Genomic DNA, 144,179 nt, shown 5'->3' with positions numbered 1-144,179 from the left:
TGCAAAAGTATGAATCAGAAACCTTATTGAGAACCAACAAACTATAACCCCAGTCATTGAAGCAATTGCAATTTATCATAACATCAGAAAGAGTCTATGTCAGAGCTAAAAAGCAAGTCCACATACTCAACTATCATCTAGTCCTTCATAATTGCTAACACTCACGCAATACTTGTGGTTACAGAGTTTTAGTTGGACACAGTGAAAGATAGGGGCTTATAGTTTCACCCCACAACCTTTTACCTCGAGGGTAATGTCAACAATAACAACTCATTCCCCCTACATCCAATTAGATATATATATATATACATATCATGTTCTTTCCAACATGCTGGGCTTGCCAAAGGATAAAATGAAAAAGGGAGAGGTGAAGATCACCATGACACTTGCATAAGGTAGAAGATAATAATAAAAGATAGGCCCTTCGCAGAGGGAAGCAGAGGTTGCCATGCGCTTTTATGGTTGGATGCACAAAATCTTAATGCGAAAGAACGTCACTTTATATTGCCCCTTGTGATATGAACCTTTATTATGCAGTCCGTCGCTTTTATTACTTCCACATCACAAGATCGTATAAAGCTTATTTTTCGCACACTAATCATACATATTTAGAGCAATTTTTATTGCTTTGCACCGATGACAACTTACTCGAAGGATCTTACTCAATCCATAGGTAGATATGGTGGACTCTCATGGCAAAACTGGTTTAAGGGTATTTGGAAGCACAAGTAGTATCTCTACTTGGTGCTGAGAATTTGGCTAGCATGAGGGGGAAAGGCAAGCTCAACATGTTGGATGATCCATGACAACATACTTTATCTCAGATGATCCATTACGTTGTCTTCCTTGTCCAACATCAACTCTTTAGCACGTCATATTTTGATGAGTGCTCCCAATCATAAAAGATGTCAATAATAGTATATTTATATGTGAAACCTCTCTTTCCTTATTACTTCCTATTAATTGCAACGATGACCAAAGCTATGTCTGCCAACTCCCAACAACTTTTAATCGTCACACTCTTTCTATGTGAAGTCATTACTATCAATAAGATCAATATGAACTTTTGTTTCTTCTTATTATTTTTCTATTTTCTTTTATTCACCCAAGATCATAGCAAGAAAATCAACCCCTTGACTCAACACTAATCTTTATTATATGGGCCATTTGCATTTCTGCCCCTAACTCGAACCACCTACTCAGATTTGCCCCTAATTTCAAAGCATGCTCAAATTTGCCCCTCTGCCATTAAGTCACTACTCAGAAATGCCCTTCCGTCCAGTCAAAGGCCTTTGACCGTCAAAGGCCCATGTGTATTGTAGCAGACGGAAAGTGCTACAGTATTGGACGGAAAGTGCTACAGTACTGTACGGAAGGGCATTTCTGAGTAGTGGCTTAACGGCGGAGGGGCAAATTTGAGCATGCTTCAAAATTAGGGGTAAATCTGAGTAGTGGGTTCGAGTTAGGGGCACAGATGTAAATGTCCCTTATTATATAGCTCACGGACTCGATTACATAGAAAGATCATAAGGCAAAACTCAAAACTAGATCATGCCATAAACTTTATTCTACTAGATCAAAATACTACTAATAGGATCGAACTAAGGAAAACGGTAAAGATAGGAGTTGTGATTGTGATACGATACCGGGGCACCTCCCCCAAGCTTGGCGGTTGCCAAGGGGAGTGCCCATTCCCATGTGATTATGTCTCCTTCTTTGTTGTTGGTGAAATATTCTTGGCGATGATTCCTCTCAGGATATGATTCTCCTCCTCGAGCTTGTTGACTTGCTGCTTGAGGTCCATTGTTTCCTTACGAAGCTTTCTTGTGACGGCTAAAGCTCCTTGCACCCAAGGGTGTTTCATAGCTGCGGGAGAACAAGTGACACTCCTCTTCATATTTTCATAAGAAAGAAATCTAACATTGGAAGGGACAACCGAGTTTGGAATAGCTCAGCTCTGTAGTTCCCCCATCGTGAACCCAACTCAGAAGCGAGAGGTGACTTCTTGATCCTCCATGGCATCTACCCTCATTAAGTCAGCCTCCATCTCTTCCTCCGTTGCTGGCCCAAAGTGGCCAGGGTTGCTGTTTGCCCTTGGTTCCGGTGCCGGATTAGATACCCGGCTCTCCCCGACTGACTCTTGAGAAGACATCTTGCTCTAATCTACAACAACAATAGCTCGAAACAAAAACAGAAGATATTTTTGTGATACGGGAGTCAAAACCTTCGAGAGAATATATAATGAATTTTTACCGACCAAAATACGTATCGTGCAAGAAAACGGAGTCCGGAAGGCACACGAGGTGCTCATGAGGTAGGGGGCGCGCCCAGGGGGGTAGGGCGCGCTCTCCACCCTCGTGGGGCCCTCGTGTCCTTCCCGGACTGCTACTTAATTTTCTATTTTTCTAAATATTCCAAAATAGAGAAATATTGCCTTAAAAACTGTTTTGTAATCGGTTTACTTACCGTACCACATACCTATTAATTTTTGGAGTCTGAAACGTTTTGGAAAGTGTCCCTTACGTATTCCTCCGGGGTTACGGTTTCAATAATATTGGTTTCAACATTTATGGGATTACTTGAGATATAATGTTTGATTCTTTGACCGTTTACCACCTTCGGATTTGTGCCTTCGAAGTTGTTGATTTTTATGACACTAGAATGATAGACCTCCTCAATAACATAGGGGCCTTCCCATTTAGAGAGAAGTTTTCCTGCAAAAAATCTTAAACGAGAGTTGTATAGCAATACATAATCACCTACATTAAACTCACGCTTTTGTATCCTTTTGTCATGCCATCTTTTAACATTTTCTTTAAACAACTTGGCATTTTCATAAGCTTGGGTTCTCCATTCATCAAGTGAGGTAATATCAAATAACCTGTTTTCACCGGCAAGTTTGAAATCATAGTTGAGCTCTTTAATAGCCCAATATGCCTTATGTTCTAGTTCGAGAGGTGTCGGGGATATACCCCGCGGTATGACCCGGCTGGAGTTGTAAACCGGCTGGGACTTGGTAAACCGGCGGAGAGTTAAGACAGAGAGTCAAGACAAATGGCTAAGACAGACGGTAAACCGGCTGGTGTTAAACCGGCAGACAATGTTAAACCGGCAGACAATGTTAAACCGGCAGACGTTAAGAATCCCAGGAAGGGAAGTCAAAATAGTTTAAGTTAAAGTCCGAGTTGGACTCCACATGTAACCCGCCCCTTCAACATATATAAGGAGGGGCAGGGCTCCTCAAAGGGGGAGAAGAAAACAACAATCTTAGGGCTAGACACAAAGAGGAGAGCTGGTTTACGACGACTCCCTCATGATGATAATGAGACCTAGCCTCAAACAGCATGTAGGGTTGTTACCGGACGATGTTTCCTGGGGCCCGAAGCTGTCTAAATCCCTGTCTTGTGTTGCGTCTCTCGATTTCGCTCAACCCCTCTCAAGCTACCACATAGATGCGTTGGCCTCATGACTAAGTCCTCACGCTAGGACATCTGCCGTGACAAAACCACGACAAGAGGTAAGTGACATGCTTTTCCATATACCATTTCATACGGAGACATACCTATAGGATTTTTATATGCAGTTCTATAGGCCCATAATGCATCATCAAGTTTTTTGGACCAATTCTTGCTAGACCTATTGACAGTCTTTTACAAAATTAATTTGAGTTCTCTATTACTCAATTCTACTTGACCACTAGACTGTGGGTGATACGGAGATGCAATTCTATGATTGACATCATATTTAGCAAGCATTTTACGGAAAGCACCATGAATAAAATGTGAACCACCATCAGTCATTAAATATCTAGGGACTCCAAACCTCAGAAAAATAACTTCTTTAAGCATTTTAATAGAAATGTTATGATCAACACTACTAGTTTTAATAGCTTCTACCCACTTAGTAACGTAATCAACAGCAATGAAAATATGTGTATATCCATTAGAGGCAGGAAAACGTCCCATATAATCAAAGCCCCAAACATCAAATGGTTCAATAACAAGTGAATAATTCATAGGCATTTCTTGACGTCTACTAATATTACCAATTCTTTGACATTCATCACAAAATAGGACAAACTTACAGGCATCCTTGAAGAGAGTAGGCCAATAAAAACCGGATTGCAATACCTTATGTGCAGTTCTATCTCCCGCGTGGTGTCCTCCATAAGTTTCGGAGTGGCACTTGCGTAGGATCTGTTCCTGTTCATGCTCGGGTACACAATGTCTAATAACACCATCTACTCCTTCTTTATAAAGATATGGGTCATCCCAAAAGTAATGTCTCAAATCATAGAAGAACTTTTTATTTTGTCGGTATGTGAAGCTAGATGGTATGAATTTAGCAACAATGTAATTAGCATAATCAGCATACCAAGGAGTACTACGAGAAGTACTTATGACATTTAATTTTTCATCAGGAAAGCTATCATCAATAGGTAGTGGGTCATCAAGAACATTCTCTAACCTAGATAAGTTGTCTGCAACGGGGTTCTCAGCTCCTCTTCTATCAACAATATGCAAATCAAATTCTTGTAGCAAGAGAACCCATCTAATAAGTCTAGCTTTAGCATCTTTCTTCTCCATAAGATATTTAATAGCAGCATGATCAGTGTGGATAGTTACTTTAGAATCAACAATATAAGGTCTGAACTTATCATAAGCAAATACAACTGCTAAAAGTTCTTTTTCAGTAGTAGCATAATTTCTTTGAGCATTGTCTAGAGTCTTACTAGCATAATGGATAACATTTAATTTCTTATCAACTCTTTTCCCTAGAACAACACCTACAACATAATCGCTAGCATCACACATAATTTCAAAGGGTAAATTCCAATCAGGTGGCTGAACAATAGGTGCAGAGACTAATGCTTTCTTACGTATTTCAAATGCTTCTACACAATCATCATCAAAGACAAATGGTATATCTTTTTGTAATAATTTAGTGAGAGGCCGAGAAATTTTTGAGAAGTCCTTAATGAACCTCCTATAAAATCCGGCGTGACCAAGGAAACTTCTTATACCTTTGATGTCCTTGGGACATGGCATCTTTTCAATAGCATCGACCTTGGCTTTATCAACTTCAATACCTCTTTCAGAAACTTTATGCCCCAATACAATACCCTCATTAACCATAAAGTGGCACTTTTCCCAATTCAAGACAAGATTAGTTTCTTCACATCTCTGCAAAACTCGATCAAGATTGCTCAAGCAATCATCAAAAGAAGATCCATAGACGGAAAAGTCGTCCATGAAAACCTCACAAATCTTTTCACAAAAGTCACAGAATATAGCCATCATGCATCTTTGAAAGGTAGCAGGTGCATTACATAAACCAAAAGGCATACGCCTATAAGCAAAAGTACCAAAAGGGCATGTAAAAGTAGTCTTTGATTGATCTTTAGCCGACACAGGTATTTGAGAGAAACCAGAATAACCATCTAGAAAGCAGTAATGTGTATGTTTGCATAATCTTTCGAGCATTTGATCGATAAAAGGTAAGGGCTAATGATCTTTCTTAGTAGCCTTATTTAATTTGCGGAAATCAATTACCATCCTATAACCTGTAATAATTCTTTGTGGAATCAATTCATCTTTATCATTAGGAACAACAGTAATACCTCCCTTCTTAGGGACATAATGAACAGGACTTACCCACTGATTATCAGCAACGGGATAAATTATACCCGCCTCCAGAAGCTTCAGTATTTCTTTTCTTACCACTTCTTTCATTTTAGGATTCAAACGTCGTTGAGGATCACAAACTGGTTTGGCATCTTCTTCCAAATTTATTTTATGTTGACATAGAGTGGGACTAATGCCCTTAAGATCATCAAGAGTATATCCAATAGCAGCACGGTGCTTCTTCAGAGTTTTCAATAATCTTTCTTCTTCATGCTCTGAAAGGTTAGCACTAATAATAACAGGATATATCTTCTTTTCATCAAGATAAGCATATTTAAGATTATCAGGCAACGGTTTAAGTTCAAACACGGGATCACCCTTAGGTGGAGGGGGATCCCCTAGGATTTCAATAGGCAAATTGTGTTTCAGAATAGGTTCCTGTTTAATGTATACCTCATCTATTTCCCTTCTTTCATTCATAAACATATCATTCTCATGGTCTAGCAAATATTGTTCTAAAGGATCACTAGGAGGTACGGCAATAGAAGCAAGACCAATAATTTCATCCTTACTAGACAATTCTTCTTCACGGTGTTGTTTACTAAATTTAGAGAAATTAAATTCATGAGTCATATCATCTAAAGCGACAGTAACAACATCCCTTGTGCAATCTATGGTAGCATTAACAGTATTTAAGAAGGGTCTACCAAATATAATGGGACAAAAGCTATCTTGTGGGGAACCAAGAACAAGAAAATCAGCAGGATATTTAGTTTTCCCACACAAGACTTCAACATCTCTAACAATTCCCATTGGTGAAATAGTATCTCTATTAGCAAGTTTAATGGTAACATCAATTTCTTCTAACTCAACATGTGCAATGTCATGCATAATTTGTTTGTATAAGTCAATAGGTATTGCACTAGCACTAGCACCCATATCACATAAGCCATGATAACAATGTTCTCCTATTTTAACAGAAATAGCAGGCATGCCTACCACATGTCTATTTTTATCTTTAGCACAAGGTTTAGTAATTCTAGCAGTTTCACCGCAGAACTGAATAACATGCCCATCAATATTATCAGACAAGAGATCTTTAACAATAGCAATATTAGGTTCTACTTTAACTTGCTCACGAGGTGTATATGTTTTAATATTGCTTTTACGAACCACAGTTGAAGCTTTAGCATGATCCTTTATCCTAACAGGGAAAGGTGGTTTCTCAACATAACAAGTAGGAACAATAGGATCATTATAAGTGACAGCATTTTCTTCAACTTTAATAGGTGCAGCTACTTTTACTTCTATGGGACGATGATATTTAAACCACTTCTCCTTGGGGAGATCAACATAAGTAGCAAAAGATTCACAGAAAGAAGCTACTATCTCATAATCAAGTCCATATTTAGTGCTAAACTTACAGAAAATATCGATATCCATAAAAGATTTAACACAATCAAACTTAGGTGTCATACCTGACTCCTTACCTTCATCGAGATCCCAATCTTCAGAGTTGCGTTTAATTCTATCCAATAAATCCCATCTAAATCCAATAGTCTTCATCATAAAAGATCTAGCACAAGAAGTATCGAGCATGGTGCGATTATTTTCAGAAAGCCGAGCATAAATTTTTTGAAGAATTGTTTCTCTTGGGAGCTCATGATTGGGGCATGAATATAAAATTTATTTAAGCCTCCCCCAAGCTTGAGAGATGCTTTGTCCTTCGCGAGGCCAAAAATTATATATATAATTGCGGTCATGATGAACAAGATGCATATGGTAATACTTTTGATGAAATTCCAATTTCAATCTTCTATAGTTCCATGATCTCGTATCATCACATAGCCTATACCATGTCAATGTGTCTCCCTTCAAAGATAAAGGGAAGACCTTCTTCTTAGCAACATCATCGGGTATACCTGCAAGCTTAAATAATCCACAAACTTCATTCACATATATTAGGTGTTCATCAGGATGCTTTGTTCCATCTCCTGTAAAAGGATTAGCTAGTAGTTTTTCTATCATACCCGAAGGATACTCATAAGGAATTTCATTTTCAATAGGTTAAGTAGGTTGAGGAGCAACTCTTTGCTCTACTGGTCGGGGTGAAAATACCCCGAACAAGCCCCTCAGAGGATTACTTTCCATAGTAACAAGTGACAGTAAATTTCAGCACACTATATAAATTTTTTCCTTTCCGAATTCCACCTACCAAAGGCGCTTCACTCCCCGGCAATGGCGCAAAAAAAATAGTCTTGATGACCCACAAGTATAGGGGATCTATCGTAGTCCTTTCGATAAGTAAGAGTGTCGAACCCAACGAGGAGCAGAAGGAAATGATAAGCGGTTTTCAGCAAGGTATTCTCTGCAAGTACTGAAATAAGTGGTAACAAATAGTTTTGTGATAAGATAATTTGTAACGAGAAACAAGTAACAAAAGTAAATAAAGTGCAGCAAGGTGGCCCAATCCTTTTTGTAGCAAAGGACAAGCCTGGACAAACTCTTATATAAGGAAAAGCGCTCCCGAGGACACATGGGAATATCGTCAAGCTAGTTTTCATCAGATTCATATGATTCGCATTCGGTACTTTGATAATTTGACATGTGGGCGGACCGGTGCTTGGGTGCTGTTCTTACTTGAACAAGCATCCCACTTATGATTAACCTCTATTGCAAGCATCCGCAACTACAACAAAAGTATTAAGGTAAACCTAACCATAGCATGAAACATATGGATCCAAATCAGCCCCTTACGAAGCAACGCATAAACTAGGGTTTAAGCTTCTGTCACTCTAGCAACCCATCATCTACTTATTACTTCCCAATGCCTTCCTCTAGGACCAAATAATGGTGAAGTGTTATGTAGTCTATGTTCACATAACACCACTAGAGGCTAGACAACATACATCTCATCAAAATATCAAACGAATACCAAATTCACATGACTACTAATAGCAAGACTTCTCCCTTGTCCTCAGGAAGAAACGTAACTACTCACAAAAGCATATTCATGTTCATAATCAGAGGGGTAATAATATGCATAAAGGATCTGAACATATGATCTTCCACCAATTAAACCAACTAGCATCAACTACAAGGAGTAATTAACACTACTAGCAACCTACTAGCACCAATCCCGGACTTGGAGACAAGAATTGGATACAAGAGATGAACTAGGGTTTTGAGATGAGATGGTGCTGATGAAGATGTTGATGGAGATTGCCCTCTCCCGATGAGAGGAGTGTTGGTGATGACGATAGCGATGATTTCCCCCTCCGGGAGGGAAGTTTCCCCGGCAGAACAGCTCTGCCGGAGCCCTAGATTGGTTCCGCCAAGGTTCCGCCTCGTGGCGGCGGAGTTTCCTCCTGAAAGGTTGCTTCTGGTTTTTCTCTCCACGGAAGACTTCATATAGCAGAAGATGGTCATCGGAGAGCCACCAGGGGGCCCACAAGGTAGGGGCGCCCCCCACCCTCGTGGACAGGGTGTGGGCCCCCTGGTCTTCATCTTTGGCGAGGATTTTTCATTATTTATTATAAGGTATTCCTTGGAGTTTCAGGACTTTTGGAGTTGTGCAGAATAGGTCTCTAATATTTGCTCCTTTTCCAGCCCAGAATTCCAGCTGCCGGCATTCTCCCTCCTTATGTAAACCTTGTAAAATAAGAGAGAATAGCCATAAGTATTGTGACATAATGTGAAATAACATCCCATAATGCAATAAATCTATACCTACTATTAAAGGGAATAGGTATTCTTGGTTTGGTTTAGTCCTTTTCGTTTGGATTACACGCTAAAGTGATTTGGTCCAGGTACTTATACGTTGATGGGCCTTTTATGGGCATTTATAGAAACCGCGAAAAATAATTGGGTCAAAATAAATCAACATTGCGGAAATTAAACACATTACCTCCTGTCTAGCTCTTCGATATAACGACCAACGACCTATGCATCTTTCACATTTACTAATTCCAACTCGCTCTAAATATATGAGTGGCAGTCATCATGTTTAGGACGAGCTAATTAATCAAATGAGCTAATAAAGGAAGGATTGTGGGCTTGAATAGAATATTTAAACGAATGTGGCTAATTAAAAAAGGATTATGGGTAAACCGATGTGATAACTAAAAGAAAGATTGTGATCTCAATAAATTTTACATGAAGGATTTGAGGTAAAAAAGTTAGGATAATTAAAAGAAGGATCTGTAGGCTTCAATGTGTTGGGGCTACTGAACTAGAAAAGGAAGGATCTGATTCCCTACTAAAACGGATGAGGACGTCATGGTAATTAATGAAAGAATTGTACTTAAATGCCATTTAAAAGGATTATACTTAAATGAAATTAATGGCAGATTATGCCCGACAAAGAAAATACGAACACGGCTAAATTGCAATGCATTTTGTTTATGTTCATTTTGTAGAAAGATGTTGCATTGCAGTATGTTCTTCATAGTGAATCCCATGTTGTGAGACATTATGCTTACACAAAATATTATTTTTTTCCCGTTGCAACGCACGGGCATATGTGCTAGTATCGATATAAAAGCATGATGCAAAATGGACGTATCAAACATCCAGGAGCACCACGAAACCCTATTTCCACCGCCGCAACCTTCTGTACCTGTGAGATCCCATCTTGGGGCCTTTTTTGGCGCTCCGTCGGAGGGGGAATCGATCATGGAGGGATTCTACATCAACACCATAGCCTCTCCGATGATGTGTGAGTAGTTTACCACAGACCTTCGGGTCCATAGTTATTAGCTAGATGGCTTCTTCTCTCTCTTTGGATCCCAATACAAAGTTCTCCTCGATTCTCTTGGAGATCTATTCGATGTAATTCTTTTTGCGGTGTGTTTGTCGAGACCCGATGAATTGTGGGTTTATGATCAAGATTATCTATGAACAATATTTGATTCTTCTTTGAAATCTTTTATGCATGATTTAATATCTTTGCAAGTCTCTTCGAATTATCAGTTTGGTTTGGCCTACTAGATTGATCTTTCTTGCAATGGGAGAAGTGCTTAGCTTTGGGTTCAATCTTGCTGTGTCCTTTCCTAGTGACATCAGGGGCAACAAGGCACGTATTGTATTGTTGCCATCGAGGATAAAAAGATGGGGTTTATATCATATTGCTTGAGTTTATCCCTCTATATCATGTCATCTTGCCTAATGCGTTACTATATTCTTATGAACTTAATACTCCAGATGCATGCTGGATAGCGGTCGATGTGTGGAGTAATAGTAGTAGATGCAAAATTGTTTTGGTCTACTTGTCGCGGACGTGATGCCTATATACATGATCATGCCTAGATATTCTCAGAACTATGTGCTTTTCTATCAATTGCTCAACAGTAATTTGTTCACCCACCGTAGAATTTGCTATCTTGTGAGAAGCCACTAGTGAAACCTATAGCCCCCGGGTCTGTCTTCCATTATATTATTCTCCCGTTAACAAGCTATTTCTATCGCTGTTTATTTTGCAATCTTTATTTTCCAATCTACACAACAAAAATACCAAAAAATATTTATCTTATTATCTCTATCAGATCTCACTTTCGTAAGTGACCGTCATGGGATTGACAACCCCTTTATCGCGTTGGTTGCGAGGTTCTTGTTTGTTTGTGCGGGTACGAGGGACTTGCGTATAGTCTCCTACTGGATTGATACCTTGGTTCTAAAAAACTGAGGGAAATACTTACGCTACTTTGCTGCCAGCGCCCTTTCATCTTCAAGGGAAAACCAACCCATGCTCAAGAGGTAGCACTATCTATGATGATTATTGTGATGACATGTATGCTATAAAGAATAATGATAACCATGAAACTTGTCATCATGATTTTAATTTTCAATTCCATTAGACCTCACATGATAGTTATTTTGTTGAGTTTGCTCCTACTATTATTCATGAGAAGAAATTTTCTTATGTGGAGAGTAATAAATATTCTATGCTTATGAATCATGAAAAGAATGCTTTGTGTGATGGTTATATTGTTGAATTCATTCATGATGCTACTGAAAATTATTATGAGGGAGGAATATATGCTTGTAGGAGTTACAATAAAGTTTCCTCTCTACATGTTGAAAATCTGGAAGTGTTGCTTGCTTTACCTTCCTATGCAAGTTGATTCTTGTTCCCATAAATTGTTTGCTCACGAAATACCTATGCATAGGAAGTGGGTTAGACTTAAATGTGGTTGTCATATGCTTCATGGTTCTCCCATTATGTTTCAATTCTTATCTTCTATGTGAGCATCATTGAAATCATCACACCTAGCTTGAAGGCATTAAAGAGAAGCACTTGTTGGGAGACAACCCAATATTTATACCTACTGTTTTTGTGTGTTCACATGATTATGCTACTGTAGTAATTATGTTTTATAGCTTTTGTTTCAATGAAGTGCCAAGTAAAGCCTTTAGGATCTGCTTGGGTGATTGTTGTTTGATCTTGTTGATAAAAACATAAAGTATGCACTCACAAAAATAATTATCATTTTTTACCAGAGAGCGATAAAATACCAATTCTAACTGCAGTAGATAAATATACCTTTTATCCTGGTCGTCCTAAATTTTCAGAATTTTTGGAGTTGCAGAAGTATTCGAAACCTCCAGATTACTACAGACTGTTCTGTTTTTGACAGATTCTATTTTCGATGCATAGTTTGCTTGTTTTCTAGTTTCTATGGCTTATATTGCTTAATATAAATTGTATAAGTGGTATGGTACAGTAGGCATCATGTGAGAAAAATTATGGATCTTGTCTTGACAGTACCTAAGTGGTGATTTGCTTTCTTATACTAACGGAGCTTATGAAATTTCTGTTAAGTTTTGTGTTGTGAAGTTTTCAAGTTTTGGGTAAAGATTCGATGGACTATGGAATAAGGAGTGTCAAGAGCCTAAGCTTGGGCATGCCAAAGGCACCCCAAGGTAATATTCAAGGACAACCAAGAGCCTAAGCTTGGGGATGCCCCGGATGGCGTCCCCTCTTTCGTCTTCGTTCATCGGTAACTTTACTTGGAGCTATATTTTTATTCACCACATGATATGTGTTTTGCTTGGAGCATCATTTTATTTTATTTTGTTTTGATTGTTGTTTGAATAATATCCCAAGATTTGAAATCATTAGATGTTAGAAAGTCTTCACATAGTTACATAATTATTCAACTACTCATTGATCTTCACTTATATCTTTTGAAGTAGATTGTAGTTTGCTCTAATGCTTCACTTATATCTTTTAGAGCATGATGGTAGTTTTATTTTATAGAAATTATTAATCTCTCATGCTTCACTTATATTATTTTGAGAGTCTTTTAGAACAGCATGGTAATTTTCTTTGGTTATGAAATTAGTCCTAATATGATAAGCATCCAAGATGGATATAATAAAAACTTTCATATAGAGTGCATTGAATACTATGAGAAGTTTGATACTTGATGATTGTTTTGAAATATGAAGATGGTGATATTAGAGTCATGCTAGTTGAGTATTTGTGAATTTGAGAAATATTTGTGTTTAGGTTTGCAAGTCCCGTAGCATGCACGTATGGTAACCGTTGTGTAACAAATTTGAAGCATGAGGTGCTTATTTGATTGTCCTCCTTATGAGTGGTGGTCGGGGACGAGCGATGGTCTTTTCCTACCAATCTATCCCCTTAGGAGCATGCGCGTATTGCTTGGTTTTGATGACTTGTAGATTTTTGCAATAAGTATGTGAGTTCTTTATGACTAATGTTGAGTCCATGGATTATACTCACTCTCACCCTTCCATCATTGCTAGCCTCTTCGGTACCGTGCATTGCCCTTTCTCACCTCGAGAGTTGGTGCAAACTTCGCCGGTGCATCCAAACCCCGTGATATGATACGCTCTATCACACATAAGCCTCCTTATATCTTCCTCAAAACAGCCACCATACCTACCTATTATGGCATTTCCATAGCCATTCCGAGATATATTGCCATGCAGCTTTCCACCGTTCCGTTTATTATGGCATGCTTCATCATTGTCATATTGCCTTGCATGATCATGTAGTTTACATCGTGTTTGTGGCAAAGCCACCACTCACAATTTTTATACATGTCACTCTTGAATCATTGCACATCCTGGTACACCGCTGGAGGCATTCATATAGAGTCATATTTTGTTCTAGTATCGAGTTGTAATTTTTGAGTTGTAAATAAATAGAAGTTTGATGATCATCATTATTAGAGCATTGTCTCATGTGAGGAAAACAAAAGATAAAGGCCTTAAAAAAAGAGAAGGCCCAAAAAAATAAGAGAAAAAGAGAGAAGGGACAATGTTACTGTCCTTTCTCCACACTCGTGCTTCAAAGTAGCACCATGATCTTCATGATAGAGAGTCTCTTATTTTGTCACTTTCATATACTAGTGGGAATTTTCATTATAGACTTGGCTTGTATATTACAACAACGGGATTCCTCAAAATGCCCTAGGTCTTTGTGAGCAAGCAAGTTGGATGCACACCCACTTAGTTTCTTTTGTTGAGATTTCATACATTTATAGCTCTAGTGCATCCGTTGCATGGCAATCCCTACTCCTCGCATTGACATCAACTGATGGGCATCTCCATAGCCCGTTGATTAGCCGCGTCGATGTGAGACTTTCTCCTTTTTTGTCTTCTCCACACAACCTCCATCATCATATTCTGTTCCACCTATAGTGATATGTCCATGGCTCGCGCTCATGTATTGCGTGAAAGTTGAAAAAGTCTGAGAATACTAAAGTATGAAACAATTGCTTGGCTTGTCATCGGGGTTGTGCATGATGGGATCATTTTGTGTGACGAAAATGAAGTATGGCCAAACTATATGATTTTGTAGGGATGAGCTTTCTTTGGCTATGTTATTTTGAGAGGATATAATTGCTTGGTTAGTATGCTTGAAGTATTATAGTTTTTATGTCAAGATTAAACTTTTGTGTTGAATCTTATGGATCTAAATATTCTTGCCACAATAGAGAATATTACATTGATGAATATGTTAGGTAGCATTCCACATCAAGAATTATGTTTTTATCATTTACCTACTCGAGGACGAGCAGGAATTAAGCTTGGGGATGCTTGATATGTCTCCAACGTATCTATAATTTTTTATTGTTCCATGCTATTATATTATCCATCTAGGATTTTTTATATGCTATTTTATATGATTTTTGGGACTAACCTATTAACCGAGAGCCCAGTGTCAGTTTATGTTTTTCCCTTATTTTTGAGTGCCGCAGAAAAGGAATATCAAATGGAGTCCAATTGACATGAAAATTTACGGAGATCATTTTTGGACCAGAAGAATCCCACGGAGCATCGAAGATGGACCAGAAGAGTCCCGAGGCCACCACGAGGGTGCGGGGCGCGCCCTACCCCCTGGGCGCGCCCCCCTACCTCGTGGCCGCCTCGTGGACCCCCCTGACTTGTTCCCGACTCCAACGCCTCTTATATATCCCCAAACTTCCAGAAAATAACCTAGATTGGGAGTTCCGCCGCCTGATAACCCACAAGTATAGGGGATCGCAATAGTTTTCGAGGGTAGAGTATTCAACCAAATTTATTGATTCGACACAAGGGGAGCCAAAGAATATTCTCAAGTATTAGCAGCTAAGTTGTCAATTCAACCACACCTGGAAACTTAATATCTACAGCGAAGTGTTTAGTGGCAAAGTAATATGATAGTAGTAGTAACGGTAGCAAAAGGTAACGGTAGCAAAAGTAGTGTTTTTGGTATTTTGTAGTGATGATAGCAATAGCAACGGAAAAGTAAATAAGCGAAGAACAATATGTGGAAAGCTCATAGGCAATGGATCAGTGATGGAGAATTATGCCGGATGCGGTTCATCATGTAATAGTCATGACCTAGGGTGACACAGAACTAGCTCTAGTTCATTGATATAATGCAGGCATGTATTCGGAATATAGTCATACATGCTTATGGAAAAGAACTTGCATGACATATTTCGTCCTACCCTCCCGTGGCAGCGGGGTCCTTACGGAAACTAAGGGATATTAAGGCCTCCTTTTAATAGAGTACCGGAACAAAGCATTAACACATAGTGAATACATGAACTCCTCAAAATACGATCATCACCGGTAAGTATCCCGATTATTGTCACTTCGGGGTTAACGGATCATAACACATAATAGGTGACTACAGACTTTCAAGATAGGATCAAGAACTCTCATATATTGATGAAAACATAATAGGTTCAGATCTGAAATCATGGCACTCGGGCCCTAGTGACAAGCATTAAGCATAGCAAAGTCATAGCACATCAATCTCACAACATAGTGGATACTAGGGATCAAACCCTAACAAAACTAACTCGATTACATGATAGATCCCATCCAACCCATCACCATCTAGCAAGCCTACGATGGAATTACTGACACACGGCGGTGAGCATCATGAAACTGGTGATGGAGGATGGTTGATGATGACGATGGCGACGTATTCCCCTCTCCGGAGCCCCGAACAGAATCCAGATCAGCCCTCCCGAGAGGTTTTAGGGCTTGGCGGCGGCTTCGTATCGTAAAACGCGATGAATTCTTCTCTCTAGTTTTTTTCTCTTCGAAACCAAATATATAGAGTTGGAGTTGAGGTCGGAGGAGCTCCAGGGAGCCCACGAGGTAGGGGGGCGCGCCCCCACCCTCGTGGACAGGTGGTGGGCCCCCTGGCCTTCATCTTTTGTAGGTATTTTTTATATTTTCCAAATAGTTGCTCCGTGAAGTTTCAGGTCATTCCGAAAACTTTTGTTTCTGTACATAAATAACACCATGGTAATTCTGCTGAAAACAGCGTCAGTCTGAGTTAGTTCCATTCAAATCATGCAAGTTAGAGTCCAAAACAAGGGCAAAAGTGTTTGGAAAAGTAGATACGACAGAGACGTATCAACTCCCCCAAGCTTAAACCTTTGCTTGTCCTCAAGCAATTCAGTTGAGAAACTGAAAGTGATAAAGAAAAACTTTTACAAACTCTGTTTGCTCTTGTTATTGTAAATACGTAAAGCCAGCATTCATGTTTTCAGCAAAGATTATAACTAACCACATTCACAATAACGCTTAGGTCTCAAGTTTACTCATATCAATGGCATAATCAACTAGCGAGCAATAATAATAAATCTCAGATGAGAACACTTTCTCAAAACAATCATAATATGATATAACAAGATGGTATCTCGCTAGCCCTTTCTGAGATTGCAAAACATAAATGCATAGCACTTTAAAGATCAAGGACCGACGAGACATTGTAATTCATGGTAAAAGAGATCCAGTCAAGTCATACCCAATGTAAACTAACAATAATGAATGCAAATGACAGTAGTGCTCTCCAACTGGTGTTTTTTAATAAGAAGATGATGACTCAGCATAAAAGTAAATATATAGGTCCTTCACAGAGGGAAGCGGGGATTTGTAGAGGTGCCAGAGCTCGGTTTTGAAATAGATATGAATAATATTTTTAGCGGTATACTTTTATTGTCAACATAACAACCAAGAGATGGCGATATCTCAAATGCTACACACATTATAGGCGGTTCCCAAACAGAATGGTAAAGTTTATACTCCCCTCCACCAACAAGCATCAATCCATGGCTTGCTCTAAACAACGAGTGCCTCCAACTAACAAGAGTCCCAGGGGGAGTTTTGTTTGCAATTATTTTGATTTAGTTTGCATAAAGCATGGGATTGGGCATCCCAATGACCAGCCATTTTCTCGTGAGTGAGGAGAGGAGTCCACTCCTCTTGAGAATAACCCGCCTAACTGGAAGATACGGACATCCCTAGTTGATACATGAGCTATTCAAGCATACAAAACAGGATATTTATTTGAAGGTTTAGAGTTTGGCACATACAAATTTACTTGGAATAGCAGGTAGATACCGTATATAGGTAGGTATCGTGGACTCATGTGGAATAACTTTAGGGTTTAAGGGATTGGATGCACAAGCAGTATTCCCGCTTAGTATAGGTGAAGGCTAGCAAAATACTGGGAATCGACCAGCTAGAGAGCGACAACAGTCATGAACATGCATTAAAATTAATCAACACCGAATGCAAGCATGAGTAGGATATAATCCACCATGAACATAAATATCGTGAAGGCTATGTTGATTTTGTTTCAACTACATGCGTGAACATGTGCCAAGTCAAGTCACTTAAATCATTCAGAGGAGGATACCACCCTATCATACCACATCATAACCATCTCAATAGCATGTTGGCACGCAAGGTAAACCATTATAACTCATAGCTAATCAAGCATGGCACAAGAAACTATGATCTGTAGTTGTCATTGCAAACATGTTTATTCATAATAGGCTGAATCAGGAACGATGAGCTAATCATATTTACAAAAACAAAAGAGGTCAAGTTCATACCATCTTTTCTCATCTCAGTCCGTCCATCATATATCGTCATAATTGCCTTTCACTTGCACGACTGAACAATGTGAATAATAATAATAGTGCGCGTGCATTGGACTAAGCTAGAATCTGCAAGCATTCAATGAACAGGAGAAGACAAGGCAATATGGGCTCTTTTGTCAGATCAACATTTATTCATATAAGAGCCACTTCAACAATTTAATTATGGTCTTCTCTTATTGACCCCCAAAGAAAAGAAAAGAGATAAAACTATTTATACGGGAGAGCTCCCAACAAGTAAAAGAAGAACAGGAAATCTTTTTGGGTTTTCTTTTTAATTACTACTACAAGGATGGAAATTAAACTAACTAAAAGCTACAACTATTTTTTTTGGTTTTTTAAGGTTTATTAAACACACAAGAAGAAAGCATAAAAAAGGAAAATAAACTAGCATGGATGATACAATGAAAAAGTATGAGCACCGACATCTAGCAATGAGTGTGTGAACATAAATGTAATGTCGGTGGGAAATACGTACTCCCCCAAGCTTAGGTTTTTGGCCTAAGTTGGTCTATGGCCACGGCTGGCCTGACGGATATCCATAATAATAGTTGGGGTCGTACTGAGAAGAAGAAGAAGAAGAAGAAGAAGACTCCGATTGCCACTGGCTGACAATCATCTCCGGATCCCACTGGTAATTAGACTGTCGTGAATGATCAACTTGTGGTTCCGGCTCTGGCTCCATGGCTGGTGCAGGGTTCCGGTAGGCGTGAATAGCCTTCAACGGAACAAGGTACTGGCCTGCAGATAAATCAAACAAAGAAGGAGCAGGAAGGGTAATAGTCTTAGGATGATGTTTATCAAAGAACAATTTGTATTTAAGCTCTCCTTCCCTATTCTTAACAATAAAATCATGTGCCACCATACTCTTATAATCTAAATAAACACGGGGCAGCACCTTTTCTTCCTTCTCATAATGCCTAATAGGTATGTTAAAATGTGCAGCTAGGCGTGAAGCATAGATGCCTCCAAAGATGGTGCCCTTGGTACGGTTCAGACTTAACCGTTTAGCAATAATGCCGCCCATACTAAAAGAATTATCACTGTATAAACTGTGGAGCAAAATAATAATATCAGGGTACTAAGGTTTCCACAGTTTCCGCAACCAATTAAACAACGACTAGCAAATAATGCAAAATAGCGTAAAATAGGAAAATGTATGCTAGTGATTTGTGCATCGGAAACCTTCCTTGTATCCCCTACAGTGATAGTATCAATAAACCCGTCCACATCATCGCGATGTGGTTCTTCTGTCTTGCCCTCAAAAGGGACTAAACAAACCCGACAAAAATCATAAAGTGTCATCTCCTTATGCTCATCATATAAATGAAACTCCAACTTAGGTGGTGAGCTCCTAGAATGGAAATGAAAGTTTTGCACAAAGGTATTTGTGAGTAAGAGATACTGATTGCATTGGTCGTGGAGGAAAGCGGTGAGGCCTGCATTCTTAGCCAATTAATGAAAATATTCATAAATCCCGGCTTCTCTCAAGAAATCATCGGAAGGCCATTCACACGCCCGAACCTCCGCGGTGCGAGGCAGATTATACTTAGGCTTTGGTGCCTTTTCCTTCGAGCTTTGGCTCGATGAGCCCCTAAAAAATCTCTTCACCATTTTCTGAAAAATTCTGAAATTTTTAGTAACTTCAAAATAAAAGTAAACCAAACTCAATAATATTGATAGCAACTACTCCTACAAGTGCCTAGGGCCTATATCGTGCATCAAAACTACTTTTGACCAAATAAATTTGACATGCAAGCTCAAGAACAGGGTCACCTAAGCAACAAAAATTTGCAATGAATAAAGCACTAGAACAAAAAACTAATTGGACCAATGGAGGAGTCACATACCAAGGAACAATCTCCCCAAGCAGTTTTGTGAGAGGTGCTTTGAGCAAGGAGATCGAAAATGGCAGCAAAATGAGCTAGAACTCGTGCTTGAGCTGGAAATTCGTGTTTGGGGGAGGAAGAAGGAGTGTGTGGGTGAAAGGATAAGTGGAGGAGGGCCACCGTGGGCCCACGAGGCAGGGGGCGCACCCAGGGGTAGGGCGCGCCCTCCACCCTCATGGGCAGGTGGTTGACCCCCCTGCTGTGTTCTCAGTGCCAAATATTCTCAAATATTCCAGAAAAAATCATATTTGAATTCCAGGGCATTTGGAGAACTTTTATTTTTGGGGTATTTTTATATTGCACGGATAATCAGATAACAGGCAGAAAAATATTTATTTTAATTTTATTTAATATAAATAACAGAAAGTAAAAGTAGGGTACAGAAGGTTGTGCCTTCTAGTTTCATCCATCTCATGCTCATCAAAAGGAATCCACTAACAAGGTTGATCAAGTCTTGTTAACGAACTCATTCTGAATAGCATGGAACCGGAGAAATTTCGAATAACACTATGTTACCTCAACAGGGATATGCACATCCCCAATAATAAGAATATCGTATTTCTTCTTGACAGTAGGAAGAGGAAATTCAAAACCTCCAAATATAATCGATGAACTTTTTCCAATAGAGTTGATACTATGAACTTGAGGTTGTTTCCTCGAAAAGTGTACCGTATGCTCATTACCATTAACATGAAAAGTGACATTGCCTTTAGTGCAATCAATAACAGCCCCTGCAGTATTCAACAAGGATCTTCCAAGAATAATAGACATACTATCGTCCTTGGGAATATCAAGAATAACAAAGTCCGTTAAAATAGTAACGTTTGCAACTACAACAGACACATCCTCACAAATACCGACAGGTATAGCAGTTGATTTATCAGCCATTTGCAAAGATATTTCAGTAGGTGTCAACTTATTCAAATCAAGTCTACAATATAAAGAGAGAAGCATAACACTAACACTGGCTCCAAGATCACATAAAGCAGTTTTAACATAGTTTGTTTTAATAGAGCATGGTATAGTTGGTACAACGGGATCTCCAAGTCTCTTTGGTATTCCACCCTTAAAAGTATAATTAGCAAGCATGGTGGAAATTTCAGCTTCCGGTATCTTTCTCTTATTTGTGACAATATCTTTCATATACTTAGCATAAGGATTCATTTTGAGCATATCAGTTAATCGCATACGCAAAAGGATAGGTCTAATCATTTCAGCAAAGAGCTCAAAATCCTCATCATACTTTTTCTTGGATGGTTTGGGAGGAAAAGGCATGAGTTTCGGAACCCATGGTTCTCTTTCTTTACTGTGTTTCCTAGCAACAAAGTCTTTCTTATCATAACGTTGATTCCTTGATTGTGGGTTATCAAGATCAACAGCAGGTTCAATTTCTACACCATTATCATTACTAGGTTGAGCATCATCATTAACATTATTACTAGTTTCAGGTTCATTACCAGCTTGAGTTTCAGCATCAAAAATAGAAATATCATTTGGATTCTCAGGTGGTTCAATAACAGGTTCACTAGACGCATGCAAAGTCCTATCATTTTTCTTTTTCTTCCTTTTAGAGGGACTAGGTGCATCTATATTATTTCTCTGAGAATCTTGCTCAATTCTCTTAGGGTGGCCTTCAGGATACAAAGGTTCCTGAGTCATTCTACCAGTTCTAGTAGCCACTCTAACAACATTATCATTATCCTTACTATTCAATTCATTGAGAAAATCATTTTGAGCTTTAAGTACTTGTTGTCTACTTGAGTGGTAACCATAGAAGCATGTTTACTAATAAGTTTAAGTTCACCTTCGACATTAGCCATATAATCACCCAAGTGTTCAAGCATATTTGAATTGTATTTCAATTGTCTACCAAAATAAGCATTAAAGTCTTCTTGCTTAGCCATAAATTTGTAAAACTCATCTAAGCATGGGCTAGCAAACTTAGTATATGGGATTTCAGCTTTATCATATCTATAGAGAGAATTTACCTTTACTACCTGTGTCAGTTTATCAAGACCAGGAGTTTCTTCAATAGGTAAAGGATTAAGATCATATGTTTCCTCAACATGCGGTAAATTAAGACCATGTATTTCTTCAATAGGAGGTAAATTCTTAACATCTTCAGTTTTAATACCTTTTTCTTTCATATATTTCTTTGCCTCTTGCATATCTTAAGGACTGAGAAATAGAATACCCCTTTTCTTCGGAGTTGGTTTAGGAATAGGCTCAGGAATTGGCTCTGGAGGTATCCAATTATTTTCATTTGTCAACATATTATTCAATAGAATTTCAGCTTCATCCGGTGTTCTTTCCCTGAAAACAGAACGAGCACAACTATCCAGGTAATCTCTGGAGGCATCGGTTAGTCCATTATAAAAGATATCAAGTATTTCATTTTTCTTAAGAGGATGATCAGGCAAAGCATTAAGTAATTGGAGAAGCCTCCCCCAAGCTTGTGGGAGACTCTCTTCTTTAATTTGCACAAAATTATATATATCCCTTAAAGCAGCTTGTTTCTTATGAGCAGGGAAATATTTAGCAGAGAAGTAATAAATCATATCCTGGGGACTACGCACACAACCAGGATCAAGAGAATTAAACCATATCTTAGCATCACCCTTTAAGGAGAACAGAAATATTTTAAGGATATAAAAGTAGCGAGTTCTCTCGTCATTAGTGAACAGGGTGGCAATATCATTTAATTTAGTAAGATGTGCCACAACAGTTTCAGATTCATCACCATGAAAAGGATTAGATTCAACCAAAGTAATTATACCAGGATCGATAGAGAATTCATAATCCATATCGGTAACACAAATAGGTGAAGTAGCAAAAGCAGGGTCAGGTTTCATTCTAGCATTTAGAGATTGCTTGTTCCATTTAGCTAATAACCTCTTAAGTTCGTATCTATCTTTGCAAGCTAAAATAGCTAAGGAAGCTTCTTGATCAAAAATATAACCCTCAGTAATAATAAGTGATTCTTCATCATCACTTTCATCAGTATTATCAGATTCAATATTTTCAATCTCTCTAGCCCTAGCAAGTTGTTCATCAAGAAATTCACCAAGTGGCACAGTAGTATCAAGCATAGAAGTAGTTTCATCATAAGTATCATGCGTAGCAGAAGTGGCATCATCAATAACATGCGACATATCAGAACGAATAGCAGAAGCAGTTTTAGGTGTCACAAACTTACTCAAAATAGAAGGTGAATCAAGTGCAGAGCTAGATGGCAGTTCCTTACCTCCCCTCGTAGTTGAGGGATAGATCTTGGTTCTTGGATCTTTCAAGTTCTTCATAATGATAAGCAGATATAAATCCCAAGTGACTCAAAGAATAGAGCTATGCTCCCTGGCAACGGCGCCAGAAAATAGTCTTGATAACCCACAAGTATAGGGGGTCGCAACAGTTTTCGAGGGTAAAGTATTCAACCCAAATTTATTGATTCGAAACAAGGGGAGCCAAAGAATACTCTCAAGTATAAGCAGCTGAGTTGTCAATTCAACCACACCTGGAAACTTAATATCTGCAGCAAAGTATTTAGTAGCAAAGTAATATGATAGTAGTGGTAACGATAGCAAAAGGTAACAATAGTAAAAGTAGTGTTTTTGGTATTTTGTAGTGATGATAGAAATAGCAACGGAAAAGTAAATAAGCGAAGAACAATACATAGAAAGCTCGTAGGCAATGGATCGGTGATGGAGAATTATGTCGGATGTGGTTCATCATGTAACAGTCATAACCTAGGGTGACACAGAACTAGCTCCAGTTCATTGATATAATGTAGGCATGTATTTCGAACATAGTCATACATGCTTATAGAAAAGAACTTGCATGACATCTTTTGTCCTACCCTCCCGTGGCAGCGGGGTCCTTACGGAAACTAAGGGATATTAAGGCCTCCTTTTAATAGAGTACCGGAACAAAGCATTAACACATAGTGAATACATGAACTCCTCAAACTACGGTCATCACCGGTAAGTATCCCGATTATTGTCACTTCGGGGTTAACGGATCATAACACATAATAGGTGACTATAGACTTGCAAGATAGGATCAAGAACACTCATATATTGATGAAAACATAATAGGTTCAAATCTGAAATCATGGCACTCGGGCCCTAGTGACAAGCATTAAGCATAGCAAAGTCATAGCAACATCAATCTCAGAACATACTGGATACTAGGGATCAAATCCTAACAAAACTAACTCGATTACATGATAGATCCCATCCAACCCATCACCGTCCAGCAAGCCTACGATGGGATTACTCACGCACGGTGGTGAGCATCATGAAATTAGTGATGGAGGATGGTTGATGATGATGATTATGGCGACGGATTCCCCTCTCCGGAGCCCCGAACGGACTTCAGATGAGCCCTCGTGAGAGGTTTTAGGGCTTGGCGGTGGCTCCGTATCGTAAAACGCGATGAATTCTTCTCTCTGATTTGTTCCCCCGAAACGCAATATATGGAGTTGGAGTCGGAGAGGCACCAGGGGACCCACGAGGTAGGGGGGCGCGCCCTAGGGGGGCAGGCACGCCCCCCACCCTCGTGGACAGGTGGTGGTCCCCCTGGCCTTCATCATTTGCACGTATTTTTTATGTTTTTCAAAAAGTTGCTCCGTGAAGTTTCAGGTCATTCCAAGAATGTTTGTTTCTGCACATAAATAACACCATGGTAATTCTGCTGAAAACAGCGTCAGTCCGGGTTAGTTCCATTCAAATCATGCAAGTTAGAGTCCAAAATAAGGGCAAAAGTGTTTGGAAAAGTAGATACATTGGAGACGTATCAGTCTTCATCATCACTTTCATCAGTATTATCATATTCAATATATTCATTCTCTCTAGCCCTAGCAAGTTGTTCATCAAGAAATTCACCAAGTGGCACAGTAGTATCAAGCATAGAAGTAGTTTCATCATAAGTATCATGCATAGCAAAAGTGACATCATCAATAACATGCAACATATCAGAACGAATAGCAGAAGCAGGTTTAGGTGTCGCAAGCTTACTCAAAACAGAAGGTGAATCAAGTGCAAATCTAGATGGCAGTTCCTTACCTCCCCTCGTAGTTGAGGGATAAATCTTGGTTTTTGGATCTCTCAAGTTCTTCATAATGATAAACAAATATAAATCCCAAGTGACTCAAACAATAGATCTATGCTCCCCGGCAACGGCGCCAGAAAATAGTCTTAATAACCCACAAGTATAGGGAATCGCAAACGTTTTCGAGGGTAGAGTATTCAACCCAAATTTATTGATTTGACACAAGGGGAGCCAAAGAATATTCTCAAGTATTAGCAGCTGAGTTGTCAATTCAACCACACCTGGAAACTTAATATCTACAGCAAAGTGTTTAGTAGCAAAGTAATATGATAGTAGTAGTAACGGTAGCAAAAGGTAACGGTAGAAAAAGTAGTGTTTTGGGTATTTTGTAGTGATGATAGAAATAGCAACGAAAAAGTAAATAAGCGAAGAACAATACGTGGAAAGCTCGTAGGAAATGCATCGGTGATGGAGAATTATGCCGGGTGCGGTTCATCATGTAACAGTCATAACCTAGGGTGACACAGAACTAGCTCCAGTTCATTGATATAATGTAGGCATGTATTCCGAATATAGTCACACATGCTTATGGAAAAGAACTTGCATGACATCTTTTGTCCTACCCTTCCGTGGCAGCGGGGTCCTTACGGAAACTAAGGGATATTAAGGCCTCCTTTTAATAGAGTACCAGAACAAAGCATTAACACATAGTGAATACATGAACTCCTCAAACTACGATCATCACCGGTAAGTATCCCGATTATTGTCACTTTGGGGTTAACGGATCATAACACATAATAGCTGACTATAGACTTGCAAGATAGGATCAAGAACTCTCATATATTGATGAATACATAATAGGTTCAGATCTGAAATCATGGCACTCGGGCCCTAGTGACAAGCATTAAACATAGCAAAGTCATAGCAACATCAATCTCAGAACATAGTGGATACTAGGGATCAAACTCTAACAAAACTAACTCGATTACATGATAGATCCCATCCAACCCATCACTGTCCAGCAAGCCTACGATGGAATTACTCACGCACGACGGTGAGCATCATGAAATTGGTGATGGAGGATGGTTGATGACGACGATGGCGATGGATTCCCCTCTCCGGAGCCCCGAACGTACTCCAGATCAGCCCTCCCGATAGGTTTTAGGGCTTGGTGGCGGCTCCATATCGTAAAACGCGATGATTTCTTCTCTCTGGTTTTTTTCTCTCTGAAACCAAATATATAGAGTTGGAGTTGAGGTCAGAGGAGCTCCAGGGGGCCCACGAGGTAGGGGGTGCGCCCTAGGGGGGCAGGCGCGCCCCCACCCTCGTGGACAGGTGGTGGTCCCCCTGGCCTTCATCTTTTGCAGGTATTTTTTTATATTTTCCAAAAAGTTGCTCCGTGACGTTTCAGGTCATTCCGAGAACGTTTGTTTCTACACATAAATAACACCATGGTAAGTCTGCTGAAAACAACGTCAGTCCGGGTTAGTTCCATTCAAATCATGCAAGTTAGAGTCCAAAACAACGGCAAAAGTGTTTGGAAAAGTAGATACGACGGAGACGTATCACCGCCGCAAGCCTCTGTAGCCACCAAAAAGCAATCGGGACCTTGTTCCGGCACCCTGCCGGAGGTGGGATCCTTCACCAGTTGCCATCTTCATCATCCCGGCGCTCTCCATGATGTGATGTATGTTGTCTAGCCTCTAGTGGTGTTATGTGAACGTCGACTACATAACACTTCACCATTATTTGGGCCTAGAGGAAGGCATTGGGAAGTAATAAGTAGATGATGGGTTGCTAGAGTGACAGAAGCTTAAACCCTAGTTTATGCGTTGCTTCGTGAGGGGCTGATTTGGATCCATATGTTTCATGCTATGGTTAGGTTTACCTTAATACTTTTGTTGTAGTTGCGGATGCTTGCAATAGAGGTTAATCATAAGTGGGATGCTTGTTCAAGTAAGAACAGCACCCAAGCACCGGTCCACCCACATATCAAATTATCAAAGTATCGAACGTGAATCATATGAACGCGGTGAAAACTAGCTTGACGATATTCCCATGTGTCCTCGGGAGCGCTTTTCCTATTATAAGAGTTTGTTCCGGCCTGTCCTTTGCTACAAAAGGATTGGGCCATCTTGCTGCACTTTATTTACTTTTGTTACTTGTTGCTCGTTACAACTTATCCTATCACAAAACTATTTGTTACCACTTATTTCAGTACTTGCAGAGAATACCTTGCTGAAAACCGCTTATCATTTCCTTATGCTCCTCGTTGGGTTAGACACTCTTACTTATCGAAAGGACTACGATAGATCCCCTATACTTGTGGGTCATTAAGACTCTTTTCTGGCGCCGTTGCCGAGGAGTGTAGCGCCTTTGGTAGGTGGAATTTGGTAAGGAAAAATTTATATAGTGTGCTGAAATTTACTGTCACTTGTTACTATGGAAAGTAATTCTCTGAGGGGCTTGTTCGGGGTATCTTCACCCCGTCCAGTAGAGCAAAGAGTTGCTCCTCAACCTACTGAACCTATTGAAAATGAAATTCCTTATGAGTATCCTTCGGGTATGATAGAAAAACTGCTAGCTAATCCTTTTACAGGAGATGGAACAAAGCATCCTGATGAGCACTTAATATATGTGGATGAAGTTTGTGGATTATTTAAGCTTGCAGGTATACCCGGTGATGTTGCTAAGAAGAAGGTCTTCCCTTTATCCTTGAATGGAGATGCATTGATATGGTATAGGCTATGTGACGATATGAGATCGTGGGACTATAAAAGATTGAAGCTGGAATTTCATCGAAAGTATTACCCTATGCATCTTGTTCATCGTGATCACAATTATATATATAATTTCTGGCCTCACGAAAGAGAAAACATCGCTCAAGCTTGGGGGAGGCTTAAATCAATGTTATATTCATGCCCCAATCATGAGCTCTCGAGAGAAATAATTATGCAAAGTTTTTATGATCGGCTTTCTGAAAACAATCGCACCATGCTCGATACTTCTTGTGCTGGCACTTTTATGATGAAGACTATTGAATTCAGATGGAATTTATTGGATAGAATTAAAGGCAACTCTGAAGATTGGGACCTCGACGAAGGTAAGGAGTCAGGTATGACACCTAAGTTTGATTGTGTTAAATATTTTATGGACACCGATATTTTTCGTAAATTTAGCACTAAATATGGACTTGACTCTGAGATAGTAGCTTCTTTCTGTGAATCTTTTGCTACTTATGGTGATATCCCTAAGGAGAAGTGGTTTAAATATCATCCTCCCATAGAAGTAAAAGTAGCTGCACCTATTAAAGTTGAAGAAAAGACTGTCACTTATAATGATCCTATTGTTCCTACTCCTTATATTGAGAAACCACCTTTCCCTATTAGAATAAAGGATCATGCTAAAGCTTCAACTGTTGTTCGTAAAAGCAATATTAGAACTTATACACCTCCTGAACAAGTTAAAGTAGAACCTAATATTGCTATTGTTATAGATCTCTTGTCTGATAATATTGATGGGCATGTTATTCAGTTCAAAGGTGAAACTGCTAGAATTGCTAAACCTTGTGATAAAGATAAACATAGACCTGTGGTAGGCATGCCTGTTATTTCTGTTAAAATAGGATATCATTGTTATCATGGCTTATGTGATATGGGTGCTAGTGCTAGTGTTATACCGCATACTTTATACGAAGAAATTAAGAATGAAATTGCACCTGTTGAGTTAGAAGATATTAATGCTACTATTAAACTTGCTAATAGAGATACTATTGCACCAATTGGAATTGTTAGAGATGTTGAAGTCTTGTGTGGGAAAACTAAATATCCTACTGATTTTCTTGTTCTTACTTCTCTGCAAGATAGCTTTTGTCCAATTATATTTGGTAGACCCTTCTTAAATACTGTCAATGCTACCATAGACTGCACTAAGAATATTGTTACTGTTGGCTTGGATGATATGGTTCATGAGTTTAATTTCTCTAAATTTAGTAAACAACATCGTGAGGAAGAATTACATAGTAAGGATGAAATTATTGGTCTTGCTTCTATTGCAGTACCTCCTAGTGATCCTTTAGAACACTATTTGCTAGACCATGAAAATGATATGTTCATGAAAGAAAGAAGGGAAATAGATGAAGTATTCTTTAAACAGGAACCTATTCTGCATCACAACTTGCCTGTTGAAATCTTAGGGGATCCTCCTCCACCCAAGGGTGATCCCATGTTTGAGCTTAAACCTTTGCCTGATAATCTTAAATATGCTTATCTTGATGAAAAGAAGATATATCCTGTTATTATTAGTGCTAACCTTTCAGAGCATGAAGAAGAAAGATTATTGAAAACTCTGAAGAAGCACCGTGATGCTATTGGATATACTCTTGATGATCTTAAGGGCATTAGTCCCACTCTATGTCAACATAAAATAAATTTGGAAGCAGATGCCAAACCAGTTCGTGATCCTCAACGATGTCTGAATCCTAAAATTAAAGAAGTGGTAAGAAAAGAAATACTAAAGCTTCTGGAGGCAGGTATAATTTATCCCGTTGCTGATAGTGAGTGGGTAAGTCCTGTCCATTGTGTCCCTAAGAAGGGAGGTATTACTGTTGTTCCTAATGATAAAGATGAATTGATTCCACAAAGAATTATCACAGGTTATAGGATGGTAATTGATTTCCGCAAATTAAATAAAGCTACTAAGAAAGATCATTACCCCTTACCTTTTATTGATCAAATGCTAGAAAGATTATGCAAACATACACACTATTACTTTCTAGATGGTTATTCTGGTTTCTCTCAAATACCTGTGTCGGCTAGAGATCAATCAAAGACTACTTTTACATGCCCTTTTGGTACTTTTGCTTATAGACGTATGCCTTTCGGTTTATGTAATGCACCTGCTACCTTTCAAAGATGCATGATGGCTATATTATGTGACTTTTGTGAAAAGATTTGTGAGGTTTTCATGGACGACTTTTCCGTCTATGGATCTTCTTTTGATGATTGCTTGAGCAATCTTGATCGAGTTTTACAGAGATGTGAAGAAACTAATCTTGTCTTGATTTGGGAAAAGTGCCACTTTATGGTTAATGAAGGTATTGTTTTGGGGCACAAAGTTTCTGAAAGAGGTATTGAAGTTGATAAAGCCAAGGTTGATGCTATTGAAAAGATGCCATGTCCCAAGGACATCAAAGGTATAAGAAGTTTCCTTGGTCACGCCGGATTTTATAGGAGGTTCATTAAGGACTTCTCAAAAATTTCTCGGCCTCTGACTAATTTATTGCAAAAAGATATACCATTTGTCTTTGATGATGATTGCGTAGAAGCATTTGAAATACTTAAGAAAGCATTAGTCACTCCACCTGTTGTTCAGCCACCTGATTGGAATTTACCCTTTGAAATTATGTGTGATGCTAGTGATTATGTTGTAGGTGCTGTTCTAGGGAAAAGAGTTGATAAGAAATTAAATGTTATTCATTATGCTAGTAAGACTCTAGACAATGCCCAAAGGAATTATGCTATTACTGAAAAAGAACTCTTAGCAGTTGTATTTGCTTGTGATAAGTTCAGATCTTATATTGTTGATTCTAAAGTAACTATCCAAATAGATCATGCTGCTATTAAATATCTTATGGAAAAGAAAGATGCTAAACCTAGACTTATTAGATGGGTTCTCTTGCTACAAGAATTTGATTTGCATATTGTTGATAGAAAGGGAGCTGAGAACCCCGTTGCAGACAACTTATCTAGGTTAGAAAATATTCTTGATGTCCCACTACCTATTAATGATAACTTTCTTGATGAACAATTAAATGTTATAAGTACTTCTCGTAGTACTCCATGGTATGCTTATTATGCTAATTATATTGTTGCTAAGTTTATACCACCTAGCTTCACATACCAACAAAAGAAAAAGTTCTTCTATGATTTAAGACATTACTTTTGGGATGACCCACATCTTTATAAAGAAGGGGTAGATGGTGTTATTAGACGTTGTGTACCTGAGCATGAACTAGAACAAATCCTATGCAAGTGTCATTCCGAGTCTTATGGAGAACACCACGCTGGAGATAGAACTGCACATAAGGTATTGCCATCTGGTTTTTATTGGCCTACTCTCTTCAAGGATGCCCGTAAGTTTGTCTTGTCTTGTGATGAATGTCAAAGAATTGGTAATACTAGTAGACGTCAAGAAATGCCTATGAATTATTCACTTGTTATTGAACCATTTGATGTTTGGGGTTTTGATTATATGGGACCTTTTCCTGCCTCTAATGGATACACACATATTCTAGTTGCTGTTGATTACGTTACTAAGTGGGTAGAAGCTATTCCAACTAGTAGTGCTGATCATAACACTTCTATTAAAATGCTTAAAGAAGTTATTTTCCCAAGGTTTGGAGTCCCTAGATATTTAATGACTGATGGTGGTTCACACTTTATTCATGGTGCTTTCCGTAAAATGCATGCTAAATATGATGTTAATCATAGAATTGCATCTCCTTATCACCCACAGTCTAGTGGTCAAGTAGAGTTGAGCAATAGAGAGCTCAAATTAATTTTGCAAAAGACTGTTAATAGGTCTAGAAAGAATTGGTCTAAGAAACTTGATGATGTGTTATGGGCTTACAGAACTGCATACAAAAATCCTATGGGTATGTCTCCGTATAAAATGGTTTATGGAAAAGCATGTCACTTACCTCTCGAACTAGAACATAAGGCATATTGGGCTATTAAAGAGCTTAACTATGATTTTAAACTTGCCGGTGAGAAGAGGTTATTTGATATTAGCTCACTTGATGAATGGAGAACCCAAGCTTATGAAAATGCCAAGTTGTTTAAAGAAAAAGTTAAAAGATGGCATGCCAAAAGGATACAAAAGCGTGAGTTTAACGTAGGTGATTATGTATTGCTATACAACTCTCGTTTAAGATTTTTTGCAGGAAAACTTCTCTCTAAATGGGAAGGCCCCTATGTTATCGAAGAGGTCTATCGTTCCGGTGCCATCAAAATCAAGAACTTTGAGGGCACAAATCCGAAGGTGGTAAACGGTCAAAGAATTAAACATTATATCTCAGGTAATCCCATAAATGTTGAAACCAATATTATTGAAACTCGTAACACCGGAGGAATACATAAGGGACACTTTCTGGAGCGTTTCAGACCCCGAAAAGGAATAGGTATGTGGTACGGTAAGTAAACCGACTCCAAAACAATTTTAAGGCATATTTCTCCGTTTTGGAATATTTAGAAAAATAGAAACATAAATAGCAGTCCGGGAAGGACACGAGGGCCCCACGAGGGTGGTGGGCGCACCCCCTACCTCGTGAGCACCTCGTATGCCTTCCGGACTCCGTTTTCTTGCACGTTACGTATTTTGGTCGGTAAAAGTTCATTATATAACCTCCTGAAGGTTTTGACTCCCGTATCACGCAAACCTCCTTTGTTCTTGTTTCGAGTTGTTTTCTGTCAGGGTTTTCCAGGCTAGGCATCATGTCGTCTCCCTCCTCCAACAATGGTGACAATGATGCTTGGCTAATGAAGATAGATCTGAAGAGGGAAGAACCCACGGGGGTCAACAAGGATGAAAGGATCAAGAAGGCCACGGAGGATCAAACTGGCAGCAAAAGACATCCTGCAACTTGATCATAACCTTCTTACCCCAACTAAGATTGAAGCTTTCAAGATGATTGAGTTAGCTCATATACAAAACAAGTATCTCACACAAGAAAATATTTTGTTGAAGGAGCATATTGTCGCACTCAAGGGCATTATTCGCAAGTTGGAGGACCTCTTACGCTCGATGTGCGATTATCCGTCACCTCCACCTGCTTCACCGACAAAGGAGATATAATCACATGGGTATGGGCACTCCCCTTGGCAACTGCCAAGCTTGGCGGAGGTGCCCCGGTATCGTATCACAATCACAACTCCTATCTTTACCGTTTTTCTTAGTTCGATCCTATTAGTAGTATCTTGATCTAGTAGAAAAAAATTTATGGCATGATCTAGTTTTGAGTTTTGCTTTATGATCTCTCTATGTAATCGAGTCCGTGAGCTATATATAATAAAGATTAGTGTGAGTCAAGGGCTTGATTATTTTTCCATGATCTTGGGTGAATAAAAGAAAAGAGAAAAGAATAAAAAGAAACAAAAAGTTCATATTGATCTTATTGAGAGTAATGACTTCACATAGAAAGAGTATGATGATTAAAAGTTGTTGGGAGTTGGCAAACATAGCTTTCGTCATTGTTGCAATTAATAGGAAGTAATAAGGAAAGAGAGTTTTTCACATATAGATATATTATCATTGACATCTTTTATGATTCGGAGCACTCATTAAAATATGACATGCTAAAGAGTTGATGTTGGACAAGGAAGACAACGTAATGAGTTATGTATTTCTTATATCTGAGATAAAGTATGTTGTCATGGATCCTCTAACTTGTTGAGCTTGCCTTTCCCCCTCATGCTAGCCAAATTCTCAGCACCAAGTAGAAATACTACTTGTGCTTCCAAATATCCTTAAACCAGTTTTGCCAGAGAGTCCACCATATCTACCTATGGATTGAGTAAGATCCTTCAAGTAAGTTGTCATCGGTGCAAAGCAATAAAAATTGCTCTAAATATGTATGATTGATTGGTGTGGGAGAAATAAGCTTTATACGATCTTGTCATGTGGAAGTAATAAAAGCGACAGACTGCATAGTAAAGGTTCATATCACAAGGGGCAATATAAAGTGACGTTCTTTCGCATTGAGATTTTATATATCCAACCATAAAAGCGCATGGCAACCTCTGCTTCCCTCTGTGAAGGGCCTATCTTTTATTATTATCTTCTACCTTATGCAAGAGTCATGGTGATCTTCACCTTTTATTTTTTCTTTTATCCTTTGGCAAGCTCATCATGTTGGAAAGAACATGATATATATATATATATATCTAATTGGATGTAGGGGAGCATGAACCATTATTGTTCACATTACCCTTGAGGTAAAAGGTTGTGGGGCAAAACTATAAGCCCCTATCTTTCTCTGTATCCGATTAAAACTCCGTAACCACAAGTATCGTGTGAGCGTTAGCAATTATGGAGGACTAAATGATAGTTGAGTATGTGGACTTGCTTTTTAGCTCTGACATAGACTCTTTCCGATGTTATGATAAATTGCAATTGCTTCAATGACTGAGATTATAGTTTGTCGGAGCCCAGTAAGGTTTATGATTTATACTTTTGCATTGTGAATAGATCATCACTTGAACATAAGTAATCATATGACAAAATCTATATATGTTGCTGTTATGAGAATAATCATGATGCCTTCATGTCCGTATTTTATTTTTATCGACGCCTCTACCTCTAAACATGAGGACATATTTGTTGTTATCGACTTTTCGCTTGAGGACAAGCGAGGTCTAAGCTTGGGGGAGTTGATACGTCCATTTTCCATCATGCTTTTATATCGATATTTATCGCATTATGGACTATTATTTCACTTTATGTCACAATACTTATGGCTATTCTCTCTTATTTTACAAGGTTTACATAAAGAGGGAGAATGCCGGCAGCTGGAATTCTGGTCTGGAAAAGGAGAAAATATTAGAGACCTATTCTGCGCAACTCCAAAAGTCCTGAAACTCCACGGAACGTCTTAAAATAAATAAAGAAAAATCCACGACAAAGATGAAGGCCAGGGGGCCCACACCCTGCTCATGAGGGTGGGGGGCACCCCCCCTAGGGCACGCCCCCTACCTCGTGGGCCCCCTGGTGGCTCTCCGATGCCCATCTTCTCCTATATGAGGTCTTTCGATGAGAAAAAAAATAAGAGGAACTTTTCGGGATGAGACTCCGCCGCCATGAGGCAGAACCTTGGCAGATCCAATCTAGAGCTCCAGCAGAGCTGTTCTGCCGGGGAAACTTCCCTCCGGGAGGGGGAAATCATCACCATCGTCATCACCAACGCTCCTCTCATCGGGAGAGGGCAATCTCCATCAACATCTTCACCAGCACCATCTCATCTCCAAACCCTAGTTCATCTCTTGTATCCAATTCTTGTCTCAAAGTCCGGGATTGGTGCTAGTAGGTTGCTAGTAGTGTTGATTACTCCTTGTAGTTGATGCTAGTTGGTTTATTTGGTGGAAGATCATATGTTCAGATCCTATATGCATATTATTACCCCTATGATTATGAACATGAATATGCTTTGTGAGTACTTACGTTCGTTCCTGAGGACAAGGGAGAAGTCTTGCTATGAGTAGTCATGTGAATTTGGTATTCGTTTGATATTTTGATAAGATGTATGTTGTCTAGCCTCTAGTGGTGTTATGTGAACGTCGACTACATAACACTTCACCATTATTTGGGCCTAGAGGAAGGCATTGGGAAGTTATAAGTAGATGATGGGTTGCTAGAGTGACAGAAGCTTAAACCCTAGTTTATGCGTTGCTTCGTGAGGGGTTGATTTGGATCCATATGTTTCATGCTATGGTTAGGTTTACCTTAATACTTTTGTTGTAGTTGCGGATGCTTGCAATAGAGGTTAATCATAAGTGGGATGCTTGTTCAAGTAAGAACAGCACCCAAGCACCGGTCCACCCACATATCAAATTATCAAAGTATCAAACGCGAATCATATGAACATGATGAAAACTAGCTTGACGATATTCCCATGTGTCCTCGGGAGCGCTTTTCCTATTATAAGAGTTTGTTCCGTCTTGTCCTTTGCTACAAAAGGATTGGGCCATCTTGCTACACTTTATTTAATTTTGTTACTTGTTGCTCGTTACAACTTATCCTATCACAAAACTATCTGTTACCACTTATTTCAGCACTTGCAGAGAATACCTTGCTGAAAACCGCTTATCATTTCCTTCTGCTCCTCGTTGGGTTCGACACTCTTACTTATCAAAAGGACTACGATAGATCCCCTATACTTGTGGGTCATCACAATGCGATATTCACGTGATCCACTTGATGTATGTTTTGGTGATCAACTTGTTAGTTCCGTGACCTTGTGAACTTATGCATAGGGGTTGGCACACGTTTTCGTCTTGACTCTCCGGTAGAAACTTTGGGGCACTCTTTGAAGTTCTTTGTGTTGGTTGGATATATGAATCTGAGATTGTCTGATGCATATCGTATAATCATACCCACGGACACTTGAGGTGACATTGGAGTATCTAGGTGACATTAGGGTTTTGGTTGATTTGTGTCTTAAGGTGTTATTCTAGTATGAACTCTAGGATAGATCGAACGGAAAGAATAGCTTCGTGTTATTTTACTACAGACTCTTGAATAGATCGATCAGAAAGGATAACTTTGAGGTGGTTTTGTACCCTACAATAATCTCTCCGTTTGTTCTCCGCTATTAGTGACTTTGGAGTGACTTTTTGTTGCATGTGGAGGGACTGTTATATGATCCAATTATGTTATTATTGTTGAGAGAACTTGCACTAGTGAAAGTATGAACCCTATGCCTTGTTTCAACACATTGCAATACCTTTTTGCTCACTTTTATCATTAGTTACCTTGCTGTTTTTATATTTTCAGCTTACAAAAACCTTTATCTACCATCCATATTGCACTTGTATCACCATCTCTTCGCCGAACTAGTGCACCTATACAATTTACCACTGTATAGGTTGTGTTGGGGACACAAGAGACTCTTTGTTATTTGGTTGCAGGGTTGCTTGAGAGAGACCATCTTCATCCTACGCCTCCCACGGATTGATAAACCTTAGGTCATCCACTTGAGGGAAATTTGCTACTGTCCTACAAACCTTTGTACTTGGAGGCCCAACAATGTCTACAAGAAGAAGGTTGTGTAGTTGACATCATTTGATCACAACTCCAGTGTCCAGAAGATTGAAGTCATTGAATTTAGCTAACTCCACTAGTTTGTCCTTGTTAGGGAATATCATCAAATAGAAATTATTTCCATACTCCCTCACTCTCCATTGCCACCGCCAGCTAAACATATCACTAAATGCCTGCAAGAAATCAGTCTCATTGATTTGTCTAGATGCTTCAGGCAGCCAATGAGCCGGCGACAGTGAAAACCGTTAGCCAACAGCATGAGGCCAGAGTGGCTGAGGTGCAATGTGACGCCCCCGATTCAACTGTGCACTAATCATACATGCAAATGTGCATGATCAAGACCAGAGACTCACGAGAAGATATTGGAACACAAATCTAGACACAAATTAAAGTCATACGAGCTTTATATTACAAGCCAGGGGCCTCGAGGGCTCGAATACAAACGAGTCAATGGGAGCAACAATATCTGAGTATAGACATTAGTAAACAAGTCTGCCTTAAGAAGGCAATCACAAACATCAACATAGATCGAAAAGGCAAGGCCTCCTGCCTGGGAGCCTCCTAACTACTCATGGTTGTCGACGGTCACCACGTAGTAGTAGGCTCCGTCAGGGTACACTGGTATAGCAACGCCCTAAACAAACGGTTTAAAACCCCTTTCCGCAATGGCATTTGGAACCGTCGCCAAGTGAGTGTGGGCGATAGGGGGGTCCTTCCCACATGACCTAGAAATCGTCAGGGATAGGCCCTTGTGGGACCCAGGCTGGGGCCGTGTGCGATCGGGCGAGGCATGGAAACCCAATCATTTCCGTAGGTATGTACATCCCACACGGTGAATCCCAGAAATCATTTCCGTAGGTATGTACATCCCACACAGTGAATCCCAAAAATCATTTCCGTAGGTATGTACATCCCACACGGTGAATCCTAGAAATCATTTCCGTAGGTATGTTCATCCCACACGATGAATCCCAGAAATCATTTCCGTAGGTATGTACATCCCACACGGTGAATCCCAGAAAATCATTTCCGTAGGTATGTACATCCCACACAATTCTTTCTGTGGAAACATGTGTGCAAGGTGGCCTAACGTAAACAGTTCGCTGCCGAAGCCGTGTGTGATTGTTAGTTGATCAAACACGCCTACTTTCTAGAAACCATGTGGGTTGTTTGAGTTCATCACCCACGGTGCTATCTGAGTAACTGTTTGCAATAGAAAACCCCAATAAGTAGGGTAATTAGCCTATTATTGATAATCCATGTACTAATCAAACTGATATTTCTTATAAAACACGCTAGATATTTCATATCCGTATAAAAGCAACCAGGATTTCATAATCGAATTACATGTAATAGCTTTGGCACTCAGTTACGCCATTACACAACAACACCAAGTTTCACATGCAGCATCAAAAACCTTTGGAAAGTAGCATCATACACGGTAAATAGACAGATGAATCTCATCTGGGAAACTGCATAAGCGGAAGGCAAATATTGAGCCTTCAGTGATGTTGAATGTCCTTGCAACTTTAGGCCAGTGGCTATGGATAATTGCCCGCCCAACCTTCGTCCTCTTCAGCAAGACTTTAATATTGTAACGTGGGTGTTGAATGAATACCTTCCTCGCCTCTTGACCATGCAGGTGGTTTGAGAGGTAATCATCGGTGAACTGCTTTGAAAAGTACTGAAAACAAAGCTATGCATAAATCGCTGTTGTAAATTTTGAATTGGTGCAAGGGGTAAAAACAAGGTAAAAGAGTTGGTACCATCCTATAGTTGACTGATGTCTTCTTCATTGTGCAAACAGAGATCTTGCTGTTATTCGTCTTAAGTTTCTTCATCCTAACAATCTTTCTGTGTTTCTTGACTTGACTGATATTCATGGACATCTCATTTTCCCATATGCAAAATGGGTCGAAGAGTGGGTCTAAGCCTCTGATAGGAGGACCTACATGTGCAAGACCAAATTGTAAGAAACTTAAATATTAGAATGATTCCTGCAACTGCACAATAATATGTTGTTAGCCAAAGGACCCTGCTTGAACAAACCTCGATGGTAAACCGCAGTGTCTCCCATTGTTTCCCTTCAACACACATAAGGAAGATCTTGATCAGGTTAACTGAGAGTTGCCATACTATCAGTAGAATATGTATCGAGTACAGCCAAATTCGATTGGTGTCACATGCATAACAATACAAAATTATACCCACAACAAATGAAAATCAAATTACAGAACTGAACCAAACAGTTAAATGGACAGCAGACCAAATGAAACCAAAATAGTTAACTGAGCACGACATTGCATAATAGAAACATGTACTAGAAGATAAGACAGTTAACAAAACAAAGAATGCTTGAGAACAGTACTATGAAATATAGCAATTGTTGGACCAAAGTGTTAACTGAATATTACATTTCAGAGCACGAAACTGTTAACTAAACATCAGAGTGCATATTAACATTACAGAGGACAAATCACTAGAAGGCAATGGCGGTGGCCTCGAGAAAACATCACGAACTATATTTTAAAGTAGACAACCGCGCGGCGGTGTCGACGGTGGCCTTGAAGACGACGTGTTCCTCCAAGATCTGGCGGTCGACACACATGTCAGCCATAGCGACCTCGTTCGCGCGTGTGGCCGCATGCTACTCAGCTCCATGTTATACTGCGTGTAAAATGGCTGTGGGTGGCGCTTAATTGGAGGAGGGGGCAGTGATTTCGGTGGAAGGGTCGCCGGCGAGGAGGCCGCGCAGCAAACAGAAGGGTCGCCGGTGAGGAGGAGGATGGTGTGGGTGGGTGTGGATTACCTGACCATATCGACAAGGCTGCACAGCAAGAAGAAGGTTCGGCGACGAGGAGGCCACGCAGCAAGAAGAAGGGTCGCCGGCGCTGCAAGAAGAAGGGTCGTCAGCGAGGAGGCGGCACTGCAAGAAGAAGGGTAGCCGCCGAGGAGGCGGCGCTGCAAGAAGAAGGGTCGCCGACGAGGAGGCTGAGCTGCCAGTAAGCAGCAGTGAAGGTTTGAACTTGGAAATCAAGGAGGAACAGTGGAAATGTGGCTTTTGGTAGGAGGGAGGGGGCGGGGAGATAGATATTTCCGTGGTGGAAAAAAATTTCGCTAGGTGTCGCAAGAAACTGGCGCGCAAGTGTGGTTCAAGCGGGGGCGGTGGATTGTAGACGACGAAGCTTCCTGCGTAAGCCAGACAAGACGGTGCGCCAAGATATTTTATATCGCACCCACACGATTCTTTCTAGTAAATTGTTTGTAGTATACCTGATTTTTTCATTATGTTTTCAAAGACAAAATGGTGTTATGGAGGGAAATGATGGTGTTTGAATTGTTAGAACATTTACGTACAGTGAACATGCAATTAGTACATGAGTGTCGTGTTTAAATTTGGAATTATTCCGGGTTTGTTTGTCATTTTTATGCATTAATTAAGTTTATGGGTATTTAATATGCATAATTCAAAGTTGAACTACAAGCACATGCTCGAATGCACCAAAGTTTGCTGAAAAATCACATGTGTCTTTGGGTGAATTTATAGGTCCCATGCAACAGATGGGAATAAAATTCAAACATCTGGGTGTCGTGGCTCGGTTGGAATGATTGAGAAACTTGGTTTTTTAATTCTTGTAAATCCAAAACATGGCTGAAAATCATGAAACTTCGCATGGTGTCATGACATGGCACCAACATGCTGCAGTATTTTTTTGGCCGAATTGGGACAAGCTTTGGTGTAAGTTTCTTGCAAACCGGAGCTTCCCTCAAGAAGGCTCATGGTTCCGAGAGGGAACGTGTCGCCTCCGTGTGCGAAACGACATACGTACACAGCCTTCTCCCGACTTAATTTTTTTACATAGGCAGATTAGATCAAATAGAAGTATCGTGCTAAATTTTGGAATTATTCCGTGTCCGTTTGGCATTCTTTATACATTAATTGAGTTTCTGCGCATTTAATGTGTATAATTCAAATTTGAACTACAAGCACGTGCTCCAATGCACCAAAGTTGTTTGAAAAATCACATGTGTGTCATTGGGTGAATTTCTAGGTCCCATGCAAGAGATGGGAGTGAAATTCAAACATCTGGGCGTCGTGGCTCAGCCGGAAAGATTGAGAAACTTGGTTTTTTAATTCCTATAATTGCAAAACACGCCTGAAAATCATGAAACTTGACATGGTCTCATGACATGGCACCAACATGCTGCGGTAATTTTTTTGGCCGAATTGAGACAATCTTTGGTGTAGGCTTCTTGCAAACCGGAGCTTCCCTCAAGAAGGCTCGTGGTTCCGAGAGGGAACGTGTCACCTCCTTGTGCGAAACAACATACGTACACTGCCTTCTCCCGCCTTAATTTTTTTACACAGCCAGATTAGGCCAAATAGAAGTACCGTGCTAAATTTTGGAATTATTCCGGGCTCATTTCACCTTTTTTTACATTAATTGAGTTTCTGGTCATTTAATGTGCACAATTCAAATTTGAACTATAAGCACAGGCTCCAGTGCACTAAAGTTGTTTGAAAAATCACATGTGTGTCCTTGGGTGAATTTCTAGGTCGCATGCAAGATATGGGAGTGAAATTCAAACATCTGAGCGTCGTGGCTCGGCCGGAAAGATTGAGAAACTTGGTTTTTTAATTCCTGTAATTCCAAAACACGCCTGGAAATCGTGAAACTTGGCATGGTGTCATGACATGGCACGAACATGCTGCAATAATTTTTTTGGCCGAATTGGGACAAGCTTCGGTGTAAGCTTCTTGCAAACCGGAGCTTCCCTCAAGAAGGTTCGTGGTTCCGAGATGGAACGTGTCACCTCCGTGTGCGAAACGACATACGTACACTGCCTTCTCCCGCCTTAATTTTTTTACACATCCATATTAGACCAAATAGAAGTACCGTGCTAAATTTTGGAATTATTCCGGATTCGTTTGGCCTTTTTATACATTAAGTGAGTTTTTGGGCATTTAATGTGCATAATTCAAATTTAAACTACAAGAACATGCTCCAGTGCACCAAAGTTGTTTAAAAATCACATGTGTGTCCTTGGGTGAATTTCCAGGTCCCATGCAAGAGATGGAAGTGAAATTCAAACATCTGGGCGTCGTGGCTCGGCCGGAAAGATTGAGAAACTAGGTTTTCAATTCTTGTAATTCCAAAACACGCCTGAAAATCATGAAACCTGGCATGGTCTCATGACATGGCACCAACATGATATGATAATTTTTCTGTCCGATTTGCAAAGGCGCACACATTAACAATTAACAAAGTCATTTTGGAACAAGTGCTATCACATTACAAATCGGAAACGCAAGTATTATTGAAACCGTGGGCGTTCGACTTACCAATTACGTGCGTCCACGCGTCCCCTTTTTTTATTGGCTAGGAGGTGCCGTGCGGGGTAGCTATTTGAGTATGGGAGGTGTGTAATCAAACCCCTGCGCGTGCTCATCGGGAGGAGAGTCCTTTTGACTGCTACCCACCGCGCACCTCCCTCCCAACGTCTCCATTAATGGCGCTCGAGCACCGGTTCTACGCGCGTGGCTATATGCCTCACTGGACTGAGATTTAAGAGAGAAAAATGAAAATTTGAAAAGAAATTTTTGCACGGATCTTGATGTAAGATCCGACGGACCTATATAGCATCGACTACGACTTATAACAAGCATGATGAATATAAGGACGATGACATTGGATAATAATTGTCTTACATATTTATAAACATAATTAAAAAATCCACATGCAGCAACGCCCGATATACACGAGGGCAAAATAAGAAGGAAGCCACAGCAGGAAGTAATCTCCGCGGCGGGCAACGACGAGCTCTTTCTTGTCCTCAAGATGCTGGTTGAGAGCATCCATGGATTCCTCCACTAGCCTTCTGTGCCCGATGCGCAGCATGGCATTCTCATCCATAAGTTTCTCGACGATGACGCCGGTCCTCTTCAACAAGGCAGTGGTCTGCTCCTGCTGCTCCGCACTTTTGACGATCTTCGCCCTCAGCAGGTCGCGCTCAGGCCGGAGCTTCGCATTGATCTCATTTAGTTGACGGATGACGTCGGTAGACTGTTCAAACGAGGCTTGCAGGTCATCCTACAACCTCGCCCACCTGGAGATCTGATCCATCTGCCTGAGGACGAGGACACGCATGTGCCTGTAAGAGTCCTCGCCTGCCCGCGAGGCAATTTTCCAGGCCGCCGCGGCGTGGGACGACATCTCTGCTGCATTCGCGGCGTGGCGGGACATCTCTTCTGCTTCCGCGGCGCGGCCGGACCAGTCTGCTGCATCGACGGCGTGGCGGGTCCTCCGTGCTGCTTCGGCGGTGCGGCAGGACCTCTCTGCTGCTACGGCCATGCAGTGGGACATGTTGGCTGCTTTCGCGGCGAGGCGGGACATCTCCCGTGCTCCCCCTTCCAGGCTCGCCTCTCCCTGGTGGCAATCTCTCGACCCAGAACTCACGCTAGCCATGGCGGACGCAAGGGAACGATGATGAATGACTTGTTTGTTTTTGACTTTTTGTGGATGAAGAGTTGAGGAGGAATGTGCAGTCATCTTGGAGTAGTAGTATTTATAACCGCGTAGTAATACACTCCTAAGTGGGAAACCGTTTAGGTTTTCATCGGTGTGAATAGGTTTGCAATTTGGAATGTGACGGGACACATGCTCAAAATTTACCGATGGTTATAAGTGCGGCACTATTCTCGGAAGGCGTAACGTGGCCACGTACGCCTTCTCGGCCGTGTACATGGCGTTTGCACCATAGGGTGCACCGCAATAGGCAATGTCAACACCATCGCGCATGGTTCTTTTAATTAGAATGTGCGTGCCCGTCTAGCACACACACGTTGATCTATCTAACTGTTTAAGTTTGTTGTGGCTAATCACAAACAGTTCATCCATGTGAAGTGTATGCCATCAATCGCAAACACTTTGATCTGGCTGACCTGTTTCTGTTCTGTTGCCTAATCGCAAACAGTTAATCCTTCTGAAGCGTATGCCCTCAATCACACACACCTTGATCTGGCTGACCATTCCTTTTGTGTTGCCTAATCACAAATAGTTCATCCGAGTGAAATGTATGCTGTGTATCGCACACGCCTTCATCTGGCTGCCCGTTTCTTTTGTTCCTCCTCATCGCAAACAGTTCATTGAACTGAACTGTATGCCCTTCATCGCACACGAAAATAAAACCTGAACCGTGTTTTATGCATCTGTCATCGCAAACGTTTTACATAGTTCTGACGGCTTTCATACAGCACCGTTTGCGATTATTGCATTGCACATAGTTTCTCGAAGGGTCTCTGATCATAGTGTCGCGTTAGCAGCATCCTGCAGTAGTGGTAGTAGTAGTCGTTGGCTGGTTCCTGAACTCCACCATATGATCGCAATAATCGGGTATAGGGCGAAAGTGTTGGGGAACGCAGTATTTCAAAAAAATTCCTACGATCATGCAAGATCTATCTAGGACATGCATAGCAACAAGAGGGGAGAATGTGTCTACGTACCCTCGTAGACCGAAAGCGGAAGCGTTTAGTAACGCGGTTGATGTAGTCGAATGTCTTCACGATCCAACCATCCTAGCACCGAACATACGGCACCTCCGTGTTCGGCACACATTCAGCACGATGACGTCTCTCGAGCTCTTGATCCAGTTGAGGATGAGGGAGAGTCCCGGGCGCGTGCCGCTAAACCGCTGACGTCAGTGAGCTTTTGGAAGAACATACGACGCAGAGTGCCCATACTTATTCCTGCGTGGTGGTTAGTGCGAAAATGCCAAAGGCCTACTCGGATCACATATCCAAACCGCTAGTGTCTTGGGAGTGCACGGTAACGATCAATGACCCATGATATGTGGTCCTGTCGCCCCGTCTCACGGACTTACGACAAGGGCTAAGAATGCCCGGCCGTGCCGCATAATTATCTCGCAGGTATCCTCCAGATCAACCCGACTCCACATCACTCGCGGGCACCCTCACGGTCAACCCGACTTTACATTTCTCTCGCGGGTACCCCTCGGGGCCGCCCCGTCTTTAGCATGGTTCTGTGGTAAAATCAAAGTAACGTGTGTCCAAAAATAGCAAGGGGGGAATCCAAGGAATCACCCTTGATGGATTCCCACTCGATGTAACCACCAATCAAGTGAACATCATAAGTGGAGGTGGCAGTCCACTTTCCCGTGTTGGGAGTGGTTGGGGAGGGAGCAGTACAGGTCATGACGTTGATATCCTCGTCTATGTCGTCAGCCTCCTCGGAGGCGTAGTCCAGCATGTCGGTTAAGTCACCGATAATGGCTACTAAGTGGGTGGTGGGTGGGACGTAAAATTCCCCGTGGCTGGCCTCAAGTCCGATCTGATCATAGATCAAGGGCAGGCCATTCATGATGTGCATCATCTGGATCCGATCTAATGTCTCGTTTAACAACGAGAGGTCAGCCGGATTCATACTCTGGCGTCTTTTGGAGTTAATCCCCGGTATGTCTACGTAGGGGGTACGTTCGGCCAAGGCTGACCCCTGGTCCTTGGACGCTGCTACCTCTTGAGCACTGCGTTGGATTTCCCCAAAGAGGAGAGGATGATGCAGCAAAGTTGCGTAAGTATTTCCCTCAATTTTTGACAACCAAGGTATCAATCCAGTAGGAGGCTACGCACAAGTCCCTCGTACCTACACAAAAACAATAGCTCAACGCAACCAACGCGCTTAGGGGTTGTCAATCCCTTCACGGTCACTTACGAAAGTGAGATCTGATAGAGATGATAAATAATATTTTTGGTGTTTTTGGTATAGAGATGCAAAGTAAAAAAGTAAAAGCAAAGTAAAATCAAAGATATAATAAAGTGATGGAGATTGATATGATGAGAAAGAGACCCGGGGGCCATAGGTTTCACTAGTGGCTTCTCTCAAGAGCATAAGTATTCTACGGTGCATGAACAAATTACTGTTGAGCAACTGACAGAATTGAGCATAGTTATGAGAATATCTAGGTAAGATCATGTATATAGGCATCACGTCCGAGACAAGTAGACTGAAACGATTCTGCATCTACTACTATTACTCCACTTATCGACCGCTATCCAGCATGCATCTAGAGTATTAAGTTAAAAACAGAGTAACGCCTTAAGCAAGATGACATGATGTAGAGGGATAGTTTCATGCAATATGATAAAAACCCCATATTGTTATCCTCGATGGCAATGATACAATACGTGCCTTGCTGCCTCTTCTGTCACTGGGAAAGGACACCGCAAGATCGAACCCAAAGCTAAGCATTTCTCCCATGGCAAGAACAACCAATCTAGTAGGCCAAACCAAACTGATAATTCGAAGAGACTTGCAAAGATAACCAATCATACATAAAACAATTCAGAGAAGATTCAAATATTATTCATAGATAGACTTGATCATAAACCCGCAATTCATCGGTCTCAACAAACACACCGCAAAAACAAGATTACATCGAATAGATCTCCACGAGAGAGGGGGAGAACATTGTATTGAGATCCAAAAAGAGAGAAGAAGCCATCTAGCTACTAACTATGGACCCGTAGGTCTGAAGTAAACTACTCACACTTCATCGGAGAGGCTTGGATGATGATGTAGAAGCCCTCCGTGATCGATGCCCCCTCCGGCGGAGCTCCGGAAAAGGCCCCAAGATGGGATCTTGTGGATACAGAAAGTTGCGGCAGTGGAATTAGGTTTTTGGCTCCGTATCTGATCGTTTGGGGGTATGTGGATATATATAGGAGGAAGAAGTACGTCGGTGGAGCTTCGAGGGGCCCACGAGGCAGGGGGCATGCCCTAAGGGGGGCGCACTCCACCCTCGTGACCGCCTCGTGGCTTTCTTGACGGAGGGTCCAAGTCTCCTGGATCTTATCTGATGAGAAAATCACGTTTCCGAAGGTTTCATTCCGTTTGGACTCCGTTTGATATTCCTTTTCTTCGAAACCCTAAAACAGGCAAAAAACAACAATTCTGGGATGGGCCTCCGGTTAGTAGGTTAGTCCCAAAAATAATATAAAAGTGGATAATAAAGCCCAATAATGTCCAAAACAGTAGATAATATAGCATGGAGCAATCAAAAATTATAGATACGTTGGAGACGTATCAAGCATGCCCAAGCTTAATTCCTGCTCGTCCTCGAGTAGGTAAATGATAAAAACATAATTTTTGATGCGGAGTGCTACTTGGCATAATTTCAATGTAAATCTTCTTAATTGTGGTATGAATATTCAGATTCAAAAGATTCAAGACAAAAGTTCATGTTGACATAAAATAATAATACTTCAAGCATACTAACAAAGCAATTATGTCTTCTCAAAATATCATGGCCAAAGAAAGCTATCCCTACAAAATCATATAGTCTGGCTATGCTCTATCTTCACCACACAAAGTATTTAAATCAGGCACAACCCCGATGACAAGCCAAGCAATTGTTTCATACTTTTGACATTTTCAAAACTTTTTTTTGATCTTCACGCAATACATGAGCGTGAGCCATGGATATAGCACTATATGTGGAATAGAAGGGTGGTTGTGGAGAAGACAAAAGGAGGGGAAGATAGTCTCACATCAACTAGGCGTATCAACGGGCTATGGAGATGCCCATCAATAGATATCAATGTGAGTGAGTAGGGATTGCCATGCAACGGATGCACTAGAGCTATAAGTATATGAAAGCTCAAAAGAAACTAAGTGGGTGTGCATCCAACTCACTTGCTCACGAAGACCTAGGACATTTTGAGGAAGCCCATCATTGGAATATACAAGCCAAGTTCTATAATGAAAAATTCCCACTAGTATATGAAAGTGACATAATGAGAGACTCTCTATCATGAAGATCATGGTGCTACTTTGAAGCACAAGTGTGGTAAAAGGATAGTAACATTGTCCCTTCTCTCCTTTTCTCTCATTTTTTTATTTGGGCCTTCTCTTTTTTATGGCCTCTTTTTTTTATTTTTCGTCTGGAGTCTCATCCCGACTTGTGGGGGAATCATAGTCTCCATCATCCTTTCCTCACTTGGGACAATGCTCTAAAATGATGATCATCACACTTTTATTTTTCTTACAACTCAACAATTACAACTCGATACTTAGAACAAAATATGACTCTATATGAATGCCTCCGGTGGTGTACCGGGATATGCAATGAATCAAGAGTGACATGTATGAAAGAATTGTGAATGGTGGCTTTGCCAAAAATACGATGTCAACTACATGATCATGCTAGCAATATGACAATGATGGAGCGTGTCATAATGAATGGAACGGTGGAAAGTTGCATGGCAATATATCTCAGAATGGCTATGGCAATGCCATGATAGGTAGGTATGGTGGCTGTTTTGAGGAAGGTATTTGGTGGGTGTATGATACCGGCGAAAAGTGTGCGGTATTAGAGAGGCTAGCAATGGTGGAAGGAAGGAAAGTGCGTATAATCCATGGACTCAACATTAGTCATAAAGAACTCATATACTTATTGCAAAAATCTAGAAGTTATCAAAGCAAAGTATTACGCGCATGCTCCTAGGGGGATAGATTGGTAGGAAAAGACCATCGCTCGTCCCCGACCGCCACTCATAAGGAAGACAATCAATAAATAAATCATGCTCCGACTTCATCACATAATGGTTCACCATACGTGCATGCTACGGGAATCACAAACTTTAACACAATCATTTCTCAAATTCACAACTACTCAACTAGCATGACTCTAATATCACCATCCTCATATCTCAAAACAATTATCAAGCATCAATTTTTTTCTTAGTATTCAACGCACTCAAAAGAAAGTTTTACAAATCTTGAATACCAAGCATATTATTATTAAGCAAATTACCATGCTATTAAGACTCTCAAAATAATCTAAGTGAAGCATGAGAGATCAATAGTTTCTATAAAACAAAGGGAAAACTTTGTTTTTGCCACTCTAGCTTTTGCCCACTTTGCGTATGCCACTCTAAAATTTGACATTTCACTTTTGCCACTGTTAGCTTTTGACAATATATCACTTTTGCCATTCCATGGCAAAAGCAAAAAATTTAGAGTGGCAATTGTGATACATGTCAAAAGCTAAGAGTGGCAAAAGTGAAATGAAAAATTATTGTTTTTGCCATGGAATGGCATTTGTGATGTATTGTCAAAAGTTAAGAGTGGCAAAAGTGAGATGTCAAATTATAGAGTGGCATAAGCAAACTGGGCAGAAACTAGAGTGGCAAAAACAAAGTTTTCCCTAAAACAAATCCACCACCGTGCTCTAAAAGATATAAGTGAAGCACTAGAGCAAAATTATATAACTCAAAGATATAAGTGAAGCACATAGAGTATTCTATCAAATTCCAAATCATGTATGGCTCTCTAAAAATGTGTGTACAGCAAGGATGATTGTGGTAAACTAATAAGCAAAGACTCAAATCATAAAAGACGCTTCAAGCAAAACACATATCATGTGGTGAATAAAAATATAGCTCCAAGTAAAGTTACCGATTGAAGTAGACGAAAAAGGGGATGCCTTCCGGGGCATCCCCAAGCTTTGGATTTTGGGTGTCCTTAGATTATCTTGGCGTGTCATGGGCATCCCCAAGCTTATGCTCTTGCCACTCCTTGTTCCATAATCCATCAAATCTTTACCCAAAACTTGAGAACTTCACAACACATAACTTAAAGTAGAAAACTCGTGAGCTCCGTTAGCGAAAGAAAACAAAAGACCACTTCAAGGTACTGTAATGAACTCATTCTTTATTTATATTGGTGTTAAAATTAATATATTCCAACTTCTCTATGTATTATAAACTATTTTACTAGCCATAGATTCATCAAAATAAGCAAACAACACACAAAAAACAGAATCTGTCAAAAACAGAACAGTCTGTAGTAATCTGTAGCTAGCACAAGATCTGGAACCCCAAAAATTCTAAAATAAATTTATGGACTTGAGGAATTTATCTATTAATAATCTTCAAAAACAATTAACTAAATAGCACTCTCCAAATAAAAATGAACGCAGTTCTCGTGAGCGCTAAAGTTTCTGTTTTTTACAGCAAGTTCAACAAGACTTTCTCCAAGCCTTCCCAACGGTTCTACTTGGCACAAACAGTAATTAAACACAAAAACACAACCAAAACAGAGGCTAAATAATTTATTTATTACTAAAGAGGAGCAAAAAGCAAGGAATAAAAATAAAATTGGGTTGCCTCCCAACAAGCGCTATCGTTTAACGCCCCTAGCTAGGCATAACAAGCAAGAATAGATCTAGGTATTACCATCTTTGGTATTAGGAAAGAAAAGAGCAAACTTTCTATCTATAGAATTAATCCTTCTATTTTGATAAAGCACATGGCTATTAATGGTAGAAGAAAGATTAAGCATGTTACGGAAGTTTGTATCTAGGCTAGCCTTTATCTCTTTAATAGATTCATTTTGGTAAGAGAGCAAACGAGATGTAGATTCAACTTTCTCATTCATGAGGTGCCCAAATATAGTTTTCATTTTTTCATAAGTGTCTACGACATCCCCTTCAAGGAAACCTTCTTCAAATATAGAATCTAAGACATGCTTAAAAGAAGAAGGAAGGGCAATATAAAAGCTTTTTAGGTAAACTTCAATTTGATATTGAGGAACATAGCTAGCCCTGATCCTTAATAGTCTATACCAAGCATCTTTCAAAGATTCATCAAGTAAATAATGAAAAATTCCAGAATCATCTTCATCAAAATTATTAAGACTCTCATTGATAACTTCGGTAGGTTTTTCCATAGTATCCTTATTTATAAGTTTAGCGAGGATAGAGGGGTTGTCCAAAGTACTAAAACTCTGGAAAGAACCCCCAACCCTTTTTGATTCAGACATAGAGGAAGAAAGGCAAGCGGAAAGAGAGCGAGAGGGCGAATAAAACGACAAGGGTGAATTGGGGGGGAGAGGAAAACGATAGGCAAATGGCAAACAATGTAATGCAGGAGATAGGGATTGTGATGGGTACTTGGTATGTTGACTTTTGCGCAGACTCCCCGGCAACGGCGCCAGAAATTCTTCTTGCTACTTCTTGAGCACTGCGTTGGATTTCCCCGAAGAGGAGAGGATGATGCAGCAAAGTAGCGTAAGTATTTCCCTCAGTTTTTGAGAACCAAGGTATCAATGCAGTAGGAGGCTACGCACAAGTCCCTCATACCTACACAAAAACAATAGCTCAATGCAACCAACGCGCTTAGGGGTTGTCAATCCCTTCACGGTCACTTACGAAAGTGAGATATGATAGAGATGATAAATAATATTTTTGGTGTTTTTGGTATAGAGATGCAAAGTAAAAGGTAAAAGCAAAGTAAAAGCAAAGCAATAATAAAGTGATGGAGATTGATATGATGAGAAAGAGACCCAGGGGCCATAGGTTTCACTAGTGGCTTCTCTCAAGAGCATAAGTATTCTATGGTGTGTGAACAAATTACTGTTGAGCAATTGATAGAAAATTGAGCATAGTTATGAGAATATCTAGGTATGATCATGTATATAGGCATCACGTCCGAGACAAGTAGACCGAAACGATTCTGCATCTACTACTATTACTCCACTCATCGACCGCTATCCAGCATGCATCTAGAGTATTAAGTTAAAAACAGAGTAACGCCTTAAGCAAGATGACATGATGTAGAGGTATAGTTTCATGCAATATGATAAAAAAAACCATCTTGTTATCCTCGATGGCAACGATACAATACGTGCCTTGCTGCCCCTTCTGTCACTGGGAAAGGACACCGCAAGATCGAACCCAAAGCTAAGCACTTCTCCCATGGCAAGAACAACCAATCTAGTCGGCCAAACCAAACTGATAATTCGAAGAGACTTGCAAAGATAACCAATCATACATAAAACAATTTAGAGAAGATTCAAATATTATTCATAGATAGACTTGATCATAAACCCACAATTCATCGATCTAAACAAACACACCGCAAAAACAAGATTACATCGAATAGATCTCCATGAGAGAGGGGGAGAACATTGTATTGAGATCCAAAAAGAGAGAAGAAGCCATCTAGCTACTAACTATGGACCCGTAGGTCTGAAGTAAACTACTCACACTTCATCGGAGAGGCTTGGATGATGATGTAGAAGCCCTCCGTGATCGATGCCCCCTCCGGCGGAGCTCCGGAACAGGCCCCAAGATGGGATCTTGTGGATACAGAAAGTTGCGGCGGTGGAATTAGGTTTTTGGCTCTGTATCTGATCATTTGGGGGTACGTGGATATATATAGGAGGAAGAAGTAAGTCGGTGGAGCTTCGAGGGGCCCACGAGGCAAGGGGGCGCGCCCTAGGGGGGCGCCCTCCACCCTCGTGACCGCCTCGTGGCTTTCTTGACGGAGGGTCCAAGTCTCCTGGATCTTATCTGATGAGAAAATCATGTTTCCGAAGGTTTCATTCCGTTTGGACTCCGTTTGATATTCCTTTTCTTCGAAACCCTAAAACAGGCAAAAAATAGCAATTCTGGGCTGGGCCTCCGGTTAATAGGTTAGTCCCAAAAATAATATAAAAGTGGATAATAAAGCCCAATAATGTCCAAAACAGTAGATAACATAGCATGGAGCAATCAAAAATTATAGATACGTTGGAGACATATCAGACGCTGAGATCGGATCTGAGCTCGAAGCCAGATCCGAGATAGAGTCCGACCTGGAGATGGGTTCGGGGAGGAGGTCTGAAGTTGAGGCTTCGGGATTACTGTGCCCCTCAGGTAAAGCTGAGAACCCAGTAAATTAGATCGCCCCGAGCATCGGCGACAAACTCTAGGTTGTCGAACTTGATTTCCTGCTCAAGGGCGAAACTATCGATCAGATCAAGGTGGCCGGTCGGGTTGGCGTGTAGAACATGCTGCCAAACATGAAGAGCTGGCCGGGCACGAAGACGTCCCCGGTGCAGATGCCATCGTCGATGACTAAGCGAGCCATCGATCTTTTGACGATCGTGCAATGGAACTCTCAATGAAAGCACCAATGTCGGTGTAAAAACTGGTAGATCTCGGGTAGGGGGTCACGAGCTGTGGATCTTGGATCGATGGGTAATAGGGAACGAAGAGACATCGTTTACCCAGGTTTGGGCCCTCTCGAGGAGGTAAAACCCTATGTCCTGCTTGGTTATATTGATGTGTTTGTATGACAATTACAGAGTAGATCTACAACGTGATTGGTTGAACTAAACCCTTGATGGGTATGATGGTAATGGTTTATCTCACCTACGGGCTAAACCCTCTGCTTTATATAAACACCTTGGGTACCTAGGGTTACATATGGCCGGTCATCATCAGGGCATAAACATGTCGGTTACGCTAAACCAGGCTTGGAGGATACGCCAAGTCTTCAGAGATTTCCTTCAAGAGCACGGGTCGTTTCCTTTGATGAAAGGAGAGCGGCCCACCAGTCCGGCCCATGAGAGATAAGGCGGCAGCCCAAGGACCCATTGGTCCAGGACATCCTGAGTGAGAGATCGCACACGAGTCTGTTGGCAAACGCAGTATTTCAAAAAATTTCCTACGATCACGCAAGATCTATATATGAGATGCATAGCACGAGAGGGGGAGAGTATGTCTACGTACCCTCATAGACCGAAAGCAGAAGCGTTATGAAACGCGGTTGATGTAGTCGAACGTCTTTGCAATCCAACTGATCAAGTACCGAACACACGACACCTCCGTGGTCTGCACACATTCAGCTCGGTGACGTCCCTCGTACTCTTGATCCAGTTGAGGCCGAGGGAGATTTTCGTCAGCACGACGGCGTGACGACGGTGATGATGAAGTTACCGATGTAGGGCTTCGCCTAAGCACTACAACGATATGACCGAGGTGGAATTCTGTGGAGGGGGCACGGCACACGGCTAAAACATCAACTTGTGTGTCTATGGGGTGCCCCCTTCCCCCGTATATAAAGGAGTGGAGGAGGGAAGGGCCAGCCCTCTCTATGGCGCGCCCAAGGGGGATTCCTACTCCTAGTTGGAGTAGGTTTGCCCCCTTTCCCTAGTTGGAGTAGGAGAAGAAGGAAGAGGGAGAAGGAGAGAAGGAAAGGGGGCCCGCCCCCCTCCCAATCCGGATTGGGCTTGGGGGGCGCCCCCACCTTGGCCGCCTCCTCCTCTCTCCCACTAAGGCCCAATAAGGCCCATTGACTCCCTGGGGGGTTCGGTAACCTCCCGATACTCCGGAAAATGCCCGAACTCATCCAGAACCATTCCGGTGTCCAAACATAGCCTTCCAATATATCAATCTTTATGTCTCGACCATTTCGAGACTCCTAGTCATGTCCGTGATCACATCCGGGACTCCGAAATTCCTTCGGTATATCAAAACACATAAAATCATAATACCGATCGTCATTGAAAGTTAAGCGTGCGGACCCTACGGGTTCGAGAACTATGTAGACATGACCGAGACTCACTTCCGGTCAATAACCAATAGCGGAACCTGGATGCTCATATTGGTTCCTACATATTCTATGAAGATCTTTATCGGTCAAACCGCATAACAACATACATTGTTCCCTTGGTCATCGGTATGTTACTTGCCCGAGATTCGATCGTCCGTATCTCACTACCTAGTTCAATCTTGTTACTGGCAAGTTTCTTTACTCATTCCGTAATGCATCATCCCGCAACTAACTCATTAGTCACATTGCTTGCAAGGCTTATAATGATGTGCATTACCGAGAGGGCCCAGAGATACCTCTCCGATACACGGAGTGACAAATCCTAATCTCGATCTATGCCAACTCAACAAACACCATCAGAGACACCTATAGAGCATCTTTATAGTCACCCAGTTACATTGTGACGCTTGATAGCACACTAAGTGTTCCTCCGGTATTCAGGATTTGCATAATCTCAAAGTCATAGGAACATGTATAAGTTATGGAGAAAGCAATATCAATAAACTAAACGATCATAGTGCTAAGCTAACGGATGGGTCAAGTCAATCACATCATTCTCTAATGATGTGATCCCATTTATCAAATTACAACTCTTGTCCATGGCTAGGAAACTTAACCATCTTTGATTAACAAGCTAGTCTAGTAGAGGCATACTAGAGACACACTATTTGTCTATGTATTCACACATGTACTAAGTTTCTGGTTTATACAATTCTAGCATGAGTAATAAACATTTATCATGATATAAGGAAATATAAATAACAACTTTATTATTGCCTCTAGGGCATATGTCCTTCAGCCTCCCACTTGCACTAGAGTCAATAATCTAGATTACATTGTAATGATTTTAAAACCCATGGAGTCTTGGTGCTGATCATGTTTTGCTCGTGAGAGAGGCTTAGTCAATAACGGGTCAGCAACATTCAGATCCGTATGTATCTTGCAAATCTCTATGTCTCCCTCCTTGACTTGATCGCGGATGGAATTGAAGCATCTCTTGATGTGCTTGGTTCTCTTGTGAAATCTGGATTCCTTTGCCAAGGCAATTGCACCAGTGTTGTCACAAAAGATTTTCATTGGACCCGATGCACTAGGTACGACACCTAGATCGGATATGAACTCCTTCATCCAGACTCCTTCATTTGCTGCTTCTGAAGCAGCTATGTACTCCACTTTGCACGTAGATCCCACCATGATGCTTTGCTTAGGACTGCACCAACTGACAGCTCCACAATTCAATAAAAATACGTATCCGGTTTGTGACTTAGAGTCATCCGGATCAGTGTCAAAGCTTGCATCGACGTAACCGTTTACGACAGGCTCTTTGTCACCTCCATAAACGAGAAACATATCCTTAGTCCTTTTCAGGTATTTCATGATGTTCTTGACCGATGTCCAGTGATCCACTCCTAGATTACTTTGGTACCTCCCTGCTAAACTAACAGCAAGGCACACATCAGGTCTGGTACACAACATTGCATACATGATAGAACCTATGGCTGAAGCATAGGGAATGACTTTCATTTTCTCTCTATCTTCTGCAGTGGTCGGGCATTGAGTCTAACTCAACTTCACACCTTGTAACACAGGCAAGAACCCTTTCTTTGCTTGATCCATTTTGAACTTTTTCAAAACTTTATCAAGGTATGTGCTTTGTGAAAGTCCAATTAAGCTTCTTGATCTATCTATATGGATCTTGATGCCCATTATATAAGCAGCTTCACCAAGGTCTTTCATTGAAAAATACTTATTCAAGTATCCTTTTATGCTATTCAGAAATTCAGTATCATTTCTGATCAACAATATGTCATCCACATATAATATCATAAATGCTACAGAGCTCCCACTCACTTTCTTGTAAATACAAGCTTCTCCAAAAGTCTGTATAAAACCATATGCTTTGATCACACTATCAAAGCATATATTCCAACTCCGAGAGGCTTGCACCAGTCCATATATGGATCACTGGAGCTTTCACACTTTGTTAGCACCTTTTGGATCGACAAAACCTTCTGGTTTCATCATATACAACTCTTCTTTAAGATATCCATTAGGGAATGTAGTTTTGACATCCAATTGCCAAATTTCATAATCATAAAATGCGGCAATTGCTAACATGATTCGGACGGATTTAAGCATCGCTACGGGTGAGAAGGTCTCATCGTAGTCAACTCCTTGAACTTGTCGAAAATCTTTTGCAATAAGTCGAGCTTTGTAGACAGTAATGTTACCGTCAGCGTCAGTCTTCTTCTTGAAGATCCATTTATTCTCTATGGCTTGCCGATCATCAGGCAAGTCAACCAAAGTCTACACTTTGTTCTCATACATGGATCCCATCTCAGATTTCATGGCCTCAAGCCATTTCGCGGAATCTGGGCTCATCATCGCTTCCTCATAGTTTGTAGGTTCGTCATGGTCAAGTAACATGACCTCCAGAACAAGATTACCGTACCACTCGGGTGCGGATCTTACTCTGGTTGACCTACGAGGTTCGGTAGTAACTTGATCAAAATTTTCATGATCATCATCATTAGCTTCCTCTCTTTTCCGATTTGGGTTCGAGCTTATCAGGTTGAAACTTTTTCACATAAGCATCGCAGCCCCAAACTTTAAGAAATGACATCTTGGGTTTCTTGCCAAACCACAATTCATATGGTGTCGTCTCAATGGATTTAGATGGTGCCCTATTTAACGTGAATGCAGCCGTCTCTAAAGCATAACCCCAAAACGATAGCGGTAAATCAGTAAGAGACATCATAGATCGCACCATATCTAATAAAGTACGATTACGACGTTCGGACACACCATTACGCTGTGGTGTTCCGGGTGGCGTGAGTTTCGAAACTATTCCAAATTGTTTTATGAAGACCAGACTCGTAACTCAAATATTCTCCTCCATGATCAGATCGTAGAAATTTTATTTTCTTGTTATGTTCATTTTCCACTTCACTAAGAAAATTCTTTGAACTTTTCAAATGTTCCAGACTTATGTTTCATCAAGTAGATATACCCATATCTGCTTAAATCATCTGTGAAGGTAAGAAAATAACGATACTCGCGGGAGCATCAATACTCATCGGACCGCATACATCAGTATGTATTATTTCTAACAAGTCTGTTGCTCGCTCCATTGTTCCGGAGAACGGAGTTTTATTCATCTTGCCCATGAGGCATGGTTCGCAAGCATCAAGTGATTCCAAAAGCCCATCAACATGGAGTTTCTTCATGCGCTTTACACCAATATGACCTAAATGGCAGTGCCACAAATAAGTGCACTATAATTATTAAACTTATATATTTTGGCTTCAATACTATGAGTATGTGTATCACTACTATCAAGATTTAGTAAAAATAGACCACTCATCAAGGTTGCATGACCATAAAAGATATTACTCATATAAATAGAACAATCATTATTCTTTGATTTAAATGAATAACCGTCTCGCATCAGACAAGATCCAGATATAATGTTCATGCTTAATGGTGGCACCAAATAACAATTATTCAGGTCTGAAACTAATACCGAAGGTAGATGTAGAGGTAGCGTGCCAACGGCGATCACATCGACTTTGGAACCATTTCCCACGCGCAACGTCACCTCGTCCTTAGCCAATCTTCGCTTAATCGGTAGCCCCTGTTTTGAGTTGCAAATATTAGCAACAGAACCAGTATCAAATACCCAGGCGCTACTGCGAGCATTAGTAAGGTAGACATCAATAACATGTATATCAAATATACCTTTCACTTTGCTATCCTTCTTATCCGCCAAATACTTGGAGCAGTTCTGCTTCCAGTGACCAGTCCCTTTGCAGTAGAAGCACTCAGTGTCAGGCTTAGGTCCGGACTTGGGCTTCTTCACTTGAGCAGCAACTTGCTTGATGTTCTTCTTGAAGTTCCCCTTCTTCCCTTTGCCCTTCTTCTTGAAACTGGTGGTCTTGTTGACCATCAACGCTTGATGCTCCTTGATTTCTACCTCCACAGCCTTTAGCATTGCGAAGAGCTCGGAAATTATCTTATCCATCCCTTGCATATTATAGTTCATCACGAAGCTCTTGTAGCTTGGTGGCAGTGATTGAAGAACTTTGTCAATGACACTATCATCAGGAAGATTAATTCCCAGCTGAGTCAAGTGGTTGTGGTACCCAGACATTCTGAGTATGTGTTCACTGACAGAACTATTGTCATCCATTTTGTAGCTGTAGAACTTATTGGATACTTCATATCTCTCAATCCGGGCATTTTCTTGAAATGTTACTTCAACCCCTGGAACATCTCATATGCTCCATGACGTTCAAAACGTCGTTGAAGTCCCGGTTCTAAGTCGTATAGCATGACACACTGAACTATCGAGTAGTCATCAGCTTTGCTCTGCCAGACGTTCATAACATCTGGTGTTGCTCCTGTAGCAGGATTGTCACCTAGCGGTGCTTCCAGGACGTAATTGTTCTGTGCAGCAATGAGGATAATCCTCAAGTTACGGACCCAGTCCGTGTAATTGCTACCATCATCTTTCAACTTAGCTTTCTCTAGGAAAGCATTAAAATTCAACGTTACAACAGCACGAGCCATCTATCTACAACAACATGGACATGCAAAATACTATCACGTACTAAGTTCATGATAAATTAAAGTTCAATTAATCATATTACTTAAGAACTCCCACTTAGATAGACATCCCTCTAATCATCTAAGTGATCACGTGATCCATATCAACTAAACCATGTCCGATCATCACGTGAGATGGAGTAGTTTTCAACGGTGAACATCACTATGTTGATCATATCTACTATGTGATTCACATTTGACCTTTCGGTCTCAGTGTTCCGAGGCCATATCTGCATATGCTAGGCTCGTCAAGTTTAACCCGAGTATTCTGCTTGTGCAAAACTGGCTTGCACCCGTTGTATGTGAACGTAGAGCTTATCACACCCGATCATCACGTGGTGTCTCGGCATGACGAACTGTAGCAACGGTACATACTGAGGGAGAACACTTATACCTTGAAATTTAGTGAGATATCATCTTATAATGCTACCACTGTACTAAGCAAAATAATATGCACAAAGGATAAACATCACATGCAATCAATATAAGTGATATGATATGGCCATCATCATCTTGTGCCTTTGATCTCCATCTCCAAAGCACTGTCATGATCACCATCGTCACCGGCTTGACACCTTGATCTCCATCGTAGCATCGTTGTCGTCTCGCCAACTATTGCTTCTACAACTATCGCTGCCGCTTAGTGATAAAGTAAAGCAATTACATGGCGATTGCATTTCATACAATAAAGCAACAACCATACGGCTCCTGCCAGTTGCCGATAACTGTGTTACAAAACATGATCATCTCATACAACAATTTATATAATCATGTCTTGACCATATATCACATCACAACATGTCCTGCAAAAAACAAGTTAGACGTCCTCTACTTTGTTGTTGCAAGTTTTACGTGGCTGCTACGGGCTTAGCAAGAACCGTTCTTACCTACGCATCAAAAACCACAACGCGGTATAGTGATTGCTTTTTGATCTTCAGAAAGAACCCTGTTCATTGAATCCGATTCAACTAAAGTTGGAGAAACTGACACCCACTAGCCACCCGTGTGCGAAGAACGTCGGTAGAACTAGTCTCGCGTAAGCGTACGCATAATGTCGGTCTGAGCTGCTTCATCCAACAATACCGCTTAATCAAGAATCAACTAGTGACAGCAAGCAATATGTATATACCCACGCCCACAACTCCTTTGTGTTCTACTCGTGCATATAACATCTACGCATAGACATGGCTCGTATGCCACTGTTGGGAAACGCAATATTTAATTTTTTCCCTATGATCATGCAAGATCTATCTAGCAGATGCATATCAACGAGAGGGGGAGAGTATGTCTACGTACCCTCGTAGACCGAAAGCGGAAGTGTTATGAAACGCGGTTGATGTAGTCGAACGTCTTCATGATCCAACCGATCAAGTACCGAACGCACGACACCTCCGTGATCTGCACACGTTCAGCTCGGTGACGTCCCTCATACTCTTGATCCAGATGAGGCCGAGGGAGAGTTTCGTCAGCACGACGGCGCGATGACGGCGATGATGAAGTTACCGACGCAGGGCTTTGCCTAAGCACTACAACGATATGACCGAGGTGGAATTCTGTGGAGGGGGCACCGCACATGGCTAAACAATCAACTTGTGTGTCTATTGGGTGCCTCCCTCCCCCGTATATATAGGAGTGGACGAGGGGAGGGCTGGCCCTCTCTATGGCGCGCCCAAGGGGGATTCCTACTCCTAGTTGGAGTAGGTTTCCCCCCTTTTCCTAGTTGGAGTAGGAGAAGAAGGAAGAGGGAGAAGGAGAGAATTAAAGGGGGGCCGTCCCTCCTCCCAATTCGGATTGGGCTTGGGAGGGGGGCGCCCCCACCTTGGCCGCCTCTTCCTCTCTCCCACTAAGGCCCAACAAGGCCCATTAACTCCCCGGGGGGTTCGGTAACCTCCCGGTACTCCAGAAAATGCCCGAACTCATCCGGAACCATTCCGGTGTCCAAACATAGCCTTTCAATATATCGATCTTTATGTCTCGACCATTTTGAGACTCCTCTTCATGTCCGTGATCACATCCGGGACTGCAAACTACCTTCGGTACATCAAAACACATAAACTCATAATACCGATCGTCATCGAACGTTAAGCGTGCGGACCCTACGGGTTCGAGATCTATGTAGACATGACCTAGACTCACTTCCGGTCGATAAACAATAGCGGAACCTGGATGCTCATATTGGTTCCTATATATTCTACGAAAATCTTTATCAGTCAAACCGCATAACAACTTACGTTGTTCCCTTTGTCATCGGTATGTTACTTGCCCGAGATTCGATCGTCGGTATCTCAATACCCAGTTCAATCTCGTTACCTGCAAGTTTCTTTACTCGTTCTGTAATGCATCATCCCGCAACTAACTCATTAGTCACTTTGCTAGCAAGGTTTATAGTGATGTGCATTACCGAGAGGGCCCAGAGATACCTCTCTGATACATGGAGTGACAAATCCTAATCTCGATCTATGCCAACTCAACAAACACCATCGGAGACACCTGTAGAGCATCTTTATAGTCACCCAGTTACGTTGTGACGTTTGATAGAACACTAAGTGTTCCTCCGGTATTCGGGAGTTGCATAATCTCATAGTCATAGGAACATGTATAAGTTATGAAGAAAGCAATAGCAATAAACTAAACGATCATATTGCTAAGCTAACTGATGGGTCAAGTAAATCACATCATTCTCTAATGATGTGATCCCATTTATCAAATGACAACTCTTGTCCATGGCTAGGAAACTTAACCATCTTTGATCAACGAACTAGTCTAGTAGAGGCATACTAGTGACACTTTGTTTGTCTATGTATTCACACATGTACTAAGTTTCCGATTAATACAATTCTAGCATGAATAATAAACATTTATCATGATATAAGGAAATATAAATAACAACTTTATTATTTCCTCTAGGGCATATTTCTTCCAGAGTCCACATATTCTCCATATCAATACACCACTATGGATCCGCTCCCCTCTCCCTACGAGAAGGCCATCCATAGTACTAACATTGATCTTGCGCATTTTGGAGTACCCATTTCGACTTCTCTATGAACCATATAAACTTTCCAAGTAGTCCATATCTGAGGACGCGGCTATTCGAATAGATCATTTATAACCCTGCAGGGGTGTACTTCTTCAATCCCTATAAATGTTCATAAATTTTTGTTGGGATTAAAACCCTTGCCAAAAATATCAAACATTAAAGAAGAACTTCTTGGAATCAGTGAATGCAATTTTTAGGGTTCATTGCCCTTTATTAGAATAATTTTTGAGGCTTTGAATATTCCTCAATTCAATTTCTTGAATTTAACATGATGCATGATGATACTCAGTAATGGAATTATTCTAGGGTTGTGACACAGCGCCGGCTCGCCGCGCCCCCACGCCTCTCCTTGGCCGAGCGACACCCTGCTACCCTAACCTCACGAGAGGGGAAAAAGTGAGGCCCGCCGCTACAGCCGACGCCGCGCAGGCTTTGCTCGGCGGCGCTTGCCGGCGGCAGCGAGGGGAGGGGAGATCTAGGGGAGGGGGGGTTGGAGTGGCGGCTAGGGTTTCGCCTGGGTCGCACTCGGGGGAGGACACAAGCGACTTTCTCCTTTTGATATGATTCATCTTTACATCATGCAGAGTGCTATTCTCGGAACGCCTTAGAAGCAGAGCTCAGTGCTTGCATGGAGGGACTTTCAATTGCAATCGAAAGAACGGAGCTGCCTATACATGTGGAGATGGACTCTTTGCAAGCTGTAAGGATGATAAATGATGTGGCCATTGATAGCGAGGTCTTTACCTCGCTGGTGGAGGAAATCAAGCTTCTTAGCAATCTTCATACAACTGTTTTTACTCATGTTTATCGTAGCCAAAATAACGTTAGTGATTATTTGGTAAAATTTGCTAGAACTGAAAGTAGAACCGTCGTTTGACTTAACTCTGGCTTGTCAGAGGTTATAGATCTCTGTAATACGAACCGTGGCTTTACCACTTGAGTAATACAAAGTTCACCCAAAAAAAAATCGTTTCGATACTTCATTTTTTGTCAGTAAATCCATGCCTTGTCAAGAAAAAGAAAACGCAGCTCCCCAAAAGCTGGTAGCACACGTCCACTGTTGCAGCCGTCCATGTACAGGCGTCATTTATGTACGGTACACTAGGCCATCACCGCAGCTCCCTAGAGTAGCTTATGACCTTATGTGCACGTCAAACGCTGTAAGTAACGGAGTAATGTTTGACGTAACAAGTCATGAATTTACTACCACCAGCTCGAAGCTACTCTCCTCCACTGTACTAATTCGGCGATATGACCCGTGGCGTTACTTCCCGTCCCAAATTCAATGCTCCTCCGTTGGGACGGAATCACAGAGCTACAGTACTAGATTAGTGTAAAATAAAGAAGGGAAGTTGAAGAAGGTTTTTTTTTTGCGGTGTAAAATAAAGAAGCGAAGTTGAAGAAGGTTTTTTTTTCGGTGTAAAATAAAGAAGGGAAGTTGAAGAAGGTTAGTAGGTAGTTAGCAGGTTTTTACTGTTGATATTTACTGTATATGTAAATAATTTAAAATCAATTTTATTTCACCATCAGCTTAATTGTCTGGAATTACTATAAATGTATACAGTACATTATCAATTTACAAATTAATTTGAGTCATTTTAGCCTTAATCATATGAATAGAAAGAAGAAAAGTTAGGGTACTGTAGCTTCTCTTCTCAATGTTAAAGGACCCGGTTCCGGTTGGGACGAGCGTATCCAAGCTGCACTCGTAGATAAGCATCTCACCCTTGAGTGCCTCAAAGCTTAACCGGTCACAGATCATAGCGCATGCTTCCTGCCAAAACTGTACTACGTAGCAGCAGCAGCCAAATGTTGGTCTTGTGTTTGCAAGCGCCGGATGGAGGCAGCACAGAGCAGAGCAGCGGCAGGCAGTCTACAGCGGCGCTGCACCCCGGCCAGCCGGCACGACCCAGCAAACCTCACACCTGGTAGTAGATCCACACAGGCCAGCCAGGCAGTACAGGCGTCCGTCAATGCACCGCGCCAACAAAACCGTATGCCCCCAAACCCAAGTTAACCCAACGCCGGGAAGATTAGGGATCCGAGGCCGCCACCACTCCGTCACTCGCTCCCTTGCCCTTTGACAAAGGAAGGGTCCCCTCCCCTCCCGTCCCTCCCATCCCTCGCTGCCGCGCAATCCGGTCCGTCCATCCAATGGTCACCGGATCCTCACATTCCCCGCACTGGCCGCCATGGGCTCTCCCCTCTGCTGATTCCACTTCCGTCCACGCCCGCGCCCCCACGGGACAAACGACAAGGCCCGCAAAAGAAAAGTGTAAACGATAAAAAAGAAGATCCTTCTCTTCCCTGCTGCCCCTCCGCGGAGACCTTCCCTGCGTCGCCTTCCCCCAACCCCCTCTCTGCCTCCTCAGCCGAGCTCAGCTCAGCCCGGCCCAGCTCCCCTACTCACTGCCCTTCTGCTTGTCCCCACGTCGCCATTGTCGCTCGGCCGCATTTCGCGCGACGTCGTCCTCGCGCCAACCGCACCGAACGCCATAATGCGGGGCGAGCAGTAGGTGGGTACACTACGCTCGGCTCGAGCTCCTTTTTGTTTCTCCTCTGGGCTGGAGCGGCCCGCCCCGCGCGCGCGCGATGGGGTGCAAGGGCTCCAAGCTGGACAGCCAGGAGGCGGTGGCGCTCTGCCGCGGCCGCGCCGACCTCATCGCCGCCGCCGTGCGCCACCGCTACGCGCTCGCCGACGCGCACGCCGCCCTCGCCGGATCCTACGAGGCGCTCGCCGCGCCTCTGCACCTCCTCCTCCGGCTCCAGGCCGAGCCGCCGCGGCTCTCGCTGCCTGAGGACCGCAAGGGCGGCGGCCGTCGTGGCGGTATGCCGCTCCCGGACCGCCGTCATTCCTCGCATGTCGACTTCGAGCCCACGTCGTCCTCCGGATCCGACTCGGCCTCCTCCCCGCCCGGATCGCCTCCCCGCCGCGTCCCCGAGCAGCTGCTCCCGCAGCCGAGTTACTACGGGTACGCGCCCGAGCCAGCGTTCGCCTACCCGGCGCCGCCGCAGAGCACGATGCAGTTCTACTACGCGCGCAGCCGCCCGCCCCCGGCGTCGGTCGCCGTCGCGCAGCGCCCGCCGGTGTCGGAGCGCGCGCGCTACGGGGATTTCGATGCGGCAACTGCTGGCGGCGGCTACCCGCAGTATTACGCCTACGGCGGTGAGCCGGCCGCCGCACCGCCGCCGCAGAGGGCAGCGGCTCCGGCTCCGGCTCCACTTCCGCCGCCGAGGGAGAGCTCGTCGTGGGACTTCCTAAATGTGTTCGAGAACTACGACGACTCGTACGACGGCTACTACTACAACCCCACCACCACCGCGGCTGCCGCAGCCGCCGCGTACACGCCGAGCCGCAGCTCGCGGGAGGTGCGGGAGGAGGAGGGCATTCCGGAGCTGGAGGAGGACGACGAGGAAACAGTGGTCGTGAAGGAGATGGCGAGCGAGTACTCCACGGTTGGAACCGGCCGCAGCCATCGCGGCTCGTTCGGTCCTGTCAATACCATCCCGGAGGTCGACAACCGGAGGAATGTACAACGCAGGCGACCAGCATACCGCAATGTGGCCCCGCTGACACGAGAGCCGCCGGCGCAGAGGGTCGTCGGCAATGCGATGGACGCCGCCACCGCCGTTAAGACGCAGCTTGTCCGGGTGGCGGAGGCAGCAAGGGAGCTCGCGCCGCTGCTCGAGGTCGGGAGGCCGAGCTACCAAGGACGCAACTCGGTCTACCACGGTGAGCTACTAGTTCAGAGAGTCTGAATGATCTGATTCATTTTCATCTCAACATATCTGAATGATCTGACTCACTGTTTCATTGTTTGAAGCTGCTTCATCACGGATGATGTCCGCAATCTCTGTGGCGCATCTGGGGTGCAAAGACGAGGACATGTTGGGCATGGTGATTGGGGAAGAAGGCAAGGTGGTGGACTCGTGGAGCTTATCCTTGACACTAGAGAAGCTGTACTTCTGGGAGAGGAAGCTGTATGGCGAGGTCAAGGTAAACTCATATTTCCGTTAAGCACCTTTCTATGAGTAGAAATGGTCTCCGATCTTGAGCTGTGATTTTAGTTCTTCATGAAATGTGCAAGGGAATTTGAGTAAGAATGCTTGTGAATATGACAAAGGTAATCTATGCCAGGTTACAATTCTGTCGCTGAAAACAGTGTCATCTGGGTCCTCCGGCATGTTACCTTACCTTAATCTGAATCAACCTTTCCTAGGTGTGGTCTTCTGGATCTTTAGGTAGCTTTTTAATTTAGTCCAATGGCCTTTTTGTTTGAATAAAAGCATCTTGAGCTGAATAATGGAGTGGGCACCCTGCCCCTACTAGGGAAACTTAATCTTTTCTGTGGGGAGATTCATGTCAAGCAAAAGTCTTGCAATTTTTCAGCACCCACTAATTAAAGGCAAAACATTACTATTTTCACTTGTTGCTATTTATAACTGGTTGGTTGGTTCTGGTACTCGAGTAGCATGTTACCATTTTTGTGTGCACTTTAGGAGTCCAGGTGGTCTTGGCATGATAATAAATCAATGATCAATTAGATAAAGATCCACTATGGAAAGTATCTTTCTCAAAGCCTAATGGCTGGATATAGAAGAACTTGCAAGAAAACATGGTGCGGTTGCTTGAACAATTGAGATTAGGTCTACTGGTTTTCACCCTGGTTGCTAAAAAAGGATTAGGTATGCTAAGCTGGCTGTTCTTATTTTTTTTCCTTCTATTTTGTAAGCTAGGTAAGAATTTACTATAGCTTCCAACTTTGTTAACAAGGTCATCGTATCAAAATGACGCAATCAACTTTTTTCTGACTGGATCTGCCACTTTATTGGAACTACTTTTGTACCATTGATTAGGGTAGTGTCCCATATGCTTTTTTTAAAGGATTAGTGTCCCATATGCTTCTAACTAGAACTACTGGTTCAATAGATCATGTCTATATGTATCCTACTTGACAGTATTTCTCCTTTGTGTGGCACTTCTCTTGTAGGCTGAAGAGAAAATGCGCTTACGCCTTGCCAAGAACTCTAAGAGACTAAAGCTTCTAGATCAAAGGGGTGCTGAAGCTCATAAGGTTGACGCAACTCGAAATTTGCTCAGGAAGCTGTCAACAAAGATAAGGATAGCTGTTCGTGTCATTGCCAAGGTTTCAAGAAAAATTAACAAAGTAAGGGATGAGGAACTAGTGCCACAAGTTAACACCTTGATCCAAGGGTACGTCTCCTTTTAAACTGTAGGATAATTGCTCTAATTTTCTCATTGTGTTTTCTGATTTCTTGCTGCAAAATGTTCTTTTCGGTCGGCCAGTCATAAGATATGAACTGTTAATTTCATCTTATGCACTGCCATATCATATGAATGGAGCACACATTTGAATCTAACGATGAAATCATACATTTACATCTAGGATTGTTCCAGGAGTCTGTCTTACTCTTGCATAATCTGTATTTCATTGTGAAAACATGTTACGCGCCGAAGATAAAAATTCCTGATTGCTCTTCTGACATACGTTCTCTCTGAAGCTGTATCTATTTCTCATTAGGTGCAAGCTGATTCTAACAAACTGATCACCTCTTTTCAGGTTTGCAAAAATGTGGCAAGACAAGCTACACTCCTACCAGATTCAACTTCAAGTGATATCAGAAGCCAAAAACCTGGCTTCGGTCACATCAGGTGGAAACAACAGCCCTGGTTTAGCAATGGAACTGGAGCTAGAACTGATTAAATGGATCATCAACTTTTCCTCCTGGGTGAGCGCGCACAGGAACTTCGTAAAGTCACTCAATGGATGGCTAGCACTCTGCCTCAACTACGAACCTCAAGAGGCACCCACCTACTCGCCCGGGAGGATAGGCGCTCCGGTGATTTTCGTCATCTGCAACAAATGGTCTCAAGCCATGGACAGGATCTCGGAGAAGGATGTGGTCAACGCAATGCAGGCCCTCGTGTCGAGCGTGCGCCATCTGTGGGAGCAGCAAAACCTCGATCAAAGCGAAAGGATCGTCGCGGTTCGAGAGAGGGACAAGTGGATGAAGATGTTGGAGAGGAAGGCGCTGGAGATCAACAAGGAAGGTGACGAGTTGAACAGGAAGCTGGCCTTGGTGCCGGGCCAGCAGCAGAGCTTTCAGCGGTGCCCGACGATACGAACGTACGAGGCGCATTGTATCGACGGTAGCAGCGTGCACGTGAACCTGAGGCTGGTGCTTCAGGCTCTGGAGAGCTTTGCTTCCAGTTCCCTGGAAGCTTTCCAGGAGATACCGAGACTAGATGAAGAGGCGACAAGGTCGTCGAGAGGGAGTTCGAGGGTGCCACGGTGACCTGCTTGTAAGGTGTTGTCCAGAACTTGCGATCCGTGGATTTGGATGAGTAGTCTGTAGTTTCATGGTGATGCTGGTGGCCTGGTGGCGTTTTGGTGGGGGGTTATATCCTCGTGTAATTAGCTTTTGTTTCACTGAAGCGTTTGTGGGCTACACTTGTGTAAGATATGGCTATGGTAGATTGGTGGTAGTATGGTGGTGTCTTCTTTTCTAATGGGAAGGCTGGGACTGGGTAATCGTGATCGTGCCCTGCTTTGTTGATTACAAAAAATGTCAACGCCTCCTCGCTGTGTGGAAAGCAGAGACCAACTGAGGTGAAATTATATGATATGCAGAGGTGGCAGCATGGTGCCCTTGGTTAGGCACTGTAAACTGGAGGCTCCTGAGTCTTCAGGGTAACTAATTTATGGATGGGCTTCTGTGCCGAAGATCAAAGAGCTTGGACGGGGCGCTGTGTCGTTGACAATTTGTCGCGCCAGCGCTTTGGGCGAAACGATAATCGCCGGCGGAAAATTTTCAGCACGAAGTTCTGGCTGAAGAACCTTGGTCCGCGTTGCATATATCTGACAAGCGACGAGTCTAGTGCTCCGCAGGGTCGTTGCTTTGTGTTAGTCGTTTTCAATTGCCACACTTGCATATTTGGGAACTTTCCTGTACTGCCACAGCAGTAGCACAGCATGATTTAGTTAGTGTTATCACAGCGAAAGACCGCCGTACTCCGTCCTCGGGTTTGAGTTGTTTTAACAACGGAACGAATCTATAAGCTGATAGATCTGTGTTTGCAGATCTAAAGTTCTGAACAAACCTTTCATCGATTACGAGTTTCAGTTGGTGATCCAGGCTTGGGCGGACGTGTGGATCGTGGTGGCGGCGATGTGCCTCGATGTAGAGATATTTTTGCAGTTTTTTGGGAATACCATGGTTTCAGAAAAAATACCCTGGTATTAAATACTTTGATGTGTTTGGATGAAAGAAATACTGTAGTTTAAGATACCGTGGTATTTCTAATACCGTGGTTTTTTTTGCAGTATCTAAAAAAGAGGTCCCGACCTCTTTTTTAAAAACTGAACCGAGAGAAAAGTCAGTCCCTCCAACTCCTCGTCATTATCTGCTAATCGTAGTGTAATTTATATCTTAATTATTAGACAATTTTTTGTTAGGTGATTAACTTGTGTTCCGTTGGTCTCTCGAGTCCATGTTCTTCTGGCCGTCGTTGCCAGTGATTTCTCCGTCCGATCAGGGATCTAGCATGCATCTAGTGAGTCCCGCTAGCATCTAGAAGTGGCCGAGAGGACTTGGCTAGCATGGCATGGCTGCATGCATTGGACGGCCTCTTTTACATGCTGATCAGCTAGCTTAAGTGTAGCTGAGTTAGTTGTAGTCAGCCAAAAATTACGAGAAAACAGCATTTGCCAAACGAATAGGTGGTTTTCGCAAAACAGAGAAAAACCATGGTTTAGACAAACCGAGGTATTGATTGCCCTTGGGTTGAGAAACTGAGGTTTTGGATTAGCACAGTTTTAAAAAGACATTGCTGCCAAACTAGGCCTATAATGTGTTCTGTTTTTTTGTTCTGTCATTAATTGGGGACAAAAATATGTAGTTTCATGGGCATGGAAGTTACCTAGACAGTGATAGATCGCCTTCGGCGGCTAGCCAAGTGCAATCCCCAGCAAGTATTGCCGCAGTATTCACTTTGTCTTTGCAGGTCAACTGGTGGCAATGGCGTGGCCGGCGCCCGGTGGCTTCGTGCTGTGACCTGAGTGCCGGCGGATACAGCGTGCGTTGCACCGGAAGAAAAAAAATCATCACACCCCGTAAGCATAGCCTATTACATGAGTAATTGTATGATTTATGACCTAGTGCTTAATAGCCTGTTGGTGCACAATTAGCTACTCCCTCTGTTCACTTTTATAAGTCTTTGTAGATGTTTCAGACAGTGTGCAAAACAACTCAATTTCATTTGTCTGAAACGACTTATAAAAGTGAACAGAGGAAGTACATCAAACAAAATTCAGATATCAGTTGCTATTGCCAACTTTTCTATAACAACAAAACTTTCTCCATTTCATATGTTGCCAAAAGAAACATAGTTTAAGCAACGCCATATACTTCTAAAAGGCTAAAACTGCAACTACATGTGAACGCAAACGCAAGGCAAACTCTTTAGGGCTACTATAATCATAGTGATCAGCGACCACTCCTGGCAGATATTCTTTTGAAGTGTCCATGTTAAAACGATATGGCACACCATTTATATACAAACTGCTTGTGCGATTCAGAAGTCTGAATGCTTGTATGGCATCTTTGTACCAAGAAAAAGAGATGACCACTCTTTCTTCTGTGGCTTGATGTATTGTTCGTTCAGATGTAAATTCAAGCTTCTGACTAATGGCCCTGAGAATTGCTTGAACTGATTGCTGACCAAAATGTGATGGTGGCTCAATGACAAAAGGGTAGTGCCATACGGTGCACATTCTTATGGATCCCCGTATATCTCCCATGAATATTTCTTTGCTTGACTGATTGTTGATATCCATGGCTGTGTCAGAAAAGGAAAATTTTAAATTAAGGACTGTGAAAATCATATACTGTACTGTGATATATATGTGCCAAAGAAGCGCAAATCTTTTGCTGATCAAGCATGACAACTTTGTACTCGATAAGTTTGACAGAGAAGGGCAGTTTATTACTGTTTTATCTATGACCATGATACTGTGAGCGAAATCCGACGCTAAAATAAGCATATAATATATATTTTTCCGTTCTAGTGAGCATAGAGCAGGAGTGGATCTTACTAAAATAACATGAGCGATTTATGCTATGGCAGAAAGTAGCTAAAAGAAATACCACTAACGGAAGAATAAAAAAAATCCAGGAAATGGAGAGATTATACTTGCGAGTGCAGGAAAAAGTGGCAAATTTAATGAATGTACTTTCATTTAGCCAACAGATAAAATGTTTTTGTTCTCGTGAGCAAACGGCTAGAATGAACCTCATTAAAATTGTATGAGTGATTTATCCAAAGGCAAATAGTAGCTAAAAAAATACTATTGACGGAAGAATAAAAAATAAGGAAATGGAGAGATTATACTACTTGTGTGTGCACGAAAGATTATTTCAAAGGAAGTACTTTCGTTTAGCCAATCGCCCAAAGCAAAAGATTAGTGCAATGGGTAGAAAGTACACACCTTGACAGAATATCTTGTTCTTGTAAATCCTGTGCTCTACAAATTTCTGAAATCTGCCACTGCAATTGTACAAAGATCTTGCCACTGAAATCTGCCAGACTGTCCACATAAGTTTTTCACTTTGGTCATAATCCAATTGATGAAAATAAGAAACTCTGGTAGTTGCATATCTTTTAAAGCAAGAAATTAATTAATAATTACACCTCTCTATAATCCGTATTTTCATCCGATTGGGCTTCTGCACCAATGTCTACTCATTCACAATATACAGATGAATTTAGATAGCAGAACATTTTAGATCAGAAGGAAACTTTCAGGGTAAAATCCATGTCAACAAAAAGAACAGACATAGAGCCATGATGAGATTTGGAGCCACAAAAGTAGTAGTAAGGAAAAGGAAGAAATATGACGAAGAGAAGGACGTTTTTGCTCGGTAGTACTCACTGATCTCTGGTGAAGAGAAAGACATGAGACTGGACAGAGAAGCTGCTCTACGTTCTGAACACAATCATTAGTTCATGTACATAAAGGGCACCATCCTGGAGCAAAATAAACTGAAAAAATTGACGTCAAAAAGATAGGAGTATATCTTCTAAACTCAGATTATAGCTACAGCAAAACAATCCTCGACTTTCTCTAGCAAGGAAAAAAAATCAAGATGTACCTATTGAGGAGGTGTTCATGTTGGGCAGGCGGGAGGCACTGGATGTCGAGGGGTACAGGGGTGTACAACACCGGCGGCGCTGGGGATTTGGCCTATGCTAATGAAAGTATGCCATCTCTGATCTCAAGCACCACCAGATGGTGGTAAAACTTCAATAATAGAGGACACCCGCACCTCGCCCCCGAGTGCCTCCCTAGATCTTCGCGTCCCCGAGCACCGATCCCATGCCGCCGGAGAACCAACCATGGCCGCGCCTCCCTCTTACTTTCTCCTTCCCTCCCGTGCTCTCTCTCCATATCTCTCAGCTCACTCTTTCCTCTCTCAGGAAGCAAGCTCGCACCCCGGAGTTGAAGCCGCCGCCGCCGGTCGCCCCGCCCTTGACCGGATCTGGACCCTCCCCAGCGCCTCTCCTCGCTCATCCACTCGCTCTCCGTCTCCGGGCGCCTACTCCCACACTTGCTGCTGCTCTCCTTCCCTCCCTCCCTCTCTAACCTGCCCTCCCCTCTCCTGCTCCGCCACGGCTGGAAAGGAAGCAGGAGTGTGTGTGGATAAGATGAAACAGAGGAAGGAATCGCGGGTTGGATTCTTACAAACGCAGGGTTTTTTCTGTAAAAACTGAAACGTTTTCTCAGATCGACTTAAAGAGGGACGGCGGGTTAATTCCCAAAAAGCACAGGGACCTTTGTGCAAAAAGCCGCGACGGTGATACCCTTACGTTGCAACGGGAGACATTGTTACCTATCTCATCCCTCGACCTATTTCCTTCCGTCCTCATCTCCTTGTCCATGTCGGTTATCAACATCTCCTAAGCCCCTGTCCTCCTTCCCGCCTTTAGTGAACCATTATGTATACTCCCTCCATTACAGTTTATTAGGCGCAACTCAGAGGGCTCTGGGACCTAGGTGTTTTCTAATTGGAAGGAAAAACGGAGCCAGTTAGCTGTAGATGCGCCTAATCAAATGTAAAATTGACGCATAGTACTCCCCGTCCATTAAACTGATTGCATGCACCGGTTTCCTTCTTTTCCCCCTGGCGTTTCCTACTCTGCATGCACCGGACCGAGTACTTTCCTTCCGCATGCATTTCTTCCGCGCGCGATTTCTACGCCGCGAGTTTCCTTTCGCGCGCGATTCCGCGCCTGATTTTCCTTCTGCGCCGCGTGCCGCGCGCGAGTTTCCTTCTTGGCCGCCTGATTTTCCTTCTACGCCGCGCGCAGTATAAGTAGCTATGGCGATGGATGTTCACGAACAGACGGCGCTCATCTTCGGCTTCCTCCTCTTGGCCTCCTCGGTCCAATGGCACGGACGCAGCAAGATGAATCAGATCGCCGGCTTCCTCCTCTTGGCCTCCATGGGCTGTCTAGGGTTGCTTTCCAACCGAGAGCGCAACCGCCCGGAGGACTTCCTCCTCTTGGTCTCACCGGACGAGCGAGAGTTCCATCCATCTCCATCGGCACGGCTGGGTTCGACCATCTTCCTCCTCCAACGACTTTGCCTCCGGCACCTAACGAGGCCGGTTCGTCGAACTGGAGTGGCTCCGTCGGCAGGGAAGGTACAGACAGCGGCGGCGGGGCCGGGATCGCAAGTTCTACGTTCGTGGGCTTCACGTTTGGCAGCGGCGGGATCTCGTTTGGCGGTGGCGGCGGGATCTCGTTCGTCGGCGGGGCAGGTACAGGCAGCGGTGGCGAGTCACTAGGCTTCACGTTCAGTGCAGCCAGCACAGAAGGTAAACACTAATGTTCTACCAGCTCCTATGTTCGTCGGCGGGGCAGGTACGGCGCGTCGTACTGTGTTTGCGTTTAGTGCACTAGTGCATGCGTTTAGTACCAGCTCCAAGCACTAGTGCAGGTACGGCGCGTCGTCCTGTGTTCATGTGTTCGTCGGCGTTGCCAAAACTGCAATGTTTTAAAACTGCAGATCGTTACCAAAACTGCAGTGTTTGCTGCAGGAGTACTAAAACTGTTGTGTTCTAAAGCTGTTCTCTTCTCACGTTTGTGTTCTAAAGGAACTGGTGGACACAATGGTTTGGATGTGATGAACGGAGAGAACGCAACTGGTTCGGGCATTGGCTATCGAGGAAGTGGATACAACCCAAATTTTGCCCATGCCGACGAATACCCTCCTAGTCAAGAGGCTGTACAAACCCAAAAACAACCAATCGATTTGAGTAAGCATATTTACAGCATAGTTTTGTTTCCATATTTTTTGTTTATCTAATTATTTTTCCTACGAATCTAGATGTTCTGTCGAACAAGGAGACAAGAAGACAGTACAATACAGATGACAAGCGTCACATATATGCTGAGATCATTAAACGTAATGGTACGGGTATAAGGTTGAAGCATGGTGTTTCTAAAGCTGTTGCACTAGCTTGTGATTGTCCTAGGAGGATAGTGCAAAGGGTATGGCGGGAGGCTAAAAAAGGTGGCGGCATTACTGGGGTCAAAAACAATCAGAAGCTCAAATCAGGAAGGAAGAGGATTAATTACATAGATGCATTGGAGGCCATCCCACCTGGAGAGAGAACAACATTAGAACAAGTTGCTGGACATTTGAACTTGTCAACTACCACTATTTGGCGGTGGTGAGCGTTATACTATCAGATTGTTGTCAATTTTCTACATGTCAACATTCTTTTATTATATGGAGGTGAGTGTTATCAACGAGATATTTTTGATATTTTGTTGTAGGTTGAAGATGAAGGAAATTAGACGAATAACAAGTGAATTGAAGCCTTCTTTGACTGCTGCAAACGAAAGGGCTCGTGTGGAGTATGCTCTTATGCATCTTGAGCGAAGTAGCCTAACATCCCAAGGCGGTATTAATCCCACATTTAGGGCTGATATGGATGTGGTTCATATAGATGAGAAATGGTTTTATCGCACGCGGAAGACCCAGAACATGTATTTGAGTCATAGAGAGGAGGCACCACACCGGGAATGTAAACATAAAAACCACATTCAAAAAATTAGGTTCTTGTCCGCAATGGCTAGACCAAGGTATGATGCTCAAGGCAATTGTGTATTTGATGGCAAGATTGGGGTTTGGGCTTACACAGAGTGGGTGCAAGCAAAAAAGAAGAGTCAAAATAGGTTGGTACTTGTTCTTGTTACTACTCCTACTTTCTGCTAAATTTTTATATGCACATTATTTACTTGTTCTTTATTTCTATATTCTTAGGTTGAGGGGAGCATGGGAGTTGAAGCCCTGCGATAAAGTGGACAGGGAGAAAAGTCGGGAGTACTTAGTGAAATACGTACTGCCGGCTATAAAGGAAAAGTGGCCTGAGAGTGATAGATGAAACACCATCTACGTACAGCAGGACAATGCTAGGACTCATATAAAACCAGATGATCCACTTTTTTTGCAGGAAGCTGCAAGGGGTGGTTGGGATATTAGGATGATATACCAACCACCTAATTCTCCTGACACAAACATATTAGATCTTGGTTGGTTTGCCTCAATTCAAGCAATGTTCCATAAAAAGATGCCCAAGACTCTACCCGAGATTGTCGCAAAGGTCTTGCACCGATTTGAGTATTTTATGTTATTTGTTCAAGATATCTACTCCCATAGGTTAATGTTATGAACTGATTGAGTTTTTTAATTTTATGTGTAATAGGTTAATCAATCCCTTGCTGAGTACCCCCATCAAAAGCTTAATAGGATCTGGTTGAGTCATCAAGCGTGTATGAGAGAGATCATCAAGCACAAGGGTTCTATGCACTATGCAGTTCCTCACTTGAAGAAAAAAGCACTAGAGAGACAAGGATGTCTCCCTGTTCGTTTGACAGTTGACAGAGAATATGTTGAGCAGGCAATTGAGCACTTGAACTCAACATGAGATGTAATGGCAGATTTTCAGTAGCACTTGAACTCAACATGAGATAATACTCCTACTAGTGTTGCGAATGTACTGTTTTGAACTCAACATGAGATAATACTCCTATATGCAAGGGGCGGCCATCAGGTTCATAGATCATGCAGTAGCTTTTTTTTTTGCGCAAATCCTATGGTATACTTCATTGCTATTCCCCTTGATTACTTTGTGAATAATCCGCAGGTTCACTCATACACTTTTACATATTCTATCACCAAGATAAGCTCATAATAAGATTATATAAAACCATATTCGTACTCACTTTCTTACATAAACTTGAAGCATATAAAACCATTACAACTCACTTTATTTTCATCATCCGGCGAATCTAAACTTGACTATCCGGCACATTATGCACTTTCTTTTCGTCCTCTAGATAGATAGATGGGTTGCGACGGCACCTTATGCATACCCCTTCTTTGTTTATCGCCACCGTAGTCGCACAATCTTTGCACCAAAAGTTGTCACACAGGCAAGGATTTCCGCAAGCCTCGCAAGAACGCAAATCTTTTGGTACCGGGAGCCTACATCCTAAGCAAAGGAATATGGAAGGCTCACTGCGGATGCCACACTTGAGGCACAAAGCCGGATGAATGCACACCTCGCAAGTTGATGTCGGGTTGGAGTAGGTTCTGTGTGACACATCTTGCACGAGGTTAGCGGTGCGGACGTACCTAGCCGAAATCCTTGCATCTGTAGCGTCGACATTGGTTGCACGATCCACTCTATGAAAAAGATCCTGGATGTTTTTATCAACCCTCTGAAATTCATCCTCTAGTTCTTGTACTTGGCCTTGCGTGATCTCCACATCGCCATCCACCTCGACATGGACGGCATCCACCTCGCCCTCCACCTCTCCTTCTCCATGGACGCCCTCCACCTCTCCTTCTCCATGGACGCCCTCCATCTCTCCTTCTCCATGAACCTCAACTTCCTTCTCCATTTGGCTTCCACCTCGCTGGTTCAAGGAATAGCAAAGCAAATGGCTCTTCTTTTATACACCAAGGAATGGGGATGCGGTGTGAAAAGGAGATCAAAAGCTGCTGCATGCAAATCCTTCTCCATTCACACCTCAACAAAAACTGACGTGTTCCCACTTGCATGCAGAATTGGAAGGAGAAAGGAAAGAGAGCACCGCATGCACCAAACACCACAATTAATTCTGTGATTAATGAAACACGCCTTAAATCTCTCCTATTCTGAAAAATCAAGGATTTGGAGATGCGCCCAACAAACAAAAATGGAGGGAGTACCTCAGACAGTGAGCTTATTCGCATTAATTAATGCAACCTTCCATTGAAGTGTGATGTTTCATCATGTATGTTGCATGCTCAGACGGGATAACCAATAACCAGAAAAAGATGAATTGTTTTGCGAAAGAATTTTTGGACCCATAAAAAGCGGGATTTGCGTTTGTGACCATTCTCGAGCATGCGGAGCTGAAAACAAAAGGAGAGCACATAGTTGTCGTGGTCATTGCATGCATAAGATGGTGTGGAGAAAGAGATTGAGAATATGTTTTAGTAACATCAAATAGAAGGCATGCATTAAGGTAATACCTGTAATCAGCTAGCAAACAACATCAATAGCCTAGCAGCAAGTCACTTGTTTCTTTTTTTTGGATATTAATTATGCAGCAAGCATGTAGTGTGTCTCGTAGGTTTCCTTTTTAATTGGCCGCCAGTTAGCCTGAATCCCGTTTACTTAGCAATGCAAGTATGATGGATGCAGAAAAAAATCATAAAAAAAGTATGATGGATGCATTAGGAAATTAACATGGTGATTAACCAAATTGACTATTTTCATAAGATAATTTCCTCATTTACTGATGGATGCACGTTTTAGCAAGTTCCTTGTTGCAAAAGGCGCCCATGTACAAGGTGCAATGCAAGTACGCATGCATTGGATCCCTTTCTTAAATAACTCATATAGGACTCACCTTTTTATTATATGCAGCGATGTATGAGGAATCTCTCTTAATTTCTCCAGTTTAATTGCCCACCATATTTTTTAGGAATCCTTTTATCATGCATGCAATAATATTTCTCAATTCCTTAATTAATTATCCCACAATAGTATTGATTTCTTTTTGCCCCATTCGATTGCCCACAATATTTCTGCCTTACACAATCCTTCCTTTCCTCTTTTTTTCAAGAACCCACCAACTCCTCATCCTCCGATTACCAATTTCCGAGGCGTATATTAAGGTGATTAATGATAGGTAATTTGAACAGGTATATAAATTACTGGTTGCTTTTAGAAAGGCGAGATGGTACTTTTGATAAAAAAAAACCGCTATAAATTAACATAGGTTGGCATAGTTCAGCTGGCTGGTGTCTATTTTACGAGATGGTAGGCTGTGAGTTCAATTCCTCATGCACGTGTGTATTTTTTTTTCTTCTTCTCGCGTTGCACTAAAGCTGGGCCGACGACCCAGGCTGCTGGCCCAAGTCGTTAGGATGGTAGGTTGTGAGTTTGATTCCTCATGCACGCGTGTATTTTTTTTCTTCTTCTCGCGTTGCACTAAAGCTGGGCCGACGACCCAGCCTGCTGGCCCAAGTCGTTAGGATGCAGTAAACAGGCCCAAGTCGGTAGGACGCAGCGAACAGGCCCAGCCTGCAGGCCCAAGTCGTTAGGACGCAGCGAATAGGCTGAAGTCGGTAGGACGCAACGAACGGTGAACGAAAACACGTCTTAGGTGTACAGATGAAAATATTAGTACCACCTCGAATATGTATTAAATTCAAACTGAAAGCGTAAAATCACGGAAAGAAGCGTATTGTGACGGTGAACCCATGGAGTCAATCCGTGCTTTATTATTAGGGATAGACTAACAAAAGAGCCCGTGCGTTGCAATGGGAGAAAAAAATACCACACACCTCAAATTAGTAGGTAATATTTTTTTGTCATGACTTTAAATATTACACACCAAACTAAAAACTATAAACATTTTCAAAAAAATCATTTGAGGTTTCTTTATATTTCATAGCAAATATGCTCGTGTGTTGCAACGGGATAAAAAAGTATCCCCGCAGAACGTACAGGCGTTTGGCACGTGCACGTTGTAATCGGCTACCTCCGTAAACGGTTCCGGGCTAGTTGTCAATCGATACCACAAACAACCCCCCTATAAAGCGATGCATTACCGCACATCCTCCTTCGACGATCCTCTACTCCTGGACCAGCGATCTTGAGGCTAGCTATGTACTGATCAGCAACGCAAACCTTTTTCTACAATGGGCTTTTGGTTGGGCTGGACTTTTTCTCAAATCTTGGAGTAGGTAGGGTGCAACGGCCGCTACAGTGTCGAATAATCCCACCTCGTAGGAACCAGGCAGGAGACCATATACGAATGACACGTCATGGACGAAAACCAAAGAAAACACGTAATGTAGGACCAACTAAGCGGGACGAAACCAAAAATATCACCTCCCTTTAATAGTAGGTATATATATAGATATAGATATAGATTAGACAAATGCCCGTGCATTGCAACGTGAAAAACAATGTTTATTATTTCTACTAATCTGCCTGACCAAGGAACCATGTCGTTGAACGATAGTCCCTGATAATGAAAAAAAGGATAGTTCATTTGGTCAGGATATGGGTTATGATTTCAAGTAAATTGATCTGTCTGAACAACTAAGTTTTAATTGTTAGTTCATTCTTTACATTATTTGTTCATTCTTAAAATTTAAAACTAAAAGAGAAAAAGGGCAATATCTATAAATATGAAGTAATAGCAGCAAGCAATCTAACATGTAGAATAATAATTGCAGCCGCAAGCAAACCAATCGAGAGAACTATATCCATATGCACATTTTCAACTTCTGCATAATTTTGGCTCCATGTCGACAGTCAAAAATCCTTACTCAACATGAAAGATGAACTATGTATAAATTGCCTCCACCCTATTTATAGAAACATGTGGCAAGAACCTTGCAACATGTGCAAAGTAAATAAATAAATTTCTAGTTCTTTGTTATTCCAGCATAGCAATTCATTGAGGATATCTGAAGACTCTATTAATATTTGGGATATCAGGTCATCAGAGGACCAACCCCATCATCATGAGGGCCTTTTGTTTCCCGCCGACGTGCAGCATGTTGTCGTCTTAATCTTAATTGGCCTGGTTTTTATATATAGCATCGATTCGTGTCTCTTGTGGACTCCATGGCAATTTCTGCCTACATCCCACATCCGTTATCTCACCACTTAGGTGGTAATCATCCATCAGCCAATTTTTGGATATGTGCAAATTTTGCACGTATATAAACTGGTATGGTTGGATGTAGAGGGCCGAGGTGGGACTATTCATAATTGGACGAACCCTGTAGACGGCCGAGGTGGGATTATTCATAATTCGACGAACCCTCTTACATAGAACACACAAACATGGGCTACGTCAACTGGTCGAAGCTTTTTACGCTGAGCGGGAGAACCTGAGTTCGACTCCAAGTACCTCCGCTATTTTTGCATCATTTGCCAGCTTAGATGGGCCAAGCTGGGCCAGTGGAAAATAATGTGGTCCGTCTCGGACGATGGACAACGAAAATCTGGATTAATTGCGTGCTTGGAAGATTAGTACCACCTCATTTATATTGTGATTCGTAAAAGCGTATTATGACACGAGAAGAAAGCGTATTGTGACGGTGAACCCACGGAGTCAATCCGTGCTTTATTATTAGGGAAAGATTAGGAAAAGATATACAGGAGACTAGTATTTTTTTTTGAGAAATACAGGGGACTAGTATGTATCGCCTGTAGCTAGCGCTCGCTCACAGGGCCGAAAATGGGCCAGGCCCGGTACTGGTGCACACCTTTTGTTTTAGAATTTCCGGAGACCAACTAAGCCATGGGCGGCAATCCGACCCATTGTTCTGGGAACCAAGGTACGCTAGTAGAAATCCTTGGTTCCCAGAAAGTGCATGGGTCCGCAGGGAGCATATAAATTAAATAATAAATAAATGAATTATGCCTGATGGGTGCCTGATTGAGTCGGGTAACCCGATGGGTTCGGGCATGGGCATGAGATTCAACCCATGGGTAGGGTCGTGGGTTTATGGCAGACCCGATTAGTGTTCCGGGCATGGGTCTGGTAAAGGTTGACCTGACCAAACCCGACCCGATTGTCAGATTGACTCGCAAGGGTCTCTTTTGTGGTATGTGAGCGTATCAAGTGGTGCGTCCAGCAGCCGTCACATGTCCGTACTGAACGCTCCATCTAATTTTTTTTCTGTTCACATTAGATTTTTTTTTTGGCCTTTAGGTTTTTGCTTGGTTTTCCCAGGTTTAGGAAAAGCTTTTTTATTTTCTTTTGCGAAGTACATCTATCATCTTGAAAAGGAATGAAAAACCATGGTTTTACAAGAAGCACATATTTGCTTCTCACGGAATCACGGATTTTCTTTCGTGAGAAGTACAACTGTGGTTCTCAAAATCAAAAAAAAATATGTGCACCCAAGAGAAGTATAGATTTGCTTTCGCGAGAAACACTTTTAAAAATCTGCTTCCATGAGAAATCACATATTTGCTCCCCACGCTATACTTCTCGGGAAAAGAAAGTCTGTGCTTCTCGAAAAGTGGAAAAAGGTGAAAAACCATAACTATGCTTCCAGGCTCTGGTTTTTTCTCTTTCGTCTTTTTTGGTTGATGTTATTTTTTTATCAGATTTATTTTTATTCGGTATTTGCTTTTTCCGGTTGCTGTTTTTTCATGAATTTTTTTGGTCAAAACTTATTAACATGGGAAGTTTTGAAGAGGTCAAAGCGAGAAATCCAACCATCAAAACGGTTCAAGAGATAAAAAGTATTGAATAAACGAGTCTACTGAAAAAGAGAAATTCCCAGATGTGCTACTTGCAACCACCTAAAAAGGTGGGGAATGACTTTTGCAAAGGGGTAACCCTTAACTAGTTATTTCTGTTCTCTAAAAAAACTAGTTATCTCCGAATTCCCCCATCTTGCTCACTTAGTAAATCTCATCGATGATGTCATCCATGTGCTCGGGCCTGATTCTCTTTCCTTGTTATTTGTCGTAGCCCTGCCTTTTTTTCTTTAATCGACTGGCCTCATTTTCATGCCTGTGTTTGTTTTTTCTATTTTTAGTTGGCTACGCCTTCGAATTTGTGGATCGTGTTTTCTAGCAGAAGAGGTCGTCCAAGAAATAGGGGCATTCCAGAAGTCAGAAGTTCAGCCGATTTGCAATTTTTAAGGGTTGTAGACATATTCCTTGCAAAGATTCACAAATTTCTCCAGAATTTTTGAAACATTTTAAACACATTTATTTGAAATTGGAGCATGGGAACATGTGGGAGATGGCATCACCGGACACTCTCTCCAAATGCACTCCTAAACCCTGGGCTGGGTATTATTACATTATCTATTTTTTTTGTTACATACATTATCTAAGGCAAGGGATCTTGGGGTAGACATATCCGGAGGTGTCCCCTTGCGCGTTCTGGCAGAGGGCCAGGGCTTCTCCGTACGGAAATGTGATCGCCACGGAGTTGACGTGGATGTTGGTGCAGCTGCCGCTCTCGCTGCAGACGAACTCGACGGCCGTCCTGTACCTCGAAGTCCCCTTGAGGTTCGTGTACGTTATGTTGCTCACCGCCACCGCCCCCTACGGCAAATTATGATCCCCAAAAGAAGACGCACAAACATTAGCACTAGCTGCTCCACACGTACACAGATAGTCCAACAGTTAATGAACACATGCACTACTACCATGTTTGGGATGTGGTAGGGGTCTGCGTAGAACTGGTTGATGACCACAGGATTGTCCACGTTGGTGAAGTTTATGTTGGTGAAGGAGATGGATCTCGCGTAACCTTTCCCACCCTGCAGTGCGAAGAAACAGTGTAATCACCCGGAAGTTAGTAAGAGAAGGCCGGTTTCAGCTTGGTTTCATGGCACCTCAGTACTGTACCTGCCACGTCTTGATCCTTGCTCCACTCGAGGTATTGATGAACTGGACGTTTTTTACGTCGATGTACTCCACGGATTCGGTTGCTCCCTTCTTGCCAAGGCTCCCCACACTAGCCAAGAAACACAATCACGTCATTTTACTCCTCTTCTTGGAGTGCATGGTAAATAGAAAATGCAGATGGAAGAAGCCTCCTTATTGTAACCCTTTGTTACCTTACAGCACGGCCGGGGCCGCAGACGATTCCGTCCACGGTGACGAATCGGCTCCCGGGGCCGATGGAGACGCATTCGCCGCCGGTGCCCATGGTCGATCTGGTGACGCGGACGTCTTCGCTCTGGTCGATGTGCACGCCGTCGGTGTTGGGGCTGTCCCAGGGCGCGGTGGTGGTCAGCTGCGTCAGGTGGACCTTGCTGCTCTGGCTGACGGCAATATGCATCTGCGGGCTGTTCTTGCTGCTGAATTTGCTCAGCTCCACGTCGGTGCAGTTCATGACCACCAAGGCCTGTATCGATCCATGCGGTGGCACGCAGTACGCAATGAGGTTACATGCATGTTGATTTGCGAATGCTAATTATCTAGACACTATACGGGAAATACATTTGTGTTCCTATATGCACCCTATATGGGGATTTTTTAAAATATTTAAAAAGTCAAAATAGCTAAGAACTATTTTGACAAAAAACTTGACTTAATTTTGCACTAGAATATAATTTTCCATGAAAAAAAACAAAAGTTGACCTCACAGCAAAAAAGACAAAATTTATTTGCTATTATAGGTCACTATTCACACTATTTTAGCCAAAAATTTGTCTTTTTTTTAAAAGAAGTCAAAGGGAAATTTTCTTTTTATGAATTTTTTCTCACTAGTACAATAGAAGGTCAAGTTTATTTCAAAAATATTTTCAGGAATTTTTGACTTTTTGTTGAATTACTATTTTTTTTCTCATATAGTGTGTAGGTGTCCCCATAAACCACAAATCCGCCTCCGACACTATACTTGCTTTACACGTTTGTACTAACCGTCGGCGCCTTATATATGTCCTGAAAGAAAAGAACAATAACAGGTGAGTGAAAACTGATAAATGCTTCGCCTTGAAGAAAAGATAGACAATTAAATACACTTTCTCTCAGACGAAGATTTGACAAATGAATCTAAAGGCACAAATGCACGGAGGAATTAAAAGATTTTCGTTCTTTCTTGCAAGAGGTGAGTTGGGCTCTCACACCGTAGCGGTTGCATTGATCGCTCCACCACCACGACCGGCCTCTGCCGTCGAGCAAGCCGGTGCTGCCGCCGGTAACCGTGAGCCCCTGGACCTGGTAGAACATCATCCAATATTTCTGCCCGCTCCATGCGCCCGGCGGTGGCGCCGTAATCGTGCCCATGACCTACGACAGTCAAAGCAAGGGCAGCAGATTTCCTGACCGTCAGATGAAGCCACGCAAACCACGGCCCAGATCTAAGAGCAGATCAGGAAAGACGGACGGTGCATGCGTGCCTGGACGGTAATTCTGGTGGAGGCGCAGGGCCCGCTGAATCTGGCGGGGCCGACGAGGAAGGACTTGCCCGCCGGTACGAGCAGCGACGCCGACGAGCCTCTGGCGCCGCACGCCGCGCTCCATGCGTCTATGAACGCCTTCGCACGCAGGACAGATAGTCAACACACATCCGGCCGTCACGTATGCGTGAGCTATATCGATCGAGAGCGCAACGTCAACTCGGGCGTCGCGCGCGTGCGTACGTACCTTGGTGTCGTCCGTGGTGCCGTCGCCTCGAGCACCGTAGTCCTTGACGTTGAACACGCCGTCCGCCTCGCCGGCGGCGGCAACGAGCACACTACGCCACGCGAGGGCAGCGAGGAGCAGGGTGGCCGTGCGGATGCCGATGATGCCCTGCAAGAGTAATTAGTAAGCACGTCTCACGCGGACGCACCTGCATTTATCGCCAATTCACCAGCACGTACGTACTAGTTGTTATTACTACTCTATAAACTACAGATGAATCTGACCATAGAGTGTGTGCACTAATCTAGTTATTTGATATTGCTTAGACGACATTAGTACGTACCATCTGTGTAGGTCTCGTAAGGTCGGTGACTCGTGCAATGTCTCCACTCTCGCTGCAGTCTCTGAGTGGAATCAAGTGCCAAGCTCTGTTCGATCCTAAAATGTTTTCCTTTGGGGGTATATATATGGTACGCCGGAGAAGCGTCGAAAATGGGGGCGGCACCTTTTCATATTTTTTTTGAAAGAGGCGGCACGTTTGTTTTGGTGTTGAAGATTGCCAAAGCGGTGTTGAAGCCACATGGCATTTTGCTAGATCATGTATCTGTCAACACCCACCAGTACCAGATGGATCCTTCATCGTGTTCTCGCGCCGAAGAAATGAAGATCGATGGAGTGACGTGTACGTTTGCCCAGCAAAAAAAAAGAAATATACGTTCGACCACGCAGATATAATGCTTAATCGTTCCAAATTGAATGTGTAAACAATTTCGGTGCACTTTTAATGCCTATATCTTAGTAGCCTGGTTGTACTGGGAGTATCATCACTAGTAGAAAATAGGGCTTTGGTTCGGGCCTGGCCAGCCCATTAGTCCCGGTTCAGTCACGAACCGGGACCCATGAGAGTACATGTCCCGGTTCATGAGTCCGGGGGCTGGCCGGGGCCTCGTGGGCATTGGTCCCGGTTCGTCTGGACCCATTTGTCTCGGTTTCAGCCACAAACCGGGACAAATGAGCTGACTATATATATCCCATCGCCGCAGCAGAGCACTCCACAGTGCTCTGTTTTTTCTGGCCGGCGAGGGGAGGGCATTTGGGTGCTCTAGCTCACCTCCTATGCACATGAGATGTTCGATGAAATGCCCGAGCCACACTAGTTAAGCTTTCTCCTCTCGAAGCTCGACCTCCAAGCTCCATTTTCCCCGAGATTTGCATAGGTTTAGCGGTCCGTCACGTCCCATCCCTGTCTTCACCGCCGTCGATCGCCTGTGTCGATCTCGTCGCCGGCACCACCGTGGTGAGCCTCTTGTTCTTATCTTCTTTCTGAAAGAAAACATATTCTTACTTTAGATAGATACTTGTCTAATTTTCTTACTATTACTATTGCTTGTTATAATATAGTGTGATGGTTTTGGTAACCGCCCCCGTCGGCCCTCGTCCTGACTATGATTCAGATGTGGTATATATTATCTTCTTATAACTATTTGGTTCATTTATTGTTTATGACAATTATGCCAACCAATGTGACATAGTTTTATTTATCTAGGAGGTAGTTGAACCAGAAATTCGAACCGACCCTATTGTCGATAGGTTAAATTTAGTTGAACAAGAAAACAATTACTTGAAGGAAAAAATTAAAAACAAATTGAGGAGGAGAAGATGATATTGGAGTTGCATATTGCGGATGTCGTCGATGATCACAAGATCAAGATGGATGCAATGCGGTTGAAGATGAGAAAGATTACGAAATATGCCATTCATATCGAGGCTTGGTAGCATTATACCGTTGGTTCAATTGTTACCTTGGTTGTGTGATAATGATCGCATTTGTTGTTGCATTGAAATGTTTTAAATAGTTTCAATGTATGGTTTAAGTAGATGCTCTGGAGAGCTATATGTTGTTCAATTTGAACTATATATGTACTTTGGTTTTAATGTGATGATGAACTTTTATTAATTTGGTCATTTATCTATCCATGTGAATCTGTAATGGTTTTTGACACACATAATTATATATAATGCAAGCAGATGAACCGGCAATGGATGTACGATGACAGACACACATAATTATGTTTCTCGAAGTGGCTGAGGCAAACAAGCAGAATGGTTACATGAAAAAATAACAAATGAAGTCAGAAAGGGTTGAAAATTGATGATGTGGCTTTGAATGGTGCATTATGAACACACAAAAAGTCTGGAGTTCAAATAAGTTCAAAAAAATGAAATCCCTTTGTAATAGATGAGTTTTTGTATGAAACCCTGATACTTCGAAAGAGATTGTGCATTTTGTACACGAAGTGCATCTAGTTTTTGCCGTAACCATCTCTACTTTTTAGCACATGCTATATGGGTGAAATGATGATACCATGCCAACTTTCAACCTTTTCAGAGTTCATTTGTAGTGGTTTTCAATTTCAGGATCATTTAGTGCAAAAAGAATGAACTAATAGCAAAAATAATGAACTAGAAAACTTTTATGAAACTCTGATAGAAAAAATAATAAACTAAAAGAATGAACTAGAAAACTTTAATGAAACTCTAATAGAAAAAACAATGAACTAGAAAACTTTAATGAAACTCTAATAGCAAAAGGAATCAACTAAAAAGCTTTCATAAACCTCTAGTATTATTGAAACTAAAATTATATAAAATTTATACAACTAAAATTATCAAAGTATTTTCTGTTCAAAACATTATAAGCAAAAAGAATTTTCATAAATAACTTTTTTTGTTAGAAACTTTAATAGCAAAAAGAATTATCATAAAAAAATTGTTAGAAACTAAAATATAAATTTTTTTTTGAATATAATGATAAAACACTGTAATATTAAATAACAGGAAAAAGAATCACTCCAAAATCTATTTTATAGTAAAGTTAATCACAAACTAGTGATTCACACAAATTTTAAAGAATTCAAATTTAAACTATTCAAATTGGAAAACTAATGGCACTAACAGAAAGTTTATTATTTTTATTACCTAAAATCAAAAAGAATCACTAAAAAACAGTAAGTATTTTATTTTTATAGTAAAGTTAATCACAAACTAGTGATTCACACAAATTTCAAAGAATTCAAATTTAAACTATTCAAATTAGAAAACTAATGACACTAACAGAAAGTTTATTATTTTTATTACCTAAAATAAAAAAGAATCGCTAAAAACAGTACGTATTTTATTTTTATAGTAAAGTTAATCACAAACTAGTGATTCTCACAAATTTCAAATAATTCAAATTTAAACTATTCAAATTGGAAAACCAATTGCACTAACAGAAAGTTTATTATTTTTATTACCTAAAATAAAAAACAATCACTGAAAGACAGTAAGTATTTTATTTTTATAGTAAAGTTAATCACAAACTAGTGATCCACATAAATTTCAAAGAATTCAAATTTAAACTATTCAAATTGGAAAAATAATGGCACTAACAAAAAGTTTATTATTTTTATTACCTAAAATCAAAAAGAATCACTGAAAAACAGCAAGTATTTTATTTTTATAGTAAAGTTAATCACAAAGTAGTGACTCACACAAATTTCAAAGAATTCAAATTTAAACTATTCAAATTGGAAAACTAATGGCACTAACAGAAAGTTTATTATTTTTATTACCTAAAATCAAAAAGAATCACTGAAAAATAGTAAGTATTTTGTTGTAAATAAAAACAAAATAAAATAAATAAAGCAACAAAGATAATAAAAAAAACTGGAAAAAATAAAAAATGCCACCTACTGGGCCACCACGGCGTGAATACGACTAGAAACCCACCCATGGACCAGGATTCAGGCCCGCATTAGGCCCAGTAGGCCCACAGGCAGATAAAAGTGACTTTAGGCCCGTAAGCCTGCATTAGAGAGGAGTTCGAAGTGGTCAGCGCAACAACGCTTATAAACCACTATCGAAGCCTCTCGGCTAGGGGTGGGACTAAACATCCCACCACACCGCGACAGTTCCAGCACAAGACCATTGGTCCTGGTTCGTGGCTCGAACAGGGACGAAAGGGGGCCTTTGGTCCTGCTTCGTGGCACCAACCGGAACCAATGCCACCCCTTTAGTCCCGGTTGGTGCCACCAACCGGGACCCCCCGCCCTTTGGGCTGCTGAAAAGAGACCTTTGGTCCCGGTTGGTGGCACGAACCGGGACCAATGCTTCGTGTATATAAGCAAGACTTGTGAAAATTTCCATTTCTCATCTCGCAGTTGCCGCCCCGACGACATCGACGCCGCCAGGCTGCCGCCCCCGACCGCCGTCTCCGTCGTCGCCGTCACCCCTACCCCGGCCTTGCCGTACCCTGCCCCGACCTCGACGCGCCCTGCCCCGACCTCGCCGTCGCCGAGCCCTGCCCCGACCTCGCCGCCGCTCGCCTGCACTATGAGCCTCACCGCGATGTTTCCCCTCCTCTCCCCCTTCCCCCCGCGCCCCAACGCCGCCGCCGCCCGCCCCGACGTCGCCGACGAAGGCCCTATTCACATATATAGATTTTTTTGTTCATATTGTAGTAGTAGATGATGACGATGATGATGTATGTATGTTCATATGCAAAAGTTCGGATTTTTTTCTGTTCATAGAATTTTTTTGGTGATATTATTGTAGAATATGCAAATGTTTGTATGTTCATATGCAAAGAATATGTCATTTTTTTATAGAATTTTAATGGTTTTTTTCTGTTGTAATTTTGTTCATAGAATTTTTATTTTTTTTCTATTGTAATTTTGTTCATAGAATTTTTATTGTTTTTTTTTCTGTTGTAATTTTGTTCATAAAGTTTTAGGATGAAAAAAAGATGAAGAAAAGAAAGGGAGGAGGAGAAGTTTCGTTTAGTTTTAGGATTATTTTAGTTTATGTTTAGTTTAGGAAGAAGGAAAAGAAAAAGGAGAAGAAGAGGAGAGGAAGAAGAGGAGAAATAAATAAGAAGAGGAAAAAAGGGAAAAAAGAGAAGAAGAATATTCTATTTTTTCTTCTTCTCCTCTATTCCTTTCTTCTTCTCCTTTTTTCTTCTTTTTTTCTTCGATCTTCTCATCTTTTTATTTCTTCTTCGTCGTCTTATTTTTTATCGGGTATGTCGTTGTCGATATACCCCCTCCCGATAACTTCAATACGAGGGGGGGGGTCGATATACCCCCTCCTCGATAACATTATTTTCCCATGTATGTATGTCGTTGTTGTCGATATAATCCCCTCCCGAATAACTTCGACATGAGGGGCGGTCGATATATATACCCGCTCTCGACCGTGATAACTTATACCACAAGAGCACCCCCCCGACCCTCTCGCTCGACCAAAACTCTCGAGGACACCCAAACCCTAGAAAAAAACGATGTCGGTCTCCTACCCCCTCCCGCCGCGCCCCTACCCGACAAACTCTCTCGAGGCCAGCCAAATTTAACAAGTTAAAAGAGTGTTGTCGTCGAGGCCACCCAAACCCTTGAAGCATTGCCGAGGCCACCCCAAACCCTAGAGAAGCGTCGAGGCCACTAATATGATTCCTTATTGTGATTAGCTAGCTAGTTATACGTTTGCCACTAATATATCCATCTGTCATGTTTGAATAATAATTTCCATGTTGTAAATATTTGCAGAAACTATGGAGCACCCCCGAGACGAAGAAACAGAAGCGATGTTGGGGGACATAATCGCAGCCGGAAGTGATGCCGTCATGTCGTTTCTCAACGAAACCGATGGTCTGGAAGGACAGTGTGAAGAAGCAGACTACGGTGATCGAACAATGGAGGAGGAAGGACATGATTATGATGGCTCTGGTGACCGAATGCCGGTGGAAGAAGGACACCTTGATGACGGCTCCGGTGACCGAATGCCGGTGGAAGAAGGACACCGTGATGACGACTCCGGTGACCGAACGGAGTCCGGCCAGGTATATATATTAATTAAGCATGTGCTGACTATAGCTAATTGATGCATTAATTGTTTTTGGTATGTACACATATTAATTAATAACTCTCATCTTTCTTCTTTTTTCTAGCCCTCCGGATCGAGCACATCTTCGGTAAAGAGACGAGGCCCAAAGAAAAAGTTGCGCTCGGATGAAAGGTTTGAGATCACAGCAATCGCGCGTGATGGCCAACCGATTGAACCATCCGGACAAAGGAAGCATTTGCTGCTCAGTGTGGGGTTCTTGTTAGGGACAAGATCCCGATCAGCATCCACCAGTGGTATAAGCCGGCTAAAGATGACCCTGAGGTGTCTTATGTCAATGATATGCAGAAAGATGATCTTTGGACCGCGCTGAAGGCAAATTTCACCCTACCGCTAGAGGAGGATCTGGAGAAGCCAGTTAAAGAGCAATTGATCAAGTCTCATGATCTTAAGAAGATGGCAGAACTATTCAGGAGGTGGAAGAATGAGCTGAAAACAACGTTTGTCGACAAAGAAGAGACACCAGAATTCACCGGCCGGTATGAGAAGATCAGAGATCAGTGGGATGAATTTGTGGCCCACAAGACATCGGGCAAGAGTAAGAAGATGTCAGCGACAAATAAGAAAAATGCCGCGAAGAAGAAGCTTCACCATCGCACGGGGTCAGGTGGCTACCTCAAAGCCCAACCGTTGTGGGTCAAGGCTGAGAATGACCTGCTTGATAAAGGGGTCGAACCAGAGATATTGAACTGGCCAGACCGTTGCCGGACTTGGTTCTTCAGGGTTGGCGGAACCTTAGACCCTGTATCAGGGAAGTGCCGTTGGACGAACGAGCAACTGTGAATACCCGTCACGAAGCTTCGGCAGTATATCGATGCAGCGCAACAAGGGACGTTCGTTCTAGACAGAGAGAACGGCGAGCTCACAATGGCCCTCGGGAATCCTGAGCACCCTGGACGGACACGAGGCATGCCAGGCTCCGTTCGTGGAAGGCTGGGTTTCTGGACGCAGGCGGTTACAAATGCCAGGAGAGGAGGAAGAAAGTGGAGTAGACCCAAATGCAGGCGCTGTACGCAAGGGTACAAGCGATAGAGGAACGAGAAGCAGATCGCAGCAAGCGACCTGCCGAAGCTTCCCCTGAAGCTACCCCGCCATCTCAGCGGAGAAGCAGCGTGGCTTCCACCGAGCTGCTTCAGCTGGAGCCTATCTTCACGGCTCCTGCTAGCTACCCCGTGGACCTAATCACGGAGTCTCAACATTGCTACCTTATGACGCAATGGATGAAATTGAAAGTGAAGGCGGCTGTTGGCTCTGTTGCACCTCCTGAACCTGGCGCAACTTTTCACTGCCGGCCGATTCCAGAAGGATATGCTAGGGTGATGGTGGATGAAATAACTGAAGGATTTGAGGACCTCGAGCTTGACCACCCTACGGGTGAAGGGGAGACTCGGCCGGGTTCTTCTCTGAAGACTCCATGCCTATGGCAGAAGGAGCTCATCAACCTTCCAAACTAGACGCCTCTGCCTCCTCCTCCTCCGGCGAGTCAGGGCACTCCACCTCCTCCTCCGCCTCCTCCTCCGGCGAGTGATCAGGGCACTCAGCCTCCTTCTTCGGCGCGTGGCGGCACTCCGCCTCCTTCTCCGCCTGTGCCGGTGTGCCCGAGCAGCCAGCCTCCTCCCGATCCGCCTTGCCAGCAAGGACGGAAGAGACCCGCCACTACTCTGGCTACTCTGGCGCGTTGTAGTCCTTCTCCTCCGCCTCATAAGCAACGAAAGAAGACAGCCGCAGCCACTCCGTCTGCTCCGGCATCTAGCAGTACAACTAGAGGCGGGATGCAATACAGATTCGGTCCATCTCTCAAGCCTCTAGAGAAGTTACCATATGAGAGGACCGCGGAGGAAAACGTGAAGATCGTGGAAACCGAAGTGAAGGACTTCTTTGATGGGCGAAAGCAAAGAAACATCCACCTCCGGAGGAGAAGATAGATTCAGTGAAATTAAAGCGCACTATCGCTGCCCTGAGGAAACCACCAAAGTCTCCGCCGAAAACAAACTATGAGCGCATTACTGAAAAGGTATATATTGAAGCGGAGCGGTCGGGAAGTACTATCAGTGATCGAAGGTTAGCAGAACGACGAGCTGGGAAAAAAATTGCCCAGCTCGGCGAACAAGCGAACCAATTGTGCCCCCCGCTCAAGGTGTCTAGCGATATCGTTGCTAATGATCATAGGATGGTGCCCGGTTATACCAATCTTGATGATTACCTGCCCGACGATGTACATTATGAATTCTTGGAGGTGGACGAACACAAATACCATTACGGGAAGCTTCTCATCAAAGATGAAAAATCTCTAACAACGATGATGCGAAGATTGCATGATTGGTACAGGAAAACCTGCAGAGAGTCTGGGGGGACGAATACTTTGACGCTGAGAGTTAAAGAGGAGCACGACCTCGTTGGAATTGATCTGTTGTCTATTCCATTTGAGGAGTTCTTCCAGTTTTCAATCAAAAGGCCCTCGATAAATTAACGGTCACTTGCTACTGTCTGTAAGTACTACTTTTGTCATTAAGTCTCTATATATAGCTCAACTTTTTCATTGCATGTATTTATAATTATCCTCACTATATTATGCAAATTGAAGATCATCGAGTGCAGAAAAGCAGAAATATATGATATTGGATTCATTAACACAAATCTCATAGATGAATATGTTGTTAAAAAGAATGCCAAAGAAGCTGAGGCGAACTTGCTCAAATCGTTGGTAATAAATCAAAACAAAGATAAAGTACTCTTTCCTTAAAACTTCAAGTGAGTGTTACTGTCTTGTGCATATTCGGTTTCCCTTATTACTCGAGGTTATAGTAATGTAATTAATTAATGAGTTATGCATGTGTGCGCAGCTTCCACTATATTCTCCTGGAGATTAAGCTTGAGCAGGGACTAGTAATAGTCTTAGACTCGAGACGAAAAGACCCCGAGACCTATGCGGACATGACTAAAATTCTCAACAAGTAAGTTCAATCGATCATTATCGCACCATATCGGCAACTTTTTGTTCATTTCCTGATATCTCAAGTAATAATTATTATCTTTGTCTTGCAGGGTTTGGAAAAAGTTCACCGCAGAAGCTCCAGGACTGCCAAAGGAGCTGCGATATACATACCCGAAAGTAAGTACTACTAGCTAGCTACTTCCGTGCATCTCCCGTTGATTCTAGCTAATTTCATCGATGCCATTTATAATGCTTCATTATCAGTTTGTTTGACCTCTATTTCTCGTAAAGTGCTTGTGGCAGGAACAAGGGAATGATTTCTGTGGATACTACATCTGCGAGTTCATCTACAACGCGACTTGCAAAAATAAGCGGGGCTACTCTGAAAGACAATTTGATGTGCGTAAGCAATAATATTCACAATTTCATTTTATTACACCATCATTTCTGTTGAGTTTCATTCATATATATGTATTAACCCCCTTCTTCAAATTAGACGTGACAGATGCAGAATGAACTCCTACCAAAAGATCGCATGAAAGCAATTCAAGAGGAATTGGCGGGATTCTTTGTTGACCATGTCATCAATAAAGCCGGATAATACCATGTTGAAGCTGAGTTCTTATATAATTAGGGGAGATTATATTGTAAGAGATCTTATTGTATATATAGCTAGTAGCGTCGGATAGATATACAAAAACTTGTTGTTCACGCAATCTCTCGGAGAAGGAGAGGTCGATATCACTTCTCTCGGTATGCATGATGAACTTCTGTACTTAATGGTTTCCTTCATTTGCTTACTAGCTAGCGTGTCGAGGGCCTCTCTATATGTATAGTACGTAGCGTCGACCAAGCACAGAGATAATAGAGGACACTTCTCTCTATTAATTAATTAGCTACCTAACACAATATGTGAAACACCTTAATTAACCATACAAAACCCCCAAATCCCCCCCCCTTTTAGAAAAAAACAAAAACCCTAGCCCCTGAAAAGCTGACGCGTGGATGCCTATAGGTCCCGGTTGGTGCCACCAACCGGGACCAAAAGCCCTCTAGCCTGGGCTCGCCGCAGCAGCCACGTGGAGGCCCATCTGTCCCAGTTCGTATAAGAACCGGGACTAAAGGCCAAGGGCTTTAGTAATGACCCTTTAGTCCCGGTTCCTAAACCGGGACAGATGGGCCTTACGAACCGGGACAAATGGCCCTTTTTCTACTAGTGCATGTACCAGTATCATGCATATGATACTAGTGTATGATACTATCGTAGTGCATATTATTATAAATTAGTATCATATCTCATTTATTCCAATGCATAACACATACTAGAATGAGCAGTAGTAGAATAGAATTTATTATGATACAGTATCATAATATGATACTCGACTATCTATTTCTTCATTTAATTTTGGGATTTTTGCATTCGTGCCCCTAGTTGGGTCACACTCGACTGATTTGCCCCTAGTTTTTCAACAATTGCGGTTTTGCCCAGCTCACTTCACTCGCCTTGTGTTTTTGCCCTTCCAGGGCGGTTTTGACCAATCACGGTTCACCACGTGGCGACTGCTCATTGGTCGGAACCACCCCGGAAGGGCAAAAACACAAGGCGAGTGAAGTGAGCTGGGCAAAACCGCAATTATTGAAAAACTAGGGGCAAATCAGTCGAGTGTGACCCAACTAGGGGCACCAATACAATTGTTCCTTTAATTTTGCGCCACCCCATTAAAATTGCCTAATTGATATGCATTATATTAGCTATGATACTCCCATTAAAATTTTAGATCAGGTAGCACACTTTGGAGTATGAAAACTATATGCTACAGGACCTGAACATGGCAAAGTAAAGCATGGCATGGAGCTACTCAAAGAGCTTAACAAAAGTCCCTTAGTGACCTTGAGCCAAAAGGGATCAGAAAATACATTTGCAAGCATGTGAACATGACAAAAACATAATCAGTTCTCAGACTTAGTGAAAACTGGAGGATGCTGAAACAGATATCAAGTAGACATGTTTACGAGCTCGATGCACTCACTACAGAGCAAGTCATGACAATCTAAGCATACACCCATCAAGAAAACACATAATACAAGCTAGACATGGCAAGAACAATAACATAGCATGCACGGATCAACTACAACATCCTCGGCAAAATTGCTAACAAGTAGACAATCTGCCCAGATTCACGAAATGACAAAAGTAGAGCTCGATTGACTCAAGTTAGGGTGCTCCATAATTGCAAACAAAGACATGGATGGATATAGCACTACAATATTAACAAAACATCCTTACTGATCATCCTCAAAAGAGGCACGTATCACTAGGAAACAACATGAACATATGGCATATTGAGATAAACAGATCAAGGACTTAGTGGAAATGCTAAGTCCCTGAAATCAGCATTAACGAATGCTCCACTTTGCAAGCTTGTGCTAGTCACCACACACATCACAAAAATACATGGGTTGCACCTCTGGATAGATGGTAAAGCATATAACAAAACTCATGTAGAGCTCAGGGGCATATCATGCACACAATAATCATGGCAAAAATGACAAATGTCTAATTGGAGCAGCACATCTGACAATTATCTCAAATAGCACTCTTCCAACAGCATTTCGGGCATCAAGACAAACTCAAATGAAAATGATGCAATGACATGAAATGATTGGCTCTCTGAGACGAACATTTTGATATGCTATATGCCCAAAACGGAGCTACGGATGCGGAGTTACGATGCGATGAACATGGGCATATGGATCTGGGAATCGGGGACTTAGAAGAAAATTCCACCTCGCGGATTAGGGTTGACCCGGGCACGCAAAACGAGGCGGTGGCGGATCTCGCCGGAGATGACGACGACGGCGGCCGGCGAGGTCGGGGTCGCCGGATCCGGCCCTCCCGCGGCCGGATCTGGCCGAAGGCGAGGCGCGGGCGCCGGGAGGAGGCGGCGGCCGGCGAGGACTGTGGCGGCGGGCGGCGGAGCAGGCCGGCGAGGTCGGGCGGCGAGGCGGCGGCGAGGTGGCGCGGCGGCCGGTGATGAGGTGGTGGCGGCGGGCGGCGGAGCAGGCCGGCGGAGGAGGAGCCACCGGGCGGCGCGGGCGACGGGCTCGCGGGGGCCCGACTCGGGCCTCCCGGGTCAGAGCGGCGGCGGCGGGGGCGTGCCACGTGTCATGCGCCGATTGGCGCGGGCGCGGCGGCGGGATTTGTCCGGCGCGCGGATGGAGCGGGGCTAGGGTTTGGGGGAGAGTGGAACCGCGAATTTTTTGGAGGGGTCTATATATAGACATAGAGGGAGCTAGGAGTGTCCAAATGCGGTGCGGTTTTCGAGCACACGATCGTGATCGAACGCTCTAGATGATGGAGAGGGTTTTGGTGGGTTTTGGGCCAAAATGGAGGGGTGTTGGGCTGCAACACACACGAGGCCTTTTCAGTCCCTCGGTTAACCGTTGGAGCATCAAACGAAGTCCAAATGGTACGAAACTTGACAGGCGGTCTACCGGTAGTAAACCAAGGCCGCTTGGCAAGTCTCGGTCCAATCCGGAAATGTTTAATCCCCACACACGAAAGAAAGGTAGAAATGACCACCGGAGGAGAGCGAAGCGCCGGAATGCAAAACGGACAACGGGGAAAATGCTCGAATGCATGAGATGAACACATATGCAAATGCAATGCACATGATGACATGATATGAGATGCATGACAACGACAACAACACACGGAGACAAAAACCCGAACCCGAGAAAATAAAATAACTTAACGCCGGAAACGGCAAGAGTTGGATTACATATTAGGCAAATCATATCCGGGGTGTTACAACCTTATACCTTGAAATTTAGTGAGAGATCATCTTATAATGCTACTGTTGTATTAAGCAAAATAAGATTCATAAAGGATAAACATCACATGCAATCAATATAACTGATATGATATGGCCATCATCATCTTGTGCCTTTGATCTCCATCTCCCAAGCACCGTTATGATCACCATCGTTACCAGCTTGACACCTTGATCTCCATCGTAGCATCGTTGTCGTCTTGCCAACTATTGCTTCTACGACTATCTCTACCGCTTAGTGATAAAGTAAAGCAATTACATGGCGATTGCATTTCACACAATAAAGTGAAAACCATATGGCTCCTACCAGTTGCCGATAACAGTGTTACACAACATGATCATCTCATACAATAATTTATATAATCACATCTTGACCATATCACATCACAACATGCCCTGCAAAAACAAGTTAGACGTCCTCTACTTTGTTGTTGCAAGTTTTACATGGCTGCTACGGGCTTAGCAAGAACCGTTCTTACGTACGCATCAAAAACCACAACGCGGTATAGTGATTGCTTTTTGATCTTCAGTAAGAACCCTGTTCATTGAATCCGATTCAACTAAAGTTGGAGAAACTGACACCCACCAACCACCTGTGTGCAAAGCACGTCGGTAGAACCAGTCTCATGAACGCAATCATGTAATGTCGGTCCGGGCCGCTTCATCCAACAATACCGTCGAATCAAGAAACAACTAGTGACGACAAGCAATATGTATATACCCACGCCCACAACTCATTTGTGTTCTACTCGTGCATATAACATCTACGCATAGACCTAGCTCGGATGCCACTGTTGGGGAATGCAGTATTTCAAAAAAAATCCTACGATAACGCAAGATCTATCTAGGGATGCATAGCAACGAGAGGGGAGAGTATGAAAACGTACCTGCTACATCTTGAGCTTGCGTTGGTTTTCCCCAAAGAGGAAGGGATGATGCAGCAGAGTAGCGTAAGTATTTCCCTCAGTTTTTGAGAACCAAGGTATCAATCCAGTAGGAGCCCACGCTCAAGTCCCTCGTATCTGCACAAAGCGATAGCTACCCGCAACCAACGCGATTAGGGGTTGTCAAGCCCTTCACGGTCACTTACGAGAGTGAGATCTGATAGATAGAATATTTTTGGTATTTTTGATATAAAGATGCAAAGTAAAAAGTAAAAGCAAAGTAAATAGCAAAACAAGATTAAAGTGATGGAGATTGATATGATGAGAATAGACCCGGGGGCCATAGGTTTCACTAGTGGCTTCTCTCGAGAGCATAAGTTTTCTACGGTGGGTGAACAAATTACTGTTGAGCAATTGACAGAATTGAGCATAGTTATGAGAATATCTAGGCATGATCATGTATATAGGCATCATGTCCGTGACAAGTAGATCGAAACGATTCTGCATCTACTACTATTACTCCACTCATCGACCGCTATCCAGCATGCATCTAGAGTATTAAGTTAAAAATAGAGTAATGCTTTAAGCAAGATGACATGATGTAGAGAGATAAATTCATGCAATATGAAATAAACCCCATCTTGTTATCCTCGATGACAACGATACAATTCGTGTCTTGCTGCCCCTTCTGTCACTGGGAAAGAACACCGCAAGATCGAACCCAAAGCTAAGCACTTCTCCCATGGCAAGAACTACCAATCTAGTTGGCCAAACCAAACGGATAATTCGAAGAGACTTGCAAAGATAACCAATCATACATAAAAGAATTCAGAGAAGATTCAAATATTGTTCATAGATAGACTTGATCATAAACCCACAATTCATCGGTCTCAACAAACACACCGCAAAAGAAGAAGATTACATCGAATAGATCTCCACAAGAGAGGGGGAGAACATTGTATTGAGATCCAAAAAGAGAGAAGAAGCCATCTAGCTACTAACTACGGACCCAAAGGTCTGAGGTAAACTACTCACACTTCATCGGAGGGGATATGATGATGTAGAAGCCCTCCGTGATGACGGCCCTCTCCGGCGGAGCTCCGGAACAGGCCCCAAGATGGGATCTCATGGATACAGAAAGTTGCGGCGGTGGAATTAGGTTTTTTTGCTCCTGTTCTGATCGTTTGGGGGTACGTGGGTATATATAGGAGGAAGGAGTACGTCGGTGGAGCACTGAGGGGCCCACGAGGCAGGGGGCGCGCCCTGTAGGGGGGGCGCCCCCTACCCTCGTGACCGCCTCCGGTACTTCTTGGAGTAGGGTCCAAGTCTCCTGGGTCTTATCCGAGAAGAAAATCACGTTCCAAAAAGGATTTTTCTGTTTGGACTCCGTTTGATATTCTGTTTCTTCGAAACACTGAAATAGGCAAAAAACAGCAATTCTGGGCTGGGCCTCCGGTTAATAGGTTAGTCCCAAAAATAATATAAAAGTGGAAAATAGAGCCCAATATAGTCCAAAACAGTAGATAATATAGCATGGAGCAATCAAAAATTATAGATACGTTGGAGACATATCAGTACCCTCGTAGACCGAAAGCGGAAGCGTTAAGAAACGCGGTTGATGTAGTCTAATGTCTTTGCCATCCAACCAATCAAGTACCAAACGCACGGCACCTTCGCGATCTGCACACATTCAGCTCGGTGACGTCCCTTGTACTCTTGATCCAGTTGAGGCCGAGGAGAGTTTCGTAAGCATGACGACATGTTGACGGTGATGATGAAGTTACCAGCGCAGGGCTTCGCCTAAGCACTACGACGATATGACCGAGGTGTGTATTTGTGGAGGGGAGCACCGCACATGGCTAAAACAATTGTAAACTTGTGTGTCTATGGGGTTCCCCCTCCCCCGTATATAAAGGAGGGAGGAGGGGGCCGGCCGGCCATTATGGTGCGCCCCAAGGGGGGATTCCTACTCCTACTAGGAGTAGGTTTCCCCCCTTTCCTAGTCCTAATAGGAGGGGGAAGGAAGAGGAAGAGGAGAAGAAGGAAAGGCCCCCCCTCCCAATTCAGATTGGGCTTGGGGGCGCCCCCACCTCTTGGCCGCCTCCTCTCTCTTCCACTAAAGCCCATGTAGGCCCATTAAGCCCCCGGGGGGTTCCGGTAACCCCCCGGTACCTCCGGTATATGCCCGAACTCATATGAAACCATTTCGGTGTCCAAACATAACCTTCCAATATATCAATCTTCATGTCTCGACTATTTCAAGACTCCTCGTCATGTCCATGATCACATCTGGGACTCCGAACTACCTTCGGTACATCAAAACACATAAACTCATAATACCGATCGTCATCGAACGTTAGGCGTGCGGACCCTACGTGTTCGAGAACTATGTAGACATGACCGAGACTCATCTCTGGTCAATAACCAATAGCGGAAACTGGATGCTCATATTGGTTCCCACATATTCTATGAAGATCTTTATCGGTCAAACCGCAAAACAACATACGTTGTCCCTTTGTCATCGGTATGTTACTTGCCCGAGATTCGATTGTCGGTATCATCACACCTAGTTCAATCTCGTTACCGGCAAGTCTCTTTGCTTGTTCCATAATGCAACATCCCGCAACTAACTAATTAGTCACATTTCTTGCAAGGCTTATAGTGATGTGCATTACCGAGAGGGCCCAGAGATACCTCTCTGATAATCGGAGTGACAAATCCTAATCTTGATCTATGCCAACTCAACAAACACCATAGGAGACGCCTGTAGAGCATCTTTATAATCACCCAATTACGTTGTGATGTTTGATAGCACACTAAGTGTTCCTCCGGTATTCGGGAGTTGCATAATCTCATGGTCATAGGAACATGTATAAGTTATGGAGAAAGCAATAGCAATAAACTAAACGATTATAGTGCTAAGCTAACGGATTTGTCAAGTCAATCACATCATTCTCTAATGATGTGATCCCATTCATCAAATGATAACTCATGTCTATGGCTAGGAAACTTAACCATCTTTGATTAACGAGCTAGTCAAGTAGAGGCATACTAGTGAGACTCTGTTTGTCTATGTGTTCACACATGTACTAAGTTTCCGGTTAATACAATTCTAGCATGAATAATAAACATTTACCATGATATAAGGAAATATAAATAACAACTTTATTATTGCCTCTAGGGCATATTTCCTTCAAAAACAACCAACATCCACCATAATCCCTTGGCACGTCAAAATTATGAAATCACATTACCTATAGGTTTGGTTACATCTCATCTTACCAGGACATGATTTTGAATAGGAGGTACAGTTTCGTGCCGAGTCCAAGGTGTGCGATAAAGGCTTGATTATCATCTCTAGTTGCCTACAAGCTGTTGTGCAGTTTGACCCATGGAGACTGAACCATGTCAATGGTAGGAATATATTCTCTTGCCAGCATGTAAGTTCAAGATCTTGCGCATCAAGGCATTCATCACTTGCTCCAGACGAAATGAATGAAATGCTACTGCTGGAGACAGACAATTTCACATATATGTAACTTGCAGTGCCTAAAGGCTAAGAGGAAGGACACAAAAATTTCTAGAAAAATTAGGAAGTAAGCATTTAGACACTATAGGTAACTAACATAAAGATGCCATGTTTAGAATAAGCCTCTTTAGCATAGTGGTCAATTTTATTTCGTGGCTATGTTCATTCCTAAAAAAAATTCACATAAGCTGCAATGCACTAATTACTACATCATGATTAAGCAAGCTCTACTAACTTTTCACTGACAACTCACGTAATTCTGCACACATAGAAGTGAATGTCTCTTTTTAGCTAGCTAGGAGGGAATGTAATTAAACAACAAAGGTACCTTGAAATTAAGGTCGAATGACGACCTCGGCCTATTCCCGTCGCTGCGCGCACGATAGTGATCCTCTCCTCCACCGACATCGTGCTGAGATGTCGTTCTGAAGCGTCCATGAGGAGGGGCGACCAAAGATGAAAGTGTCCATGGGGTGGCACAACAAGGAGGATGATTTATGGACTGCGACATCGATGACCTTGACTTCCTGCCTCCAGCTCCCGGGCACCAAACCTGACACGACTGTTGTAGATCCACTCGGCATGGCCTCCCACTCAACGAGGCCTCCGAGTAGTGCTTCGGACCTGCATCAGCACAACATCCTTCATTTTCTCTTACTTCAGCTCCTGAAGTAACATCATGAAATTGAAAATGCTAAAAATTTAAAGAAATCGTCTGAAACTAAAATACAGACAATGGATAACACATACGAGTATAAACATCACATATGTACATGCTCTTTCATTGAATACCTTGTAGGCATAGAGACAAAAATGAGATTTTTTGAGGATTGAATCAAGATAGAGGAGAAAGAGAGATAGCAGCCTGTACAACACGCAAGGGTGAGGCAGCGAGGTGTGGCGTCTCCTGTCTTTCCATGGCCACCTGCACCTCAGGCTCGACAACGCTATCCTCTCACACAAAAAAGAGAGAGCCTGGATTCACCGGTGCGCGGAGCTCAGTCGGCCGCCATGTATAACGAAGAGGGGGTCGACGCAGCTCTCCTCGAATGCGCCGCTGCAGCCACCGTTCTCCTGCACAAGCACCAACAGCGTGCCCCAAACTGCCGGGACCAAAACCCACTCTCCTGCTCCCGCAACACGTCGCCAACAATCTCGTCGAACAAGATCCGAGCGGAATCGGCCGGCCAACCCAGTACAGCCACGGCACGCCACCGCCGCTTGTCCGCATCGTGCACCCGCGTCGCGGACAGCCATCTCCATGCCCCGCACTCGAGCAGGAGTCGCGCAAGAAAGACGAGGAGAGGAGCCAAAGGAGATGCAGATCATAACAGCTGGATCAGAGAGGATTGGAATGGGAGACGGGACACGGGCGTGGCGGAGGGGATTGAAGAGAGTGGCGGTGGTGATTGGCTCTGGGGTTTCCCGAGAGGCCTTTTTAGTTTCCCTTTTTTCTTTTTACCCCTCTTTTTTTCCTACCCAACCAATGTGTTCGACGTGGCACGCGCAAGGAGGCGCCCTTGTAGCGTAGCTTAATGTGTTTGATGGAAGTTACCTAGACAGTGATTACTGCCACAGTTTTCACTTTGCAGGTCAACTGGTGGCAATGCTGTGCCCGGCGCCCGGCGGCTTGCGGATACAAAGACTGATATTGATATTTTTTAGTCCATACAGGGGACTAGTATTTATCGCCTGTAGCGATCGCTCGATCACAGGGCCGAAAATGGACCAGGCCCGGTACTGGTGCTCACCTTTTGTTTTAGAATTTCTGGAGACTAACTAAGCCTCGCAAGGGTCACTTTTGTGGCATGTGAGCGTACCAAGTGGTGCATCCAGCCGCGTCACATGTCCGTACTGGATGCTCCATCTGAATTTTTTCTGTTCACATTTTGAGTTTTTTTTTCTTTTTTGGTCTTTTGTTTTTTGCTTGGTATTTCCCAGGTTTAGGAAAAACTTTTTGCGATGTACAACTATCTTCTCGAAAAGGAAAACAAACTATGAGTTTACAAGAAGCACATATTTGCTTCTCATGGAAGCATGAATTTGCTTCCGTGAGAAGTGCAACTGTGGTTCTCAAAATAAAAAAAAAATATGTACGTCCATGAAAAGTATAGATTTGCTTTTGCTAGAAACACAATTCTGTTTTTTTAAATGTGCTTCCATGAGAAGCACATATTTGCTTCCACGATATACTTCTCGGGAAAAGATATTTTGTGCTTCTCGAAAAGTGGAAAAAGGGTGAAAAGCCATAACTATGCTTCCGGGCTTAGGTTTTTTTCTTTCGCCTTTTTTGTTAATTGGTATTTTTTGGTTGCCGTTATTTTTTGCTTTTTGTTTTTTATGAAATTTTTTTTTTCGTTGCTGGTTTTTCATGTTTTTTGGGTCAAACCCTATTAACATGGGAAGTTTTGAAAATCTCAAAGCGAGAAATCCAACCACGAAAACGATTCAGGATTAGGACACATGATTCAAAAGATAAAATATTTTGAATAAACCAGTCTAGGAAAAAAGACAAAATCCCAGGTGGGCTACTTGTAACCACCTAAAAAGGTGGGGAGTGACTTTTGCAAAAGGGTAACTAGTTATTTCTGTTCCCTAAAAAAACTAGTTATTTCCATATTCCTCCCTTTTGCTCACTTAGTAAGTCTCATCGAGATGATGTCATCCATGTGCTCGGGCCTGATTCGCTTTCCTTGTTATTTGTTGTAGCCCTGCCTTTTTTCTTCTTTAATCAAGTGGGCTCATTTTCATGCCCATGTTTGTTTTTCTATTTTCGGTTGGCCTTTGAATTTGTGGATCGTGTTTTTTAACAGAAGCGGTCATCTAAGAAATAGGAACATTCCAAAAGTCAGAAGTTCAGCCGATTTGCAATGTTTAAGGGTTGTAGACATATTATTTTTCTCCATATCTATATCTATATCTATATCTATACCTACCAATAAAGCAAGGTGTGTTTCGTCAAATTTTTCATCCGTTCACCGCAGAAAATATTTTTTTTATCCGAGGTGGTATTAAATTCTTATGCGTTTGTCTACTAGAAAAAGATTTTTCGTACATGGGCCACGCGCTGTGGCCCAGCAAAGCCAGCCCACTTATTTTTCTGCCCTCGCAGCTGGGGAAATTCTATTTTCCGCACAGGGCGATAAGTAGTCAAAGTTTCGCACAGGACAACCAATAATATGCTGACCCATTTTTTTCTGTGTTTTACTTCTATTTTTATTCTCATTTCCCTATATCTTTTTTCACTCCCAAGTTTATTTTTCTTTTAGAATTTATTTCGTAAGTAAAAAATTCTCAAAAAAATTCAGAATTACAAAACCAAATTTTGGAAAATGTTCAGAATTCCAAAACTTTGTTGCTGTTTTGAAAAATATTCGGAACTTTTAAAGTTTCCCATTTTTTCAAATAATATTGCTTTACAAAATTGTTCGAGATTTCTAAAAAGAAAATGGCATTTTAAAAAAATGCTCCGAATTCAAAGAATGTTCTTATTTTACTGATTTTTTCAAAATTAAAAATAATGTTAGTGTATAAAATATACACATTTTCTAAAATATTTATGAATTTTCAACACATGTTCCTGTTTAAAAAAAATTATTCACAAATTTAAATAATGTTCATGTCTTTATAATAAAAAATTTGGTGTTTTCAAAAAATGTTTGTGAATTTTAAAATATGTTCCCTTTCATATTTTGTTCGCGTTTCTTCAAAAGTGTACATAATTTCCAAAAAACTGTTCAGTATTTAAAACATTGTTCATGTCTCCTAGAATATTCAGAAACTACATACCTTGAAATCCCCTCGATTGAAAAGAATTGAAAGGAAGAGTATATTGAATAACTCATGGGTCTTCTCTTAAATGCCCTCAATCAATGAATGAAAAAATAGCGGATTGATTCCTTCACACGCGGCGAAACCGAGAAACTAAATGTTCATTTTTCATGCGCACACAGGGTTTTGCTTGCATATATAATTTTCATTGACTTTAAATGCATACTATTTTATCTCCCGTTGCAACGCATGGGCATATTGTTCACTGACTTTAAATGTTCAAGGGTTGACTTTAAATGTTCAAGGGTTGTAGACATATTGTTTTTCTCCATATTTTTTATAAAACATTTACAATAGATATATTTGGAATTGTAGCATGGAAACATGTGGGAGATGGTATCACGGGATACTCTCTCCAAATGCACTGCTAAACCCTGGGCTGGGTATTATTACATTATCTATTTTTTTTCTATTACATACATTATCTAAGGCAAGGGATCTTCGGGTAGACATATCCGGAGGTGTCCCCTTGCGCGTTCTGGCAGCGGGCCACGGTTTCTCCGCCGTACGCAGCTGTGATCGCCACGGAGTTGACGTGGATGTTCGTGCAGCTGCCGCTCTCGCTGCAGTCGAACTCGACGGCCGTCTTGTACCTCGTAGTCCCCTTCAGGTTCGTGTACGTTATGTTGCTCAGCGCCACCGCCCCCTACGGCAAATAAAGACCAATCAGAAGATGCACAAACATTAGTACTCCCTCTGTATGAAAATACTTATAGTTGGGGAAACTTGGTAGTACTAGCTGCTCCACACGTATACAGATCGTCCAACAGTTAATAAACACATGCACTACTACCATGTTTGGGACATCGCGGCGGTCTACGTAGAACTGGTTGATGACCACAGGATGGTCCACGTTGGTGAAGTTTATGTCGGTGAAGGAGATGGATCTCGCGTAACCTTTCCCACCCTGCAGTGCGAAGAAACAGGCGTCAAAATCAGATGATCAGCTCCTTCGTTAGTAAGAGAAGGCCGGTTTCAGCTTGGTTTCATGGCGTGTCGATACACTGGCTAGCACTTTAGTACCTGCCACGTCTTGATCCTTGCTCCATTCGCGGTATTGATGAACTGGACGTTTTTTACGTCGATGTACTCCACGGATTCGGTTGCTCCCTTCCTGCCAAGGCTCCCCGCACTAGCCAAGAAACACAATCACGTCATTTTACTCCTCTTCTTGGGGTGCATGGTAAATAGAAAATGCAGATGGAAGAAGACTCCGTATTGTAAGTTTGTAACCCATTTTATGGTACCTTACACCATGGCCGGGGCCGCAGACGATTCCGTCCACGGTGACGAATTGGCTCCCGGGGCCAATGGAGATGCAGTCGTCGCCGGTGCCGATGGTCGATCTGGTGACGCGGACGTCTTGGCTCCGGTCGATGTGCACGCCGTCGGTGTTGGGGCTGTTCCAGGGCGCGGTGATGGTCAGCTGCGTCAGGTGGACCTTGCTGCTCTGGCTGACGGCGATGTGCATCTGCGGGCTGTTCTTGCTGCTGAATTGGCTCAGCTCCACGTCGGCGCAGTTCATGACCACCAAGGCCTGTATCGGTCCATGCGGTGGCACGTACGCAATGAGGTTACATTACATGCAGGTTGATTAGCGAATGCTAGTTACCTAGACAGTGTACTTGCTTTCTACACATTTGCACTAACCGTCGGCGCCTTAGAGATACAGTCCTGAAAGAAAAGATTATAGACAATTAAGTACTTTCTCTCAGACGAAGATTTGACAAATAAATCAAAAAAACTCAAATGCAAGGAGGAATGAAAAGATTTTCGTTCTTTCTTGCAAGAGGTGAGTTGGGCTCTCACAGCATGGCGTTTGCATTTATCGCCCCACCACGTCCCGCCTCTGCCGTCGAGCAAGCCGGTGCTGCCGCCGGTAACCGTGAGCCCGTGGACCTGGTAGAACATCAGCCAATAGTTCTTCTCGCTCCATGGGCGCGCCGGCGGCGCCGTAATCGTGCCCATGACCTACGACAGCCAAAGAAAGGCCGCAGGATTTCTGACCGTCAGATGAGGCCTAGCCATGGAAGCCACGGACCAGACCTAAGACGAGATCAGGAAAGACGAACGGTGCATGCGTGCCTGGACGATAATTCTGCTGGAGGCGCAGGGCCCGCTGAACCTGGTGGGGCCGACGAGGAAGGATTTGGCCGCCGGCACGAGCAGCGTCGCCGACCAGCCTCTGGCGCCGCACGCCGCCGTCCATGCGTCCATGAACGCCTTCCCATGCAGTACAGAAAACCAACTCACATCCGTCACGTAGGTTGAGTTATTTCGATGGAGAGCGCGACGGCAAGTCGGGCATCGCGCGCGCGCGTGCGTGCGTGCGTACGTACCTTGGTGTCGTCAGTGGTCCCGTCGCCTCGAGCACCGTAGTCCTTGACGTTGAACACGCCGGCGGCGGCGACGAGCACGCCACACCACGCGAGGCCGGCGAGGAGCAGGGTGGCCGTGCGGATGCCCATGATACCTTGCAAGATTACTTAGTACTGTACACTATACTCTCACCGCAGTCTGTGAGTGGAGTGAAGTGCCAAGCTCCGTTCGATCCTAAAATGTTTTTCCGTGGGGGTATATATATCCTCTTCAAGTTCATGCCGGCTGAAATGAAGAGCGTTGAGAGCATACATGGTAGTGCATCTATGACATGTGGACCCATCTTGAAAACACTTGGCTGCACTCGGCGATGGCTTGTATATATGTACACCGGAGAAGCGTGGAAACTGGGGGCGGCACCTTTTCTTCATTTTTTTTTGAAACAAACAAAGAGGCGGCACCGTTTGTTTTGGTGTTGAAGATTGCCCAAGTGGTGTTGAAGCCACATAGCATTTTGCCGGATCATGTATCTGTCAACGCCCGATACCAGATGGATCCTTTGTCGTGTTCTCGCACCGAAGAAATGAAGATCGATGAAGTGACATGTACGTTTGCCTCACAAATAATAGAGATATATGTTCGATCAAATGTAATCCTCTTCAAGTTTATGTCGGGCTGAAATGAAGAGCGCTGAGGGCATACGTGGTAGTGCATCTATGACATATGGACCCATCTCGAAAACACTTGGCTGCACTCGGCGATGGCTTGTATATATGTACACCGGAGAAGCGTGGAAACTGAGGGCGGCACCTTTTCTTCATTTATTGTTTGAAACAAACAAAGAGGCGGCACCGTTTGTTTTGTTGTTGAAGATTGCCCAAGTGGTGTTGAACCCACATAGCATTTTGCTGGATCATGTATCTATCAACGCCCACCGATACCAGATTGATCCTTTGTTGTGTTCTCGTGCCGAAGAAATGAGGATCGATGGAATGACATGTACGTTTGCCTCACAAAATAATAGAGATATACGTTCGATCAGATGTAATGCTTAATCGTCCCAAATTGAATGTGTAAACAATTTCCATGCACTTTCAATGCTTATATTTTAGTAGGCTGGTTGTAGTGGTATCATGTATCAGTATCATGCACATAATATTAGTATATGATATTATTTCTATAATGCACAATATTATAGAATAGTATCATATCTTATTTATTGATGCATGCCACATAAAAGAATATTATTTATTATGATATAGTATCATAATATGATACTCGACCATCTCTTTCTTCATTTAATTCTATGCAGCCTCATCAAAATTGCTTAATTGGTATGCATTATAGTAGTTATATATGATACTCCCATTACGGTTAGCCGTATCATTTCATAGTCAAAGATCTGATGTAGCATCTTATTTAATGAGGAAAGAGAAATCAACCATATCTTAATTTTGATATTAATCTTAACATCAAATCCAGATATCTCATAAGTTTTCTCTCACCAAATGCATCAAAATGACTTATTTTTGAAACAATACTAGACGTATAGTGCACTATCACGGAGACTGCTATATCTAAATATTTATTTAATGTAGTGGATATAGGTCAAGATATGATGCACCAGCCCTGCCCTAAGTAAACTATCCCACCGTAGCCATTTCAAAGCTCCTAATCAACAAACTCAAACCCCCAATTCGTGGTTTCGCATGGAGACCATTGCCGGGCATGCAAAGCATCCGAGCGACACTAGCCAGCAAAGGAGCACAACATAGCTGCCATCAAACCCCACCACACTGGGGAAGAAACCGAGAAGAGAGCTTGCCCAGAAGAGTTTCTCCACCTGAAACGACACATGCAAAATACTTCCTTCATTCCTAAATATAAGTCTTTGGAGAGATACTACTATGGACAACATACGAAGTAAAACGAATGAATCTATACTCTAAAATGCATCTAGATACATCTGTATATGGTTCATAGTTGTTGAGTATGATATTCGTGCATGTATATTGTCTTTTGTACATGTTGGAAACGAATATTTTGGCAATGCAACTCGATGTATTGATCGGTGCATAGCGCACGTATATATGGAGTACAAGGTGGGCCACAACCTCAACTATACAATGACTAGGAGGTGGGCCGGACTATACAATATACATGCACAAACCATATATTCAACACCCCCCCGCAGTCGAAGCGTCGCCGGAGACGCAAAGACTGGACCTGAACTCCTCGAAAACAGAAGTAGGCAGTCCTTTTTTCATAACATTGGCAAACTGTTGCGCCGTCGGGACGTGGAGGACCCGGATGCGCCCAAGGGCCACCTGCTCACAAACAAAGTGTATGTCAAGCTCAATGTGCTTCGTTCGTCGATGATGGACCGGGTTGGCGGAGAGGTACACGGCGGAGACGTTGTCGCAGTAGACGAGTGTGGCCTTGTGAACATCACAAAGCAACTCCTGGAGCAGCTGACGAAGCCAAGAGCATTCGGCAACGGCGTTAGCCACTGCCCGATGCTCTGCCTCGGCACTCGAGCGAGAGACCGTGGGCTGTCGCTTGGAAGACCAAGAGATCAGAGACGGCCCAAGGTAGACACAGTACCCCGAAGTGGAGCGCCATGTGTCCGGGCAGCCAGCCTAGTCCGCATCAGAGTAGGCGACGAGGTCGGTAGAGGCGGAGGCCGTCAGTGTAAGTCCCATGGACATAGTGCCGCATATGTAACTGAGGATACGCTTCACCAAGGTCCAGTGAGAGTCACGCGGAGCATGCATGTGAAGACAGACCTGCTGAACGGCATACTGCAAGTCGGGGCACGTCGGAGTGAGGTACTGCAAGGCACCCACAATGGAGCGATAGAAGGCCGCGTCGGATGCGAGAGAGCCCTCCAGAGCTGAAATCTTGGCCTTGGTGTCAACAGGCATGGGAGCAGGCTTGAGTTAAGAATGCCGGCACGATCGAGAAGCTCATGGGCGTAACGCTGCTGGTGCAGAAAGAACCCATCTGGCCGTCGAACCACCTCAATGCCGAGGAAGTAGTGGAGGGGCCCCAAGTCCTTCAGGGCAAACTCATCGCGAAGACGAGCAGTAAGCCGCTGGAGAAGCGCGACAGTGGAAGCCGTCAGGATGATGTCGTCGATGTAGAGCAACAAGTAGGCCGTGTCAACCCCGTGATGGTACACGAAGAGGGACGCGTCGAAGCGGGTCGATGTAAATCCGAGCGTCTGCAGGAAGGCAGCGATGCGCTGGTACCAGGCCCGAGGCGCCTGCTTAAACCCGTAAAGAGAACGGGAGAGCAAGCACACATGGTCCGGATGTGTGGCGTCGACGAAGCCGGTGGGCTGCTCACAAAACACCTGCTCGGCGAGGTGGCCGTGCAAGAAGGCGTTGGAGACGTCCAACTGATGCACGGGCCAAGCTCGGGAGACGGCCAGCTGAAGCACGGTGCGGGACGTGCCCGGTTTAACAACCGGAGCAAAAGTGTCGGTGAAGTCCACGCCCGCACGTTGCCGAAAGCCTCGAACCACCCAGCGAGCTTTGTAGCGTTCGAGAGTCCCGTCGGGACGAGTCTTATGCCGAAAGACCCACTTGCCCGTGATGATGTTGGCACGAGGTGGCCGAGGGACAAGCTGCCAGGTGCGGTTCCATTGGAGCGCATCGAACTCTTCCTGCATCGCAGCGAGCCAATGAGGGCCCCGAAGGGCGGCTCGAGCTGACGATAGGAGAGGGGACGGCTCAGAGACGGAAGCAGCGAGAAGATACTCATCGCTGGTGTACCGCGTACTCGGGCAGAAGGTACCGGCCCGAGAGCGAGTCATCGGGCGGTGCAGCGAGTCCGGGGCGACGGGCGAGGACGAAGAAGAGCCCGCCGCCACTGATGCCACGGGTGAGGCCGCGGGCGAGGCCGCCTCGGGCGAGGCTGCCGGCGAGGGCGCGGGGAAGGCCGCCGCGGGTGAGGCAGCCGGTGAGGGCGTGGGGAAGGCCGCCGCGGGCAAGGCCGCCGGCGAGGGCGCGGGGGGCGCCGAGGAGGCCCGCGCCGATGGTGCCGCAGGGGGCGTCGCAGGCGCCGGGAGGGGTGCAACCCCAAAGGAAACCGGCCGGGGAGGAACTCGACCCGGGGCACGGGAGGCACCCTCAAAGCCAGGAGGCGGCCCGCGAGAAGCGCCCGAGCGGCCGTCACCAGGAGCGGGCAAGCCGCAACATCCGAAGGTACCTGCTGAAACGGAAAAACCATCTCATCAAAGTAAACGTGTCGGGAAGTGATGACCCGATGTGAGATAGGATCATAGCAGCGGTAGCCTTTGGTGTTGGGGGGATAGCCAAGAAAAATACAGGCCACAGACCGTGGTGCGAGCTTATGAGAAGTAGTGGAAGCGATGCTAGGGTAGCACAAGCAACCGAAAATGCGAAGCTCGGTGTAGGAAGGTGCCATGCCGAACAGAAGATGATGAGGAGCAAAATTCCCGCGAGTGCGACAAGGACGGATGTTGAGGAGTAGTGATGCGGTGGCGAGCGCGTCAGGCCAGAAATGTGGTGGCACGTTGGCGTGAAAGAGGAGGGTGCGAACGCAGTCATTAAGAGTGCGAAGCACGCGCTCAGCGCGGCCATTTTGTTGCGAAGTGTACGGGCAAGTGAGACGAAAAATCGTGCCGTGTGTGGCGAGAAGGTTGCGGATTGCAAGATTATCGAACTCCTTCCCGTTGTCTGTTTGCAACGCATGAATGGGGCGACCAAACTGCGTGGAGACATAGGAGTAGAATGCGGTGAGAGTGGCAACAGAATCCGACTTTCGCCGCAACGGGAAGGTCCACACATAGTGCGAAAAATCATCAAGGATAACAAGATAATAGAGATAGCCCGTGTTACTTGCAACATGAGAGGTCCAAACATCACTATGAATTAACTCAAAGGGGTATGAAGCAACATGCGAGGAAGTGCTAAAGGGTAAACGAGTATGTTTGCCGAGACGACATGCATGACAAGTGTGATCGTCGATCTTATTACACGTGAATGAAAAACTGCGAAGAATATGACGAAGGGTGGCAGGGTTGGGATGACCGAGACGAGCATGCCAAAGGCCCACTCCAGCGAAAAGCGCCATGGGTGTAGTGACGGAGGATATGGAGGAGTGGACCGGGTAGAGATCGTCGGGGCTGTCACATCGGTGGAGCACCATCCGGGTACGGGCATCCTTAACAGAAAAGCCAAACATGTCAAATTCAACGGTGACAGGATTTTCACGTGTAAGAGAACGAACAGAAACAACATTTTTAATGATGTCAGGTGAAATGAGTACGTTAGAAAGATGTAATGGAACGGAGTTAGAAGGAAAAGCAGCATGGCCGACATGAGTGATGGGCATGGAAGAACCGTCGCCCACGGTAATGTGAGCAGCAGTGTGAACAGGGTGAGCGGTAAGAAGGTTACCGGGGTTGGCGGCCATGTGAGCCGTGGCTCCGGTGTCCATGTACCAGTCGCCACCGCCGGTGTACTGCTGTGGCGTGGGGGCGGTGTGGAGGGCCGCTAGCAACGCGGGGTCCCATGGTGCCGGCAGGAGGGCCGGGGCCGACGACAGAGGCTGTGGCGGCGGCGCCACGAGCCCACCGGCCGGAGGCAGCCCATAGGCCGCCGAGGGGCCGTAGAGCGGCGCCGGCGGATATGCCTGAGGGGCCGCATACAAAGCCTGATGAGGGGCCGGGCGGGCGCCAAAAACACCGGGGACGGGGGTGCGCGGTATGGGATGGAGTATGCGTGAACAACCCCCGTCCAGGGGTTCTGGCCGGCCTGCCAGGGCATCGGCGGGAGTGGGTGCTGCGGCTGGCGCGGCGCCCCGCCATGGGCAGCTGGCAGCTGCTGCTGCTGCTGCTTGCGGCTACCTCGGCCGCGACGCCCGCCCCGGCGCTGCTGCTGCTCGGCGGGGGGCGGCGGAGGGGCCTGCGGTGGCGTGGGATATGGGAACCCGGGCGGCGGCTGCACGTGGTGGGGCCCCTGGGCGGGCCGCGGCGGGGGAGCCGGAGCGGTGGGCGGCGCACCGCCGCGGGTTCCGGCGGTGAGAGCCGTATGGGTCGCCCGGGCGCACGACATCCGCATCCTCTTCTCCTCCAGCTTCAGGTACGTGACGATCTTGGGGAAGGTCGGGTTGGTGATGAGAGGGATGTTGGAGGCGGCGTTCCCGAAATCTTCATTCAGGCCGGCGATGAGAGTGCTGAGGAGGAGCTCGTCGAGACCTTCTCGCCAAGGTCACGGAGCTCGTCGACAAGCTTCTTGAGGCGCATGCAATAATCGTCGACCGACGAGTCAAGCTGCTGGCACCCAAAAAACTCGCTGTGCAAGAAAACCTTGCGTTGGAGCTCGTTGTCGGTGAAGAGGCCGTTGAGCTTAGTCCAAACGTCGTGAGCGTCATCATAGGCGGAGACCACCGTGTGGAAGAGGTCCTTCGAGATGGTGGTGTAGAACCAGCGGATCAGAGTGGCGTCGATGGACGTCCACCCCTCATCGTCCTCCATGAAGCGGGAGTCCACAGAGCCATCGATGTGATCCCGGAGATTGTACTCACGGAACACAAGGGAGAAGTACGTCTTCCAGGCATAGTAGGTGGAGGTGAGTTGATCGAGGACGACGGGAACCCGAGCGAGGATATTGAGATCACGGATGACGACGGGATCGGGGCCGTCGAAGGGGTTGGTGCGTCGGCTGCGGGTGGTACCGGTGAAACCGGGGGAGGCCATGGCCGAGAGGGGAGGGCGGCGGCGCGTGGTGAAGCAGCGCGGCGGGAGGGATGGTGGCATGACGCGGGTGGCGACACTGCGGGTGCGGGCGGAAGCGCGAGGCGGCGGCACACAGGGGGGCGGCAGCGCGGTGTCGAGGAGACGCGGCGGCGGCGATGGGATCGCGGCGGCGGCGGTAGGAGTTAGGGTTAGGATCGTAGGTATGATACCATGTTGGAAACGAATATTTTGGCAATGCAACTCGATGTATTGATCGGTGCATAGCGCACGTATATATGGAGTACAAGGTGGGCCACAACCTCAACTATACAATGACTAGGAGGTGGGCCGGACTATACAATATACATGCACAAACCATATATTCAACAGTACATTAAGCCCACCTCTCTAGGTTGTTGTATAGATTGAGGTAGAGGCACCACCTTGTATTTATATATACTGTGCACATTGCACCGAATCAATATATCATGCAATTCATACATCTACATGGTATCAGTTTTTAGGTTTAGACTTTTACCCTAGCTTCCGCTGCCGCCGCCGCCGCACTCCTCCATGCCGCCGCCGCCGCCGCTTCCCATCCCGCTCCTTTACCCGGCCCGCCGCTGCTTCCCTTCGCGGGACCAGCGCACGCTCGCTTCGCACGCTATGCGCCAGCCGCTACGCGCGCTTGCCGCCAGCCGCTACGCGCGCTTGCCTGCACGCTGCTCGCCGCTACGCGCCAACCTCGTCTGCCAGCTGCCCGTCTCGTCTGATCGGACGCACGCCGCACGCCTCGTCTGCTCGCCTCGTCAGTACCCGCCCGCCTCGCAAAACGCTGCTGCCGCTGACCTAAGCCACCGAGTCGCCTCGTCATGTCGTCAGTCACTTCCTCCGCGTCCACGAACTCCAACCCGTTCGCCGACGCCAACCCTCCCGACGTCAACGACATCCGCAGGCTCAACATCTTCGAGTGGGTGCTGGTTCGTCTCTCCCAGGCGGACTCCTCCTACCACACGTGGAAAACGTACTTCTCCCTCGTGTTTCGGGAGTACCATCTCGTGGATCACGTGGACGGCACCGTCGACTCCAGTCTCATCCCCGAGTTTCACGACTGGTCCACCATCGACACCACGATCATCCGCTGGTTTTTCCTCACCATCACGCCCGACCTCTTCCAGACGGTCGTGACAGACGGTGATGATGCCTGCACCGTGTGGACCAAGCTGAACGGGCTCTTCACCGACAACAAGCTCCAACGTCGCGTTTTTTCTGTAGCAAGAGTTCTTTGGGTGTCATCAGGACAACACCTCCATCGACGACTATTGTCACCGCCTTAAGACTCTCGTTGATGAGCTTCACGATATTGGCGCCAAGGTCGATGATGACCTCCTCCTCAGCACGCTCACCGCCGGGCTCAACGAGGATTTCGGCAACGCCGCAGGGAACCTCAGCCTCATCCCCAACCCGTCCTTCGCCAAGTTCGTTGCGTATCTCCGCTTGGAGGAGAAGAGGATGAAGAAGGTGAAGACGCACGCCATCCACACCGCCCTCGTTGCCGGCACCTCCCGCGGTGGGCCTCGAGCGCCTCCCGCTGCCCCAGCAGTGTCATCAGGCACCTTTTCCGGCGCCCCAGTAGCCAGGCTCCTGCCCCTGCCATACAGCCCACCCGCGCTCCCCGCTCCTCCCATTGAAAAGCACCGCGGGGGCCGGCGCGGTGGCCGACGCGGCGGTCAGCAGCAGCAGCAGCCGCAGCAAGCTGGCCAGCAGCAGCAGCAGTTTCAGGCGCCGAAGCAGCTCCAGGTGCCGCCCCCATGGGCCTCCGGCTACAACCCCTGGACCGGTGTTGTCCATGCGTACACCATGCCGGTTCCACGGGCTCTTGCACCGACGCTTCCTGTGCCGCGCCCACCGGCGCACCAGGCCTACTACGCGGCTCCGCAGCCGTACAGAGGATACCCACCGCCGCAGATGAGCGGCGCCTACGGTCTCCCTGCGGTCTCGCCGCCGCCCTCGCCGGTCCTGCCGCCGGCACCTTGGGATTTGGCGCTCCTCGCCGCGCTGCACGCTGCGCCCACGCCGAACAACTACACTGGAGGCGGTGATTGGTACATGGACACCGGGGCTACGGCTCACATGTTTGCTCATCCTGGTAATCTTGCCTCCTTCATCCCTGTCACCACCGACCGCCGCATCATTGTCGGCAACGGCTCCACACTACCTATCACACATGTCGGGCACACTTCTTTTCCTTCTACTTCTATGCCTATTACTTTGTCTAACATTCTTGTGTCCCCTCATCTTATTAAGAATCTTGTTTCCGTTCGTTGTTTAACTCATGAAAATTCTGTTACTGTTGAATTTGACGAGCTTGGTTTTTGTGTCAAGGACGCTCGAACCAGGATGGCACTTCACCGATGTGACAGCCTCGACGAGCTCTATCCGGTGCATCCGCCGTCCACCTCCACCACCGCACCGGTTGCTCTCTCCGCTGACGTCGATCTTTGGCACGCTCGTTTGGGTCATCCCAACCCCGTCACACTTCGTCATATTCTTAGGAGTTTCAGTTTCAGTTGTAATAAGATAGAGGACCACACCTGTCATGCGTGTCGTGTCGGCAAACATGTCCGCCTTCCGTTTAATAACTCCACCACCATAGCTTCTTTTCCTTTTCTGTTGATTCATAGCGATGTGTGGACCTCTCCGGTTCCTAGTAATTTGGGCTATTTATACTATCTGGTTATTCTTGATGATTATTCTCACTATGTGTGGACATTTCCTTTACGACGCAAGTCGGATGCACTCTCCACTTTGTCGGCCTTTTACTCCTATGTCAGCACGCAGTTTGGGCGTCCCATTCTTGCTCTTTAGACTGACAATGGAAAAGAGTTCGACAATCTTACTTTCCGCACTTTTCTGTCACACCACGGCACAGTTTTTTGTCTCACATGCCCGTATACTTCACAACAGAACGATCGAGCCGAACGTGTCCTTCGCACTCTGAACGACTGCGTTCGGACGCTCCTGTTCCACGCTAATGTGTCGCCTCGTTTCTGGCCAGATGTATTCGCTACTGCTTCACTTCTCCTTAACCTTCGCCCTTGCCGCCCATGATGGAACTATGCACCTCATCATCTTCTCTTCGGTACGCCCCCATCTTATGATGACTTGCGTATTTTCGGGTGCCTTTGCTATCCTAGCACTGTGGACTCCGCTCCTCACAAACTTGCACCTCGTTCTGTTGCTTGCATGTTCATCGGCTACCCCTCCAACTCCAAGGGATATCGGTGCTACGATCCCGTCTCCCACCGTGTGTTCACTTCCCGACACGTTTACTTTGATGAGCATGTGTTTCCATTTCAGCAGGTACTTCCGGCTGTTCCTCCCGCCACCGGTGACGCGGGTTCCTCGGCGTCGCCCCCTGGCCCGCCCCTGGCTTTGAGGCGCGCCCCCCGCCTGCGCCGTCGGCCCCCTCGGCGCCCCCGGCCTCCTCGGCGCCCCCGGCCTCCTCGGCACCCCTGGCCTCCTCGGCGCCCCTCGGCGCCTTCTCGGCGCCCCCTCGGCGCCCCCGCCCCCCACGCCTCCGGCACCTCTGGCCGGCCCGGTCACCCGCGCCCATACGGGCGTTTTTCGCCCGAGCTCGCGCTACGCCGCAGATGACTACGTTCATGCGGCGTCCACCTCTGAGCCGTCGCCTTTTCCATCCTCCGTCCGAGCCGCTCTTCATGACCCGCTCTGGCTGGCTGCGATGTAAGAGGAGTTTGACGCTCTGTTGCGCAACCGGACGTGGCAGCTTGTTCCCCGTCCCCGGCACGCTAACGTGATTACCGGGAAGTGGGTTTTCAAACACAAGCTCCGTCCTGATGGTACTCTTGGTCGCTATAAAGCGTGTTGGGTCGTTCGGGGCTTCAGGCAGCGTGCTGGCATCGACTTCACCGACACATTTGCTCAAGTCGTCAAGCCCGGCACGATTCACACGGTTCTTCACCTTGCGGTCTCCCGTGCTTGGCCGGTGCACCAGATGGACGTCTCCAACGCCTTCCTCCATGGCCACCTCGAGGAGCAGGTCTTCTGCTAGCAGCCCACCGGGTTTGTTGACCCGGCGCTTCCCGACCATGTGTGCCTGCTCTCGCGGTCCTTGTATGGACTCAAACAGGCTCCGCGCGCTTGGTACCAGCGCATAGCGGCGTTTCTCCACCAGCTTGGGTTTCGCTCTACCCGCTCGGACGCCTCGCTCTTCGTCTATCATCAGGGCTCCGACACGGCCTACTTGCTGCTGTACGTCGACGACATCATCCTGACGACATGTACGGCTGGTCTCCTCAGTCAGCTCACGGCTCGTCTTCGCCTGAGTTCGGCATCAAGGACTTGGGCCCTTTGCACTACTTCCTCGGTGTCGAGGTGGTGCATCGTCCGGATGGTTTCTTCCTTCATCAGCTGAAGTACGCTCATGAGCTCCTGGAGCGCGCCGGCATGCTTAACCGCAAGCCCGCCGCTACGCCTGTTGATACGAAGGCCAAGCTCTCTGCCACGGATGGTTCTCCTGCTTCGGATGCTGCTTTCTATCGGTCTATCATTGGTGCTTTCCAGTACCTCACCCTGACTCGACCTGAGATCCAGTATGCCATGCAGCAGGTGTGTCTTCATATGCATGCTCCTCAAGACATTCACTGGGCTGCCGTCAAGCGGATTCTTCGCTATGTCTGTGGCACTATGGATCTTGGCGTCACGCTTCACGCCTCCGCGCCTACTCCGATGCCGACTGGGCGGGCTGTCCTAACACTCGTCGTTCCACTTTGGGCTATTGTGTCTACCTTGGACCCTCACTTATCTCGTGGTCATCTAAGCGGCAGCCTACGGTCTCTCGTTCCAGTGCTGAGGCCAAGTATCGTGCGGTGGCCAACGCCGTCGCTGAGTGTTCGTGGCTTCGCCAGCTGCTTCAGGAGCTTTCCTGCCCTGTTGACCGTGCCACGGTGGTCTACTGTGACAACGTCTCGGCGGTCTACCTCTCTGCTAACCCGGTACATCATTGCCGGACCAAGCATATTGAGTTGGATATTCTTTTTGTTCAGGAACAGGTGGCTCTTGGCCATATTCGTGTTTTACACGTTCCTACTTCCCAACAATTTGCAGATATCATGACCAAGGGCTTGCCTACGGCGTCATTTGAGGAGTTCCGGTCCAGTCTTTGCGTCAGCTATGGTGCCGCTTCGACTGCGGGGGGGGGGGGTGTTGAGTATGATATTCGTGCATGTATATTGTCTTTTGTACATTAGGCCCACCTCTCTAGGTTGTTGTATAGATTGAGGTAGAGGCCCCACCTTGTTATATAGATTGCACCGAATCAATATATCGTGCAATTCATACATCTACAATAGTAAAATCTCTATACAGACTTATATTTAGGAGGAACGAAGAGAGTAAAACCGAGCGAGCCGGCCAGACCATCCACATGATGACATGAGCCATTGTCACATGTTGGGTCCACTCAACCAGGGTCTTCGCATGAGCCACCTGTCTAGGTAAATGTGCTTAGATATGCATGACATGGTGGTTGAACTACACGAGAAAGCAACGAGTGGCCAATTGATGCTACGAATGAGCCCGGGCAACACACAAGCCCTCCAATGCGTGGGACAAGTAAAAAGAAATCTTCAATGCTAAATGAGCGAGATCAATGACACCACACATGATGCACCAGGTTCAATGTTGAGGGCCCATGGAAAATTGACACATCACACATCAAGCACCCAGTCGCCTGTGGTTTCAGGCCCATTTGATGAGGCTGGGCATTAGAGCATCCGATGAAGGCCAAACAAAAAGGCTCTATGTAACCGATCGAATGGTCGTGCCCAACAAGTCCCCACGTCGCGGGCTGCATAGTTGTAGAATTCTGATAGGTTGCTCGCGGCACCGAACAGCCAAGCAACAACATAGAGGACCACCCAGGTAAATGATTCGTCGTTGGTTTGACGAGGATATCAATACCATTGTTATACCCACAACCCCTAATGCTATATATACTGGATCAATCACTAGAGCTCGCACACGTCAATTGAATTACCATGTACTTTTTTCTTAGTAATAATTCTAATGTTCATGAGAATATGATGCTATCTAAATTGGATACATTTATATTGATTACTACTGAAGGGGCTAGCATGGACAAGAGGGATGAACACTAGAGCAGAAACAAGCATGGAGATGAAGGCGCGCGGGAAGGGAACCAGAACGACGTTTCTAGTGCAGATTTCAGTACTTTGAAGCCTCCTTGATGACATACAAGGACATGGATGAAATATAAAAGATGCCCTTTCATAAATTTCGTACATAGCTTATAATAGGTGCCACACCACCTTATTTTTGGGCCAGGCCCATGTAATTTCGAAATACTTGAGTATAGGCTGTTTTTAGAGTCCGTATGTGTGGAGAAACAAGAGTTAGGGTTGGTTTCAGACCACTCCTCCAAGGGTCATGAAATTCCCCCCTCTTCCTCCATATATACAGCCTTAGGACATCGTTTAGACTTTGGGTTTTGTTTAGATTATAGTTCTCCATAGCTGCAACTTCACATACTTCGTTTGTATTCAACGACCAGACCAAGATGTCACAGAACCCCACCTTGATCAATAAAGCTTTCCTCTTATATTCGCAATATCCATATTATAATCTTAGTTTCTTGCTTGTTCTTTGTTTGCTTGCAGGAAATAGACCCTCGTGGTCAGGTTGATCATATTCCGGCATGGTCAATAACCCTCAGAAGTTGTTTAAGCGATTGTTAAGGCATGACGTCTCGCACGTTCGTAATCGGATCGTCAAAGTCTACTCCCACACAAAACGATATTCACCTTCTCATCGAAACATCGGGACACCTTCGCCTCTATCAAGTGGTATCAGATTTCCAGGTTGTTTGGTGAGATTTTCCAGTTTTTCATAGTTTAGGTCGAGTCTGTTATTCATACCTACTGTCCACGAAAAATCCACAAAAAATATTTAGGGTTAGTTCATCATATCCAAACCAATCTGAGCCATAGCATAATCTTTTCTATATTTGCTTTGTTGAATTTGTGGTTGCATCGTCGTGTCTGGTCCTTTAGAGTTTCGAGTTCTGTTCACAAGTTGTCATGCCACCGCCGCACCATCGTCACCATCGCTGCCATATACGACCATTGTCATCGCCGCTGCCATATACCACATATCCGCTGCCATCACGTTAATCCAAGTCCTCCTCCATCACAGATTCTCCACCAGTCCGTGTTCCACCGACCTACATATCTCGTCCACCAGTCCGAGTTCCACTAGATTCATCTCCGCCACCAGTCTGAGTTCCAACAGATTCATCTCCGCCACCAGTCCAAGTCCAGTATTTGTTGCTTTGTTTTTGATTACCAGATCACGCCATACTATGAGTCGTGACCAAGTCGGACTCCTCAACTTTCGTGCCACACGTAGAAGGAAAAAACTAAGTCTGGAAAATTCTGGCTAGGCAGTTTTTAGGCCATTTGTAGACATTTTCAAAAACAAATTGTTGCAGAGCAAAAAAAAAGAGGAAAAAAGTGAAGAAAAAGAAAAAATAAATCATAGTGTGCTCCTCCCTTGCTTACTGCAGCGCCGTGATTTTGTTTGTGTTCTAGGCTCGCGTCTCTAGCACGGTCTAGACTAGGACCAGCATAGAACTGTCGTTGAACGTTTATACAACTTTGCATCTCTGAATTGATTGTTTCTGACATTTTTTCTACCATATCATAAGCCTTCCCAGCTCCACATAAATCTACATCGTGCGTTTGACACCACCTGGCAATCGCTCTATCCAAGCTTTGAGCGTTTTGACTACAACGGTTGCCCATCACCACCTGCTGTTGGGTAAGAACTGGTAAGAATTTGAGATTTTCTTGATGAATTTGTGACACCCCACCACCACCACTTTTTACTAGTCTGTAGGATCATATTCTTGTGTGTTTCTATTGCTACTAACCATGGAAGGATAACAAGATGACGAGATTGACTGGAAGAACATGACGAAGAAGGAACTTCATGATAAATTTCAGCAAATGTTGGGTCAACAGGTGGAAGACGTGATGGCCAGCTTTCGAAAGGCATTGGCGAGGATTGATGACATTGAGAAGACAATTGACACCAAGTTGGACGCCAAGTTCGATGAAGTATTCGCTTGTCTACCACAACCACCACCCGCATCTGCTGCACCATTGGACAACATCAACAACAACCTCCACGTCACAATCCAGTAGGGCGAGTGCAACATGTTCCTCTCGAGCCAGGACAAACTTCTGGTGCTGCTCCTACTACTGTTGATGCTTCTGTAGATCCCGCTGGTGCTGCAGAAGAGGAGGACAATTACGAGGGTGAGGTTGATCAAAATCATAACTATGTGCAACCGCTAGCACCACAACCACCAGGTCATCCTCATGCATATATTCGCAATGGTAGGGCTACACCACCACCTGAGGTACGTGATCATGATCATCTTCCTAACTAAAATTGAATATTCCACCATTTGAGGGTAGATATGTTCCTGGTATATATCTTACTTGGGAGTTAGAAACTGAACAACGTTTTACATGTTTACAATATCCCAAGGAGAGACATGTTCCTGATGTTGTTTATGCTTTCACTAGTTTTGCATGTGTTTGGTGGTCTGAACATTGTAGATTATATCTTATTCTAGCTACTTGGGATGCTTTGAAATTTGCTATGCGTACTCGTTGGGTTCCACCATATTATCAATGTGAATAACTTCAAAAATTACAGCGCTTAAGACAAGGAAAAAATTCTGTAGAAGAATACTATCAGGAATTACAAACTGGCATGATTAGATATGGTATTGTTGAGGATAATGAGGCTATGCTTGCACGTTTTATGGGCGGATTAAATAGGGAGATTCAAACCATTCTAGAGCATAAGCAGTATAATAATATCACTCGTTTATTCTAGAGCACAGGCATTGGCGAGAACTAATTTTTCTACGGGATGATCTTCCTCATGGACGCCACATACATCTTCTCCTTCCACACATCGTGCTATAGCACCACCTATTTCATTCGCCAACTCCGTCCAAGATACAAGAAAACAGGCACTGCCATCACCTTCTGCCAAGAGCACACCATCTGGTCCTGCACAGAGCTCTTCTTCATCCATGGCATCAACAAGGAAAACACATGATATTATTTGTCGTCGTTGCAAGGGTGGAGGTCGTTATGCGAGAGAATGCCCATCTAAGCTTGTGATGATTGCTGCTGAGGATGGTGGGTATGAGTTCGCCAGTGACTATGATGAGGAGAGTTTGGCTCTTATTACAAGTGAAGAACACGATGAAGATGATTCTGAACATGAGATGCAATACATGGCTGTTGAAGATGCTGACGGGTATGAGAGTTTAGTTGCAGAACATGTTTTAAGTGTGCAGGTAACACAAGTTGAGCAAAATCAGAGCATAATTTGTTCCATACAAAGGGAGTTGTGAAGGAATGTTCTGTCTGTGTCATCATTGATGGAGTGAGTTGCAACAACTTGGCTAGCATGGAGATAGTGGAGAGCTGTCCCTCACCACAAGACCCCATCCACATCCTTACTACATCCAATGGTTCAACAACAGCGGCAAGGTTAAGGTAACACGTACTGTTCGTGTGCATTTTAGTATCTCTACATATCCTGATTATGTTGATTGTGATGTGGTACCTATGCAAGCATGTACCTTATTACTTGGTAGACCATGGCAATTCGATAAAAAAATTGTACACCATGGTAGAAACAATCAGTATAATCTTGTTCATAAGGATAAACATATTACTTTGCTTCCTATGTCTCCCAATTCTTTTTTGAAAGATGATATTAATAGAGCTAGTAAAGCAAAACAGGAGCAAAATAAGAGCAAAAATCAGATTGTGGCAAAAGAATTTGAGCAACAAATTGTGGCAACCCATGTCGGTGTCAAAACCGGCGGATCTCGGGTAGGGGGTCCCGAACTGTGCGTCTAGGCCGGATGGTAACAGGAGGCAAGGGGCACGAAGTTTTACCCAGGTTCGGGCCCTCTTGATGGAGGTAAAACCCTACGTCTTGCTTGATTAATATTGATGATATGGGTAGTACAAGAGTAGATCTACCACGAGATCGGAGAGGCTAAACCCTAGAAGCTAGCCTATGGTATGATTGTTGTGTATGAATGTGTTGTCCTACGGACTAAAACCCTCCGGTTTATATAGACACTGGATAGGGTTACGGTTACATAGAGTCGGTTACAATGGTAGGAGATCTACATATCCGTATCGCCAAGCTTGCCTTCCACGCCAAGGAAAGTCCCTCCCGGACACGGGACGAAGTCTTCAATCTTGTATCTTCATAGTCCAGGAGTCCGGCTGAAGGTATAGTCCGGCCATCCGGACACCCCCTAATCCAGGACTCCCTCAGTAGCCCCTGAACTAGGCTTCAATGACGACGAGTCCGGCGTGCAGATTGTCTTCGGCATTGCAAGGCGGGTTCCTCCTCTAAGTACTTCATAGAAGATTTTGAACACAAAGACAGTGTCTGGCTCTGCAAAATAAGTTTCCACATATTGCCATAGAGAGAATAATATTTACACAAATCTAATCTGCTGACGTATTCCGTAGTGTGATATCACACCACGGCCAAGCCTTTATTCGAATCGTTTCATTGTCCCACCTCAGCGTGTTATGCGAGGCGGTTTCCTTGGCACGTCTTGTTAAAGCAGAGATCGTGTCCCCTTATTCCGGGATTCTCATCAATACGGGCGTGGGTAACCCAACCGCGCCATTGGTTACGGCGCTTGGGAGATAAGCGAGTTTTACCAGGCTGGTGGGGACGCATAGTCGCGTCCACCCATATAAGGGGATAAGGATCCACCTTTTCACCTACGCCTTCTTCCTCCTTTGCCTATCCATTTTCGCGCACTCAAGCTCCAACGCCCAAGTCCGCACTCCCCACCTCAACCTTCTCCAGCCATGTCCGGAGCGGGAGGCAAGTGGATGGTCTCCTCCGTTACGGAGGGACACATCAAAAGACTAAGGAAGGCCGGATACTTGTCTAACGACATTGCGCACCGGCTTCCCGAAGAGGGGCAGCTCATCCCCACCCCTAGGCCCCATGAGAGGGTGGTGTTCCTCCCCCATTTCCTCCGTGGACTGGGCTTCCCTCTCCACCCATTTGTCCGGGGGCTCATGTTCTACTATGGCCTGGATTTCCACGATCTGGCCCCGAACTTTGTCCTCAACATCTTGGCGTTTATCGTCGTGTGCGAGGCTTTCCTCCGCATCCGCCCCCATTTCGGCCTATGGCTAAAGACTTTCAATGTCAAGCCGAAGGTGGTGCGCGGCAACCAGGAGGAGTGCAGAGGCGCCATGGTGGGCAAGATGCCCAACGTCTTATGGCTCGAGGGATCCTTTGTGGAGACCCTAAAGGGGTGGCAATCAGGGTGGTTTTACATCACCGAGCCGCGCAACCCTAAGTGGGTGGCAGCCCTCGAGTTCCGATCCAGACCCCCTACGCGGCTCACCTCCTGGAAGGAGACGGGCCTATCGTGGGGTAAAAAAGGAGAGCTGACCGGACTCCAAACATGCGTCCAAACCCTGGTGGACAAGCAGCTCAAGCTTGTCAATGTAGTCCAGGTTATGCTCATCCGCTGGATCCTTCCGTGTCAACAACGGGCTTTCAACCTGTGGGAGTTCGACCCGGCGCGGCACCGAACTCTGAGCAGGCTCTTCGACACGATGTACGAAGATGCCTGGAAGGTGCTTTTCAAAGGCGCCGAGGCCCCCGCATCCGCTACTGAGGATCGCGGATTCAGCATGCAGTGTCATGCTCATGTGGTAAGCTATTTTTACCTTCTATAGGGTATCAGTTTTTCATAGTTTGACTCCATGCGGGATCTATGCTCCCTTACCTTTGACAGGATTGGCAGGAGACGTCCGGACAGATCAACTGTCCGGCTCCTTTGCCCGAAGGCCCAGCGGACGCTCGTTTGGCGAAGCTGCTGGTTCCGGCACCCTATGTGGTGCCGGAGAAGAAGGCCAAGAAGAAGGCCACGGGGACTCGAAAGAGTGCCCGGCGCCAGGAGGTGTCGGATCCATCATCCGACGACTCCAAGACGCACTCCTCCCATGAAGACGAGGAGGAGGAAGAAAAGACCTCTCCCCCTCCAGCGGGGAAGGGAAGAAAAGGAAGGCCGCCCCAACTGGGGAGGCCGAAGGGTCCAAGAGGGGGAAAACCCTTCCTCCGGACTACTCCACCAACGCCGACGACGGCGAATAGGAGTGGTCGCCCAGGGCCAAGCCCCTGGAGAAATCGTAAGTATCCGGATACCAGAGTGATTCATAGTATTCCTTTATTGCACAACTTTCCCTTATGTTGAATATGATTATACAGACCCCCCAAGGCCGAGCTCGACGAGTCATCGAGCGGCTCCCTGGATTCGTCGGACGTGAATTCACTTCTGCCCGCTACCTCCCCCCACCCTACGGACGACGCCGAGGTGCTGTCCCAACAGGTTCCAAGCCAGGAGGAGGTGGTCCTGGAGGCGCCGCAAGGCGACCTCCCGGACTCCAGGAGTAAAGGGGATAACATCCCCCAGGGCTCCAAGTCCGGCTCTAGGCCGGACACCGCTCCGGAACCTTCAAAGGTTCCAGAGTCCGGCGGGCGACCTCCTTCCAAGAGGAGCAGGCCTTCTGTGCCGGTGACCCCCGTCCAACCGGAGGCGCCGGACAATCTTTTGGAGGCGCTCCAAGGCGCCTGCATCGACGAGGAGCACCGCACCATTATGAGTGCGGTGGTCTAGAAGGTTCAGTCCGCCAAGAGCGGACTGACTGAAGCTTGTGCTAGCCTTTTGACAGGCTTTGAGGTAAGTAAAGAATGTGTAAATAATATTACCACATAGACAGTAGCCCCTGATGCTCTGTTTGGCGTTCAGGAAGAAAAGCCAAATAGAGGATCAAATGAAATTCACAGGAGTCTAACAAAAAGGAGTCAATATGCGTATGCAGGCTTCTCTGCTGGCGTCCGCCGCACAGACTACGAAAGTGGACATGCTAAAGCAGAACCTCGAGCAGTCCGAGCAAGAGCTCGGGCGTGTCAAGAAGCAGCTCGAGGACAAGGAAGGTAAGAAATATCTTGTTTATATATATATATATATAAAGGTGCAATTGCGAAAAATGATAGGATTATCCTGGCTATTGTAGGGGCCACGTCTGAGGTGGCGACCCTTAAGCAAGTGCTGCTCGAGGCCGAGAAGACGGCGGCCACGGAGCGCACCGAGCGGGAGAAGTATGAGGCTGAGGTTGGCAAGGTGCGGCAAGAGCTCTAGGCTCTCATGGAAAAACATGAGAGTTTGGAGCTTGACTCAAAGACGCGAGCGTCCGAGCTCGCGGTGGCTATTGAAAATGCCAAGTCTGCCAAGGCCGAATCCCAGAAGACCCTCCAGGAGTTGGATGAGGCGAAAAAGATAGCGGCGGGTAAGGCATTTCTTATGCAAAGCAAACACATAAACGTGAGTTACTTGTTACTTACCCGAATCCGGAGCTCTCCAGGAGCGTTCGCAGATCTTCCCCGTAGCGTGTCTGATGCTGCCGCATTCTATCGAGCCGAGGAGGGCAGCTCGACAGAGAAGGTGTTCTGGTCTCAGTATGCTGAGACCGGACACCCCGTGCCCCTGAGCGACCAGCTGAAGCAACTAGTCGAGCTCCACAAGGCGGCCGAACAGGCAATGAAGGGCCTCATAGTTCGGCTATGGCCTGGAGAGGCTCTGCCTGGGAGCTATTTCGGGCTGGTGCGGCGACTGGTGGGGGCCTGTCCAAGGCTCGAAGTCATCAAGCGCTCCGTCTGCATTGAAGGTGCCCGTAGGGCCCTTGCCCGTGCTAAGGTGCACTGGGCAAGCTGGATGCTGAGAAGCTTGTGAAGGACGGGCCACTGCCGGGGAAAGAGCATCGCAAGCTCGAGAATTATTATAAGGATGTTCTGAAGGGTGCCCACCTTATGGCGGATGAATGTTCCCGGGATGTAATTTTTGAGTAAAACTCGCTCGTTTTGTCCTGTGCGCTAAAAACTTGTTCATATGCGCTAAGCAATGCTGTTGGAATTTAAAATATTACCTTATGTGCGGCTGTTTATCAATTCTGAGAGATGGCGAGTCGTCGGCTTCTGCCCCCGTGCCGCTAGTGCTGGGGTGTTCGGGGATAAACCTGAGCGCTCTTTTTCCCATGTTTGGGTCCTTCGAGGGAGGTGCTCAGCACAACGAACAAGGTAATTGGACTATAATGCTTGAACACTCTCACTTAGCCATAGAATTCTATAATTTTAAATTTCGGCGAAGCCCCTGGTATTCGGAAGACCGAGTTCGGGGCGCTATCCACGCCTTGGCCGGACAGAGCCGACTCCTCGCTCTAAGCGGCATAAGTCTTTAGGGACTCGAAAAACCTCTCGAACAGCGACCAGCTCTCGCTTCATCATGACAGTCAGTTTTAGTTTTCTCTACTGAGGTGCTCGACCCAGCTCAACTGGGGCACAATCGCAGTAGTTCTCCTAGTGCTACCTTAGCCGATATAGCGGAACGTAAGGCACCAAAACATAGGAGCCGGGCAAACCCAACTATTGACCCAAGACATGATTCGGAGCCGATGCATATAATGCTATAAGTTCGGGGTGCCGCACTTGTTTAAAGTGTTCGGACTTCTCACACCATATTGAGGGGTACTAAAGCCCCTGGCGTATTTTGGCCGTACCAAAGTGTACGGGTGCAACATGTCGTTAAGGAACATATATTTGTAAAAAAAAGAGTAATGCAAAAATAGACAAAAGCTATGCATTGTTTATTAAAAGGGCTGTGATCAAAGCAGAACGATACAAATAATGCGATAAGCAAAAGGTTGGACTATTTAACATGTCCGCTCCAGGGGTAGGCTGTGGAATGATATGCGAAACAGGTATACTGCTCATGATAGAGACCACCTGGGAGTTCCGTAATGCGGCATGGCTTGTCTGCTTCCCTGGTTCTTGCATCGTTTGTGCGGCAATTGAACTGCCGAACAGGCCTTCCGAAGAATGGAGTCCTGAAAGTAAGAGAAAATTAAAAAATCGGCAGCCCCTGGTGCGGTTTAAGCCGTGTTTCGGGCGTGCCATGGTGGTGCCCCTCCCCCTGTACCCATGGTATTTCTAGAGCGTAGTTATGTACGCGAAGCACTGGTGTTGCATTTTTGCGATGGCTGGGGTTGGGGCCGCATTGCTACGCCTGCTCGGAACGTGCCAGGCGGTCTTGTTGTAGGTTACTCCGGGCATGCTTGACGGTGTCCGGACGTTTAATGACCGGACTGGAGAATTGCCTGGAGAGGCTGCTTTGTGCTTCCGCTGCAAGGGCTGCCGTGTGCTCCTCCGTTCGGAGGGAGCGTTCGGTGTTTCCATTGACCATAATTACTCCTCGAGGGCCTGGAATCTTGAGCTTAAAGTATGCGTAGTGCGGTACCGCATTGAACTTGGCGAATGCGGTTCGCCCGAGCAGTGCGTGATAGCCACTGCGGAATGGGACTATGTCGAAGATTAACTCCTCGCTTCGGAAATTATCCGAAGATCCGAAGACCACTTCAAGTGTGACTGAGCCTGTACAGTTGGCCTCTACACCTGGTATTACGCCTCTAAAGGTTGTTTTGGTGGGCTTGATCCTCAAGGGATCTATGCCCATTTTCCGCACTGTATCCTGGTAAAGCAGGTTCAGGCTGCTGTCGCCGTCCATAAGGACTCTAGTGAGATGAAATCCGTCAATAATTGGGTCTAAAACCAATGCGGCGAATCCGCCATGACGGGTGCTAGTGGGATGGTCCCTTCGATCAAAGGTGATCGGGCAGGAGGACCATGGGTTGAACTTTGGGGCGTCTGGCTCTACCGCGTATACGTCCCTTAACGCGCGCTTCCGCTCCCTCTTGGGGATGTGGGTTGCGTATATCATGTTCACCGTCCGCACTTGTGGGGGAAAATCCTTCTGTCCACTGTTGTTCGGTGGCCGGGGCTCTTCATCGTCATTGCTATGCAGCCCCTTGTCTTTATTTTTGGCATTTAACTTGCCTGCCTGCTTCAACACCCAACAATCCCTATTGGTGTGATTGGCCGTCTTTTCGGGGGTGCCATGTATCTGGCACAAGCGGTCGAGTATTCGGTCCAAACTGGACGAGCCCCTAGGATTTCTGTTGAATGGCTTTTTCCGCTGACCGGATTTATAGCCTCTGAATCCGGCATTAACTGCCGTATCCTCGGCATTGTCGCCGTTAATGCAGCGCTTTTGCTTGTTGCGACACGACCTGCCACTACTGTCCCTGGTATCCGAATTACCAGGGTTCTTGGTCATATTGTTGCTACGAGCAAGCCAGCTGTCTTCTCCCGTGCAAAAGCGGGTCATGAGTGTCGTGAGTGCTACCATAGATTTCAGCTTTTCCTGTCCAAGGTGCCGGGCAAGCCACTCGTCACGGATATTGTGCTTGAAGGCTGCTAGGGCTTCTGCGTCCGGACATTCGACTATTTGATTTTTCTTTGTTAGGAACCGTGTCCAGAATTTCCTGGCCGATTCCTCTGGCTGCTGAATTGCGTGGCTTAGGTCATCGACGTCTGGTGGTCGCACATAAGTGCCCTGGAAATTGTCGAGGAATGCGGCTTCCAGGTCCTCCCAACAACTGATTGATCCTGCTGGCAAGCTGTTAAGCCAATGCCGAGCTGGTCCTTTAAGCTTGAGTGGGAGGTATTTGATGGCGTGGAGATCATCGCCGCGGGCCATGTGGATATGAAGGAGATAATCCTCGATCCATACCGCAGGATCTGTTGTGCCATCATATGATTCGATGTTTACGGGTTTGAAACCCTCGGGGATTTGATGATCCATTACTTCGTCTATGAAGCATAGTGGGTGTGCGGCGCCTCTGTACTGGGCTATATCATGACGTAGCTCCAATGAGCTTTCTCTACTGTGTTCGGCCCTACCGGATTTGTGTCCGGCGTGACGGTTATCGTCTTGAGTCATGGGGCACCCACGCGATCCGTAGATCGATCTTGTTTGCCTTGCCTTGTCCTCCAACATATTTCGCAGGTCTGGCGCATTTTCCCGTGCCTTGGTACGGGGTGCGGCTTGAGTGGAGGGCCAAAAGGCCTCTCTGTCGCGGCCACGAGGTGGCCGGTCGGCCGTATCAAGTGCTGGTGATGTAGGTTTAAGTGCTTCCTCCTCTAATCGGGGTAGCAACCTGCGCTTTGGGTAGCTCTTGGAGGGGCATTCGAGTTTATGCTCTTCGGCCGCAAGGACTTCAGTCCATCTGTCGACTAGCAAATCTTGATCAGCTCTAAGTTGTTGCTGCTTTTTCTTGAGGCTTCTTGCCGTGGCCATAAGCTTGCGTTGAAAATGCTCTTGCTCGACGGGATGCTCTGGCACGATGAATTCGTCATCGTCGAGGCTTGCCTTGTCTTCGGAGGGAGGCGTATAGTTATCGTCCTCGACCTCTCTGTCTGCCGCTCTCTCATGAGGGCTGGCTTCTCCATCCTCCTGTGCTGAATCTTGCTGGAGGGGGTTTTCTTCGGCACTCTCCGGAGTATTATTATCTCCCGTGCTGGAATCACCATATTTGTTTTGGCGGGATTTTGAGCGGCGTCGCTGACGCCGGCGCTTAGGCTGTTTCTTGGAGGGGTCATCCTCCGCTGTTCCATCGCCATCTCCTTCTTTTGGGGTGTCCACCATGTATATGTCATACGACGAGGTGGCTTTCCAGGGCCCAATAGGCGCTGGTTCTTCATCGTCTCCTGCATCGGCATCCATACCGTCGATGTCTTCGAAGTCGAAGTCGAGCATGTCGGTTAAATCGTCGACAATGGCTACAAAGTGGGTGGTGGGTGGGCTTTGAATTTCTTCATCGTCCGTATCCCAAACTTGCTGACCGTAGTTCGGCCAGGGCTCTCCTGATAAAGAGAGAGACTTTAGTGTCTTCAGAATATCGCCGAAAGGCGAGTGCTGAAAGATATCCGCGACAGTAAACTCCATGATCAGCGCCCAATTGGATTCGATCGGTAGGGGCGCGGAGGGTTCGGAGTCCGGAGAGGAGTCCGGCTCCTTGGAGTCACGAGTCTCGCGGGGTGCGGGGCTGGTGTTCGGCTCGATCGCCGTTGGGATCGCAGCCCCCGAGGCGGCGTCCAACCACCCATCCTCAGTCGGCGAAGTAGGCTCCAAATTAAGGGTCGAAGCCGATGCGGGTGTGGCCTCCAGGGCACTGTTCGGCGGCAGAGCTAGATCATGCTCGTCGTGACAGTGCGGCGCGCTCGGCAGTGGCTCGAATCCGTCGAAGATGAAGTCCCCGCGGATGTCAGCCATGTAGTTTAAACTTCCAAATATGACCTGACGGCCAGGGGCATAGCTTTCAATCTACTCCAGATGGCCAAGTGAATTGGCCCGCAGTGCGAAGCCGCCGAAGACGAAGATCTGTCCGGGGAGGAAGGTCTCACCCTGGACTGCATCGCTATTGATGATCGTAGGAGCCATCAAGCCTAACGGTGACGACACAGAGGAACTCTCAATGAAAGCACCAATGTCGGTGTCAAAACTGGCGGATCACGGGTAGGGGGTCCCGAACTGTGCGTCTAGGCCGGATGGTAACAGGAGGCAAGGGACACAAAGTTTTACCCAGGTTCAGGCCCTCTTGATGGAGGTAAAACCCTACGTCCTGCTTGATTAATATTGATGATATGGGTAGTACAAGAGTAGATCTACCACGAGATCGAAGAGGCTAAACCCTAGAAGCTAGCCTATGGTATGATTGTTGTGTATGAATGTGTTGTCCTACAGACTAAAACCCTTCGGTTTATATAGACACCGGATAGGGTTAGGGTTACATAGAGTCGGTTACAATGGTAGGAGATCTACATATCCGTATCGCCAAGCTTGCCTTCCACGCCAAGGAAAGTCCCTCCCGGACACGGGACGAAGTCTTCAATCTTGTATCTTCATAGTCCAGGAGTCCGGCTGAAGGTATAGTCCGGCCATCCGGACACCCCCTAATCCAGGACTCCCTCAACCCGGCTCAGAGAAACCGAAACGTCCCGTATTCTAGCCCAGAGATCGAGGAGAAGTCTTCTGGAATACGACACTGCTTAGCATAGAACAAATCAGCTCGTTATTACAAGCTATAATAATAAGGGAATTACATCGGCACGACGACACTACGCCTGCCACGGTTCCTCAATGCAAGCAGCAGCACAACTTGAAGCAGCGGAACAACGACGACGGTGATGAACTCCACTCCGCAGGGACTCTGGCTGGAATGCTTATCCTAGCTCGCAAACAAGGGATCCACGATAAACAAGCAATAAATTCCGGCATGACCTACAAACTGACATGACACGCCAGGTCAGTACATTGAATGTACTTGCAAGCTCACAATAACCAGAAGCATTCAAGACAAACAACAACATGTGAATTACAGGTTAAGTAGGAATTATTATGAGATCATCAGGATAGCATGTCATGAACAACATGAACCTGATACAGCTACAACAATATGAGCATGGCATGAACATATAAATCTGACGATACTAGCATGCAACATGATGACACTATATGCACCACTTATTCGGCTCGGCTTACCTCGTAACCATCAGATGCATTACTTACCAACCTCGGACATCACACGATCATCTTAGGATCAAATCAAGCTTGGTATAAACAATACCATAGTAATCATTAAATGAACACAAGGAGCTTGATCTTTACCGACGATTCTCGCACAACATCATGAATATCCAACAACTCGGTATCCTCGATACAGAGGTTAGCACATTGTACCCACACCACAGAACCCATGGCCTCGCACTCCCATTCGAGTGGACCAACGGCATTCTCACAAAACCGTCCTACTGCCATGACACTCTCCCGGCCACTCCGACTCACTCCCCACTGGGATAAGTCCTGGGTGGCCCCATTCCTACTAAAGGCACCAACGGCCACCGTCGTGGCAAAACAAAAATGGTCCCAAATGGGGACAAGCCGACAACGACAACTACGGGCACACAAGGCTTATGTCCACCTACCTGATTAGGGTAGCACGCGCCCATAACCTTCCCTCGTGGGAGGCACCAGCGAGAGGCACGACAATAGACCCAGTTAGGACCCTTCCATAAAGGCAAGTGTGGTTGCACTGGTCAGCTCGATATGGTGGCACCATGACTCAGCCAACAGTTGTTCAAGTTCAATTAAGTCCGGTTAAACTTGAATGCAAATACGCTGAGCCATGATAAAATAACATGATGTAATTACAATGCATGAGCATGATATCAACATAAGCATGCAGGTAGTGCAACATAATCATCGAGCATAACCATAATGAAACATTAACCAAATGAGCATGGCAAACTAACGAGCATAACACTACACATGAGCATGCCATGACCACTAGCATCATAAATGAATACCATGCAAGAACTCATCCAGAATACTACCAAGTAAGCATATAACCAACTGGATACAAAGTAACATGCATAGCTACGACACTAGATAACAGATCGTAAACATGCATCTGAAAGAACACACTGCTACTACTACCAAGCATGACATATAACAATAATACTAGTAATAAGTGTCAGATAATAAGATGCGAAAGAGCATAGCATGAAAGTGAACACAGATCTCTAAGCATTACCGAAACAACAATAACTGTATCCAAACAAGCAAACATTTATTAAACATTCAAGTTGAAAACCATGGCTACTGCATGACTATCCTGCAAGTGGTTGTTGTGGCTTGCCTAGGGTGGAAGAAATCACCGGGAAGACATGTGAGAAACTCGCGGAAAGAATCGCCGGAAAGCGTTTTCTCTTGAAGGGGGCTGATTAAGCGTAAGGGAAAAATGGTCATTTTCAGAATGTTAAAACATGGTGAAAATGATGGGAACAGAACGGGCTCGATGAGACGAAGAAGATGGCTTTGAATTCACCTGATTTGGAGCTACGGTTAAATAGATACGATTGTTTTTCTGCCAGGGACCCATCTATAAAGAAAATATTTTCAAACAGGGCCTGAACAGAAAAAGGGAAAACACAATTAGAGGAATACGCATTCACTGAACTGAAAATGTATTCTTAGCTGAAGAAGAAATGGAATGCGCGTTCGTTTAGGGAAAACGTACTCTGGTGTTTCCGCCTCCACTTAACTGACGTGGCATTGGCGGGACCGACACTGTGCGGCTGACGAGGGGGTCCCACTTCTTTCTCTCTCCTCCCGCTCTTCCTTCTCGCTCGTGCCCGATAGAAACAGAGAGGGTCGAGGCAGAGGCGTGGCTGCGCTTGGCCGACGATGGGCTCGTCGGCTCTGGCCAGCTCCGGCCAAGGGGAGGCAACCGGCGAGCACAACGAGGTCCACCGCATCCATCCAGAGGAGAGAAGAGCACCGGGGAGGAGAGGAGGGGCGGCACCGTGCAGGGAACAGAGAGCTTGGCGGCGGTGGTTGATCTTGGGGCACATGACCAAGGTGGCTCCGGCGGTGGGGCGAGGACACGGGGAGGACCGCTGGGGTCTGGGTGGAGCTATGGTGAGGTCAGGAGTGAGGGGGGGCTCGGATGGCTCGGATTTAAGCCGAGCCTCGCGGCGGCCATGGCGGCCTAGAGCAGTGAGGAGAGGCTCTGGAGCTTGTGGGAGAGGTCAGGGAGGCTTGCTGGGGTGGTGTGAGTCTGGTGGTGAGCTCGGACGAGGCCGGGGATGCTATTTATAGCCGGGTGATAACCCACAAGTATAGGGGATCGCAACCGTTTTCGAGGGTAGAGTATTCAACCCAAATTTATTGATTCGACACAAGGGGAACCAAAGAATATTCTCAAGTATTAGTAGCTGAGTTGTCAATTCAACCACACCTGGAAACTTAGTATCTGCAGCAAAGTATTTAGTAGCAAAGTAATATGATAGTAGTGGTAACGGTAGCAAAAGGTAACAGTAGTAGAAGTAATGTTTTTGGTATTTTGTAGTGATGATAGCAATAGCGACGGAAAAGTAAATAAGCGAAGAACAATATATGGAAAGCTCGTAGGCAATGGATCGGTGATGGAGAATTATGCCGGATGCGGTTCATCATGTAACAATCATAACCTAGGGTGACACAGAACTAGCTCCAGTTCATCAATGTAATGTAGGCATGTATTCCAAATATAGTCATACGTGCTTATGGAAAAGAACTTGCATGCCATCTTTTTTCCTACCCTCCCGTGGCAGCGGGGTCCTAATGGAAACTAAGGGATATTAAGGCCTCCTTTTAATAGAGTACCGGACCAAAGCATTAACACATAGTGAATACATGAACTCCTCAAACTACGGTCATCACCGGTAAGTATCCCGATTATTGTCACTTTGGTGTTAACGGATCATAACAAATAATAGGTGACTATAGACTTGCAAGATGGGATCAAGAACTCTCATATATTGATGAAAACATAATAGGTTCAGATTTGAAATCATGGCACTCGGGCCCTAGTGACAAGCATTAAGCATAGCAAAGTCATAGCAACATCAATCTCAAAACATAGTGGATACTAGGGATCAAACCCTAACAAAACTAACTCGATTACATGATAGATCCCATCCAACCCATCACCGTCCAGCAAGCCTACGATGGAATTACTCACGCACGGCGGTGAGCATCATGAAATTGGTGATGGAGGATGGTTGATGATGACGATGGCGACGGATTCCCCTCTCCGGAGCCCCAAACGGACTCCAGATCAGCCCTCCCTAGAGGTTTTAGGGCTTGGCGGCGGCTCCGTATCGTAAAACGCGATGAATTCTTCTCTCTGAGTTTTTTTCTCCCCGAAACCAAATATATAGAGTTGAAGTTGAGGTCGGAGGAGCTCCAGGGGGCCCACGAGGTAGGGGGGCGTGCCCTAGGGGGGCAGGCGCGCCCCCACCCTCGTGGACAGGTGGTGGGCCCCCTGGCCTTCATCTTTTGCAAGGATTTTTTATATTTTTCTGAAAAGTTGTTCCGTGAAGTTTCAGGTCATTCCGAGAACTTTTGTTTCTGCACATAAATAACACCATGGTAATTCTGCTGAAAACAATGTCAGTCCGGGTTAGTTCCATTCAAATCATGCAAGTTAGAGTCCAAAATAAGGGCAAAAGTGTTTGGAAAAGTAGATACGACGGAGACATATCAACTCCCCCAAGCTTAAACCATTGCTTGTCCTCAAGCAATTCAGGTGATAAACTGAACGTGATAAAGAAAAACTTTTACAAACTCTGTTTGCTCTTGTTGTAAATATGTAAAGCCAACATTCAAGTTTTCAGCAAAGATTATAACTAACCACATTCACAATAACGATTAGGTCTCAAGTTACTCATATCAATGGCATAATCAACTAGCCAGCAATAATAATAAATCTCGGATGACAACACTTTCTCAAAACAATCATAATATGATATAACAAGATGGTATCTCGCTAGCCCTTTCTGAGACCGCAAAACATAAATGCAGAGCACCTTTAAAGATCAAGGACTGACTAGACATTGTAATTCATGGTAAATGCGATCCAGTCAAGTCATACTCAATGTAAACTAACAGTAATGAATGCAAATGACAGCGGTGCTCTCCAACTGGTGCTTTTTAATAAGAGGATGATGACTCAGCATAAAAGTAAATAGATAGGCCCTTCGCAGGGGGGAGCAGGGATTTGTAGAGGTGCCAGAGCTCGGTTTTGAAATAGAGATGAATAATATTTTGAGCGGTATACTTTCATTGTCAACATAACAACCAAGAGATGGCGATATCTTCCATGCTACACAATTATAGGTGGTTCCCAAACAGAATGATAAAGTTTATACTCCCCCTTCCACCAACAAGCATCAATCCATGGCTTGCTCGAAACAACGAGTGCCTCCAACTAACAAGAGTCCCAGGAGGAGTTTTCTTTACAATTATTTTGATTTAGTTTGCATAAAGCATGGGACTGGGCATCCCGGTGACCAGCCATTTTCTCATGAGTGAGGAGCGGAGTCCACTCCTCTTGAGAATAACCCGCCTAACATGGAAGATATGGACATCCCTAGTTGATACATGAGCTATTCAAGCATACAAAACAGGATATTTATGTTGACACCAGATTTTGGCACAGTCAAGAACTTATTTAACATGGCCTCAAATGGAGAAGTGATCTACATGAAAGAGTTCCGTATTATTGATATGAACATCTTTGAAGTTTGGGTCATCGTCGTCCAATTTCATCTCGAAGGCCGAAACTATGCTCAAAGTACTAAGATCTTATATTCAGAGTACAGTTTGGCCAATTAAGCCCCTAAGACGACCTCAAATGGAAAAATGACCTACACGAGTTGTCTTTTTCTCGTTGAAATGGTCGATTTTGATATAAAAATCGTCCAAATCCGAGTTCGTATGCAAAAGTTAGAGCAATCGGAGTGCAGCACTGTCACAAGGCGAGATGTGGCGCGCCCCACCACACACATGTCTGATGGGTAGCGTGAGAGAATAGCCTGTTTTGCGAGACCGATTTGACCCTCAGGATGATCTCTAATCAAAAAACTTTCAACATGAAAGTTATTCGTCTCGTCGAAACGGTTAAGATTGCTTTTGGGCTTGTTTTCATCCGAGATCTTTTACCGTCACAAAAATGACCCGCAAGGTGCAGCCAGTTTAAAACGAACAGTTTTGGAAAGTTCGGATAAAACCAATCCGAATTTGACTAGGGTTCTGGACGTGAATCCAAGCCTTTTCCTTGCACGGGAAGTACAGCCGCCTCTTATATATCTAAGGGGTAACGGTCGATTGAACAACACACAATCGATCAAATCACCTACCACTTTTTACCTTTATCTTTATCTCGCTCCTTTGTTCTTCTTCCTCGTTCTTCGTTCGTTCTTCGTTTGCAGGGTGGCGAACCTCGAGGCCCTAGGGGCGGTCAGGCCGACCTAGGGTAGCCCATAGCCGCTGCGCGCCCTGACGGGGTCCCTCCCGGGCATGTGGAGTTTCGGGTCCTCAAAAGCACCCGCCGGATTGCTTGTGTATCGCGCTTCCGGACGGGTCTCCTTCGACGTGAGCTGCGGTGCATCACCCTCGGCGTTGGAGGTACACGGTGACGTGTTCGTGTGCGAACACACTTTTTGGCGACTCCGCTGGGGACGAAGCTTTGAGCGGTCTCCAGCCCGTTCTTGCTACGAAGAGATCGTCATCAAGTTGCAGCAATCTACAAAGGTAATATGAATACCCAATTCCCCTTTGTAGATGCAAATAATCTATATGTTGTTGCTGGATCACCTAATGAGCATAATGCATCGGCTAGCCCTAGTTTTATTAATCATGCATCTAATTATGCGCAAGGGCCGATGCAAAGCAATCTTCATGCTTCAAATTCTTATGATTTTAGCAACGTACAACATATGTATCCAAACTCTCATGCATCGGCAACCCCACAAATCCATATGCCGATGAACAACATGATGGTTTTGGTTAATCAATTTGAAACACCTCATGTCAAAATTTCCAATAGCATACAAGAAAGTGTTTCACATTTTTATTCATCGGCAACTAATTTTCAATATGTGAATCCAACCTTGCCGATGGATGGGAGAATTGGCCATGCTACTACTAGCTATTCGGCCAGTTACTCTCAACCATCATATGCTACACCTCAAGTTAGTAATTTCTCAGCACCGTATGCAACTGTAGATGTTCATAATTCGGCCCCGCATCTTCATAGTCATAGCCGAATAAGTGAAAATTTTACAGGAACACATGTGCCATCATCAAATACTGTAGCATATAATGCATACTCTACGCAATTCAAGAATTTTGGCAACACTCACGAATCATTGCCGAAAGAATCTGAAAGTATTGCGGAGCAATCTCTTCCAGAAGTGGTTGTGGCTGCGTTAAAAAAGAGCTTGACACAAAATAAGAGGATTAGTGCTCTTTGCCTTGAACAATATAAAAAGGGGTTGTATCCTGATTATGCTGCAATAAAGGCTAGAGTTTTGCAAGAAGATGAAACTTCATCAATTGATTGAATTGGTGAGAGAGCATATGGTTATACAGCAGTGCATACACCTCCACCTAGTACCGCAGCATATTATACACCCCCTACACAATTGCAAAATTCCGGCAACACTAACACTTCATTGCCGAAAGATTCTAAAAGCATTGGGAGGCAAACTAATCTAGAGCAGGCTGGAATTGAGAGGGGAGTTAAAGCTTTGCGCGATAGGGTGTAGGTACTTCGCCAAGAGAGAATTGATAGGGAATTGGCTCAAAGAAAAGAAGCCTTGCCAATTGATATAACCGGCAAAAAGAATGATGATTCAGAAACTAAAAGTGCATCGGTTGAAAAAGCCAAATCAAGTAGTATATATTCCGAATCCATCAAATCCAAAGAGGCAAGTATTATTGATAAAGGGCATGGCAAGCATAGCAAAACAACCATGTTTGATTTTTCTAAAGTTAATGGAACCTACTTCCTGCCCTATGAGTTTCGTGCCATAGAAATTGACAAGCTTCAAGGACAAGAGCAAGTAGCCGAACAAAGTTTGGTTGACGAAGATCTTCAAATTTATGATGCACGAAATCAAGAAGAAAATTGTGACATGGTGTTGGGAAGTCATCCAGAAGCAAAGCATAATATTATTCATCATATGCAATCATCATGCTCTCCCAACATATTTGAAGAGGTATGTCTAGCAAGTAATTTACCTATTTTCAGATTTGGTCACAACTTTATTGTTGATGCATCTATTAGAAAAATTCTAATAAGTAATTTTCAAACACCAATGAAGAAGGGCAATTTACTTGTTAGCAATAAAATTGTTAATAAGCATATCGGTCAATATATTGTACCATTCAAAGAGACCGATACTGACTTATTACTGGAGCCAAAGCTTTTCCCATTGCTTTATTTAAAGTTCATATCTAATTGGGTAGCTTTGCTTATTTCTTCTTGGCTTACACTTGGTCTCAATTGAGACATGTATGTTCTAACTATTTTCGTTTCAGAAATTTAAAGCCAAGGTTAAAATCCTCTGAGCAAACCGATGCCAGTATAGTTTCTTATCCAAAGACATCGGACATAGAGTGCAAAACACAATGCATAGCCGAATGGGGTGATGCAAAATCTGAACCATTCATTTGCTTAACTCCAAAGCCGTTCTCACAACAAGATCGGATAGAGAATACGAAGTTTACCTTCAAATCAAGCATGCGTGATCAAATATTTAATTTGTTGTTGAGAAATAATTATATTAGAATTCTTGATCACCATGTTGAGCCATCTGTCCAGGGACGAATGTATTGTAAGTTTCATGATTCATCCAAGCATAATTTTGAGGATTGCAACATGTTTCGTCAAATAGTTAAATCGGCCATTGATAAAGGACGATTGAAATTTGTTGAGACACCAAGAGATCACCAGTCTATCCCAATTGGTCCCGATGGCAGAAAGTTTTTGCATCGGCTACTTCAAGCCGATCCATTTAAAGAGAAGGTAAAAACTGTAGGTGATGGGATTAAGCTTTCAAGTAAAGAAGTTGTTGAAGAGCATAATGAACATAATCTTGAGGGCGAAAATTCCATCGAAGCTACAATGGAGACGCCAAGGATGGGGGGGGCAGCAAGCAAATTCAGAGATCGGTGCAAGCACAACCAAAGGAAACAAAAGCCGCAATAAGCACAAGTGCAAGAAATTCAAGGTCACTTTTGCACAATTATTAGATAAATATCAAAATAAGAGTGAAGAGAAAAGTGCTTATCGGCCAACTAATGCAAAAGCATCAAGATCACCCCCAAGGCACAAATATGAGGATCGGTATTGGAAAAGTGAAAATTTCCATGCAACATATTCATATCCTTATTTTGGGCCGCCAATGCCAATGTCCTGGATTTCTCCCTATGCTCGTGTAGATTCATATTCATCATGGGACAGGTATGATACAAGGGCACATTCTCCATCTTATTTTAGACCATCTCATCAATATTATGAAGCTCCGAGAAGATCAACATTTGAACAATCACATGTTAAAGACCGTTTCAATCATAAGGAATCGGTCCAGAGCTCAAAGAAGAAGAAAGAGGTGGTCAAGCAAGTTTACCGTGTTAAAAGAGATGGTCGTAAGAGTGCAACTTCAGATTTGATCCCAAATGAAAAAGAGCCAATTAAAGTGTTGACATTGGCTACTAAAGGCAAGGAGACGAAGCAACCAATTATTGAGAGTCAAAGTGCCAAATCTGAAGAAAAGAAGTTGAGAGTGCACAAGGTCAAAATAGAATCACAGCCAAGATGCCCACTCGGTTTATCGTATTGGCAAAAGAGAGAATTACAATATCTTAGTGTACAAGAGCTGAGACAGAAGAACATGGAATGGGTTCCCAAGAGGATCAATCATAAAAAAGGATGTGCGTGCTTCTATTGCAATAAGTACAATAAAAGTAAAGAAAGAGAAGAATGGAAGCAACAAACAATTAAGCCGAAGGTGTGCATCACAACATCAAAATCTTCGGTTAGCACATCATTCATTTCCTTCAACCATGCCATTGATGCCTTTGCCATGGAATTCATCCATAGGTATGATCAATTACCCTCCATGGATTTATTTTGTTCCATGGATGCAACATAATTTTCTATATCATGACAGGGTATTACCAAATCACCACACATTTGGTTAGTTACGTTTTCGTTGCTAATACAAAAGGGCTGAAATATTTTATTACTATTTCATTTGTTTATTTTTGCTATACATACTTTGGTGGGTGAATTCTACATGGACCTCATGGGAATGGCTGATACTTATATATCGCTCTAAGAATATCTAAGAATGGCCAGTGTGGTATTCTAACATCGTCCTTAGTTTGAGTAGAGATTTAGATAAGTCCTTGCAAAGGAATTTGTCAAATTGATGCCATTGAAGATATTATGCATAGACCAATTCATCAAAATTGCAAAGTGAAATTATGTTTTGATTGGGTGTGCTTTGGCTTATTAGTTTTCAGAATTTACGTAAGGCCAAATCATGGTTGATTTTTTATTGAGCATCATATTGACATCATGCATAATATTGTTTTTAGCTTGATCTCTCTAGTACCATGGAGATTATATATTGATGGTTAAATTTGTAACAATGGCCAAGGTGTTGGTGTTGTTTATTTATCTCCATATGAAACTATTTTGTGAAGCCTCATGCCGCTTAAAATATTTTTGCACAATGATCAAAGCCGAATATGCATTGTTATTCGGATTGGATCTTTACCTTGATATAGGTGCTATAGATATTGAGGCTTCCGGTGATTCGTTATTAGTAGTGCAACAAATATCCAAGGGTTATCAACGTTTTGACGAATCACTTATAGTTTATCTTTTGGTATGTCTAGATGCAAAATTTACCTTGGGTTGCATTAAAATTGTTCATATATTTAGACATGTCAATTGAAGAGAGTTGCCATAGCAAGCATCCGGCTACCATGTCCGTGATGGTGTATTGCATATCTATCAATAGCCGATGCTTATTCTTGCCAACATAGGTAAGGCCGAATTGGAGTTCACTACCTCGGCCACTAATGAAACTTTTATGCAGACAAAGTAAAGATTCGAGAAAGTTCATTGTTGATAATCTGAAAGATCCTAGCAGAAGGGTGGACAATATGGTTGATGGATGGTCTTGAC

The 144,179-nt window shown here is 44.4% G+C and overlaps 4 protein-coding genes, 1 long non-coding RNA gene and 1 pseudogene across 6 annotated transcripts; 3 read left to right on the top strand and 3 right to left on the bottom strand.

The window, feature by feature from the left end:
• The first annotated feature begins 64,057 nt into the window (after positions 1–64,057).
• Positions 64,058–68,340, top strand: LOC125539361 (uncharacterized). The gene is made up of 4 exons (XM_048702805.2): positions 64,058–65,565; positions 65,657–65,829; positions 66,824–67,047; positions 67,415–68,340. The coding sequence occupies exons 1-4, from the start codon at positions 64,425–64,427 to the stop codon at positions 68,148–68,150; spliced, it is 2,274 nt and encodes a 757-aa protein (XP_048558762.2). The 5' UTR covers positions 64,058–64,424; the 3' UTR covers positions 68,151–68,340.
• Positions 68,341–70,179: 1,839 nt separating this feature from the next.
• Positions 70,180–72,537, bottom strand: LOC125539359 (uncharacterized). Of its 2 annotated transcripts, none has more exons than XR_015617223.1 (3): positions 72,006–72,537; positions 71,342–71,895; positions 70,180–70,692 (listed from the first exon to the last, which is right to left on the bottom strand). It is a non-coding gene; the product is annotated as an uncharacterized LOC125539359 (long non-coding RNA). The 2 variants fall into 2 exon arrangements; XR_015617224.1 differs by having other exon boundaries at positions 71,342–71,880.
• Positions 72,538–73,300: 763 nt separating this feature from the next.
• LOC147986360 (uncharacterized) lies at positions 73,301–75,802 on the top strand (annotated as a pseudogene).
• Positions 75,803–82,143: 6,341 nt separating this feature from the next.
• Positions 82,144–84,998, bottom strand: LOC125533839 (putative polygalacturonase At3g15720). The gene is made up of 9 exons (XM_087544680.1): positions 84,883–84,998; positions 84,561–84,707; positions 84,314–84,451; positions 84,039–84,203; positions 83,835–83,855; positions 83,027–83,316; positions 82,815–82,923; positions 82,613–82,726; positions 82,144–82,508 (listed from the first exon to the last, which is right to left on the bottom strand). The coding sequence occupies exons 1-9, from the start codon at positions 84,883–84,885 to the stop codon at positions 82,287–82,289; spliced, it is 1,209 nt and encodes a 402-aa protein (XP_087400806.1). The 5' UTR covers positions 84,886–84,998; the 3' UTR covers positions 82,144–82,286.
• Positions 84,999–105,805: 20,807 nt separating this feature from the next.
• LOC147986359 (polygalacturonase ADPG1-like) lies at positions 105,806–108,052 on the bottom strand. Its single transcript, XM_087544681.1, has 8 exons — positions 107,828–108,052; positions 107,574–107,711; positions 107,298–107,459; positions 107,139–107,162; positions 106,736–107,025; positions 106,512–106,620; positions 106,282–106,395; positions 105,806–106,134 (listed from the first exon to the last, which is right to left on the bottom strand). Exons 1-8 carry the CDS (start codon positions 107,954–107,956, stop codon positions 105,910–105,912), a joined length of 1,191 nt encoding a protein of 396 aa, XP_087400807.1. The 5' UTR covers positions 107,957–108,052; the 3' UTR covers positions 105,806–105,909.
• Positions 108,053–115,086: 7,034 nt separating this feature from the next.
• LOC147986358 (uncharacterized) lies at positions 115,087–117,381 on the top strand. Its single transcript, XM_087541976.1, has 5 exons — positions 115,087–115,321; positions 115,396–115,775; positions 115,888–116,145; positions 116,281–116,955; positions 117,304–117,381. Exons 1-5 carry the CDS (start codon positions 115,087–115,089, stop codon positions 117,379–117,381), a joined length of 1,626 nt encoding a protein of 541 aa, XP_087398102.1.
• The last annotated feature ends 26,798 nt before the right edge of the window (positions 117,382–144,179 follow it).

This window comes from Triticum urartu, chromosome 2A (genome assembly GCF_056163025.1).
Source record: "Triticum urartu cultivar PI428250 chromosome 2A, HENAU_Tu73, whole genome shotgun sequence".
NCBI classification, from domain to species: domain Eukaryota; kingdom Viridiplantae; phylum Streptophyta; class Magnoliopsida; order Poales; family Poaceae; genus Triticum; species Triticum urartu.
This window is presented reverse-complemented; position numbering and strand designations above follow the sequence as displayed.

What these genes read in the sequence shown, in the direction of transcription:
- LOC125539361 (XM_048702805.2), top strand. Translation starts at nt 64,425, where the DNA reads ATGGGGTGCAAGGGCTCCAAGCTGGACAGCCAGGAGGCGGTGGCGCTC. An exon ending in ACGCAACTCGGTCTACCACG is followed by an intron (nt 65,566 to 65,656) that starts GTGAGCTACTAG and finishes CATTGTTTGAAG; the next exon opens with CTGCTTCATCACGGATGATG. An exon ending in GTTAACACCTTGATCCAAGG is followed by an intron (nt 67,048 to 67,414) that starts GTACGTCTCCTT and finishes ACCTCTTTTCAG; the next exon opens with GTTTGCAAAAATGTGGCAAG.
- LOC125533839 (XM_087544680.1), bottom strand. An exon ending in ATCAATGCAACCGCTACGGT is followed by an intron (nt 83,856 to 84,038) that starts GTGAGAGCCCAA and finishes CTTTTCTTTCAG; the next exon opens with GACATATATAAGGCGCCGAC. An exon ending in GGCCCCGGCCGTGCTGTAAG is followed by an intron (nt 82,924 to 83,026) that starts GTAACAAAGGGT and finishes TTTCTTGGCTAG; the next exon opens with TGTGGGGAGCCTTGGCAAGA.
- LOC147986359 (XM_087544681.1), bottom strand. Translation starts at nt 107,956, where the DNA reads ATGGGCATCCGCACGGCCACCCTGCTCCTCGCCGGCCTCGCGTGGTGT. An exon ending in CCAGCAGAATTATCGTCCAG is followed by an intron (nt 107,460 to 107,573) that starts GCACGCATGCAC and finishes TGGCTGTCGTAG; the next exon opens with GTCATGGGCACGATTACGGC. An exon ending in GCCGCGATGTCCCAAACATG is followed by an intron (nt 106,135 to 106,281) that starts GTAGTAGTGCAT and finishes TATTTGCCGTAG; the next exon opens with GGGGCGGTGGCGCTGAGCAA.
- LOC147986358 (XM_087541976.1), top strand. Translation starts at nt 115,087, where the DNA reads ATGCCGCCGCCGCCGCCGCTTCCCATCCCGCTCCTTTACCCGGCCCGC. An exon ending in ACGCCTCGTCTGCTCGCCTC is followed by an intron (nt 115,322 to 115,395) that starts GTCAGTACCCGC and finishes TCATGTCGTCAG; the next exon opens with TCACTTCCTCCGCGTCCACG. An exon ending in GCACCTTTTCCGGCGCCCCA is followed by an intron (nt 116,146 to 116,280) that starts GTAGCCAGGCTC and finishes GCTGGCCAGCAG; the next exon opens with CAGCAGCAGTTTCAGGCGCC.